Raw genomic sequence first — 121,123 nt, forward strand, 5'->3', positions numbered from 1 at the left:
CACCATCCATACCCTGAAGGACTTGATCCATGATCTTTTGAAAAATTGCAGGTGTGCTGGCGATACCATATGGCAACCTATTGTAATAATACAACCCTCTGTGCATATTAATAGATGGCGTTTGGAGCTTTCCTCTAACTGCACTTGCTGATATGCCTGTGACAAGTCTAGTTTAGTAAACTTCTGACCCCTTGACAACTTGGCAAACAAATCTTGAGTTCTGGGTAATGGATATTGTTCCACATTCAACCACGGATTTATAGTGACTTTGTCGTCGCCACATATTCGTAAACTGTCATCTTTTTTTGGTACGCATACTATGGGAGCAGCCCATTCACTGTAGTTACTAGGTGAAATCACTCTCTACGTTTCCAATTTCGCCGGTTCTTCCTCAACAGCTTCTCTAAGTGCATAAGGCGCGTTTCTTGGCTTGCAGAACTTGGGCACAGCGTCTGCAGCTACATGTAGTTTAGCTTCAATGCCCTTAAGCCTCTGATCTGAAAACTGATGCATGTCTAGCACACACACCATCCACTGTTTCTAGGGCCACTCTATTGACTCTTGACCAATTTAGGTTTAACTGGCTGATCCATACCCATCAATGCAGGACCCCTTCCTTTCACTACCAGCAGATCTAGCTTTTTAGTGACTTCCTTGCATTTCACGCTTGCTGTGAATTTGCCTTTTAACTGCAATGCCTCTTGGCTGTCCGTTTTCAGCACACAATTGGCCTGGCTAAGTTTCACTGACTCAACCCTGCGTTTGTACAGACTTTCAGATATGACAGAGACAGCTGCGCCAGTGTCTAACTCCATTTTTACCCTGGTACCATCTACCCTGACATAGACATAGTACGGTTTCACAACATCACCTTGTACCCGCATCCATTGCAAAAACTTCAGCCCCGCCACGGTCCACAGTCTGACCAGCGTCAATGTCCTGCACAGCATCAGCCATGCGCCTCGACGGCACCCAACCGTCTCCTCTCTCGAGCTGGGGATCGATGCCAACTCCAGCAGGCCGAAGCTGGCGAGCGTTGCAATACTCGTTGTGCTGGGGAGCATTGAAATCATGGCTTGCCTCACGCTCGAGAGCGTTGCAACATCTACTCTGTGCAGCTTCCAAATGCATCGCCCCTTTGGTTGGCTTGTCACCGACTCCTTCCTTGCGTGAACAGCATGCTTTTGCGATGTGTCCCTTTTTTTCTTACACGTGTGGCAATCCACGTCCTTGAATCTGCACTCATCTGGTCTGTGGCCCTTTGCATTGCAACGATAGCACGGCTTTCCGTTAGCTCCAGGCTTCCCTACAACCCCTCTATGCTTTGCATTGGATTTTTTTGTTGACCACGTTAGCCTTCTACGTTTTCTGTGAAAACTGTTTCGCACTGCCCTCTGTTACTTCAAATGCCAGCCCCATTTCGACTGCAAGTGGCAATGCTAAGCCTTTAGTGTGAGACTGCGTCGAGCAACCCGATCCCTCAACTCAAAGCTCTTAACTCCACAGACAAACCTACCACGCTGTGCCTCATCTAAAAACGTCCCAAACTTGCAATGTACTCACTTATCGACTCACTTTCCAGTCGATTCCTTTCGTGAAACTTGCATCTTTCGGCTATAAAGTTGGTTTTCGGAGCACGGTGCTTTTGCAGAAGTTGCACCAAGTGCTCGTAGGTTTTTTCAGGGGGCTTAGTGGCGCCCACACATGTCCATTGGCAAGCTACGTGACCTCTTGCCTACCACTGTAGGAAACACCGACTTAGTTTTCTCATCTTCTGTGTCCAGGCCATTAGCTGCAAAGTACTGATCTAGTCTCTCACGATAACGATCAAAACTTGCTTCACTTTCTTCGAAGTGGAAGTCTTCCGGCTCTAGCACTTCGAGGGTTTGCAGACTTCCTACGAGGCTGCACTGAGGTGATCCCACACATCAAAGGACTAACCATTATGAACGATTTTGAAGAAACCCACAAGTTGCTTGAAACATTATCTGAATGGATTGTGCGCAAGTGGAGTCGAATGGTTGTAGATGAACTTGACACAGCTGGAAGCTATCCAAATCCTGCATGCTTCACAGAGCTCTCGAACAAAGAAGCATGGATAGCCTGTAATCTTATTGCCTCTCTACTCTTGATGAACTTCAAATCTATGGGTGAGAGGTTACCAAAGAGAGCTAAAGCTTTCAACACAAGTACACAAACAAATAATTCCACCCTGGAGAATCAAGAAATGTCCAGCAGTAAAGTAAAATCACCCTGCTCTGTCTGTAGAAATGAAGCACATGGCATTGCTAAGTGCCCCACCTTTGCAGCCAAGACTGTTGAGGATAAGAAAGCATTCATCCATGAAAATCGGCTGTGCTTTGGATGCCTAAGAAAGGGGCACATGCATGAAGAGAGGAAACAAAGACCTGTGGAAGCAACAAGGTATAGCTTATAAAGGGGACATTATAAAGGGGACATTAATGGGACTTTCCAAGGACGTTTATTTACTTTTGTGCACACACACAAATTGTATATATTAATATATTATTTATTAAAATATAATGATATACAATAATGTGTGTGTGTGTGTGTGTGTGTGTGTGTGTGTGTATATACACTACCGTTCAAAAGTTTGGGATCACCCAAACAATTTTGTGTTTTCCATGAAAAGTCACACTTATTCACCACCATATGTTGTGAAATGAATAGAAAATAGAGTCAAGACATTGACAAGGTTAGAAATAATGATTTGTATTTGAAATAAGATTTTTTTTACATCAAACTTTGCTTTCGTCAGAGAATCCTCCATTTGCAGCAATTACAGCATTGCAGACCTTTGGCATTCTAGCTGTTAATTTGTTGAGGTAATCTGGAGAAATTGCACCCCACGCTTCCAGAAGCAGCTCCCACAAGTTGGATTGGTTGGATGGGCACTTCTTTGAGCAGATTGAGTTTCTGGAGCATCACATTTGTGGGGTCAATTAAACGCTCAAAATGGCCAGAAAAAGAGAACTTTCATCTGAAACTCGACAGTCTATTCTTGTTCTTAGAAATGAAGGCTACTCCATGCGAGAAATTGCTAAGAAATTGAAGATTTCCTACACCGGTGTGTACTACTCCCTTCAGAGGACAGCACAAACAGGCTCTAACCAGAGTAGAAAAAGAAGTGGGAGGCCGCGTTGCACAACTGAGCAAGAAGATAAGTACATTAGAGTCTCTAGTTTGAGAAACAGACGCCTCACAGGTCCCCAACTGGCATCTTCATTAAATAGTACCTGTTAGAGCCTGTTTGTGCTGTCCTCTGAAGGGAGTAGTACACACCGGTGTAGGAAATCTTCAATTTCTTAGCAATTTCTCGCATGGAATAGCCTTCATTTCTAAGAACAAGAATAGACTGTCGAGTTTCAGATGAAAGTTCTCTTTTTCTGGCCATTTTGAGCGTTTAATTGACCCCACAAATGTGATGCTCCAGAAACTCAATCTGCTCAAAGAAGTGCCCATCCAACCAATCCAACTTGTGGGAGCTGCTTCTGGAAGCGTGGGGTGCAATTTCTCCAGATTACCTCAACAAATTAACAGCTAGAATGCCAAAGGTCTGCAATGCTGTAATTGCTGCAAATGGAGGATTCTTTGACGAAAGCAAAGTTTGATGTAAAAAAAATCTTATTTCAAATACAAATCATTATTTCTAACCTTGTCAATGTCTTGACTCTATTTTCTATTCATTTCACAACATATGGTGGTGAATAAGTGTGACTTTTCATGGAAAACACGAAATTGTTTGGGTGATCCCAAACTTTTGAACGGTAGTGTATATATATATATATATATATATATATATATATATATAGCCCTGTGATGGCCTGTCCAGGGTATCTCCCTGCCTGCCGCCCAATGACTGCTGGGATAGGCTCCAGCATCCCCGCGACCCTGACAGCAGGATAAGCGGTTTGGGTAATGGATGGATGGATGGATATATATATAAACTTAGCACAAAAAGTAAGGACATTTGTGTTTGGTAGATTATGTCTTTGTTGTAACAATGCTTCTTGGCAATAAATCTTATATCAGGCACCTGATTGTCAGCACCTGGGGTACCAGAAGCTCGAAACAAGAGTCAATAGCAACAGCAAAATAAGCTGTTTGGAATTGGCAGAGAAGATTTGGCAAAATTTTCATGGGCACAACCCACATACTCAGCTCTGCTGCTAATCCCACAAATGCATGTTCCTTACAAATGTGGCACAATTTAAAAGGGAAATAAACAGGCTTTCCAATGGTATAAGATTTATCGCCAAGAAGCATTGTTACAACAAAGAAATAATCTACCAAACACAAATGTCCTTACTTTTTGTGCTAAGTATATATATATATATATATATATATATATATATATGTGTGTGTGTGTGTGTGTGTGTGTGCTCCTCTACATCTCATGACATGACAGTTCCTAACAAGGCTATTCCTATTTATTTTATTATTTACTTTTTAAATAGGCCTAGGTATATCCCACAACTGACTGCATGATTGGGTTGGAACAGTTCCCAATCCAATCACTGAGTCTAGGCCATGTGGGGGGAAAAACAAAATGCGTTGTATTTCATTAACACTATTATCATTATTATCTTATCACTACTATTATAATTAACACTACACATCTACAAGAAAACTGTAGATGCAACTATCAACATTTACGTTTTGTTTCGTTTGTGTGGACATAGGCAACTGCATGTTCTAATATACAGTCTTCAGTGGAGAGTTAATTACACTCAGCAGTGGGAATAAGGCAATCCTATTCACACAAATACACAAACAATTAATAGGTATTTGCAGAGCTAGACTAGCCTTGGACACCAGATGAGTCGTGTGGAGTTTGTGAGAGATTTGTCTTGCTGGGACAGGCTCAGACTAATTCAGTTTGCTTAAGAACACTTGGTTTACCCCATTGTTATGGCAATTGATCAAATGCAGTGTATGCCCATTGCTAAATAAATCACACCCTCGTTTAACTTCCGGTTAAGGTCATGTTAAAGCGTTTTGGGTGGCTGTTGCAGCTAGAAAAGCGCTATACAAAATGCAACTTGGGTGAGTGAGTGAGAGTCCTGTCCCCTCACTGCCGTGACAAAACATTCAGAAACCACACTGCATATTAGAGGCCCCCCCCCCCCCCAAGTCAATATAGTCTGGTGCGCCATCCGTTCCAGCTGGTGGCGGTAAAGCGCCAAATCGCTGTTTGCCAAGTGCAGATAACCCTAAGAGAGAGGACGAAGAAGAAGACGTGCGCGCGTGCGCGTGTGTTTGTGTGTGTACTTGCTCGTGATAGTCAGGGGCGCAAGTCTCATGCCCTGACTGGCAGCCCAAGTTATCTGCTGCATTTAACACCACATTATTCCCCCCTATCGGACGTGCGAACTGACAGAGCACCGTCAGTCGGCATTAAAGCAGCGAGCCCGTCGCCAGGGGCACCCATACGGTAAGTTGAACGACGACAACGTCCTCGACGTCCAAAAACTAGCTAACGTCTATTAAACTAACCACCACACAACTTCCTCGTTCTCGGGGCTGTGGCGGGGCAGATTGTCTCAGCTTTCTCGGCTCGACTTTCACGTAGTCCCGAGTGGAAACACTTTGGGTTTGCAGTCTGTCTCATCCGGCGCCTTTTGCTGTATTTGTGCCTGGTAGTTAAACCGAAATCAAAACTGCTGTAACTGTGTAGTGGCAGGGGACCGAGCGCTACGCCGCAACCTCGGCCGGTGTTCTGTCGATATGCGCTACCTGTCAAGGGTGTGTCCTACTGGCCGCTGTCGACTCGCGTTACGGTAGCGTTTTTCGACAAGGCGGCACAGATGCCGAGAACACCGGTCAGCTAACCCCGACCGAGGGCCAGCCGCTTGACTGGAGATGTAAACACTTTCCGCTCATGGGCGTTGAGGAACTGTACGGTGCGTGTGTGTGTGTGTGTGTGTGTGTGTGTGTGTTTGATTTAGACTTACCTTTTTTTGCTAGCGAAATTTAATCATCTGGTGTTAGTCAGTCAATCAATATTTAATAGTGCCGTCAGACAGCTGAAAAAGCCCCTTGCAACTCTCAGTAGCACTAAAGTTAACCGTACCCGTACTCTTTTCTGCCCAGCCGTCATAAATTATCCTGTTTAATATCTGAACACCTAAAATGTTGGGGATATGGGGGTCATGTTGGGGATATGGGGGTCATGTTGGGGATATGGGGGTCATGTTGGGGATACAGGGGTCATGAAACCGACCAAGCCCACCATCACCTTTTCTTACAAAGAGAACTAATTTTTTTGTTTTGTTGCTATGTTTGAGGTTTTGATGACTATTCCAGTGAGTCTTGTTTAACGGAGTCTATATATGCTTTTATTTCCTTTAAGTTAAGCGTGCCCTACACATGAAAAGTTAGTTCTCTTCCTGTTCAGCATAGTTCATGCACCTTTTGACTTTGTGGCTTTCTTTCAGTGTCAGACATTTCAGTGTCAGACATTTGAACCGTTGGGGTGCTTTGTATAAAAGCCAGGTCATTTGCTTTGAATATGTTTTAAGCAGTTGTTTTCTTGCCATCTACAGGTAAGAGTTCTGCTAGTGAGTCTCTGTGATGAAAGCAAATTGACTCATACAAAGGTACTGTCTGCAATTTTTTATAGTGTAGTCAACAGTACTGTTTTGCTGAATAGATCCCACCTATGTCTGGACAGAATTCTTATCCACCATGTGAAGTTTTACGGAACATTTGTCAAATGCAGCTGAATCACTCTCATTGGAGCTTGTTGACAATGATAAGTGGTGCAGTCTCTTATCTACTGCTGTTAATGTTTAACCAGAACAATCTCAGGCCTGCTGAATCCAATCTCTCTGCCAAACAACTAGCAGACTGTTTAAGGAGTCAACAGAGTAGTTATAACTTGCCTTTAAAAAACAAGCAACATTGACAGAAGTGCTGGAAAGAAGATTGAAACCTCTAAAATGTTGTTAAATGCAGATTAAATTCTGGCACCTATTGACTATTGTCACCATGGGTTCATTCTAAATGACCAGGGGTCTCACCTCAACAGATTTCTTTTCCCAGTGACTTGTGATTAGCGTTGAATATCCTTTGAGAAAATTCACACTGACTTTGACCAAATATGTTGCTGGGGTTTGGCTCTGGGAAGAATTTCTCAGACTTGAAGCCTGGTTGGGGTTGTGTCTTTTCTGTGTTTTTGAGGGTTTTTTTTCCTACTTCAACAAGGATTTCTATGTTAGTTGAGTATGTAGTTTGTTATTGCACTCTTGTCACTTTTTGAAAACGATGTGCAGTCTCAAACTAATCATTTAGTTTTCTTTTGCTGGAGCAAATCCGTTGTTGACTACTCATTTTAACACTTTTTTTTTTTTAGCATGGCTATGACATATTCAGTCGATCACCTTGATTCAAACGCCACAAACCCAGTAATTTATGTAGACAGCCTTTTCCCCCGCTTTGTGTAATTCACAGTATTATATAAGCTGTAATTTTACTCAGAGTGTGTGAAGTAGAAGACGTTGCACATGGGGTCTGCTCATGTTTGCTTCCGTACATCTCAACAAATGAGCCATCCGTTTTCTGAACACGTGTGTCAATTAGAGGGGCTGCCAGCTAAGCTCAAAGCTCAGGAAACCTGCTGAGTTGAGGTTCACGGCCTATCTGGAAGGAAGTCAAGTGCGATAAACCTTGCCTCTCAGGCTTTGGAGATGAATGGTGTTGCCTGTGTGTTCTCACAGAAAGAAAGACGAGCAGTGACTTGAGGTTAAAGGATACTCAGATCAGAGTGTTTCAGGTGTTCACATCATGAAAAGTGTGATACCAACCCCATATCCTGGTTGTACATCTGACTTAATGATTTTCACCTTGATTTTTAGAAATTGTTGGCGAATCTTAAATGAATCTCCATATTTGGGCTAACTGACCTTAGTTTAATTATTCTCATAGTACAGTTACACAGCATCTCGGGAAGATTTGCAGTTGCCTCAGTTAAGTAGACAGTAACATTTTGTGATTGACTACCTCTACCTGTTATTCCAGTCTTTAAAAAGCAGAGATTGAAATGGGAATTCTTTGCATAATGGAAACTGTATGAAGAAGCATTACCATTTTGGGAAATGCAAATTTACTGCACCTTTTCTGCTGGGTTTAAATCTGAAGAATGACGTGGGAAATGTGAATGAGCTGGCAGGTGTCTAAGTCAACGTGACACACACTCATGCTAATCTGTACCCTGCAAGAAATTGATGAATACTCTCGGTCTTAGTTTAATTCGATAAGATTTAGGCCCAGTCTTCCTGTCCAATCTTCTCTAAAGAACTGTAGTTTCTGAATACCAGTGGTGCGTGTAAGCCTACAACCACTTTGCATGCAGATGATAACAAAGCCTTAAGGTAGAAGATTAAGGACTAACTTTAGTATGACACATTAAACATCACTTTCAAGGACTCACGGAAACCTCCTCCTTTCCCAGCACATGGAGAGTTTCATAACCTTACGTGGTCCTCGGGAGATTACTTAAAAGATTGTCTCATAAGCAGTGTCTCCAGTTGACTATTTTTGTAGATATCAGAGTTGATCGGGATTATTTTGGTTCCTTGACCCAGCGTCACTCTTTGGCCAGATTCCATAATCAGTCTTAATTGGTGTTCTAGTTACAAGAATGATGATTTCTATTTCTGTTTGGGAACATCGTGATTTGTTCTGTGGTAGAGGCACATTTTCTGTCTGCAGGGATGCTACTGCAGCTTGGCGGATGTTAAGAAGGCGCTGCACAAATGAAACAAATCTCTTTAGCATCTCCACAGCTACAGTGCATTCAGTCAGTGCGTCAGTGGCTTTCATTAGAGTGGCGAGCCCCAGCACTGCCGGTGGACTGTGAATAGTCGCCGGTGTCTTTTTTCCTACCCCTTTATAGCGCCGAACGGAACAGGGACGTTTCCCTGACCCACCACCCATCTGCTTCCTGCTTCCCCACCGGGCCGGGTGAAAAGCCTCGGCGTCGGCAGAAAAAGGCGGACAGTGAGGGGACTGTGGTGAGATCCCGGGTGGTTGTGGATAGTCGCCCAATCGTTCTCAGAGCCGCCGATAACTGTCGTCTCCCACTCTGTCCTCATATCACGTCGTCCTGCATTTGGGGATGTTTTTCTTTTTGTTAAAATCTAAATATTTACTTTTTTGGCAGTTTTGTCTTTATTAGATGGGGAACAGAAAGAGACAGACAGGATGTGTTGGACGGGTGGGGGATGGGGGGGTAATGCATGGCAAAGGTGCTGTGCTGGATTTGCAGTGTTGCAGTTAAGCCTGAGCCAAAATGGGGATGGTTAATTGACTGAGCCCCTGGGATGGATGCCTTTCAAGGATGTTTGAGGGGTGGACATATATTTCATTCTTGCAAGACATTTTAGCCCATGTGGAGGGGGGTGAATGGGCTATTCAGGGCTTGACAAGCCGTCACGTCAACCGAAGCCATTTATATCGCTGAAGTGTTTTCTCACTCGCAGTTTGTCACAGCAGACATTCAAAAGGAACAAACATTGCAACCCGGTGTGCTATACAGAGATCCTGTGGAAAAGTACCCTACCCTGTTGGCCGGTAGATCATAATGTTTAGTAAATAGCAATGAAATACTGTGACCCCATCAGAGGTGTTGACTCTGATGCCCATTGTCTCTGCTCCCTGTGTGACATTCCTAAACCTCCCTTGTCTGGCTGATGACAGTCTAAATAGATTCAGAGCAACCACAGTCGAGCAGGTTTTTTTATTATCAGGCTTGCATTTGTTGTTTTGTTTTTGAGGACTTTATAATGTTGTAGACGGCACTGACGGTTACCAAGGACCTTATATACTTACTGTAAAGCAGTTAAAAGGTATAGAAAATGTCCAGAAAACACGTTTGCTTATCTAGAGAACCTTGCGGCCAGTCTTTGGGCTCTCCCAGTGTCCTTCACACTTGTAATTTAGTGCATTGTCAGGAAAAGGAAGTCTGTTCTCTGCCTGGAATTTCTCAACGGAAATTTCTTTGCAAAGAAATGCCTGTGCTACAAGGTGTTCCTTATGTTGGCATTAGACAAATGGTATTTGAATTAGATTATTTCCCGAGGTTTAAGCTCAGGGTTTAGCCATAAATGACAGAGAGCCTGTCAGAAATACACATTACTTGAGAACCGGCCTCTAGAATAACTGCATAGCCCACTGTTAGAAAGAAGGAAAAGTTGTTCTTGCCCAACGTAGGGCCTCCATCATATAAGATGTGCCCGCACCTAGCGCGCAGTGGTTCACAGAATACACGTGTCTCAGGTTTGGGGTCAAGTTTTACCACGTTTTCATTAAAAGTGAAAAATACTCTGAAAGGCCTGTATTCTCTCTAATCAATGTAAACAGTAAATACAACTACTTTCAAATGGGATCTGTTTGTAGTAAAACTTTGTTCATTCAAAGTGTTTAGGAAAAGGGTTGCTTGGAAGAAATGGGATGCCTGTTAGTACTCCAAACAAACTTATATAGTCATCATTTAGCAGAGTTGGGCCTGGACCACGCCAAGGATACTGTGGCACAGAGAGTGACCTACTGGAACTTAACTGTGCAGCACCTGGTTGGCCTCCTTTTAAATTGCAGTGGAAATCCCAAATACAGTTAACACTGACCATCACCAGAGCCAACATGTTAATTGACTGTTTGCAAAATTTCCCTAAGCCCCCCCACCCTTCCTTGGTTACTGTTGCTATGTCCAATAGACTCTCTAGAAGCACTATTATAGCATCAGTGTCACATCAACATGGCAAATGGAATAAACTTGTAAAGTTGACTTACCGTTGCACTGATGTAACTGTGCTTGTTAATGGTTTCTATATGAAAGAAAGCCACTTTATTGTGTCATTGTAGGTTACAATTAAATTGTAGGTTACAATGACATTTGTTTTCTACATTTAACCCATCCTATTGTATAGGAGCAGTGGGCAGCTACAGGGCCCAGGGACCAACTCCAGTTCTTTCCATTGCCTTGGTCAGGGGCGCAGGCGGGAGTATTAACCCTAACATGTCTTTTTGATGGTGGGCGGAAACCAGAGTACCTGGAGGAAACCCTTGCAGACACAGGGAGAATGTGCAAACTCCACACAGAAAGGACCTGGGACAGCCTGAGGTTCCAACTCAGGACCTTCTTGCTGTAAGGCAACAGTGCTAACCACTGGGCCACCGTGCTGCCTATATATTTAATAGTATGGTCATTCTCATAGTTTAATCTTTAAAAGGCAGCTGTCAAGGATGAGTGTTATCAGAAGCAAATTTCAGGCGAGTCTTTGAAACTTTGATTTATTGCTTCTCCCTAGCAAACAATGCTGTGGTATTCCGTCATTATTGAAGCCATGAAAGAATACCCCCTGTTTCTGATGAAGGAACGTCCATTTTAAAACGGCTGAAGTTTTTGTCCATGTACTTTTCCCTTCAGTTGAACTCTTGACATCCTAGTAAAAACCCACTGGTTTTTGAGTGTGTAGTGAAGTTCTTGATAAACTGTGGGTGCAGTTCAGATGACACATACAAGCTACAATTCAAAGCATCACAGCCTAAAATTACTGCAGATTTTTAAACGTTTCAGTGCAAGCAGGAAATCATTCAGTCAGGTGTGTTTTCAGTGTCTGAGGGGAATGAGATCACTTTGAATGAGAACGTGTGCACATATGGCTTGCTTCTAAAATCGGTTAACAACAAACTGCCTTGGGTAATTATTTCTTTCAGCAATAGGTTATGCACCATAAAAAGATGTACATGGAGTCAGCCAGACTTTATAGATGGTTAGCTCAAAGCAGAGGCAGGTTATTTCATGGGAGAGAGATGGATTTGTAGGCATTTTGTCTATAGCACACTTGATTCCATTGTGCTCATTGTGCCATTCTGATCACCCAGTGTTCTTGGATTGATTAGGCTTTTATTCATCCGAATAGTGGGAGGGTGAAAAGCATTTTTAATGGCAATCAACGCCCAGTGTAAACAAGGGCTGATGCAAGATGAGTGATTTCTTTCAAGGGATAATTCTATTTTAAAGGAAAAATTATATTTTGAGAACGTCCAAGCAGTCCTTTATTCTGCCGCATTGGGCTTCCTGCCCAGCTGTCCTCTCGGGAACTAGGACGCCATCCCAACGTGTGAGCTGCGGTTGCGTGTGAATGATCCTGGACCGCAAGATCTGTGCGCACACACACACACATATACACACACTCACTCTCTCTCACACACAGACCGCAGTCACACGGAAAGTCCCACTCACTCTCACTACTGTGCCAGGCTACAATGTAGAGGCAGACTCTTCTTGTTCAGTTACAGCCCAGGATTGTTATTTCACATTGCCTCGTGGTTGCTGGAAAATTGCTCCTTGGTCCTGTTAAAAGTTTCCTTTAATCACATGACTCGGTCATCTGAGCCTCATATATCACCGAGCCTTGCTATGGTCACCAAGCTGGGACTGTGGGACTCCTGAGGACTTTCCCTGTGCGAAAATTGTCAGGTAAGAAGTGACAGCTCGCTGGTCGGAGAATCTTACCGTTGAACTGTGATTTTCTTCAATGGTGGCTATAGCCCAACCAATTAGAGCTGCATCCCCTGTTTGTAATGGGACAGGCCAGGGATCAATCATAATAAACCTGAGATGTGTGACAGAAATTGGGCTACGTCTCGCCACCTGAAAGAGCACATCGGAGCAACTGTTGGTTGAAGTTAAGAGTCACTGCTGTTAATGCTAAGGTCATTCTTCTTGGTCTAGCTTGCTTTAAAGGTGCAGCCTGTAAGATATAAATATAGATGGATTACAGGTAATACAACATGCTTTGTTGATTGTGTTTGAGGTTTTCTGCTCTTGTGCAGTGCTGAGAACAACCAATTGCATTAAAAAAACAAACTTGTGACTTGGTCGTCCATAAGGTATTGAATAGGCATCGTTATTCTTTGCCGTTGTTTTGTGGCTTGTACTGAATTGATGCATGTTAACAATGATATTAGCTCCTTTGGTGTGTAAGCTCTCTGATCGCTTAGCTTAATTGAGCTGACCTCTTAAACTGTAACTTGCCGTGCTTTGAAGTAGGGGCATGGGCAAAGTTTCACAATCCTGTTTTTAGTTTTTAGTTTTTTAAGAAAGCTTACATTGAAACAAGTGAAGTACACTGTTTTTCTTTTGGTATGTTGGATACACGTTAGAGGGTAACTTTACTTGCCTCCGAAAATCCCACACTGACAAATCTCAGGCAATATCTGATCAGATAAAGACACTGTGTCAAAATTATCTGGTCGTGTGTAGCGAATCGGTGTGAATCGATGGACTCGGCTTTGGTTGAGGCTGGGCTGATATTTACAGTCAGAGATCTGCATGGCCCTGGAGCAAGTCTTTTTAGTTTGAGGGGATCGGCAATTCATTTCAAGACCGGAGACAGTGTGTAGCCAAGCCAGAGCCAAGTTTACAGTATGTCAAGGCAAAAGTGAAAATGGAATTGTGTGACGTGACACAAAGCACAAAAAGTCAACATTTAGTCAAAAAAGTTGTATTTATTCATACTTTTTTCTGTTTTGATCTTCAGCTCAGCAAGCCGAGTTTACCTTCCTGCCTCCAGCGTTGTTTTGATTGGTGACGTATTGGAGCGTATGTGTTTCTTTGGAACAGAGGTCCCAATCTAAGTTATGTGTCAGGAGCAAACAGGATAGAGAGTATGTTATTGCTTTAACTGTGTGATACACTGCTTTTGCCGAATTTTCCAGCTTGTGTTGGGCTGAAGCATCGGGCAACTTGTGAGAACACATACCTGAGCTGATAAAGAATTCAAACTATGAATCACTATAAGGTTATAAGCTGTAGTTATCCAGTGTATCTCATCTGATCTCAGCTCTCACAGCAATCCGTAATGAGCCGAGACAATGTGCAGTATTCTCAAGCATGTTTTTACAAGTGTCAGAGAAAAAAATATGGTTGACTGTAGGGCAGGAATGGTGTGGCTCATGTGATCATGTATGTGCAAGTTATTGATAAGGGCCAAGCACGCAGTTTCTGTCTGCTCCTTGTTAGGGCTAAAGACAACTGAGAGGATGTTCGCCCCTTTTTTCAACCTCATTGTAACACAAAGCATTTGCATATGGCCATAAATAATGCCCACCAGATGAATGAACACCTCTGTTAAAAAAAAAAGGGCTGCTGCCCTAGAACACTGCTTTATCAAGTTTTACCAATGCTTCAATCACAGTTGGACAACTGCTGCTAGCCATCATAACTACGTTCAAACTTTCCTGAGCACAGTTCGGCCTACCTGCACTTGTTAATAAGGGCACGGTAGATCCAAGATGGTTTAAAAAAAAGAAAGTGCCCCTTGGAAACGTAAAAAGGTGATTAATGGGGTCCTGATCAGTGGAAGAGTTAGTTTGTTAGAAAAAAAAAAGTGAATAACTTCATGTTTAATTTTTGGCAAGAAATAGTCTAAATAGCCTACTCTCTGTGTCTCTTGCTGAGACTAATAGCCCTTAGTGCTGTTGCATTCTTATCCTAGATTTTGTTCCAGCACAGGCTGCAACAGGGTTAGACTAGTCCCAGAACCAGATGTGGAGACTTTTGCTGCTCTAAAACAGAAATCGGCAGATTGAGCAATGTCAGCTGGTGATGCCATCATTTTTAGCTTCAACTGACAACTGATGGGACTTTACCCCCTTTTACATTCGCAGTAGAATCACTCGACCTAAAATTTTCTCTTGGTTTTTCCATTCTTAGTGATACTTTCATATATTTTTACATCTTGTTAGTTATCCTTCAGTGGTATTCTGAAGGCCTTGCTGTCGGCTTCTTGAAGAACGGGTTCTTGACCTCCATAAACTATCAGTTATAACTCACAGTCGCTGGTTAAGTGGTATGGGCATTGCCACATTGGAGGATAGTAAAATGACCCAGACAGCAACAGTAGCTGTGGATGGGTGGAGCGGTTAATTGTCCCATGATGACAATGCAAAGCCCAAATTTAGCTCGCAAACAGTAGCTTTAACCAACTCAATTGCATCATTGAGCTGCTATTGCCCCCAGTTGATTCAGTGGTGACATGCTATTCTGAGTCATAGTACAGGGCTTGGTTCTGGATTTGTTATGGAAAAGTAAAGCTTAGTGCCACACGCCCTAGCCACAATGGTGTTTGAGGTTAAGAGAGGACAGCTGTGCCATAGCTCAGCCCATAAAGTGTCAACCTTCAGGTGAAGGTCTTCAGATTGTGAAAGTTGGTACAGGGCGGCATTATGAATTTAGGGTTAAACAGTCATTATTTTTGAAAGAATGCTCAGGTTATGGATTTTACTTGGGGCCAAGTTATTGTGGTCCTTCTATGATAAGACCAATCATTGTCTGTTCTTTGTGTCACTCTACTCTTTTTGGCCTCATCACTTTGCATCCCCTTGTGATTCCCCTCCCACAAATTGTTTAATTCATTGTGTAGATTACAATGATTTCATTTTAAAGATTATTTTTTTGCCATTTTCTGCCTTTATTTGATAACGATAGTCAAGAGCAGCGGTGGCTAACCATGTGCTATGGAGAGCCATGTGTATGCAGGTTTTCATTCCAACCTGACTCCACAACAGGTGATTTCACTGATACATTCTTCCTCTTTGGTTGAAGGGTTGCTAATCAGTGAGATCACCTGGTGTGGAGCCGGCTGGAATGAAAACCTGCATACACATGGCTCTCCATGGCATATGGTTAACCACCCCTGGTCAAGAGAGAGACAGGAAAGGCAGGGGAGAGAGAGGGGATGACATGCAGCAAAGGGCCCGGGCCAGATTCGAACCCCAGGCCACTGTGGTAAGGTCTTATTTGGTACGTGCTCTACCAGGTGAGTCACTGGGGTGCCCCATAAGATGTCATTTTAGAAAATGAAAATCCTGTTGAGACTAAAACAGAATAAGGCACATGATATTCCAATGAGCTTGTAGAGTTCAAGTAAAATTGGTGCAAGATTATAGGTGCTATGTGAAACTGTATGAATCCTGATCTCTACAGTTTAGTGACATGGTTTACAACGACAAATCAGTCCTGGCGAGAAAAACAAATTAACTTGGATGGTAGATGATAAACGGCACGTCTGCTTACATCTGCCATTTTCCCACATCCTCAGTAGATGTCTTTGGCTAACACCACTGCATACTTTGCGGGGAGTGCAAGCCAAATCTTTTTGGAGGGTGGGGCATCAAACGACAACATAAACAAAACACTCCTGGGGTAATCAAATGCAGAAATCTAGGGTTGGGGGAGGGGGTGGGTGGGTTAATTTGCTTTGTTTCAACCATTCCCACTCAGTAGTTTCTGGCGGTATTTACTTTCCTATATTATCATGTCGTATTGTGCTTCAAGAAAATTGAACCATTACACATGGAACCTTTTTAACAAATCGCAGCATAATCACCCAAGGCCTACTCACTCTGCCAGCACAGTCAGCCTCCCATTCACTGTGAACTGAGCAGTTCCAGATAATGTTGCTTGATGACATCATTTCGACAGTCAGAGCTTTCTTCTTATTTAGGTCACAGAGAAACTTGCTCACATGTGCAAATCAAGACTATTCAAGGTCATAAAAAAGGTATGTGGTACTTCAGGGGGATTTTCCATTTTAAAGACACACCCATTTGGGTTTTGTGCCACTTAGCTGTCAGATGTTTTATGCAGGGCTTGGTTTTCAAATTTGACTCTCAAACCGTCAAGCCAACAATTAAAGCATATTACGTTATACAGCTTGGCTGCCATGCTAATCGCTTGATAACATGCAATTACACATCTTTCCCTCACTTAATGAGTGCCGTTTATATTTTAAACACACAATCAACCTTGAAACTTCTGGTTTAAGTACTTTGGTGAGAAATGCTATCTGTGAGACGGTCCAATTTTGACGCCGGTATAGCATCATGTCCTCTATGGTAATGGCGGATTGGTCATGACATGGACTCGACCATTAGTTTGTCCAAATGGGCTTCTGTGTGAATGCACACTCTGCAGTGTGGCATAAGGATTGTTGCGTTATCTCAGCAGTCCTACTTTGCTGATCCTTTGTTTAAATGAAAGTACGTCAATCTCTGTTTCAAGTGTTGTTCCCTCGTATCAATCATGTCAGGTTCAGTCTGATTCCCGAGCAGAGCTGTGAGTATTTGCTTGCCTTGTATTCATTTCTGTTCTCATCAGTGTGACACACAATGAGAACCACCTGGTTCTTGTCGGGAATCAATAAAGAGGTGGAAATAAAAGTATGACGAAACAAAGACCCTCTGTCCTGACAACCTAGTTACCGGGAATAGCCCACTCAGGGTTATCTCTCTGTGTAAAATGCTTCGACCCAGGTGCTCTTTCTGCCCAGTTCCATTCCACACCTTCAGTGCAGTGTAGGCTGTTGAGTTAACTTCTTATGTGCAACACCACCTTCCGTGAGCATATCCCTCCCATTTAACTACCCACCCATGCTGCTTTTCTTTTTTTCTATTGCATCTTTCTGGTGTGTGACTCAAGTATGGATATATGAATTGGCAGTGCTCATTTTGTTCAAAAATTACAAACTGCTCCGAATACTATGATAAACTGTCTCTCGCCTTGTCATACTGTTATTGCATGGTAGTGATTAGAGTCAATGTCCGTTCTCTGAATGTCTTGAGAGGGAGTTTTAGCCAAGGTGTTAAAATGACCCGTATTTTCTTGGAGAGTTTCCCTTGAAATATATTTTTTCTTGATCCAAGAGTTTGTCATTCACCCGAATGGATGTGTGTTGATTTTCCAAGCCAAGCAAAAAAAACAAAAAAAAATCAGAGCTCCAATGTGGTAGTGTTGCCTTGGATTGAATTGGCTGATGTGTTGAGGCCAACCGGGTCATCGTCTGAATGTGGAGGCCATACTGAATGTGGCCTCTGGCTTTGTAGCAAAAGCAAAAGTCAACCCTCCATTTTTCTTTATTTTCTTCTTTTTAAACTTTCCACTCAAACTAAACTAACCCCAGTAAAATTTAACTGCTGCCTGCATCTGGTCCTGGAAAACTGTAACTCGTCAGACTCAGGTTTCCAGGCTGTGCGTGTGTGTGTGTGTGTGTGTGTGTGTGTGTGTGTGTGTGTGTGTGTGTGTGTGTGTGTGTGTGTGTGTGTGTGTGTGTGTGTGTGTGTGTGTGTGTGTGTGTGTGTGTGTGTGTGTGTGTGTGTGTGTGTGTGTGTGTGTGTGCGTGCGTGCGTGCGTGCGTGCGTGTGTGTGTGTCACAGCTTCCATGTGCCAGTAGTAATGTGCATCGACCCTGTTAATTGGCTTCCTTTTGGCTCCCAAGTGAGTTTTCCTGAGTTTGGTCCCTATAGAAACAGTAGAGTCAAAACAGTTACTTGGTCAATTACAAAGTAGTGAAATGTTTAAGATGGGAAAGCCTCTCCTCTGTTTGACTCTGTTTCATCCTCTACTTTTAAGTTTGGGAACAGTGATAGAAGAGATGAATGGTAAATGGACTGCATTTATATCCCGCCTCTCTAGTCTACCAACCACTCAAAGCTCTTTACAGTGAATGCCTCACATTCACCCATTCACACACACATTCATACACTAATGGTGGAGGCTGCCATGCAAGGTGCCAACCTGCTCGTCAGGAGCAGTTAAAGGGTCAGTGTCTTGCTCAAGGACACTTCGACGCGCTCTCTGCAGGAGCTGGGGATCGAACCAGTGACCTTCCGATTACTAGACGACCCGCTCTACCTCCTGAGACATGCCGCCCCTGATCTCCCGCCCCCATTGAGATATTAGTGACTGTTGGTCATCAGAGCAGTGAAGATGAGGCCTATTACCTGCGTCCTCTGAGCATAATGTTTGAATTCCAGTGGTGTCTGCTGTAGCAAAAATGGACTTCAGAACAGTGCCAACTGTCAACCAGAGCAAACAGACAAACCTTGTTGGCATTATGGAAATAGTATACCAAAATAGAAAAGGTGGCCTAAGGTTTACTTTACGTGCTGGTTTTTAGATTCTGCCCAGCATCTGCTAAAAAGCTTTCAGTTTGGGTGTTGTCATAGACCAGGGGTCCTTCAGCTTATTACTCAAAAGTTCTGCATCTAATTTTTATTCAAGGTCGGAGGTCCGGAACGATTGGCGATAACAACATTTAATCAACTCACTTATAACTTTTAAGCAACATACATTCAAGTTCAAGACAGTCAAGATAGTCAAAATATATTAAAGTCAGACATCTGGGTAGCGTTGCGGTCTAGTCCGTTGCCTACCAACATGGGGATCGCCAGTTCAAATCTCCGTGTTACCTTCGGCTTGGTCGGGCGTCCCAACAGACACAATTGGCCGTGTATGCGGGTGGGAAGCCGGATGTGGGTATGTGTCCTGGTTGCTGCACTAGCGCCTCCTCCGGTCAGTCGGGGCACCTGTTCGAGAGGGGAGGGGGAACTGGGGGGAATAGCGTGATCCTCCCACGTGCTACGTCCCCCCTGGTGAAACTCCTCACTGTCGGGTGAAAAGAAGCGACTGGCGATTCCACATGTATCGGAGGAGGCATGTGGTAGTCTGCAGCCCTCCCCGGAGACCAGCAGAAGGGGTGGAGCAACAACCGGGACGGCTCGGAAGAGTGGGGTAATTGGCTGGGTATAGCTGGGGAGAAAAGGGGGGGGGGAATTACATTCGAGCCTAGTGGGAGAAATGGCATCATTTGCCTGCAATCGGTTGCGTGAACCTAGGCACAAAAGGTGTTATTGCAAGCTGCAGACAATGATCCAAATGTTAATTGGTCAAGCTAACGAAACAAAAACTCGCGTATCGGTAGGCTACTGATTACTGTCATTTATGGTTGTGCTAGTTTCTCTCCTCTCCTCTGCTCTCTGTGTTTCAGCGAGGGCAGGCTCAGCCCCTCCAGGTGAATTGAGGATAGCGTTACTTGAGTTGACGACATCAACCCTTATTATGTTACTGTAAATGCAATAAAAACTTCACACCGCCCCCAAAGCAAATTCTCCAGTGTAACGTTAATGCGTGAACTCATCAGCAACAACACACAAAATAGAAAACATTTGCACTTCATAACATAACACGAGGTATGGGCTGGGTCCGGATTGACTTGCTGTTCGGTCCGGATGTGGACCGAGGTCCGGACTTTGCGAAGCCTTGTCGTAAACTATCATTTGTCATACTCATCCACTTCAGTACTTTTTAAGTTGATTTCACGTTATTTCTGCCGGTGATGGATGTTCTTTTAGTGGGCTTCATGCTGCTCTTATTTCATTTTGTAAAATTAGCCTGTTAGTGCAGTTGAGCCTATGCATGGCTGCTGTGGAAGTTGTGGGTGCAGTTGCATGTGCTCAAAGTCAGAGTATATTGCTATGTCCTCCTTCACTTGATTAATGCACACATCGGGGAAAGTGTGCAGTCATTTATCACATCGGGGAGACTATTAATGTCTGCTGGGATAGGCTCCGGCATCCCGCGACTCGGCTTCGGATAAGCGGCTTGGATAATAGATGGATGGATTGATGGAGACTATTGAACATAGCTCAGTAAAAAGGGCTGAAGTAAACCCTTAACTATCAAAGGAAAACACCTTGCTGTAATATGAAGACCCTCACTGATCCCCCGTTGACAACTTTCTTGATCACGTGTTAGAAAATTGAATTTGACATGGCGTTAGGGAAATATTGAAGACTGATGGAAGCACAAATGCTAAAGCTTAGACACAGACGATGGATATCGCTCAAGGTGATATTCAAACCAATCTGAGCACAGCCTCCCTTCTTTTATCTTAGATTTGTGTTGTACATCGCATGGCTGCTTAAACACACAAACTTTGCATAACTGGCTTTGCTCATGCAGTTTAACAGGAGATTCGTACCTTGATCTTAACCTGGGTTCACTTCCTGACGTCTCTCTTTCTCTTCCTCTCTCTCTTAGGTGGATGTAACTTCAAGGCAAACTTACCAACAGAACCCAGTTCTATCTGTGATTTGGACCAAGACCTGACGCACACGACACACCCCCGGGCCTCCTTCACTAGACCCCAGCCACCATGTCCTAGCCAACAGACGATCTTCCCCCTGCCCCCCATCCCTCCATTCAACCTGTCCCCTCAACCCCGGCCCCCCTCCCTGTCCTCTGCCTACCCCACTGATGCTGTAAGTGCTGTTTTCACCGGTCCCGGCAGCAGCAGTGGCGGTGGTGCCCCCTCTGGCATGATGAGCAGCCTATGGCATCACCACTCCCACCAGCAGCAGCATCACAGCGGCGGTGGTTCAGGCTCGGAGCGAGACCTCCACTCAGCCGCCTCCTCTGTCAGCCTACCCTCAGTAAGGAAGACCCCCAAGAAACGCCGTCTCTCCCTCCACTCACTCTTTGGGCGGCGCTGGCGGCCCGACCGCGAATCCAAACGCAGGTCACGGGCCCTCCAGGCCACGGCCGGAGTGGACGGCATTGCCAGCGCCGAGAGCGTTCAGCTAGAGGCATGCCAGGATAAAAGCTCTGCCTCCACTGCTCCCGGTGTGGCGGCAGCCATGGCCTCGACGTCCTCCTTATCCGCATCGGGGTCTACGTTGTCAGACCTGCTGGAGTGCCCGCTTTGCCTGCTACGCCACACACGTGACTGCTTCCCTGAAATCATGACGTGCCACCACCGCTCGTGCGCCGACTGCTTGCGCCAGTACCTGCGCATCGAGATCTCAGAGTCACGTGTGAACATCAGCTGCCCCGAGTGCTCGGAGCGCTTCAACCCCCACGACATCCGGGTCATCCTAGGCGACCGGGCCCTCATGGAAAAGTACGAGGAGTTCATGTTGAGGAGGTGGCTGGTGGCTGACCCCGACTGTCGCTGGTGCCCTGCCCCCGACTGCGGGTAAGAAACCGATCAGGGTAAGACCTGACTGACATTTGGCTGTGATGCTTGGTGTGTGTGCAAAGAAAGTCATTTGTCCCGACATCCTCCTATTGTAATGTAAGACTCCATTAAGATTCGATCTGTTTTTGGTTATTTCAAGTGAACCTGAATTTAGCACACCTCTGATCAAATTAATACACCAGTCCCTGAAATAACACTGTAAGCACTTAAATCCAACGCACTTTAAAGGCAGTAATCCAGCATTTGAAGTTCTCTTCACCTCAGGCAGGGCTTTCACATGAAGGTACATAGAGCACAGCAGTTTTTATGTATTCTTCATGATGCCTGGGTTATAAATGTAATGCGTTCACAGTGACAAATGTGTTGATTCTGTTAGTGTGATTAGCCTGCCATTTATAGGAAAGGCATGAGGAAAGAGTGTGTGCTAACACACTGTGGCTTATTGCGAAAACAATACAATCAAATTATATTTATATATATGTGTATATGTATGTATATATATACTTTTCCCACCTAGCGTTTAGAAAACATTAATAATGGTAACAGTCTGTGATTCTGTAGTACAAAATTTGTCGAAAGGAAAAGGAAACTAGTGTCTGGGGCGAATAAAGCTACATTTCCTGAGGCCACGTTTGTAAATTGTACAATAACTCTGTGGTTATCTTGCAGCCCAGGAGGAACTTGTGATGCAAAGTGCTACGTTATCTAACTTATCTCACAGCCCAAAAGGAACTTGTGCGGCAAAGTACTGTGACAAGTATACTTACGGCATTTGTGTAGCGCTTTTCTACTCAACAGTGCACTTGAAGTACTTTATCGTTGATGCCTCACACTCCCACAACACATTCACATATACCGACAGCAGAGGCTTCCATGCAAGGCGCCAACCTGCTCGTCAGGGGTAGTTATGGGTTTGCTGTCTTGCTCAAGGACACCTCTGCAAAAGGTGACGATCGAACCAGCAACCTGCTGATTGGACAATCTCTCTACCTTCTGAGCCACTCCCGTCCCATTGGTCGGGGGCCGTCCTGCAAGAGAAACAGCACAAGTTTGAACAGCAGCTGGATCTATCACCATCTGTTCTACCTGTTTGCTTGTCTAAGCAGCACACAATTGGCATTTCCTTAACAATCAGGACACTTGTCTTACTTAAGTAATTAATTCCCATTTAAGTAATTAATTTAATGTAATTTAATTACTTTAAGTAATTAATTCCCATTTTCACTGGATTATGGATTCAGATGGCCTACATTAGAATCTCATTCAGTCAATGAATTGTTGAGTCTCCCTGAAATATCATAAACTGGGCGTGATTTGTGTGTGTGTGTGTGTGTGTGTGTGTGTGTGTGTGTGTGTGTGTGTGTGTGTGTGTGTGTGTGTGTGTGTGTGTGTGTGTGTGTGTGTGTGTGTGTGTGTGTGTGTGTGTGTGTGTGTGTGTGTATTTTTTTGAGGTCTTTTTGAGATATTTGTTGCAGAAAATCGAACCATTTAGCAGGGGGATTAATTCGTCATAGATCTTGTTAGGCTTCTTCAAATCCTGAACACTTTGCTCAACTTGATCTTTGTTTCAGTGATAAACTGTTGAGACATCTCCTTTGCCTGCTGTTGAGTTCACTATTGGGTCATAACAGCAGTAAGATTTCATCACACATTTACTCAGTTGAAATGAAATTAACTCTTGTGGACTGAAATGATCCTTGTCAATTCTGACAACACAAGTAAAACTAGCATTTAAAATTTCTGTCAAACTGGTTGTTGTTGTATAGTGGTAAGTCCAGTCTACATTTAGACATATATGACCAACTGATTGGGTTTTCATGAAAGCTGAAATGGACTCTTCCCAATTGGTCTATCCTTCATGGTCTCCATCTTGTTGCCGGACAGTGCATCAACACTGTACTGGAATCCTTGTTCGACAGAAAGAAAGGCTCTTTCATTGTTTATTTTATTTCTATTGGTTCTCAATCCTCAATGATTTAAGCAGTGGCTAGATGCCACACGCTCCCATGGTTAATGTTCTGTGGCTTTGGTGTTGCGTAATTGCCCTCCTCACCTCCTAAGCTATTGGATTTGTTGCACAGCTCCTGTGACTATCTTGTCCCACTTTCGCATTGTCAAAAAGCCAAGAACAGCAGAGCACGATATCTTTTTTTTTTTTTAAATCGATTGTTACTATTGCTGAATTTCAGATTCTGGTGGAAAATTCTGAAGCTGGAAACCAGCTCTCAATTTAGGTCATTTGTAGCAAACACCTTCAAGTATGCTAATACACTAGTTTTAACCAGTACAGATTAAGCCACAGTTACATACTGCAAGTACTTTCACGGTATTAGGATAATATTAGCTGTTTCCTCAGTTTCTCCAGTTGTAGTAGTTTAGCAGTTTATATATTTTATATAAGGCCATTGCCCCCCCCCTTTTTCTCCCAAATTGTATTCAGCCAATTACCCCACTCTTCTGAGCCGTCCCAATCTCTGCTCCACCCCCTCCGCCGAACCGGGGAGGGCTGCAGACTACCACATGCCTCCTCCGATACATGTGGAGTCGCCAGCTGCTTCGTTTCACCTGACACTGCTGAGTTTTGCCAGGAGGACATAGCGCGTGGGAGGATCACGTTATTCCCCCCAGTTCCCCCTCCCCCCTGAACAGGCGCCCCGACCGACCAGAGGAGGCACTAATGCAGCAACCAGGACACATACCCACATCTGCCCCCCCGCACAGATACGGCCAATTGTGTCTGTAGGGATGCCCAACCAAGCTGGAGGTCATGTGGGGATTCGAACCGGAGATCCCCGTGTTGGTAGGCAATGGAATAGACCGCCACGCCACCCAGACACTGCAGGCCTTTGCTTTTTGTTGTATGAAGCACAGTGGTTAGCAGGAAAATGAACCCACAATGACAGAGTTTTGACCAAGCTGACTGCCAGAAAATAACCTCCTCTTCAGCCAAAAGCATCTGATCACTTTATTTCCTCATAGCTCCCACTGTAGCAGGATGATGCTGCATTGGCAAGCACACTAAATTTCAATCAGCCGATGTTAATTTTTATGTTCCCAGAATGGGAGAAGATACGCTACGGATGCGGACACGGTGCATTAGTCACCACATCTCTGGATGCCGTGCTACAGATTAACGTAGGAATAACAGGCTGCAGACTGTTAATAATTAATTCGAGGCTGATGTGGGTTTGTGTACGTTCACGTCTCATTAATCAGCATTTGCCTATTGTCTCGGACATACGTCGGCCAAAGGATGTGTTTTTCTCCATGGCCACTTGGAAAGTTTCCCTGACAAACGGGGTAAACGAAAGCACGAGCCGGAGTTCAAGTCAGGTTAGATTAGTTTACCCAGAATCTCCTCTTTGTATCTTTAGCTAAATGTTATCTTTCTATGAATATTTGTGTATCCTCCACGCAAGAGAAGCACAAGCAGAAACACAACCATGAAGCCAGTTTTCCATGTTCTGATAAGACTGTTGTGCTGATGATCTTGTTAGAGGCAGTAATCTTGTTAAGATGTAAATGAGCTGTGTGTGTGTGTTTTTAATATTGTCTTGGTTTTGTGATTTCACTAATGGCCCTGGTATATTAGATTTGCATGTTATCTGGAGACAGACAGTGGATGAGAGCAATGCCCATCTGTATAATTTTCATAATGAGTCATACTGATTTGTGGGTAATGACTGATGTGGGAAACTGTGGAGACATTTAGTCAGGCGGCGTTGACGGTCCCACGAGTGAACTGATGTTTTTATTGAGAGTTGATCTGTCGCAACTCATTGCTTTAACCGTCAGGACGAACATAGTTATCTCTGGCTTTGACGTAACAGGATGTCTGGATTTCCTGGAATGTTGGTGAAGATGTTGACTGGCATTCTGTTTGTTCAACAAGATATCTACATCTGTGTATGTGCATTCATGTCAAAATACATGGATTGGGGCATCCAGGTGTCATGGCGGTCTATTCCGTTGCCTACCAATACGGGGATCGCTGTTTTCGAATGCCCGTGTTACCTCCGGCTTGGCTGGGCATCCCTACAGACACAGTTGGCCGTGTCTGCGGGTGGGGAGCTGGATGTGGGTATGTGTCCTGGTCGCGGCACTAGCGCCTCCTCTGGCCTGTAGGGGCGCTTGTTCTGGGGAACTGGGGGGAATAGCGTGATCCTCCCTTGTGCTATGTCCCCCTGGTGAAACTCTTCACTGTCAGGTGAAAAGAAGCGGCTGGCGACTCCACATGTATCGGAGGAGGCATGTGGTAGTCTGCAGCCCTCCCCAGATCAGCAGAGGGGGTGGAGCAGTGACTGGGGTAGCTCGGAAACTAGGATAATTGGCCAAGTACAACTGGGGAGAAAAGGGGGGGGGGGGTTACTAAAAAAAAAGAAGAGAGAGATGGATTGATTTTTTCCCCTCTCATGATAAAGCAACATAACAAGGATGACTTTGGTCTCATCCTCTGGTCCAATGTCCTTGCTGTCCTACCAGTAAAATGTGACTACTGACCACCATACTGACTTCATGTCCTCCGTTCCTCCTCCCAGATATGCGGTCATCGCCTTCGGCTGTGCCAGCTGTCCAAAGATCACGTGCGGGCGCGAGGGATGCGGGACGGAGTTCTGTTATCACTGCAAGCAGCTTTGGCACCCCAACCAGACGTGTGACACTGCCCGGCAGCAGCGGGCCCAGTCGCTCCGGCTGAGGAGTTTTAGGTCGTCGTCCCTCAGCTACAGTCAGGAGAGCGGAGCCGCAGGTAGCTTAACACAAACACTCTCGTTTGACATTTTGTAGTCCTGCATATGCAGGACTACAAACACACACACTGATCTGCACATGGCAGAAACTTGAAAAACGTGTATGCTTCATGTGCACACGAGGAGGACAGATGCACTGAAACCTGCATGTTTTTCTGCATTTCCGACAAGCTGTTTTTTTTTTTTTGATTGACTTTTGAACTTTGCTCATAAACCAGACTAAGTGGCACCACCAAAATATTGATATATTAATACGCCTAAAATGTAGAAAAAACGGTTTTACGTTTGCTAGAGGTGGAAAAGTTGACATAAAAACATGTCTCTCTCTTTTTGACTTTTTACATATTTGCCACTGTTGAGATTGAAACACAGCATTGGCGCAAGGCATGGGCGTAAGTCCTTGAAAACTGGGATGGCATCCAGCGCTTCACCTATGCCCCTGTTGATAGGGTTAGTGGTTGTCAGGAAGGGCATCCAACGTAAAATTTTGCCAAATCAGTATGCGGATTGACAAGACCACACCGGCTTGGTCGAGGGCCGGGTTAACAACGGCCGCCATTGGTGCTGTGCCCTCACAGGTTACCAATCAAAACTACAAAACCGCTGTGGCAACCCCTGAAAAACAGGCAACAAGCCAAAGGAAGAAGAAGATGGAAACATGGCTATTGATGTATTGATTGGTATGTACATGTATCATCAATGTGTGCTTCATTTTAAGCCTTTCTCACCTTCCTGTTCCCTCTCCGCTAGCTGATGACATCAAGCCTTGCCCGCGCTGCGCCGCATACATCATCAAGATGAATGATGGCAGCTGTAACCACATGACCTGTGCCGTGTGCGGCTGTGAGTTCTGCTGGCTGTGCATGAAGGAGATCTCCGACCTGCACTATCTGAGGTGAGTCCAACAAAACACAGAAACGTAATTGTGCTTTTTGTGGTTTTATCTGTTTTTATTTTAACATTTATTGTTATATAATGGGTTATTATATTGTTTTGATGCTTTTCCAGCCCAAAATGTCATTATTGTCAAGGTTTTAGTTTAGTTTTAGTTTGTTTTTCACAGTGTTCTGAAATTAATTTTTTGGTTTGTTTCTCGTCTTCAGTTAGAAATGCAGTATTTCAGTGAGGAGTGTTTTGGTAAAATCCTTATCACACGGAGAGCTAGTTTTTAAAATGAACGTCACTGATTTGTGATCCATACACCGATCAGCCAAAACATTAAAACCACTGAAAGGTGAAGTGAATAACATGGATTAACTCCTTAACGGCACCTGTCAAGTGATGGGATATATTGGGCAGCAAGTGAACAGTCAGTTCTTGAAGTTGATGTGTTGGAAGCAGGAAATGGGGCAGGCATAAGGATCTGAACTGTGATGGCTAGGAACCGTGATGGCTAGACAACTGGGTCAGAGCATCTCTAAAACGATAGGTCTTGTGGGGTGTTCCCAGTATGCAGTGGTCAGTACCTACCAAAAGTGGTCCAAGGAAGGACAACCGGTGAACCGGCTACAGGGTCATGGGCGCCCAAGGCTCATTGATGAGCGTGGGGAGCGAAGGTTAGCCTGTCTGTCCGATCCCACATAAGAGCTACTGTAGCTCAGATTGCTGAAAAAGTAATGCTGGCTATGATAGACAGGTGTCAGAACACACAGTACATCTCACAGCTTGCCGCGTATGGGGCTGTGTAGCTGCAGACCGGTCAGAGCGCCCATGATGACCCCTGTCTACCGTCAAAGGCACCTACAATGGGCACGTGAGTGTCAGAACTGGACCATGGAGCAATGGAAGAAGTGGCCTGGTCTGATGAATCATGTTTTCCTTTACATCATGTGGATGGCCGGGTGCGTGTGCATCGTTTACCTGGAGAAGAGATGGCACCAGGATGCACTATGGGAAGAAGGCAAGCCAGCAGAGGCAGTCTGATGCTCTGGGCAATGTTCTGCTGGGACACTTTGGGTCCTAGCATTCATGTGGATGTTACTTTGACACATACCACCTACCTAAACACCATTGCAGACCAGGTACACCCCTTCATGGCAACGGTATTCCCTAATGGCAGTGGGCTCAGGTGGTTTTATTGTTTTGGCTGATGGGCATATGTAACTGGGAAGGAATTTGATGTATATTTTAAATTTTCCTGTCAGGTAGCTTTGGAGTCACTTGTTGTCGATTTGGTTCAGTTTTAATTTTTTGACACAGTGCTAATATTTTGATGTGACGTTTTTTGTTCTTTGTTTTTTTTTTTGTCACCAAACTACCTATATTTATTTTCCGTTTTTGATGGCTTGAATAACTGACACACACAAATACACACCATTGACCCATTTCTGCCCCCCCCCCCATCCTCTGCATTTCAGTCCATCGGGCTGCACGTTCTGGGGGAAGAAGCCATGGAGCAGAAAAAAGAAGATCCTTTGGCAGCTGGGCACGCTGGTGGGCGCCCCTGTGGGCATCGCCCTCATTGCTGGCATTGCTATACCCGCCATGATCATTGGCATCCCCGTCTATGTGGGCAGGAAGGTGAGAGCTACAACTGAAGGATGATGTAGAGGCAACATCAAACCCACACCTCTTTTGATTTATTTCAAGTAATCGTGTTGAATGTTCAAGTTGGCGATCTGCTGTGCCCGTCATCTGTCACGTCAGAGTCACAGTCAGAATCTGTTTTGTTTGCTGTTTTATAGAGGAAGTTTTCACCTTACCTGGGGACTGTATGTATGGGGGGGAAAGGGTGAACTTGAGGTTTCTTCTTTTTTTTTTTTTAAAGCTAGGTCCTCCCCAATTTTAATATTTTCAGTGGACCCTCCCCTTGAATTCAGTAAAAGAAAATGCAATACCGTCCATCCATCCATTATCCGAACCGCTTATCCTGCTCTCAGGATCACGGGATGCTGAAGCCTATCCCAGCAGTCATTGGGTGGCAGGTGGGGAGATACCTTGGACAGGCCGCCAGGCCATCACAGGGCCGACACACACACACGCATACTTGTATGCACCAGTACACATGCACATACATACACATACATGTCCCTGTCTACTTCTTTTCTGCTCTGAAGACGGTTTCAAAATATGAATTAGCTTCAGTTCTCCACCAGCCTGCATGTTATGTGGGTGAAGGACCCGAGTGGGATTTTGCAAGTCCAATTCCGACAGTATGACTGAGGAATATGAAACGGCAGCAGCTTGTGTCCTGAAGGAGTCCACATTAACACAAAGAGCTCACTGGATTATGTTCTTTCTGGTTGCGGAGGGGCAATTGAGGGGAGAGAGAGGGAATAAGGAAGCACCAAAAACTTGTAGGGAAGGTTCACATAAACTATACAGGAAAGCTTGCACAATGGCGAAGCTGAGCAGAATTTAAAATAGGAAAGAAGAAAAAAAAAGCCCTCCCACTGTCCTGCCCCTCTCCCCTTCTTCCGCTACTTAAATCTTTGTACAGTCCTTTGATGGGCATATATGTATAACATTAAAATATAGTGGTTACATCGGTGTATATACGGACATAAATACGGTGTTTTCTCTATAAAGAGTTATCATTTATACATGGTGTCTTTTTTTTTTTTTTTGTCAGTTGTGATTTTAATTTCCTTTTTTCCCCCGGCGGCCAATTTGTTTACGTACGTGCAGATGTTTACTGAGGAGTCGTACATTAAGAGAGTCTCATTCCGTGAGCTGCTGGCACAACCCTCCATATCATGCAGATAAACAACCACACAGACTTGTTTTTAATGTGGTCCAACCGCCAGCGAGACAACCTTCTTATCTCCCGAGGCTGTTGCGTAGGTCACATGCCCTGCTGCCGTCAGCCGGCCTATCTGACAGACAGACAGACAGACAGACAAACTGACTGACCAGTTGAAAATACTTTAGTACATTTTTTTTTCTTTCAGATGAAACTGACGAAGCTGAGATCAGGTATCAAGATGAAAACCTGTCGTTGTCACCCGACGTTGCGTCATCCAGACTGCAGTGTCGTCCTGGCATTTTAAAAATCGATTTATTTTCATTTAAAGCATGTCTTGCTTGACGGCTTGTGTAGGATAAGCCGAAGTTTATAGTTGAAATACCTTATTATAATCTTGTGTTTTTAAAAACAAAACCATTGGATGCAGTTCGGTTCTGTGAATAGCTCATTCAGCCATTCCCAAGCTGGACCAGAATCAGAACACATTTTATTTTTCTTCTTACAGTTTTTTTATTTTATTCTTTTATTGGTTTATGTCTCCCGGTTGTCTAAGTTGGTCTAAATAAAGCATGACTCTGTAGATTCTTGAAATTGAAATGTACTGTTGTGGCGAACCCAAATTGCTCAGCTTTGTTTGTGTCTCGTGTGAATAAGCGAAACCCTCGCCAAAACCTTCAGTTTTTTATATCCATATTTATCCAAACTGTCATCGATATCGAGAGTTGAAAGGACAGTTGATGATTATTCTCTGTGTGAGAAAAGTACAGACTCGTTTTTCATCCTTGCGTGAAAGAGTTCAGTTTGGGGGAAGAAAAAAAGCAAATGAGTTTCTCTGACATGTAGCTTGGTTTTTCTGTGCAGCGCTGGTGTCCGTCTCAAACATCTTCAAATACATCTTCCAAAATTTGTGGGTTTTCAGTCTGTACTGAAGCCCCAGTAACATCGTCTCAGTTCATTTTTATTTTTTTCTCCCCCAGATACATAATCGCTACGAAGGCAAGGACATTTCCAGACACAAGAGGAACCTGGTGATAGCTGGCGGCGTGACGCTGTCTGTGATCGTGTCGCCAGTGGTGGCTGCCGTCACTGTTGGTAAGAAACCAGACCTGTCCTCTCTTCTCTACTCCTGACAAGCCTGCACTGTTTCTCCTAGTGCTCATTGGACACCCTTGGTTTCCATTCCCCTCAACTTATGAAAAAAATCAGGGGTGCCCGGGTGGCGTGGCGGTCTATTCTGTTGCCTACCAACACAGGGATCGCCAGTTTGATTCCCCGTGTTACCTCCGGCTTGGTCGGACATCCCTACAGACACAATTGGCCGTGTCTGCGGGTGGGAAGCTGGATGTGGATGTGTCCTGGTCGCTGTACAAGCACCTCCTCTGGTCGGTCGGGACGCCTGTTCAGGGGGGAGGGGGAACTGGCGAAACTCCTCACTGTCAGGTGAAAATAAGCGGCTGGCGACTATGCATGTATCGGAGGAGGCATGTGCTAGTCTGCAGCCCTCCCTGGATAGGCAGAGGACAGCTGGAAGGGTGGAGAGAAAAAAAAAGGGGGGGGGGTTAAAAAAAAACTTGGGGAAAAAAATCATTTATCTTCATTTTTTTGCTTGGATACACCTTATATATATATATATATATATGTGTGTGCGCGTGTGTGTGTGCGTGTTTTCACTGTCACTGCTGTGTTCATAGGTATTGGTGTGCCCATCATGTTGGCATATGTCTATGGGGTTGTCCCAATCTCACTGTGCCGGAGTGGTGGCTGTGGTGTGTCTGCCGGTAATGGCAAAGGGGTCCGAATTGAGTTTGATGATGAAAACGAGAACGTGGGCAGTGGGACAGCTGGCACTGGTGAGCTGCTTCGATCGACTGATTAATTGATTGATTGATTGATTGATTGATAAGAATAAACAACCTTACATGTCCATGGACTATACAGTAATTCAGAAGTACTCATTTCCACCCTTATCCACAATGAAGCACAATTTGTACCTGTAGGATAGCACCACTCAGCTAGATGTAGGCTATAATGACAGGCAGCTGCTGTGCATGTGTGCACATGTACATTCATGTTCATGCTTGCACGTCCATGTACATTTTCATCCGTCTGTGCCAGTGTGTGTACGTAAACTTGCGACGTTTTGCATGCAGAATGCCAAGGTCTTTTATCTCGAACCAAGACAAGTGTGGGACATAGGAAGCGGTGTGAAATGACTGCTGCAGTCTCAGAAGTCTTTCCTGTCAACTTAAGTTTGGGTGCTTTGCTACTTGAGCACCCAGATCTTCCACCCCCTCATGGAAGGTTTTGAGCTTTATCACAGCTCCTGTCAACACCAGCAGATAATGATGTATCCAAAGGCATACAGAGGACTTGAGCCTTTCCCAGAATGCAAAGGCGTGAGACATGATGACAGATAGTTGCACGTCTGTACTCACTGGTTTCGTCACTCTGATGTGAATGCAAACGCCTGTATCTCTCTATCGCTTTCTTGTTAAAAAGGGGCCAAGAGTAATATCTACCTTAAAGATGACTGCTGCCATTAAGTGAGCTGAATAACGACTCCAAACCAAAACAGAGGAGAAACGAATGAGGTCCTTTGTTACCATCAGAACCCCCCAGCAACCCCTGCTGATATTTACTTTTCACATTCTGCTTCAGGAGAGCAGAAGTATTACATAAAGCCCCTTTAAAGCCATTAGTGTTGAAAATCTTGCAGACCTTAGATGAACCAGAAAGCTGAATTAGGGGACAGTTTTGCAATTTCTTATTTGTTTTTCATTGTTATAATTTTTCATCTCTACCTGTTTTTATTTGCAGTTCTCTAGGTCATACCCTATAGCTGTTTCTGTTCTTATCCTTTTACCTATCCTTTACAAGATTATTTATCCTTTACAAATGTTTTCAGTCATGTTGTACAAGTTTATTAAGAAATAAACCTGAATGCATAGTTTGGCATCTTCTTTATTTGGTCAGGACAGAAGAAAGTGACAGGAAAGTGGGTTAAGGTATGTGTGTGTGTGTGTGTGCGTGCGTGTGTGTGTTGATCCAACACCTTGTTGGTGTTCGTGCTGTCTGGCTAAACCACCAGGATGCCCCGCTTATTCAAGTTCTCTTGTAAATCCAGATACTACCTCAGTGGCAGACACGCGCCTCAACAACCCCAGCCTGGGGGACGGGGCCAGTGTGGGCGGCCTGACGGGCCTGAGCCTCAGTGCCAGTGGTTGCCACATGGAACGTTGTGGCATGGGCTCCATGCAGCGGGACAACCTGAGCGATGACGCCAGCACCACAGCGCTGGCCGGGGCCAGCATTACCGGCAGCCTGTCTGGCAGTTGCTACAACAGGTAACAGACCACGCTTTAGGTGGTGTTCTTCTTAACTTAAGCCCATGCCTGTTTGTCCATATTAAATGCTTGTTGTGTCAAAGGTTCTGGTGTATCTAACAGCAGTTTGGGAATTGGCTGACGTTACCCATAGCCTCAACCAAAGATTTCTTCTTTCAAGAGTGAGCCAAAAAAACATGTCCGTAATTGGGGCTGGTCGAGGCAGCTACACTTTGCAATTAATGAACCAGAAATAACTTTTCTCTAAAATTTTGCTCAAGGTACACATCACACATTTGTGTGCAAAACAAAATAAATCGGAATGTGATATCTGTCACAAATACCAGACAGACTTAGGCTGAAGAAAAGTTGCAGCGATCCATTGGCATCAGAATGGAAGACAGGGAAAGTGCTTATCAGCGATTTTAATTCATAACACTTTTTGTAATATATTTGGTGAAACTCTTTCTACATTCCGACAGCTATTGAGTAAGTACAATGCACTGACCACAAAAAAAACCAACAAAAAAAACCCCTGGTCTCTGTGGCCGTCTTAGGCGCTGTTAATGGAGACAGAACATTTTCTCTGTGCCCACTCCTTATCAGCCAATCAGGAGAGTTCTTTGCAAGCCGGCGTCTCCTTTGGTCAATCAGTTTGTGCATTCATGGGGCTCTTAGGCAGAAGTAAAGGGGCGGATTCTTTTGCAGTATGCGTTCAAAATATAGCTAGCTCTTGCTAACATCCGCCCAAGAACGCTTGCCCTCACTTTAAGTGAGTCGCTGGTTGATTATCACCTGATGTAGATTTATAAGAAAGTCAATTGATACATGGCTTAATGACATGATACACGACATGATATGAGGTGATACGTGATAGGTCTTCTGTAATTTCGATCTCACCTCGTAGCCTTGGGAGATACTGAAACGATGACTGATTCAGTGGTTTCTGATTAACTTAACTTCCCTGGGTTCATGTGTCTAGGTTGGAGGTGCAGGCTGATGTCCAGAAGGAGCAGTGTAGTTTGAGTGGCGAGTCGGCCACCGTCAGCCTGGGGACAATCAGCGACAATGCTAGCACCAAAGCCATGGCTGGATCCATTCTTAATGCCTACATGCCTCTGGACAGGTGAACTATCAGTCGTCCGCACCCTAGAAAAAGGATGACATTAAGTTTTTGACCCATTTTTAGAAGCAGAGATGAGATAGCGTAAACACATCAGAATTATCAAGGTGGAAAATCTCTTTTTTAACAGTGGCTTTTGATGTAATACCCCAACCCTCAGAAGCTGAGCAGTGGTGGTGCTTTCCAAGCCTTTTTAGATGGTAGTTTTTGAATATGAGTACAAGTATGACTATGAGTGTAGAGTATGTCTATCCTTGATAAGCTGTATAGTGTAGTTAAGGCATAACTGTTGGGCTGGAACAATACAAGAACACGTAACAAAATTGCCTATTATGTTGGCAAGCAAGTAGTTGAGTCTTAAGAATGATCCTATAATCATGGCTAGCATTAGCAAATGTGTGTGTGCATATGTGTGTGCGCAAAATCACAAACGGTCAAACAGTTTGTTCCAGGATAAGACTAAGTTACGCTCGAGTACATTTGCAAATTATGGTTACATTTTAGACAGGATCAGTCAAAGGATACCATGCAAGATTAGCCTTTTGAAACAGGACCTACTGAAACCAGCCACATAAAAATTGAGTACCATAGATAGGTGTGAAAAATAACAAAAGTGTAAATTATTTATCACCTAAAGGGTGTAGTGTAAATGAGAAGATAAAAAGCAGCATAACAAGAGGAAACTGATTGACATTCTAACAGGTAAAGGGGGCAGTCAGTGTTGGGTATATGCTTTTCAAAAACAAGAGAAATTTGAGTGAAATATTACCACTCTGAATTCATTTATTTGTTTTGTCCTTCAGGGACAGCAGTCTGGAGGTGCAGGCAGATGTGGAGTCCAAACAGGAGAAAGTAAGGCACTGCAGTGCCAGCAGCAGCCTGGATGAACCCAGCTGTAGCGGTAGGGTTGCTGGCCTCCAGGGCCATGGCGATGGCCCGTGTCCATCCATCTGTTGCTGCCCACATCACACCGATGGCCACTGCTGCTCCTCATCTCGCTGGTCCAAGGAGTCCTCTACTTCTTCCTCTTCCTCAGGAGCTAAGAAAGGCAAAGGAAAGCTCTGGAAAAGGGCCGGCAGCAGCAGCAGCCAAGGTGAGACGAAGATCAACCAGGCCCGGGAGGACATGGACGCTCAGCTCCTGGAGCAGCACAGCACCAACTCCTCAGAGTTCGATTCCCCTTCGCTGAGCGGAAGCCTGCCTTCTGTGGCTGACTCGCACTGCAGCCACTTCTCATCCGAATTCAGCTGTTCCGACCCTGAAACTTCAAGACCACCTCCTCCCCCCTGCAGCGGCCCAGTGGACCCTATTGTTCACCCCTCTACCACCCACACTAGGATCACTGTTGCCCCAATGCCTGAGGTGGAGCACGACCGGCTGGAGCATCACCCGTCTCAGATTGGCCATGCTGCCCTTACCCGCCAAATGTCAACGTCATCATCCCCCCCCACCTCGCCAGAGGGGAGCAGCAGTGGGACATTCCTCTACATCACTGAAGAGAGCAGAGGGGAGGTCAGAGACATACAGCAAGACTCAGTTTCTGCTGAGCCGGAGCAGAATAACCAGAAAGAGACCCACACCACTGCCACACAATCTGTAAGCCCAAGTAAGAGGAGCTGTATACAGACTGATATCTAAGAACAACCTCTACTTTGGCCCTGCTAGTGCTAGCACTTTTCATGATGCTAGCTCAGTTTGGCCTTAGCTTATGTTGCTAACCTCACTCACATTGAAGGTTAAAGGACAATTCCATTTTTTGTCTTAATTGTGTATACCAATTATATCATTTTACTCTCCAGCTTCATTGTGGAGATCTTGGACCATGGGACCATCATTGGACTCAGCTTAACATCAACGTCTTCTGAGGGGGGGGGGACCAATCCTTAAACCTGTCCTCTTGAGTGTAAAAAAAAAAAACAAACCGGTTAGACTGTGTACATAATTCCCCAATTCTCTTCTTCTTCTTTCGGCTTGTTCCCTGTTTCCCAGGGGTCGCCACCGCGGATTCGATAGTTTCCATCGGTACCTTGAGAGGGCACAGCACTGTGGCGGTCTTGTCAATCCACATAATGATTTGCCAAAATGTTACATCGGATGCCCTCCCTCACACAACCACTATGAATGGGGGGCACAGGTAAAGCGCTGGATGCCATCTCAGTATTCATGGACTTGCGCCCATGCCTGTCGCCATAGTAATATGCTTAAATTCAACGGGTTGTCTCGTCTGATCTGAGGTCATAGTCGAATGGTGGTTTCAATTCTATTACTTCTCAATTGTGCCGGCAGGGTGGTTTACCAATGGTTACTACTACCGACAATAAGTATAAGCTGTTCATTCCTCCAAATTGTACTAGGAAGTAGTACAGCAATGTGAATTAAAATTGGTAATGCCGGACATTTTGTGGAATAACTTTTAACTTAAACTTTTGCCTTCGCTTCTGAATGCATAGTTCAGATAATTGGGTTACAACGGATTTGGTGAAACATGTCAGCCATTTGTAGTCCATGTCCCTGTGAAACGCCTTTGTAAAGCTGTGTCCAGCGGTGGTCCTGAATCCAAGATGTCCACAATGAAGCCGGTGAATAAAATGATGTAACTGATATGCATGATGCCAAAACCTACATAAAGAAGACTTGGGTTATAAAAAAAAGAAACGAAAAGCCACCCGGGGCATCCGGATGGCTTAGCAGTCTATTCCGTTGCCTACCAACACGGGGATCGCCGGTTCAAATCCCCGTGTTACCTCTGGCTTGGTCGGGCGTCCCTACAGACACGATTGGCTGTGTCTGTGGATGGGAAGCCAGATGTGGGTATGTGTCCTGGTCGCTGCACTAGCGCATCCTCTGGTTGGTCGGGGCACCTGTTCTGCGGATCCACAGAAGGGATGGAGCAGTGAACTAGACGGCTCGGAAGTGTGGGGTAATTGGCCAAGTGCAATTGGGGAGAAAGGGGGGGGGTGGAATTATCCTTTAAGGCTTAAAGTTTTAGTCCAATCCTTAGTCTGCTATGGAGGCAAGAATGTTAAGTGAATGTCAGAGTCTGCATAGTGACAGAGAGGGCCAAGGAAAAAGAGGAATGTAGATTGGTGAATAAGATAAACAGCACCCAGTAAGGTCAAAGCTGTTTGGCTGATTCTGCTTTTTAATGATGAGGTCAGTTGTGTTCTGCGGACCCGAGGCCGCAGCCTATTGGCTGAAGCGCCAGCTGGAGCAGTAAGGCCAGTAGTAGGTAGAGCTGAATGTATTTGGACAGGTGTAATGGCAGGATTATTAGTATGATGTCATATTGAAAAAGGAAAAGTTAGCCTATCAAGTTTTCACAAAAAGACCGTCTCCAAAGAAAACCCAAGAAAGCATGTTTTTAAACCCGTACACCTCATCTGAATCTCACGTCAACCCAAAGGCAGTTCCCAAGTGTTTCCTGATTCTCAAGGGAAGCAGAACCAGTAAGACTGATGGAAATAAAAACAGCAGTTTCTGTCGTGTCGTAAACATTTAACTGCTATCCTACTGGTTATCCCTGTTCTAATTTTCAGACATATGGTAATGTAGTTTTATTGGGGGGTTTTATATGAGATGGTCATCACTGTGGTCCACCGCTGTGCCACCTGGTTCGCTCTCTGGCTTTGTAATAACACTGTATACAGAACGGCAGCAGCATTGAAAAGCCTTCTGACAGAAGTCTACACCCAAAAGAGGGACCAGTTTAAACGAAGTTTTATTTTTACATGAATATCTTTTCAAAATAATCATTGTTACTTTGTGATGATGTGATCCCCCCCCCCTTTTGTTTCTTTATGGTGGTTTTATTTTCCATTTTGGGAAAGTCGGTTTTATTGTTGAGGCCCCGTGTTGGGTCAAGGCTCATATTTTTAGTCCAACCTGTGGGTTGTGAGATCAACAGCAATCTCAGCGGGCTGATCCCAGGTCAGCGTCTGGTATTGAATTGTAAATTTAGTATGATATAGTAGTGTAATATACAATACAGAATCCCAATGATTAGGGCTATACATTAAAGAAAAGAGGGTTTGTTGTTTTCATTTAGCACCCACTTTGGACAAACAAAACATGTCTCGGAAACGTGTGTATGTACATATGCGTGTATGTTCCTCTTCCTGTTGCAGTTCATCAATCTCCCTCACAGCAACTACTCTAGAAAAACACCGAATACTGTTTGACTTTCATTAATACAGTTTTTCTGCCTAAATATTGTCAAAGGAGGATTTATCAGTCTGGGGTTGTATTTGACATGTAAATGGACTGCGTATATATAGCGCTTTTCTAGCTACAACAACCACTCAAAGCGCTTTACACTTCATGAATGCCTCACATTTACCCACGCACGCACACACTTGCACACCGGCGGCGGTGTCAGCCATGCAAGCTAACAACCAGCTCATCGGGAGCAGTTAGGTGTCTTGCTCAAGGACACCTCGACATTTTTGCAAGGAGGAGCCGAGGGTCAAACCGGCAAACCCTCTGGTTAACAAGACGACCTGCTCTACCTCCTGAGCCACCGTCGCCCCCTATGTATTCAGGTTTTCTAAATAATCTTGTAAGTGATGGATGCAATAAACTTTATATCCATTTGTTGGACTCGCAGTGCCTTTGGGGGAGGGGTGAGCTTGCTTTGTTGATTTTTTTTTTTTTTGGTTGATTTTCTCATCCAGATATTGGGAAATGATAAACACAGTTTATTTTCTGATGGCTTTTATGTTTATGAAAGGCATTGGCTTCAAGCCCAATGCTAAATACAACCCCATCCCTGAGAACTGTGCGACCAAGCTAACCGATCAACCACATAGTCTGGTCTACCAAGGACAGTAATGTGTATTGTTTCTCTTCGTATTTTGAAATGATACCTTTCAGTAAAACATATATTTTGATCATCCCCCTTTTGAGACCACAAGGTCTTTCCATTTGGCCCCAAAAACACATCTGTTCCCCTTAAAAAAGCATGTTGATGCAAAACACTGGGCAACACTTGTCTGGACCTCATACACCAAATTGTATTTACTTGGGTTTAAAGTTTTTTGTTTTGTTTCTTTACAAATCACCTTGTTGAAAATATACCTTTACTGTTACCAAAGTCTGGAGAACTAGGAAAACTGAGCAAATTTTTCTTACGTTCGCTCCATTTTTCTTTCATCTTAGCTGTAATGCTTTCACAAGCATTTATTTAAAGGCACAGTATGTAAGTACCTTCTTAAACAAAAATAATGCATCCGTAGGAATAGTGTAAATATGCTAATCAAAGTCTCGCGCCCCCCCCCCAAATCACATTACCGATTTATTCTTATCTTTAAAAAAAATTTGATGGCCCCCCCAAAAAAAATCTGAATTCAAACACAATAGCAGGTCCCAGGTGGCCTCAGCAGCCAATCAGATTTCTTAGTTTGGTTGGCTCCATATTTAATTGGCTGCTAAGGCGTGCATTACCGCATGGGACCTGCGGTTGTGTTTTAATTCAGATCAAAACACAAAAGATTTTGTAGGGCCATCAGATTTTTTTAAAACACAAAATTAGATGGATAACTTTTGTCAAGAAAACCAGTTCTGTGATTAGCATATTTATGCAATTCTGATTTTTTTTATGTAAACTTTTAAGTAGGCAAACCTAAAATATTGCACCTTTAATCCAAATGTCATGGGCCAACATTTGACGCGTTATACCAAAGCACCGAAGAGATACTGGGTATTTGAGGTATTTGAAGCATTTGAGTGCATACAGCCGATGCATACATAATTAACCAGTGTATGCAACAGCTAAAAATCCCAGACCAATGTTGGGGGGGGGGGCTGCTGATGTAACAGCACAGTGTAACATCATACACTGCAAATCACAGCCATTAGGGCACTGTGACATGTTAAATGTTTTAACCATGTTCTCTCCTAAGAGGCTCTCAGTGGGGATGTGTACGTGCGTGTATGATATACTTCCTGTTGGCATGAGCAGTTCCAGTCGTTGGCTCGATGGAGAGAGGAGGGTCATTACCGGGAAAGCTGTGAGAGTTTACTCATTATATAGTGAGCATTTGCTCCTTAGAGGCAACTTGGAGCCCTGGGACATGTAGCTGTCAATATACTTCACCAGCAAATCCAACTCTGAAACGACGCAGGTTACCCCCACCCAGTTCTTGTTCACTCTGTTCTATTTCTGTGATATATGAAATTATTTTTTGAAGACTAATGCCAGGAGTATTCTCTAACGCTTTGAACACTTGGCGGCATTTAACATTTTGTCTCTTTATATTTTGGGTTGATAATATGCCTGTAATGTAAATATGAAGCAATTGTAATTGCTTTGTATCGTGCATGCAAATGCATATCTTACAATAAAAGTCTGAGTCAAGCTGGTCTATATGGATGAATAATGTGTGGAGCTGTAGCAAATTGACCCGTTGCGGTTTTAGTGACTCTCTCCCGTCACATTTACACTTTGGCATGCTCCCCAGTTTGACTACCACTTATTCCTCCGGAGCAGTGAGGGATTAAGCACCGTATTTAAAGAGTAACTAAATCATGTTAGTGAGTTTGCTGACATCTACAGGTTAGAAACCACGAACAACTACAAGAACACACATATCCAAACTAATAGCTATATCCAAACTAAACAAAAAATCACTGTCCAAGGGAACGAACACCAGCCAGGATGGCGCGATCTTCTCGGGGTAAATATTTTCCCGGCTAAGGCCCCCTTGTCGCATTTTTAGGTAGCTAATGTTCTGCCTAGTGTGAACATAGTGATTTGTGGCTCCCCACAGCAACAAGAGATTGATTGGTTGGTTATTAAGTTATTGCTTCCTCTGATTGGCCGTGAACACTACGTACAGAATTTTGCGTATTATATATCTAGCCAGGACATAGACTGACTAACAAACCGACTAACCAGCTTGACTGCATCAAGCTTGAATAATATTTTCATTATCTATAAAAAAAATACAATATTAACGTTATTTTGCCACAAAGGCTATGTTTCCCGATCTTTTTAAACGGGCGGAACGTTAGCTACCTAAAAACGCGCCAAAAATGCGACAAGGGGCTAGCGGTTAGCTTAGCCTGCCCCGCTTCCACATCCTGTCAGACCGCCCTCGGCGCTTCCTCTTTGGGCTCAGCTCCGGGCAGGGCCGTGGTCCTTGGGCCCACCGGAACCAGCAGACCAGGATTCCCCACCAGCACCAGCTCCCCCAGCCAGACAGCCTCGACACACCTCCCCGCACCTCCGCACGGTGACACCCAAAACAGTCAATGCCGGGCGACTTGACGAGGGAGGAAATGGCGGAACTCTTGTCACCTGTCTGAGAATTCATCCGCAGGTATTCAGATCGCCCACGTCACAAACACATTCCTCAATTTAACCAAGTGTTGCTTTAATTTTTACCAACAATCCATTTGGCTGCACATGCTGTTTTATACCCACAAAGTGCTGTGGGTTGCAGAGAAAACAAAACTCGCCTTAAGCATTCACAATGCTAATTTATCATTCCCCTTTGAGTTCACATTTACACGGACGACATGCTAATTCTCGCTTTCAGCGAAGCGATGCCTTTGATAAAACATGCCTCAAATGAAAAGAGGCTTTATTTTATTTTATGTTATTTTTTTTTATTTTTTTGAGATTTTATGAGCCGGTCTAAGCCACATATCACACAGCTCCTTACCTGGCTAAATTCTATACACCTGTATTACACACACAGTCGTCTTGGTTGGTCACCTTCCAAAATCACACACAATGTAACGAACCTCCGACCTATTTTGCAGGATAATTTGTATTAAAATGATCAAGGTGTCATCCTTGAAGGTTAAAGATCAGATTAAGAGGAAGATTGCTGAAAAAAGAAAAAGATTTGTGCAGTGACCTTGAATATCTAACTTCTGTCACGTCTAGATCTAAGCTTGGGGTCAATCTTTGTAGTTGATTTTTTTTTTTGGATATACTTTATTAATCCCCATGGGGAAATTCTTTCTCTGCATTTAAGCCGTCCTAGCTGTGTAGCTAGGAGCAGTGGGCAGCCGCCGTGCAGCACCCGGGGACCAACTCCAGTTCGTCTCCCCATTGCCTCGGTCAGGGGTATTAACCCTAACATGCATGTCTTTTTGATGGTGGGGGGGGAAATGAAGCACCCGGAGGAAACCCACCGCAGACACGGGGAGAACATGCACACTCCACACAGAGGATGACCTCAGATGACCCCCCAAGGTTGGATTATCCTGGGGTTCAAACCCAGGACCTTCTTGCTCTGAGGCGACAACGCTAACCACTGGACCATGGTGCCACCCCAATTTTTTTTTCCCCCACAGAGATTTTATTGTATTTCCCACACAAATCTAAACAACGGGCCAAGCAACTCGGTTCAGATTCTTGAAATTGTCCTCACATCCTTTTCAGAGCCAATTTTAAACAGTTCCTAACCATATTATATGAAGTCTGCAGAATTTTTTTTTTTTTTTTTTTTGCTCCTATGTTAAATTACAAACAGTATGCCAGATGGTTTTTATCCAGTGGCTGCTTTCTAATGTGTTGACGGCAGCTCGGCGTGCTGACAGAAGATGTAAACCGTGGACGTGCGTGTTGCACTGAAATAGTCGCTGTCACAGATTCATGACCTCCATCGATCTCACAAACTTAAACCACATGACCTCTGTCAATGTCAGAGGTACCCACCTTAACGCGAAAAACAGCTATATTTTGCATGAATGCATGTATAAACAGTCATTATAAAGAAACCATCAGCATTTCCAGCATGCATTTAAAAACTCACGGTGGCTCTACTGCCTTTCCTCGTATCGTGGGATCAAGCAGTCAATTAGGAAGTGAACAAAAAGTCTCCGAAATGATGAAATCAACATGAGCATGGCCAGCGATGGGACGGTCATGGCTTTTTTTTTTCTGTGTCATACATGTTGTTGAAATCTCATTAAGGCACGCATAGCTTTCTTTCTCTTCCTCTGCCCTTCACAAGTCTTTCCACCCACAGTACGTTCAATACCAACTCCAGAGTCCATTATGTCAAAATATCAAGAGCATTTGTTTTATTGTTTTGATTTTGTATTTTTTCTGCTAGTAAGTCATGAGCACTTTCTCATCAGTCTGTTTGTTTTTTTTTTGTCAAATAACGCTGCCCCGTATCCAGGGCTGTGTACTCAGGAGTGGATGTATGGGGGGGGGGGGCTGCACGCATTGTAATTGGCGTGCAATTAAAAAGCTGGTCCCCTTGCCCGAGGGAGTCCAAGGAGTGATTCCAGTCACTCCATTCTCGCCCAGGTGGCTCTTAAGAGGGGCTGGACACAATAACAGACACCGGCCTTTTTCCTCTGGCGGCTGTCGTGTTGCTGTTCTCTGCTTCTCCTTTCTTTTTCCTGGTTTCACCGGTGCTCCATGGCCACCAACGGACTATCACACCTGGAAAGGGCATGCAGAGAGAAGGTAAATTGGTGTGTGTGTGTGTGTGTTTGTGTGTGTGTGTGTGTGTGTGTGTGTGTGTGTGTGTGTGTGTGTGTGTGTGTGTGTGTGTGTGTGTGTGTGTGTGTGTCAGGACCGAGTGATGCTATCCTTGTAGGGATGCATTAAAGAGAGACATTAGAAATCAGCTCGGGGTTAAGGCTATGCTGCAGTTGGGGTTAGTGTTGTTGTTTTTATGGTTAGGTTCATGGTTAAGGTTATGGTCACATTAGTTATGGATTCCACGGCTTGAGTAGTGCATGGATGGATAGAGCTGCTGTTAGGAAAAAGGTTAAATTGAGGTTCATTTTTGGGTTCGAGGTTAGGGAAAAAGAATTTTGGCTAACAATTTTTTTTCTATAATCCCCCACCCCCTCTTTTTTTGTCCCCAATTGTACTTGGGCAATTATCCCACTCTTCCGAGCCGTCCCGGTCGCTGCTCCACCCCCTCTGCTGAGGGCTGCAGACTACCACATGCCTCCTCCGATACATGTGGAGCCACCAGCCGCTTCATTTCACCTGACAGTGAGGCGTTTCGCCAGGGGGACGTAGCGCATGGGAGGATCACACTATTCCCCCCAGTTCCCCCCCCCCTCAACAGGCACCCCAACCAACCAGAGGAGGTGCTAGTGCAGCGACCAGGACACATACCCACATCCGGCTTTCCACCTGCAGACACGGTCAACTGTGTCTGTAGGGACGTCTGACCAAGCCGGGGATAACGCGGGGATTCGAACCGGCGATCCCCGTGTTGGTTGGCAACGGAATAGACCGCTACGCTAACCGGACACCCTCAAACAGATATTTTAAAGTATGTTTGTTTGGTTATATGAGCAGCATTTTTCTTTAAGTGTGCTGGCCTCTCCGTTTTTCTTACAGTCTACTTTTAGACATTCCACGTATACTCTCATCCAAAGCAACCTACAATAACAGCAACTGACTTAGCATGAAACCCAACAGTTCAAGCTGCCAAAGCAAGGAGGGCAAAGGTCAGATCCACAGTGGCCCGTTAACATTTCTGTCGACCAGAAATGGAATAATGTAACTTATAAGTGGTAGGAAAATACTTACTACCAGAAATAACAGCTAAAGAGAGGCAGTACAATGATTTTGTTCCCTCTTTTGAAAACTGGGAGTGTACAACTGACAAGAGAGACATTGCTCTCCACGTGAAACCTCAGCACAGGACTGAATCTGAAGTCTCGCAAGTCCCAACTTCACACAGTTGTGTGTCTCCGCAGATTGATTTGCATCCCGGGCTGGCTCCACTTTGTGCGTGATCCCTTACCCTTGGCGTGTGCTCCATGCTCTCCATCAGACTCTGTCTCAGCAGGCCGGTCACCACCTCCAGCTCTTGCTCGGCCTCCTGGACGTTGGGATCCAGCTGGAGCACTTCCTGGAGGTCGCTGCTGGCCGAAAGGTAGTCCTGATGGTTTACACACACACACACACCACATTAATCCTGAAGTGTGTGATGAAGCAATCGGACGGTAAGTGTCTTAATACTAACATGGTGTCCAGGTTTGGGAATATTTAATATTTTACAATTTTTTTTTCCACCTAAAAATCCAACAATCAGTTGTAGATTTATAGACAGACACCTGCAATCCTTTATAGGCCAGGGCCCGTCTGTAGAAGGCCTTTTTATTGGTTGGCTCAAGCTGCAGGGCAGAGTCGCAGTCCTGTTTGGCCTCTTCATTGCGGTTTAGCTTCAGGAAGCAAATGGCTCTGGAGGAAAGGACAGCACTTACAACAAAGGACATGACTCGAAGAGCAGCATGCCCTGCCCATGGCTGCCAGTGCACATGGACTATTATAACACCTTTATGTTCATACTGATCCCCAGTTATAAACTATTAAGTATTGGCTGATACCAAAAACATCTCTATCTCAAATTGTGTCTCTATTGCTGCAATTTTATTTATTTATTTACTACTTTATTCATCCCCCGTGGGGAAATTCTGCTCTGTATTTAACCCATCCTAGCTGTGTAGCTAGGAGCAGTGGGCAGCCGCCGTGCAGCACCCGGGGACCAACTCCAGTTCATCTTGCCATGCCTCGGTCAGGGGCACAGCCAGGAGTATTAACCCTAACGTGCATGTTTTTTGATGGTGGGGGAAACCGGAGCACCCGGAGAAAACCCATCACAGACACGGGGGGGGGGGGGCATATAAACTCCACACAGAGGACGGCCTGGGATGACCCCCAAGGTTGGACAACCCCGGGGTTCGAACCCAGGACCTTCTTACTGTGAGGCGACAGCGCTAACCATTGGGCCACCGTGCCACCCCATTTAAACCACAGGAGTGTATATCTTAGATAAAGCAAATTAAATTTTAACATCGTTTAGTTGTTATTTTCTCTGTAAGAGTCAGCTATTCGTGATAACTGTGCTTAAAATTGCTCCCGACTAATGCCATTTTGACAAGCAATCTCATATTCTAACTCACTGACAGTAGTCATATCTTTAATAGACTAATTTCATTTATCTAGCCAATTACTTAGTGCCCTCTACTGTTATAGCCAGTAAATTGCCCTTGCAAAGGGGAATATCAGCTCAATTTAGGAGTTCACATGAATATTTGCAGACATTAGAAAACTATCTCTCATAGCCTAAAATGTTCCCTGTCAAACCCCCAAACCAGAGAACAAACACTTGGCTGAGGATATGGGGTATTTTGGCTCTCATGGAGTATTTTGGCACTTTTTATATCATGAAAAGGCTTATAAAACAGATGACATATGATTTTCCTTGGGCTGGATCAATTTTGTGTCTGGCATACCTGTTGGTGTAGACAGCACATTCGCTGGGTTTTATTGCGAGACATTCACTATATTTCTCCAGAGCCTCCTGAAACCGGCCTCTCTGCACCAGACCGTTGCCCTCCTGTTTTAGTGCCGTGAAGCGGGCCTCCTGTCTCCTGGCTGTCAGGGGAGAAACAATGAGCAATGGGAAACATGATAAGGCAGGAGATCTCTAGTTGTTCAATAATGAAATTAACCTAAATTATTCTTGCTTAACAGAGGTGTTTGGCAAATATAACGTCAGCAAGGTATCACTTTTCTTCCCTGACGAGTGACTTTGGTGTCAGTAAGAAATGCCGCTCAGGTCCACTGAACCCGTTTCCCTCAAAAAGAAACTGCCTCATCGACTCTGTAAGAAAATGCTGTCAGGTGTGATTGATACACCCATCAGGATGACACGCCAGGTTAAAACAGAGCCAAATAATCGACTAAACTTCTGTATACGGATCTCTCCAGTTGGAAAAGTGCTGTAAGAGAAAAACAACTTGAAGAAAAACACAAACACACCCATACTGTGTGTCCTTGCAGAGCTGTCACAGGGGCTGGGATGGGAGTTGCGAGGCCTTGTGCGAACTTGATGTGCGAGGCCCTGCTCATTGCATGCCTGTGCATGAATCACAGTCACACAAATAGCTATTCTAGTTCTACTGCACACATAATCTTGGTGCAATACTTTTTCTTTTTTTTCTGCCTTTCCCCTCTTTTTCTCCCAATTGTACCGGGCCAATTGCCCCACTCTTCCAAGCTGTCCTGGTCGCTGCTCCACCCCCTCTGCCGATCCGGGGAGGGCTGCAGACTACCACATGCCTCCTCCCATACATGTGGAGTCGCCAGCTGCTTCTTTTCACCTGACAGTGAGGAGTTTCGCCAGGGGGACGTAACGCGTGGGAGGATCACGTTATTCCCACCAGTTCCCCCTCCCCCCCGGACAGGCGCTCCGACTGACCAGAGGGGGCGCTAGTGCAGCGACCAGGACACATCAGCGTCCCGCAGACACGGAGATCACACTAAAGCTTAAATGGAGTCCGCCTGTGTTAAATTCCAGCGATTCTAATTATTTCAGAATAAAATCAGCCGTTCCTCAGTATAAAAGGATGCAACATACATAAGAAACCCATTAGTCAGTCATCATCAATTTTAAAAAATAGACCACCTGCCATATTTCAGTCTAGGCATGGGGTCTATTTCATTCATGCCAATGAGATGAAACTGATGTTGAAATAGACCCCGTGCCTAGACTGAAATATGGCAGATGGTCTATTTTTTTATTTTGCGTTTACAGGTCCATCCATTTTTTTTTTTAAATTGATGACGACTGACTTAATTTTTTTTTTTGGAATTAGTTTTGCGTCTACAGGTCCTGGAGGACCTTTTAAGATAGATGGCATCATGAGCACCAGTACTTACCAAGACATTAAAAAACAAAAAAAAGAATACTCCCCTCCCAAGGAGGTCAGGCTGGGATGACAATAGTGGTCCTGGAACCCACTGAAATGACTCTGCTACAACCTTGATCCACATATAAAGACAAAGCACTGTTGGTTGTTCCAAAGTCTAGGCTGAAAATGGAAGGTGATCATGTTTTCTTGATCACAGCTCCTCGGCTCTGTAACAACCTTCCTTTGGAGATTAGATCAGCTGTGTCACCGTCTTCTTTTAAAACCCAATTTAACACACGTTTTTATAGAATAGCCAATAATAAACGTTAATCTCATTTGTTCTTTCTTTTCTTAACAGTCCTAATTTATTTTGTTTTGCTTGATATTTTATTAATTTATTTTTATTTTATGATCTGTTATCTTACAGTCCGTAAAGTAATAAAGTATTATCTTGATATTGTAGTGAATTCGGGGGACAACGCAACCACAGGAAGTGCCGCGGCCGGGAAGCGAACCCGTATCGCCCGCACCGCAGGAGGCATCGCCAACCACTCGACTAAAGGGTCAGATTGGCCAGCCAGCGGCCAGCGTGTCTTCTTATCCATGCACGTTACAATATACTGGTCAGCATCCCCGCGACCACGAGAGCAGGGTAAGCCTTTAAGATAATGAATGGGTGGATGTTCTGGTGTTTTTGTGGAGAGCATGACATGCAATGCCATCCCTACCATCTGAAGGAAGGAGCCGAACCAGATACTTATACGTCTGACTCTCTGGCTGAACCATGCAAGGTATGGCAGTTATGTGCAATAACGGACGGTAATCAGTGTAGGCCTGTTTTACTTCGAAAGACCACATTACTACAGTGTCGCAGACACTAGCTAACGTTGGCTACCGTTCTCTATAGACTTAGCTGGCTTGCTAGCATTGGGAAGCAGCATCTACGCACAAGCAACAGTGGTATTTCATTTAAAATACACAATTGCCCGTTTTTATTAAGTTAAATTGTAGTTATTTTAAGTAATCCTAATTCATCCGATTCATCATTCATCTAGTTTTAAAAACCAACGTCCAAACTCGCGGTAGCTCAGGAGGTTAGCTAGGCTAGCTATCGCCATAGCAACGTAATACGCCCGGCGAGATTGTGCGTCACTTCCGTCCGTGGCTGTATCCCATCTAGCCACAACCTCAGAGGCGTGATGGAGCTGACATGTCTTCCCGAAAGGGGGGGGGTAGTGTAACGACCACGGATGACGAGACTCTCTAGCCCTGGCCAACGGGTCGGACCCTTTAGTCGCCTGGTTAGCGCAGTGCGGGCAACCCGGGTTCGCGTCTCGGCTGCGGTGGATTCCCGGCTGCCCCCTGAATTCGTTACAGCGTGTTAGAATTCAGTATTGCAGGTCCATGGTCTACATTTCATTCAGATTTTAGATCATTTTTCAGACCGGTCGTTTCGCGCCGCCTACGGTCACATGCACCCGCTTAGCTTTGGACACCTGCTCAGCCACCGCCACGTCTCCGGATTCGTGTTGACCAAGTTATCCAGCGATTCTCGCGGCGAGTCATGAAATTCTCCCTTCTTTTTATTTCTTTGTTATTTTTTGCTTTTCGTAACATCTGACTCGTGTTTACGAAATCGGTCGCGATCTCGTGCAGCCGACGTCGTTTCCTCTACCTCCTCGCAGTGAGCAGCAAGATGGCGTACGCACTACGTCATGACGCAATATCGAAAGTGAAAACCCAGGAATTTCATTTTAGAAGCATGTTGGATCAACGACAATAATGAAAAAATTATATATTTACAGATATGGACAATCATGAAAAAAATTAGATAGATAGATAGATAGATAGATAGATAGATAGATAGATAGATAGATAGATAGATAGATAGATAGATAAATGTAGGGGGAAAATACGTAATACATAGCAGTACAAGCTTGTATTTTCCCCTACATCTATATTGATTTTCCGCTCCTTATTTGTTCAGCACTTTTATCAACACCATTGACGGTTTACAAAAAAAAAAACGCTGTGTGTGTGTGTGTGGGGGGGGGGGGCTGCGCTGGCCTGGCGGCCTGTCCAGGGTGTCTCCCCGCCTCCCGCCTAATGACTGCTGGAATAGGCTCCAACATCCCCACGACCCTGACAGCAGGATAAGCGGTTCAGATAATGGATGGATGGATGGATGGTAATATATATATATATATATATATATTAAAACCTGCAGGATTGTAGGCCAGGCTCACTTCGCACAGCCCATGCAATAGTTCTATAGCCTTGAAAATAGACATTCGCACACGTGTGCACAAGCATCTGTGTATGTTGGGGCACACACAGTTAACGTCTAGACATGCAGTCTTAAAAAGACAGACTTCAGTGCAAGCATGTTAAAATTCTGGCTACAGATTTGCTTTATGTTCACTGTTTTTTTATTTTTATTTAATGTGTTTGGGTGGAACGATACATACAATGCACTTTCAGGAAAATCCTTGCATACTCATTTTAACACATTCATCAAAAAGGAATTAGGTTACATTGCCAAATTCTAGTAATCCTAATGATTACTGTTACACATTTTAGCAAGTAACCTGTAATGGATTACGTTTTAAAAGTAACCTACCCAACCCTGCACACACATACATGACCATGCTTGCCTTTATCCAAAAGCTTCATTATTGATGCATAGTCTTGATTTTTTTTTTTTTTTCATCCAGGGAGACAAGTTGTAGATTTTTTTAAAAAATCGACTTGTGTCTCGGTCTGTTTTGATGACTACCACCCAGGCAGCCTTCCCCTGGAACAGCTGACTTATAGTAATTTGCAGGTGGTGAGCTGACTTGCTCTTCCAAACTGGTTTATGTAATGTGAATTGAAAAAGTAAATCGAACTTGAAATTAGCATATACCACCTGCCAAATGTAAGTTAAAAGGAAAAAATTTCTGCAAGTATTTTAGTTCTACGAACCTTTTTGACAGAAGTTGTCTTTTTTCAGGCTTTTCTATCTTCCTGTCTGAATGCTAACCCAGAATGAAACCTAACCCAGATCCATCAGCACAGTAGCTGGCTTACAAAAAAAAAACCTTTCATGTGCTTTTGATCGAACGCTCAAAAACACCACTCTTATGATGTATCCTTATAAAGCAGCGCCATGCAAACAGTGTTACAAAGCAATTGACTGGATTCAAACCCATTCATTTTTCATGGGGGTTGAGGTCCTGAGTGGAACAGTCCATTACACGACAACAGTGGGCTATTCTGCAATAAGCCTGATTCTCTTCCTCTTACGGTGCCTCCCTGCTGTAAGCACTATTCATAATATTTGTATACACATGTGTGCACGTGTGTGTGTTTGAGACCTCGGTCTATGAATATGTGCTAGTATCGTACAATGCCATCGTGTATCTCTCTGCAGCCGCTTGCAAGAAACCTGACCTGGATTATTCCATTACATCAACACTCAAGTCTGTGTAGATCTCTTTCCCTTCTGCATTATTGATAGTCCACCCAGACCCACACACACACACACACACACACACACACACACACAGACCACCACTGCTCAGCGCTCACACATTTCCCTTACTTATCCATTTCTGTATCTGCTGAAGCTTTCTAGAAACACGTGAACCCAAAAATTACCATCATGATAGCATTGAGGTACGGGCAGATTTTTGATACATGTGTTTGAAACATGTATTTGAAATACATGTTTGTACTTTTTGATTAGTGTTAAAGGGTCTTGCAAAAATCTGAATGTAATTTGAACTGCATGTGCACATCAACATACAATTTTGTTGTGTTGGTGCCCATCCCTGATCTAATTCCACTTTTACTATACAGTTATATAGTGGGTGCTTTGCTGTGTTCACTTATAATTTTTACTACTATTTACCATGTTCTTTATTATATAATGTTTATACAGTATATATAATATATTGTATATGTAACGTTAGTACACATTAAAACCAGTTATCCACTCACTCTGTAAAGAGGAAGTGATGTCACTCACCTTCCTCCTGTGCGGCCCTGGCGGCACGGGCCTGGCTGAGCTCGGCGCTGACGGGCCGCTCTTTGTGGTGCTGCTGGGCCGACAGTGGGACGAGAGGGATCTCCGGAAGCTTCTGTCTCCACTCGGCTCCGTCCTGCTCAATCAGCAATTTGGTGATCCTTGCAGAGGTCATAAACAGCAGAGTCCATTAGTGAAAAGTGCGTAGAAATTCAGCTTAACAGTGGTGGTAATAGTCTGCTTTTGTCCAGTTAAAGAGTGCGTTCTTGGAATAGACGAATTCGAGGGGAGGATCTTTCGTCACCCACTGAAATGAATTTACTGCATATTGGAGCAGAATTAAACCCTGCTTACATGAAGGATACCTATAACCCGTGCAGTAACCTGTAACCTATAACCCATGCAATCAAATGCATTGAATGAAGTGATGGGGAAATTATGACTCTTTCAACACAACACAAGAAATCCAGATCCGAGTCTGCCCAGCAAATTTATTGCTGGGAAAGAAATGGAGAGAACATTGTCAAGTGCCTGCCCCATCATGTTTAACTCAAACCAATTGTTCCCAATCCCACTTCTCGGGGAGCGGCACAACCGCTGGTTTCCTACTCGGTCAGATATCACAGCAATCTAAATCTGGTTGTTTTGGGCCTGGAACAAAAAGTGAATTAACTACCTGTCTGAATAGAAAACCAGCAACACTGACTGACATGAATCACTGCACATCCGCCGTCGACTATATTGGTGATTATGCAATCATCCGCCATGGAGGGCCACGTGTATGCCAGACCAGTTTTCTTTTATGGCCTAACACTGCACCAGCCTATCTCTCTGAATAACACACACTCAGTCAGACAGGCGAGGATTAATCAGTTAAATTGGGGAATGATTGTTGGGTTGTAACGTAAACCTGAATGTAAATGGCCCCGCATGTCAAGTGATGGGGTATCACTGAACCACGTATGTTCCCGAGTGGTTTTATATTGGGAGCTGTCCTTGGTACTAAACATGTTGCGGTACTGTACTGTGCAGACCTGACCGCGTCTCTACGACAGATTCAGACTGTAAAACTCCGGTATTATTGTAGGGTATGATGCTGAACGATATCAGGGAAAAAGAAACCAACATTGCAATATTTTTTTTGGGGGGGGGGGGGGTTTGTGTAATGAATTGCAATATTAAAGAATTAAAAGTAGTCTATAACTTCACGAGATTATATGCAACTTTTAACTTTCAACTCCATTTGCAAATAATTTATCATAACAACGACTTGGGTGATTTTGGAAGGGAGATGAGGCAGTTATCCAACAAGGCATTAAATCAGACCAGATTTCTGCTTCCATTGCAGCAAGATGGTGGTGCGAACTCACGTTTGCAGCGGCCTCACCCAGTACCGGTGTGGGAAGATGGCGGCGCGATCTCACGTTTGCAGCGGCCTCACCCAGTACCATCCATGCAGTGTCTCTGTCCACGTCTGCATCTAAGCTTGTGTCTTCGTTTGATGGCTGGGAGAGCTGGCGCTGGATCGGCTGGGAGAGCTTGATCTGCTACGTCCTGTGGGCCCAGGGACCACGGCCCTGCCCAGAGCTGTGCTCAAAGAGGAAGCACCGAGGACGGTCTGACAGGACGCAGAAGCGGGGCAGGCTAAGCTAGCTGCTAGCCCATGCAGACCGGCAGTTCCGATAACACCGAGGGCGGCCTGGCAGCGGCCTGGTCTGGCGTTAACTGTGTTTTTGGTGTTGTCGTGTGGAGTGCGGTGAGGTGTGTCGAGGGTGTCTGGCTGGGGGAGCTAGCATTGGATCGGCTGGGGGAGCCTGGTCTGCTGCAGCCGGTGGGCCCAGGGACCACGGAGCTGCCCGGAGCGGTGCCCGAAGAGGAAACACTGAGGGCGGTCTGACAGGACCCAGAAGCGGGGAAGGCTAAGCTAACTGCTAGCCCATGCAGACCGGCAGTTCCGACAGTCATCCTGGCTGGCATTCACTCTTGGACAGTGAAAAAATTTTTTGGATATATTTTTTAGCAGGTTTTGTTTTTTTTTGTAGTTTGGCTCTATTGCGCTACACTGCTGTGGGCTGGGAGAAACGATATTTCATGTACGCAAGTGCATGAAATGAAATGACAAAAAAATTTACTAATTCCTGATTCCTGATTTTGTTCCTAAAATATTTTTCTTCAAGGTAGTTGTCATAAAAAAGCAGACCTTGCTGGATTTCGTTTTCTCTCGAGCAGTATGAGTTTTCGCCCAACAATGCATTCTTTGCTGTGTGACTTTTGCACATGTGCATATTGTGAAGTCAATTCTGAAATGTTGTTCAATGTCATCTACTATTTTTAATTTGAATAGACTATTTTTTCTAATATTGGCACTTTTCCACTATTTACATGTTTCTTCTCCATGATCAAGTTCTGCTTTTGATCCCCACATTAGTGATGGCTCTTTTTTTCACCGCTGAAAGCCCCCAAAGTTTACTGTTAAGGCCACTTTGCCCAGAGACCACCTCTTGCCATTGAGAATGCTTGTGTTAGTGTTGCGAATGAACATTGACAAAGCACACTCACAGTTAACTTAGCCCGGTAAAGGTGTCGCAGTTTTGATGCAAGCCCTTACTAGTCAACTGCAATTTGAACTGCTGTCTCTGTCAGGCAACTCAAACCCACCTGTGGACGCTGTCCTGGGCGGCCTGCACCCCGGTGTCTATCTGCAGCACGGTCTTGTAATCCACATAGGCTTTCCTGTAGCGCTCCAGTGACTCATAGGCCATGGCCCTGCGCAACAGGGGCTTCAGGGCGTACGGCTGTAGCTCCAGAGCCCTAAGACGATCAGAGAGGCAGAGAGACAGACGGAGGATTGAACCCACCACCCTGCGCACATTGTGGCACAGGTGCAGCAAGAGTAATCAACTTGATGGGGCCTTTTATATAGAGGCATTAACTCCTTTCACCTCCACCCTTATGGTTGCTCATGCTGACTTCACCTGGGACTTCACCTGTTCATGTAACCTTGCATATAATACCTCGTGTACAGACAGAAAAATCTTTCTCCATATTTGTGAGCCCACATCTCACTGAAAGACAAGTATATATAGTTATAGTATATAGTTGTACCTGTATACGTGTATACACTTGTGTATGTGTGACTGTATGGATGTAAATACATTATGTACATGTATGGAGGTAAACTTGCATTTTAAGTTACAGGCTGTGGCAACATATTTCCTAAAGAAGGATAATCAAGCACCTATCCATCCATCCATCCATCCATCCATCCATCCATCCATCCATCTATCCATCCATCCATTAAAATGGTAAATGGACTGCATTTATACAGCGCTTTTCTAGTCTACCAACCACTCAAAGTGCTTTGCAATATATGCCTCACATTCACCCACTTATGGCAGAGGCTGCCATGCAAGGGGCCAACCTGTTCATCAGCAGCAGTTAGGGGTTCAGCATCTTGCTCAAGGACACTTCAGCACGCTCTCTGCAGGAGCCGGGGATCGAACCAGTGACCTTCTGATTACTAGACGACCCACTCCACCTCCTGAGCCATGCCGCCCCCTTAGATAGATGCATCCATCTATCTATCTATCTATCTATCTATCTATCTATCTATCTATCTATCTATCTATCTATCTATCTATCTATCTATCTATCTATCTATCTATCTATCTATCTATCTATCTATCTATCTATCTATCTATCTATCTATCTATCTATCTATCTATCTATCTATCTATCTATCTATCTATCCATACAGCCATCCATCTATCTATCTATTTTGCATCTGTATCAGGATACAGATGCAAAACGAACATGTTTAAAATGGTTCATCACCTCAAACCAAAAATAGTTTTCAAATAATACACCCTCAGATATTTTGGACCTCATTTTGTGACACATTTTATGTAATAGGGTTTCATTATCAGTTATTTAGACAACAAAATGATGTATCGGGATATGACAATATCTGAAATGTAGTCCTGATACGATACCACTGCAAGGCGATAAGTGATAACAACGAATCATCGCCCGGCCTTGCTATCCATCCAGTGTTTCCCAACCCAGTCCTCAAGGACCCCCTATTCTGCAGATTTTCTTTGCAACCCTGAATAGGTACCTGTCTGTAGTTATTCAACCAATCAGCAGTGAATTATGTTACACATTGCACACCTTGCATAATTAAGTGCTGTGAGATGATTGGCTGAGTAAGTACAAGCAGGGCTACCTATGCAGGGTTATAATGAAAATCTGCAGGATAGGGGGTCCTTGAGGACTGGGTTGGGAAACGCTGATCTACGCTTCAGCGTGAAACGGGGGGTGTATCTTGTCCTCAGGATGTGACGTGTTTCTCATTCGTCATGCCGTGTGTTGCGTCCCTGCCTTGAATTTGCTGAAGGGCCGGATTATGAGCAGCAGCACTTGCACAAACAAAGTTTAAGCCCGCTGCCATGTGTTAAGCTGTGCTCTACGACAGTCACACTCAGGGTATTATGGACCTATTACAGAGAGGAAATCCCCTCTACCCAGTAAGACTCTCCGGTCTGCCATGAGCATGGCCACTGCAAAAAGACAAGCTTATTGAGGTATTTTATCTCATTTTAAGTCTCATTACGTGTAATTCGAGATACTGCGTGTAGAATTTTGCTACCCAGCTGGCAGACATCGTTGCTTGTTTCAAGAAAAGTGTACTTGTTTCATGATAGTAGGACCTGTTTCAAGACATTTACTCCAACAAAGAAAGATTATCTCAAATCAAGCTTCTTGTTTTGAGATATATTTTGCTTTCTGGTGGAAATTCCTTATAACAAGTCTTATAATCATGAAACAAGGACATTTTCGGATGATATCTGCCGATGTGGTAAGAAAATTTTACGAGCAATAGCTCGAAACGAAATAAGCATTGTTGATATATAAGTTTGTGTTTTTTTGCAGTGTTTCACAGCTGTATTTTCATTCAACAACTGTGACAATGTTGTGGCCATTCAGAGAAACATGCAAACACACACATCACCACCCGTGCGAAAAACCATAAAAACTTACGACCATATTTCCTCCTTTTCTGTCACACTACTATGCAAATGCTGTAGTATTTGCATGGTGTAGCAAGTGTTCCTATGGTTTCACTATAGAAATGTCTTTTATTGTGTCATTTATGGTTGTATATTGTTGCATGTTGTACTCATTGTGCAGCTCTTAGGGACTACCTTGTGATTTTGGGCTATACAAATGAGACGACCTGACTTTAAATGCTGCTGTACTTGGCTATAGCGTTTGTGTGGTAATGTCCATCCATCCATCCATTATCCAAGCCCAGTTGGGGTCACGGGAAGCAAGAGCCTATCCCAGCAGTCATTGGGCGGCAGGTGGGGAGACACCCTGGACAGGCCGCCAGTCCATCACTGGGCCGACACATTCACACCTAGGGACAATTTAGTATGGCCAATTTAGTACGGCCGATTCACCTGACCTGCATGTCTTTGGACTTTGGGGGGAAACCGGAGCACCCGGAGGAAACCCACGCAGACACGGGGAGATCATGCAAACTCCACACAGAGGATGACCTGGGACGACCCCTAAGGTTGGACAACCCTGGCGTTCAAACCCAGGACCTACTTGCTGTGAGGCGACCGCACTAACCACTGCGCCACCATGCCGCCTGTGTGGTAACGTGATGGGGGGAAAAAATGCAAATACTACAGTAGTTTTCTATTTTCATACGGACACCACCACCACCAAGGCAACTTCACCGTATAAAATAGATCTCTCTGTCCATGATGGGCAATAGACAGACATACAGACTGACACATTAAAAACCATCTGACACGAGCCGGACTCTCACCGAGTACAGTCCTGTATGCAGTCCATACTGTTTCCATCTTTAAGGTAACAGGCAGCTCTGTTGGAGTAGAGAATACACAGGTCCTCGGGGCTATTGATACCTGCAGGAGGGACAAACAAATCGACCTTTGACCTCAACAAAATTAGAACGTCTGGAGTAAAGGAGACACAATAAACTAGCCAGACCTCTTCATTCACCCTGGCGCAAGCAAGAGGATGTGCTTAGTAGTTGTCGTCGGATGGCATTAGCATGGGACCAACCAGGAGCGATGAAAGGTCAGCAGTCAAAATAACAGATTAGACTGCCAAGTCTTGCTGAGCGGGTCAAACAACAGACAGACAGCAGGTTGGATTGACAGCACTGCAGCACTCTCTGATGTTGTTAGTCTATCTGTTGCTGTGGTTTTCTGTGTCTGTCTTTTGCCTCGCAGGCCTCCACTGCAGCCTCTCCACTGCTGTGTATGCCAAACTGTTATTAACTACTACCGCAAACCAACTACTACAAACTTCTATGTCAAATATGCTCATTACATCTATATAATAGGTTCTTTAAACGAACCTTACTGTATGATTTCATATGGAGTAAGCTTACTCCCGTAAACTAATTAACTTAGCAAAAGACATTATTTTGATGATGCTTTTTTCTACAGCGATCAGTGCAGTCAGTACAAGGCTGTGTTTGCTGGAAAAGTCTGTCCACGGCCTCCTCTAATATTTTCGCATTTGTCCCCGTAGCCCTTCAAAAAGAAGCTATTACTCTTCCCATGCCGTATTAAAAGTTGGTTGAGTGCTCTCTGAGGCGAGATGCAATCATATCTAAGGGCCCTATGCACCAGTTTGACTTTCCATCTAAGGTCGAAGACTTTCCTCCGTGCCAAGACACGGAAGAACACTCTTGCGTTGCCAAATCTCCATCCCATCAAAGAAGTTCCCCCAATTTCTGCAGCGATGAAAAGTTTTTCTGACAGAGTGGCACATTATTACCTCGGTCAGTCTCAATCCAAATCAAAACGAAGCTCAGAAACGGGATATCAGCATGCCCTTAAAACTAACCTGATTGTGGTACTTCTGTGCAAAATGGTGAGCGAGGGCGTGTTGCTGTGGCAATGGGTAGAAATCGGGCAGCGCGGCATGTCTTCTTAGCACAGCATCCCTCTCATAGTTGAAATATAATACTCAAGAGCCACTTGAGATGATAAGCGAACGTGCATCTGATACCGTATTAAGGTCTGACACACAGGTGACCGAAGAAGCTATCTGTCTGTGTCTGCTCCCCATCTGTTTCGCATCTTACTCTTAACAACCGAATTTGCATTGTAAACCACCTTCATCGGGGGAACAGTGCTGCGAGGCCGTGGGTCCACCTCTCATACCTGAAGCGTTTTCAGTGTGGTTGTAAAGGACGGGGTAATGTCAGGTGTGTAGTGGCAAACTTTGTGATAAAAAGAAAATATAGTCAGTCACAGTAACGGTTCTCCTTTAGGATGTAACGTTGTAGTCGTGCGTGCACCATACAACCCTTATCACCACTGCCCTCATACTGTACTGACATTACATCACATCATATCACAGCCTCTCCCAGTAATTGTGTTAATGGACCTATGATAAAATATATTTTATACCAATGATCCAAGTTTTCGACAGAAGTCTAAGGGTTGAACAAAAATTTCAGTAAACTGCTGAATTTCTGCAGTGGATAAAATGAATTGAAGAGTCTACTGATGAGATGTTCGCGAGTGCTTACTATGGGAGAGTCGTTGGCAGAAGATAAACTTTCTAAGAAATAAGACAAAAGTGCCCTCGGCGTTACTTTACCTGCGTCAGCACAGCCACCGATGGCTTGGGTGTATTTCTCCAAGGCGTCCCCAAACTGCCCGTGTTTGAAGAGGTGATTGCCCTCATTCTTAAGCCGGGCTAGGTGAGGTGGAAGGGCACCGGCGGGGGCATCCAGGTAGCTGGTGTCCACCGCGGGGCTGCCCTGGCCCTCCGCTGCCCCAGCATGGCTGTTGTTCCCCTGGGTACCATTGGCTACTACTGACCCCTTGTCTGAATGTCTGTGGGCCCGGGGTTTCTCTGTGGTGCTTCCTCCCCGGCTTCGCCTCCTGCTCCCTGGCGTGGCCTGATCCGATTTAGCACCCCCCCCTCCACTACCCGGGGGTTTCTCCTGTGCATTCCCCATAGCTGCACTCTCTCTGCAGAGTGTGTGTGCAACCTCTCCCTCCCTCCGTCTCCAGCCCTCCCTGCCTCTCCTCCTCTCGCTAAGCTGAAGATAAACCCGTCTCTGGTTGGGGGGATTTCCGTTGGCCACGCCCCCTGAATGAAATGTCACTGGCTGACGTCACACAGTGGGTCGGGGCTGTAGCATTGCAGTACTGCAGTAGGACAAGCCTGATGGGAGATCCTCGGTTTAGGCTCGGAGCAAAGGGCTCACAGTTTAGCTGAAATCGCACTCGCAAGACTTCAGACACTGTATTTGCCATTGATGCTTTTATGTTGTGTACATGCACATTTTGTTGCATGTAGAATATGTAGTAGTAGTCCAAGTAGTAGTAGTAGTAGTAGAATGCTACAAGATTTTAAAAAAAACATTTCATGTTTGAGCTTACTTCAGAGCTTTTAAATGTGTTTGATGCATATTTTTCTAACTTCTATTTAACAAAGGAGGTCAATTCCACCCTTTTTTGCATTTAAATATCTGAGCAAAGAGTTTTTACTCTACAGATACAGTGGCAGCAATTCTATGTCATTAAAATGCAAGAAAGACTAGTATGGAAATTAGACCTTACAAACTCAGCACTGCTTCCCATCTATATTCCACTTTGCTCTGAACTCTAAATATTAATGTAATGCTGTTTCCCACTGAATACATGATTACTGTGCTCAGTCATTTTAAAAGGTATTTAATTCCTCTAGTGTTTTACAGATTCTAAAACATATTGGTGTGTTTAAATTAACCATGGTTAAGTATCCCAATGTACAGAGCTATTTCATAACATTTATACAATCAAGTTTTTTTATTCAGTTTAACCATTTGTTGAAGTAGTCAAATGATCAATTTATTCTAGTAATTTGCCTCAAGGTTTGCACCAACTTGAGATAAGTATGCGACACCTGCTCTTCAAAATGATAGCAGGTCTTTTCTCAATAATACAAATCTTGGGCCAAAAATCGACCCCACGTCCACAGGCCACCATCGTGGAGCACCAACTCCAATGGTAATGGTGTGGATGACTTCCTAATTAGATATTCTTTTACAAGTTTAGGGACAGATGTCGCTCCCCAGGAGGTCAGAAGAAATGCCTGTGTGACTTCCAGTAGCCAAAAAAGGGACCCGACACAAAGCACCGGAAATGGAAACGAGTTAATCTCGCTGAAAATTTATCATAAAATTATGCACAAATCCAGAACAGCTTGGGCTTGTCGGATACTTCCAGACACATGGCCTGTCAGACCCACACCCCAACCGGAACCAGTGACCACCTGGAGAAAATCCTACCTGACTGCATGGGGTCCCAGATGAAGAAGAGGAGAGATCTTGGCTCATTTGTTGACCAAACGATAATATTTTTATAGGTTTTCCTCATGTAACGGAGAAGTAAAATGATAAACCGTCAAATGATAAACTCCATTGTGTTCCCTTCCAAACGATTTTTAGCTTTTTGGAAAATAGACTCTTCTACCCGTCTACTTATGTTGATAGTACCCCGATTGTTTGGGGAAAGTCGAGTGGTGAATGTGGACCGTTGTGTCGGGTAATACTCAAAAGAGAAAGATACAGGGAAACATTGAGTTCAGTGAAGATCTCATTTTATCATAAACCTTTCATCCATCACAATCAGGTAAAAATGATAAAAGGATAAAAACAGGATAAAAAATGATCAGCACTGACTAATGTAATGGTGCTTTATTAAAAAAAAAAAGAGTCCCGTGTAACCAGAATTAAAAAATGTGTGGCCAAGCCTGGTGTAGGTCAAAGGTTGTGGGGTTACTGCCCTGTTTATTTACAAAGTCATGCACTGCAAAAATAGCACATAACAAAAACACAAACATGATCTGAATGGCGGCCCTCCTGTTCACCGGGCATCGAAAACCACCACTGGAGTGAAAGAGTCAAGGAATTCAACCACATAACCATACCTGTAAATGTAAAAGCAGACCTGTGAAATGCAGCACTATAATACAAAATATACATTTTGGGAAGAGAAAAAAAACAAACATTGATGTGTTTGCCAGTGGATAAATAAAACATCTCCTATCAATGAAAAGTTTCTGTGCCCAAAAACAATTATTAAAGGAAAAAAGGCTGTTGTTCAGTCTCACTTTAGCGACTGTGAGCAGATGGGTGATATCTACCTTAATTCACTGCCACTCTTATTCAGTTTGAAACCAGCTACAAAAGCTGAAAATCGTAAAGTATATATATCATGGCCTTTAAAACTCCTGTGGAAACGTTTCATGTTCATATTATGGTTTATACCATAACATCTTGGTAAAAATCTAAGCTTATGCCCCTTCATAAGCTCCTTACAGAGCTTCCCCATTACACACAAACAGAACAAACCAAGGAGAAGGATACATCTTTTTGTTCTCTTCTTGTACATGATTCTGTAGCCACACTCCCTGCATCGGATGGGATCACGGGCCTTAATTTCATTTTCAGTGTGGCATTCTGAAAGGAAAGAAGGGAAGATAAATATGTCTGTGAAAACTGCTATAAAAAATAAACCAACTAAAGAAGAAATTATTCAGTTATCAAGTGTGAGTTTAACATCTTCTGGGAGCTGTCTGTATTGTGCTATCCTAAATACTGTACAATTTACATTCACTCGTGTACCTTATCACTTATTAAGCACACAATCCCCCCCCCCCCCCCAAAAAAATCGTTCTGAAATACAGGAGAGAGAGAGGTGTAATTTGCTTGATGTACACTACGGGACGTAGTTGCTGTTCATACAAAACACAAAAGTTTCTGTCTTTTCTTATTGTCTCTTTCCTTTACCTATATCCTGTCTCTCATAGATGGGCATTGTAAGGACAGAATGGCACATGTTACACGTACTGGCAGTGCTGTGGCTTTGAATTTTATATTCATCACCGGTATTTTCCTTAATTGTTGGAACTTAATCTTATTCACCTGGTGCACTTGCTAAATCACTCTGGATAGGGGCATCAGCTAAATACCATATTAGGTGTAGATATGTAAATGCGAATGAGGAACTGGGGGAGTTTTATGGACGTTGACGGACCATTTCCATGATCTCACTACAGCTGACTCCTGTACTAAGGCTTGAGAATTCAGAGAATGATTTGTAAAACAAAACCCTCTGATGGATGGTAATCCATCAGGTAAAAACAACCTGTTGACAAGAGATGTTGAAGGAGAATGTAAAGATTAATGAGCAAACAGACCAGTCACTGTTATCCAAATAATAGGAGTAGATCTGGAGCAACTTTTTATGAACGTTTGAATGTTTTTAAAAATTTCAAGAGTCCATACCCTAAATGATTCATGTTGTGGGGACAAAAAGGGCACTGACCCGGTGCTGATGTTTGTCCCTGATATACGCTGGATCTCAGTTTCTTGTGTTTAATAATACAGTTTTGCTTTGTATTTTGATATCGTGCTCCTATCTTTACAGTGCCAGCACCAACCACAATTTTAGATTCTACGTTGGCTCTAGTAAATGTTCCATGGTTTAAATGTGTGTTCTCAAATAAATCATTCTGGGAAGGAAAATCCATTTCCAAAGAAGTTTCTGAGTTTGCATCCAACCATCTCATCGAAGGGTACATTTGGGAGCTTCCCGGACACCTGCATAACATCTACCTTACCTCCGCATATGTAGATCATAGGCTGCTGCTTGGGCGGTTGCAGATCTTTCTGCGTATCCATTATTGATTCTGGCAGAAAAACGAGAAATCAGAAAGTTCTGAGAAATGCCAAACGGTATTAACTGGTATCGAGACCACCGTCGGTTGTGTGGTCAGACAGCTTTAGATCACTGGCTAACGCGACAACGAAGGCAAAGAAAATAGCATGGTGATGCTGATCCGACCAGCTACAACCACTACTACCGACTTCTGCTACCTAGGCAGCTGAAAGACAATGACCATGGGGAATACTCAAAAAATTTCAAATGACACAAAACAGAATAACATATTAAACACCAGAGAGAGACCAAAACTATGGAACATGACCCACCGGTTAAGGAAAGCTAATTGCTAGCTGTTTACGTTCCTTCCCATCGCATGCTGGCGTCATCGCGCATGCGTAAAACCTCTATTGACTTCACAACAAACCGGTTCGCGATAGGTCGAAACCATCCCGTATTTCAATTGGCAATTGGTAAAAACTCGGAACGCGTTTAGTTATCAAAACACACGCTTGATATTATGTAAAAAATAAAAAAAGAATATTGTTTTCTTGCATGCGCATTTGCTGGTTTGTATGATTTAAGTTTTTCGTAAGAACACCTTTTTAGATTTTTTTCTGACATTTTTTTTCTGAAGAAATTAACTAATTTGAATATTGAACACGAAGACAGCACAGATCTATCATGTCAAAAGCTGAAGTACGACTGAAACTCAATTTTCAGCTACCTGCAGAGAAAATGACAGTATTTATAATTGTAGCGATTGTAGGGGCCTGTTGTGTTCTCAGTGCACTCCGACCCATAGAGGGCGCTCGGGTGTAACACGACACGTGTCCGCTCAGAAGAAGACTCGGCTGGCCGACTAGTTTTTGACAACAACGACTTGGTTAAGAATGCTAATATAGTAAATAATCGCCTTAACTATATTATTTCAACGTTATTGAACTGTTTGTTTATTTTCTACATTTATAAATCATGGAACCCTCCGCGCCGAAAAGGTATGCGCAAGTTGGATGTTTTCAAACCTTTTTCGGGCTAATAACTAAGTTAGCTTAGCGGCTATGGAAAAACAGAAGCTTGAGTTCTGCCTTGGCTCGGCTACTTTTTAATGCTTCCATGTTAATTCGCCAAGCTTCAGTTGTTTTTTTTTCTTCAATCAATCAATGTTAAGCTGTGGGGTAATGTTAACAGTTTGCTGTGCTTTTGCGCAAGGCTTAACTTCTGGCTAACCTAGTAGTTGCAGGGACGTTATTTTCTACTGCGATTTTATTTCTCCATTTTTGTGTCCTTTACACTGCACTGAAAGTAAACTAAAAATAAACACTTCGCAGCAAGTTTATTTGTTATCATGTCAGTCAACGGTCATCTAATTGAATAACTGACACTTCTGAGCTCTCTAGTATGTTCATGTTTATCTGAATTGAGTTGTAGAATTCATTTCTTCGACACATGTTGCCTTTTATATCAGTCTCATTTTTCTCAAACTGCACCATCGTACAATTTCGTTATGTTTTTATATTTGTGTCACTCTGTTTTTTCCCACTTTGACAGCAAACTTAAAAAGCTGAGTGAAGACAGTCTGACAAAACAACCGGAAGAAGTGTTTGATGTCCTGGAGAAATTGGGTGAAGGGTGAGAAACTTGTTTTATCTTTTTGCGCCATATAGCCATGCCATCATCATCACCACCACCAAGAAAATGTTGTCCAGTGGATTGCTATTGGTAATTTACCGACCCGGATTTTAACAGTTGAATCAGTTAATTGCCATTGAGAAAGTCAACAAAACATTTAGCTCATTCCACAATGTTTTGCTGTTTGAAGAAGAGGCGTTTCTTTCAAAGTATTTTTAAAATGGTTTGCCAACTCATTGTGTCCAAATGTGTTTATGTAATCTGTGTTTTTGTGTGTGTAGTTCCTATGGAAGCGTGTTCAAGGCCATCCACAAGGAGTCAGGTCAGGTGGTGGCCATCAAGCAGGTTCCTGTTGAGTCGGACCTGCAGGAGATTATCAAGGAGATCTCCATCATGCAACAGTGTGACAGGTAGGGAAAGAATTCATTGTTCCTCCAACATTTTCTTACAAGAAGTGGGCCTCCAGCGCTGGCGAGAGGTCATTACCGCAAAGGAATGTTAAACTGTTTTGAAAATACGTAGAATTATTGTCACAAACACAATTGACTTTTATGGTATTCATTTTTTAGAATGTATGTTTGTAATGCATTACAATCTGTTTTTAGCTCTAAAACTGTATATGAAATCTTTCCCCAACACCCACCCCAGCAAAACAAAAATAGGAAAGTACTTATTGCTTGTGACAATATTGTGCTGTTTTGATTTTTTTTTTAAATTTTTAAAATATGCTGAAAAATGTGTTACTACCACGACTCAAGTGCATACTGTTCTGGGATGATTTGATCTTTACAGCAAATTGTTTCACTTCTTCTGTCTTGCTCATAAACGGAACTTGAGTTTGTGTTTCATTTCTGCTTAGTCCTTATGTGGTGAAGTACTATGGCAGTTACTTCAAAAACACAGACCTTTGGATTGTCATGGAATACTGTGGAGCTGGCTCTGTCTCTGACATCATCAGACTGCGCAACAAAACAGTGGGTGCTTCATTCATGACAGCAGTATGACAAGATACTAGCATTACTTCCTCCCTAACCAGACATTGTTTGTTTTTGTTCTTTCTTTCTTGCTTGTTGTGTGTCATTGACAGTAGACATGTTTCCAAATTGGTATCATTAGGATTTTATTCACACTACTTTAGGTATTGCTTTTGGATACTGATATTCTTACTGATGCTGTACTCCTGAATTTTGTGGGGGAGCATGAAAAGAATAGCCAGTACTTTTATTATTGTGGGGAAACTCAAAAACAATCTCGTGGCTCATGAAGACATTTGGTTAGAATATTATCATAGCTTGTCTCATGGAAGGAAACTTAATTAGCTTTTGCCGCCACCTACACATGTGATGTAAATTATTTGTCTTAGGCTTATGCCACCATGCTTTGTGAGATGTCCATAGTAAATCCTATAATTCATATTCTGTAGTGCTGCAATTTCCAGTGTCTTCGGGGATTTCAAATAGTTTTTGTCTCCACCGTCACCTCAGCTTACAGAGGATGAGATCGCCACTATCCTGAAATCTACGCTGAAGGGTTTGGAGTACCTCCACTTCATGAGAAAGATCCACAGGGACATCAAGGCAGGAAACATCCTGCTCAATACAGAGGGACACGCCAAACTGGCTGACTTTGGAGTGGCCGGACAACTGACTGTAATGTCCTAGCTCCTATTGTTGACTTTAAAGTAGTAATGGGGAGCTATAATGAGGAAGCCAATGTCTTTTATCCTTTACAATATTGTCCTATTTTTAAGAGAGGGCATAGAATGTCATTTTATCTTGAGATGGGCTGTAAAAGCCAGTAGATTGAATCTGTGTAACTGGCTGCGTGATGGAATCACCTTTTTATCTATCACTTTAGGACACCATGGCAAAACGAAACACTGTGATCGGTACTCCTTTCTGGATGGCGCCTGAGGTGATTCAGGAGATTGGCTACAACTGTGTGGCTGACATCTGGTCCCTGGGCATCACATCTATAGAAATGGCAGAGGGGAAGCCCCCTTACGCTGACATCCACCCCATGAGAGTGAGTCATAAGGCCTGGCTGGTGAAAAAGATGGGTTATGAAATTTTAACTCCCCTTATGGTGAGAGATGGATGGGATGTTTAGATTTGAGCTGATTTGAAGATGTGTTTTAGGTTTGAAGAGTTAAAATATCTGCTATAAAATCTCTCTTGCCCCCCACTTTTGCTCTCCATGTTGTTGTTTGCAGCTCCACTAAGCTCTTTTTTTGTTTAATTCAACACTGCAAATGAGAAGATAAATGGAAACGTCAGAACAGCTGAAATATTGGGAAAAAGGCTTATATGCTTGGTTAAAGTGGAAAAAGTTCAGTACCCAATAAAGAGAGATGGAAATGGTATCTTTAAATTTCTCTAATTGCAAGTTGTCTTATCCTTCCTGCACTCAGGAAGATTCTTTTATTACTCAAAACCAGCCAATGGTAATGTGGCTGATTCAAGTTTTAATTTTTTTGACTTCTCTAAACTTTGCTTAAAATTTTGATGAACACATGACTATTTGCTCAATTTTCTTCATTCTTTCTGTTCCATTAGGCCATCTTCATGATCCCCACTAACCCTCCTCCGACATTCAGAAAGCCAGAGCTTTGGACAGACGATTTCACAGACTTTGTTAAAAAGTGTCTGGTGAAGAACCCAGAGCAGAGAGCAACCGCCACACAACTCTTACAGGTTAGAGGAAACGCATGTACACATGCACTGCCTGTTTCAGTCTCTCTCTCCCTCTCTCTTTTCTCTCTCTCACCATCAGCGGTCACTCGGGGTCGAATATGACTGTCCTCCGTCTAGGTCCTTGTAGGTCTTCAGGTGGGCATAGAGGCCTGGAGCCGCATATTTGGGGGTAATGTGGGCAAGGGTGAAGTGGTTGAGGATGTGGTTTGGGCCTTTCTGGTAACTCGTTCCTTTCTGAGTCTGCGCTTGTTTTCAGCAGCACAGTAGAGGTAATGGTTGTAGCACCCGGCACCCTCATGGACAGCCAGTCTCCAGGTCTCCCTGCTGCTTGTTCCCACATGTTAAGGTTGATGCCAGACCTTCTTTTTTTTTGTCTGGATTTTTCCTCCTTTTTCTCCCCAATTGTTTCTGGCCAATAACCCCATTCTTCCGAGCGATCCAAATCGCTGCTCCACCCCCTCTGCCGAGCCGGGGAGGGCTGCAGACTACCACATGCCTCCGATACATGTGGCGTCGCCAGCCGCTTCTTTTCAGCTGACAGTGAGGAGTTTCACCAGGAGGCTGTAGCGTGTGAGAGGATCATCCCATTCCGCCCAGTTAGACATGTGGAGGACATGGCCAGTCCATCTCAGCTGATTTGGTGCAATGGTGGCAGGTACTGTAGGCATGTTGGCCTCCTCGAGGATGCTGAAATTGGTGCATTTATCCTCCCAGCTGATCTTAAGGATCTTCATGAGGCATCGCTGTTGGTATGCCTTGAGTGCCTGCTGTATGTAGTCCAAGTTTCTGACCCATACAGTAGGGTGGGCAGCGCTAGCACTTTGTACACCAAAATATTCATTCTGGCCTGAAGATCGCGGTTTTCAAAAACCCTTTTACTCAATCTTGAGGAGGAAGAGGAGGAGAGAAGGCTGCCAAGATAAGGGAACTGTTCCACGTTTTCGAGTCTGGTGTTGTCCACAGAGATGGATGGGGGCAGAGCAGGCATATTTCTGTTGTGTCGGGGTTGGTAGAGGGCATGGGTCTTTTTTATGTTAATGGCCAGGCCAAGCTGCTTGTATGCCTTTTCAAAGGCATCCAGTATGCTCTGTAGTTCCTCTTCTACGAGTGACACTAAGGTGTTGTCATCAGCATACTGCAGCTGTATGATGGATTTACCTTTAGCCCTGAATCTGTTAATATTCAGAAGATTCCCATCAGTCCTGTACATGAATTTGACTCCGTGAGGTAGATTGGGACCCACGAGGTGGAGAATGGTGGCAATGAAGACAGAGAGCAGAGTTGGGGCAATGCCACAGCCTTGTTAAACTCCTGTGTGGACCTTGAAGGACTCTGTCTCATCTCCATAACTGCCGAGTACTCTAGCTGATATATTGTCACGCAGTAGTCATAGTACTGTGATATATTTGTCAGGGCAGCCTATTTTTGACAGAACTAGCCAGAGGGCTTGGCGGTCTACGGAATCGAAAGCGTTGGTTAAGTCTAAGAAGGCCATGCACAATGGTTGATTCTGTTCCTGGGCTTTTTTTGGACTTGGCGAGCAGTAAAAATCCTGTTCGTGGTGCCTCTGTAAGGACAAAAACCGCTCTGGGATTCTGGCAGAAGTTCTTCTGATATTGGGAAGAGTTTGTTGGCCAAGAACCTAGCCAGGGCTTTCCCTGTAGTGGAAAGCAAGGAAATGCTACAGTAGTTTCCGCACTCAAGCTTTGCCCCTTTCTTTAAGTTGCACTGGGATTTCCTCTTTTTCCCATATTTTAACTAGCAGGGCATGTTTATGTTTGAGGAGAGACTGATGCAAGGTACTAAACACCAGAGTGATGATCACTGCAGATGAATGCTGGACTGACCACCGCCTTATCCGCTCCACTCTGTCCATCCAACTTCACTGGAAAAGAAGGGTGCAGTAAAAGCAGAGCCGCCCAAAGGTCAAACTCAAAAGACTTGCTGATACCTCCTCTCATCAACAGTTTCAGGCCATGCTCTGTACATTTTTTAATGCATATGTTTCTTTATAAAAACAAACAGCAATGAAATCTTTGACAAAGTTTTTAAATAAAGCTAATTGCAACAGTTTTCCTTTCAAGAGTCTAAATTCAGTATCGCTGACCGAAGGAATTCAGTCCATTTCTTCACAGCTGGTGTTACAAACTAAATTCTTCACCTTTTTTTTTTAACAGACATTGTAACACTTTCTTTAATATTGTGTTATTAAAAAAACACTCCAGGGCAAAATCAAAATTAAAACTCAAACTTGATAGCACTGAAACAGGGCTATGCCGTAACAGACCCCCCCACCAAATCAAAGAAACCAAGCAAAAAATACTCAGACACCACCCCCACTACATCCCACTCCACACTCCACACCATTCAACCAAAATCCAACTTCACCCTCCCTCCCTCCCCAATCACAATAAAAGTGCTCCCTTCCAAAAATCCACTAATAAACTCTTCTTCACTAACATAACTATACAATATATTAACACCTCTTTCCATTATACTTTAAGAAATATTCCACATCTCAGCTTTCCCGCTTTTCATAGTGGGCTACATTCCTCCTTAGCTTGACAGCAAACCTTGCATGGCTTAAAACATAATTTCATAAATTAACATTACATCCTTTCATTTTACCAGTCACCCCAAACAACTACAGTTCTCTCCATTCCATTCTCTCACTAAACCCACCTCTCCCAATATCTACTTATTAAATCCTTCATTTTCAACATGCATCCCTCCAGCTCACAGCATTCAACAAACTCATGCATAAATGTTTCAACTCCCACACCACACACATCACATTCTTTCTTCACATTCACATCAAACTTACTAATTGTTGAATTATTGAACACCCTATTGTGCCATAATAAAAAGTCAAAATTCTCACATTCAGCATTGTTCCATTTCACTCTCAGATTCCTCTATATCAAGTGGAATGGTAGTGCAGTGGTTAACGCGGTCACCTCACAGCAAGAAGGTCCTGGGTTCGAGCCCCGGGGTTGTCCAACCTTCGGGGTTGTCCCGGGTCGTCCTTTGTGTAGAGTTTGCATGTTCTCCCCGTGTCTGCGTAGGTTCCCTCCAAGTGCTCCGGTTTTCTCCCACAGTCCAAAGACATGTAGGTCAGGTGAATCGGCCGTACTAAATTGTTCCTTGGGGGTGTGTGTGGGGGTGTGTGTGTGTGGGGGGGCGGGCCCTGCCCTGTGATGGCCTGGCGGCCTGTCCAGGGTGTCTCCCCGCCTGCCGCCCAACGACTGCTGGGATAGGCTCCAGCATCCCTGAGAGCAGGATAAGCGGTTTGGATAATGAATGGATGGATTCCTCCATAACCTTCCTACATCCATCTCATTCATAACCCTTTCCCACACTTTCTCTGCACTTTCTCTCTTCTTTCCCTCTTAATTATCTATAATCACTCTCGTTTTCACACTCATCAGACTCACTCTCCTCTCTCCTTCTCCCACATACATTTCAATCTCTCCTTCCTCATCCAACACAGCCTCTCTCTCAATCATACTGACCCATTCTCAGTACATTAATGCTCAAGAAGTATCCAGATGATATTGAAAGCCACTAGGATATGCTCAGGACTGCAATCACTGGCATCTGTAAAACCACTCTTGCTTGTATAAAAAAACAAAACACTCTTGGACATAAGATGAAGCACCACTAACATTGGCTTGCTGAGAATGACCTGGAAATCCAATGGTTGATCAACATCAAGAGGCAAGCCTTTACCATCTGGCAGAATGATGTCAACTGCGAAAATAAACAAGCTGCCCATGCAAGAGCAAAGTCAGCCATCCAAAGCCGGGCCAGGGAATTGAAGAACCAGTGGTGGATGAAGAAGGCCCTTGAGATCCAGCACCTTGCAAATGCTGGGGTCAACAGAGGCTTCTTCAGTGCTACTAAAGCAATATTCGGCCCCAGCCACCACCGTCTAACCCCCTTTTGCTCCAAAGATGGGCACACACTGCTAACAGACAACGAGTCAGTCAAAGAGAGGCGGAAAGAGCACTACCAGGACCTTTTAAACTGGGACTCTAGCCCTGAGATGGATGCCCTCCAACAACTCCTCAACAATCCAAAGAGGAGGACATGGCAGCACCACCTAGTCTAAGAGAAGTCCAGGATGCCATCAGGAAGATGAAAATCAACAAGGCTGCTGGTCCTGATGGAATACCAGCAGAAGTACTGAGGGCGGGTGGACCTACATTCCTCAGACGCACACACACACACACACACACACACACAGACACACCCTCTCTCATGCCCCTTTTACACTAAGCTCTCAACCAGCATTAGACACGTGTTGAGCGTTGGTGTAAAAAGCTTTTCCCATGATTTTCAGTAACTGTGATTAATAACTGCGAATTTCATTTATCTCACATAAAACAGCAGCTATGGTTGCAGATGGCAAAGTTGTTTTTTTTTTAGATGCAAATGTTTGAGGAAATAATTTTACTTAAAACAATTGAGATTTGTCCGCGGTGGTGTAGCGAGCTAAGCATCGGCTTTGTGTCGATGCAGTTGCCCACTGGGGACCGGGGTTCGCGCCCCGGTCTCGTCAGATCCGACTATGGCCAGACTAGAGGAAGCAGCAATAATTGGCAACGCTGTCTTCGAGAGGGGGGTGGCGGAGTCGGCTTGTGTTCGTCAAATGAATGCATCTCTGTGTGTGTCGGAAAAAGCAGTGGTTCGGCCTGGAGGCGCCTTGTCACGAAAGTGGCGAGATGTCTCCTTCGAGACTGCCAGCCGGAGAGATGCAGTTGGCGAATGCATGCAGTACAAGGGTGGGTGTTTGAACTAAAATAGGGATCGATTGGCCACTAAATTGGGAGAAAAAGGGGGGGGGGATAAATAAATAAACAACTAAACTAATTGAGATTTATGGCTTTGGCCTTAGAATGTGGTTGGATTTTAGTATACCCTAATACTGACCTTACTAAATGATCAAAGCTTGAACGCACAACAATCTTCCTTGCTGTTTGTGTCAATCCAGCACCCATTCATCAGCCAGGCCAAGCCTGTGACCATCCTGAGGGACCTGATCACTGAAGCCATGGAAATGAAAGCCAAGAGACAACAGGAACAGCAGAGAGAGCTGGAGGAAGAGGATGATAACTCTGTATGTATTACAGGATGTTGCCAACAAGGTTCTTATAGTCATGGAAAACTGTAGCCACGTGTTATTTTTCCATAAACCTTGGTTTTATGGAATTTGAAACTTTCTGATTTTACCAGGCATGAGGAAAAAGATTCCCTGGCTTTATATCTGAATCCCTGTTCGAAGGAAGGGCAACCTTTATGTTACATATCCTGTTTTTTCCAGTGCTATGGCATGGTTTTGACTAGCCAAATTAAGATTTAGATTGTTCATTAAGTATTAAAACAAATATAAATATTTGAATATAAATTCAGGCAAATATTGATCATGGAAGTTGAACAGCACGTTATGAAGTAGTCAAAGTTTTAGCAGAAATGATTGGGAACTGCCTTCAAGATAGTGTTTCCATATTCATACAATGCAGTTGTGTTAACCAAGCAGATTGTAATATTAGAAATAGTATATAACTTTGGTCAGGTTATAGTGCTCAAGGCATAACAAATTATTAATTGCTTGTTGAAAGTGTCACACTTATTGTAGTGCTGAAATACAAATCTCACCCAAATTGCTTTGCATTTACCCAGAAGACAAAGAAATAACATTCATCATATTGATTATCTTAGGAGTGTATTTTAATAGATTTATTACATATCTTAACATCGGTTACAATCTCAAAACAAACCTTTTTTTTCAACTTCAGACACATGGTCAAAACTTCTGTTGGAAGACATTTTGAATACTTTTTGAATGCCTGAAGTAAAATAAGGGCACCCTATTTTGCAAACTATTTCTACTTAAAAGTATTTTAAAAGGGTCTAGTATAGTAAATTGAGTCTACTTCAAATAGTTCGAATTTTCATTGGCTGCTTGTCTGCTGTGCTTTTTGAATGCTGTTAATTTTGCAAAACATTCAAAAAGCACAGGAGCCAATGATGATCTAGCCATTGTTATGAAAGTAAAACAAGAATTTACAAGAAATATGATTTCTTGCATCTCATAAAGACTTCTTCACTTTGGCTCCACTCCCAATAATATTGTAAGACCTGTAATGCCTTTCAAGAAAGCATCCACTAGATGGCGTACATCTTGTGTTCTCAAGGAGGAGGAGACTGAGGTAGATTCTCACACCATGGTGAAGTCGGGCTCTGAGGGAGCAGGTACCATGCGGGCCACCAGCACCATGAGTGACGGGGCCCAGACCATGATTGAACACGGCAGCACCATGCTGGAGTCGGACCTAGGCACCATGGTCATCAATAGTGATGATGAAGAGGAGGAGGAAGACCAGGGATCTATGAGGAGTGAGAACTGACTTTACGTTATTGTATAATGTCTTTATGGGTCGGTATAGAGGGTAAATTTTGAGAGTGGAAAACCTTGGATCGATATTCATGGACTGCACATGATCAAAATTCAGCCGTAACAAGTGGCACCAGTTGTAACAAATCAATCAAGTTGCATTTTTTTTATCCCTACAAGTCTTCAAAATAACCTCCATAATTTACCTCTCAATTATATTCAAAATGTAATCAAGTCATCTGGGACCATTTCATGCCATTTTCTTCAGCTGTTCTGTAAAGTTGTTGACAAATACGGTAAAATCACCAAAACCAATACCCCTCTGAGTGAAGTAATAAGCTTATCTCCAGTCATTCTACGATATTCTCTGTTTATCCATCTGCCTCAAAAAAATATTTTAATTGAAAAAAGATAATCCTCTCACAAAGAACTGTGCTTAATGGATTATGTAAAAAAAAAAACCCCACAAATGACAGAATAATGTCAGAATAGTATTTTTTTCACATCTCTGCATTTTTTATTACATGCCTTTCTCCTCTGCAGGGCATGCCACGCCCCAGCAGCCTATACGCCCATCCTTCATGGACTATTTTGACAAGCAGGACTCTAACAAGGCAGCCCAGCAGCAGGAGAACTACAACCACAACCAGCCCCAGGAGCAGCCTGGGTACCACATCCAGGCAAAGAACGTCTTCCCCGACAACTGGAAGGTGCCCCAGGATGGAGACTTTGAGTTTGTGAGTATCATCTCCCTGCAGTTTGTAGTCATTGATTTGAATTAAAGTAAATGCAAATATAACTTGAAAGAAAAAGTTCTGAGATGGAAATTTTGAGTTTCGTTTACATTTTTATTTGGCATACCGCTTTCCTTTTCAACTGTGTGTGTGCTTGTGTGTTTATTTACACATATGTCCACCAACCAGTTGAAGAGTCTGGACTTTGAGGAACTGCAGATGCGACTGAGTGCCCTGGACCCCATGATGGAGCGGGAGATTGAGGAGCTAAGGCAGCGCTACACAGCCAAAAGGCAGCCCATCCTGGATGCAATGGATGCCAAAAAACGACGGCAACAGAACTTCTGAAAGTGCTCCCCTCTGTTCTTCTCAACCCTAGCTGGGGTTTCCCCAAAACCATCTACTTGGCACTGAAGTCATCTCTGTCTCACAGAGTCAGGAGAACTAGGATGACCTCGGTGCTGTTTTATGGAACTCCAGTGCTGTTCTGACTTGCTGCTGACTGACTTCTAAGTTATTTTTAACAAAGAAAGAGAGGACAGCTAGCCTTCATGGTGGTCTCTGGAAGTCATTAGGAGTCCTTTTCCAAAGGGACATCCATTTTGTCTCTTCCTCTGTCTTTTTGGTCCACGTCATTGAAATCCACAGCCACAGGCCTTGTTTCTTGGTCTGGAACTACGTATCTGAGCTCAAAGAAATCCAGTCTCAGCCTTCTGCTCCATCACTGGACAGGTGGTGAAGACAAGCCTGTCTTGTCCATCTACCGTACCAGTCTCAGCAGTTGGGGTAGAGTCCCTTCTCCATGTACTATAAATGCCCCCCACTCCCGCAGAACTAAACCTTGAACAAAACCTTGGCTGTCATATTTACTTAGTCATGAACTGCACCACCGCTGTCCTTTGCCATATTGCTCTTCATTAAATGGCAGTTCTGTTTCCTGGAGTACTTTATGGGAACCACCTAAGGAAGAATATCCACTGTGACAGCCAGGCCCACATTTCACCAAGCCATTAGCAACAGCAGCAGGGGTACACGGAAAGGTGGTCGATGACCAGTGATCTTTTTCTCTCTCTTAAACATTTTTTCTTTTGTTGTAAATACGGTCTATATAACCAAGTTGGAAATGCCCGCAACAAATGCTATGCAGGTTTGCCCATGACCAAAGACAATCATTGATGATGATGATGAGGATGATGATGATGATGGTGGTGGTGATGAAGTTGTTGACAATGCCTTAAAGTCTTGGAAACCTGGTTTTCAAAAAAAAGCAATGTAATTAAAATAACCCTATTAGTTGGATGGTTACACCCATTTCCAAACCAGGGAAACAATAAAGTGGATTGTAAAAGCGGTAATGTATGTCAAAATGGTTTGGATGGCGAAAAGGAGAGCATCATGCATGTCTTCATTTGTTCGTGGACCATAAAATTTAACTTGATTTTCTTGTTTTTCCATTTATTCAAATGGTTTTCTTTTTTTCTGCATCTTGACTTGGGCCCCATCGTTCAGTGTTCTCTTTTCTTCGTGCCTCATAACGCCTATCTCCCAGTTCCCTTTGCACCTCCGGGTTAGACTTCCCCTGCTGTTCTTCATGGATTAACAATCAGACTCAGCAAATATTTATTCTCCAATCAGGAAGAAAATCCATCCAATGTTTTACAAAAAAAAACAACACATATTTTGGATTTAGAATTATAGGATTGGGCAGTTATTTGTTATACTAAAACAATCTGAAGAGACAGTAATATGATTCAGCATCCGGTTTTGAGTCATTCTCAGGCTGTTATTAGGCTCTAATACTTTCAACTCAATTAATTTTTTGAGGTTGTTTTGAACTACAGTAGATTCAGATTTTTTCCCTCGTGTTCCTGAAAGCTTTTGACCTTATGAAGTCAGATTAGCACCAAAATTGACATTTTTATGTTAAAAATTGATTGAATATTTGTTTAAATTGCACAGGAGATAATTTGGAATGGGTTGTTCCATGCTTCACATTATTACAGTACCAAACTGTTCTTCCACTAACTGATATGCTAATTTTCCCCTTGTATTGGTGCTATCAATAAATGATTATTAATTAAAGAAATAACTAAGGCAACAAATACAACGCCCTATGTCCCCTGTATCATGTTTGGTACGCACAAACTTATCTGCTCCGATAAGTGTTTCTTTTTGTTGTTGTTATTGTTTGTTTTTGGTTTATTTTTAATGATTATCGGTGATGTCTTTTAGGCCTTAAGGTTCATAAGTCTTAATTGTCAATTAGAGCCTTATTGGTCACCCCTTTAATGAAGCCATACAAATTGTAATGTGTCATAAAGGCCATTGTTCCATCAGCTGTAACACATTATTTCTCTTATGAAGGAAACTAGAAGTTGCTCCATCGGGACTCATAAAGTGTGGTTTTTGATGTTGGACATTTTGAGCTACCTTTTCAACGGCTGTATTTAAAGTGAATAATCACTACCTTTATTACACTATAATCAATGTTTGCCTACAGGAAAGTGCTTTGCCCTTTTGCCTGTAGGTTTCTGTATTGCGATTACACTTACAAAAGTTAAAGAAAAGGTTCGCCTCTCTTGACCTCAGACCTCATTAAAATGCTGTCAGGGATCATTTAGAGTTGTTGACAAAAAATGTAATGATTATTTCAGTATTGAGAGACTAGCCCTCTGCTGAATCTTGGTATATCAGAATCAGAATCATGTTTTTCGGCCATGTAGGTTTGCACATACATGGAATTTGACTCCATAGATATATCATGGTTTTTGAGGCCCCATTGAACTGTGTTGGACTGCTTGGGGGGGAGATGAGGCAAAGTCGTAACTTCCTCAATACCAAAGAGATCCGTGAAGTTTTGTCTGTTTGATTCTGAATGAATATGACAAAGTATTAATGAGGCCTGGGTAAAAAAGGAAATCGAACCCATCCTTTAATATTGTCTTGATAGGATGGTTTAGCCCACAAATATGAAATAATACAATGACACTGTATACTTTAATTAGACCTATTAAACTAACAAACTGTCTCTTATCTAATGTTAAAGGTTCTTGACACTTCAACCTGAATGTGTTACATTATCTTGTTCTGTTCTTTGAGTTTTTACCCCTCTTTGGATTTATGCTTTCCTGCATTCAACATCATGGGACCAGGCTGACCAATGCTCTCACAGAAATCCTTAACATTCTCATCATGAATTTATTTTGTTACAAACTCTCAAATGTCATTCACTCTGTGCTGAAGCCTGCAGTGCATTGGCAACTTACAAGCATTTTGCTTATTTATTGAATGTTTCCAAGCTTTTTCTTTTTCTTTTTTTTTCTTTTTTTGGCACTGGTTTAAATATAGGAGCTGGTTTGGCTGTTTATATTTTGGCCCTTTGTCAAATATGTGGCTTGATTTATGCTTGTTTCTAGGCTATGCATGTTTATAATTATGTTTGCTGTGTAGTAGAATAATGTATCATATTGAACTGCACAGATAGTGCTGTCAACTTGGAGGCTGTCTTTTTCCCTTTTCTTTTTTTGAACAGAAATTATATTTGCTCTGTACAACGAAATACCCATTTGAAAGACATGGAAACCCCACTAGCAACAATTTGTCATCTATGAAAAAGCCTGTTCATGTACGAGATGATATCAGTTATTCTACATTTTTCCCCCCACTAGATGTTAGGATTGTGGTGAAGAGTGGAATGTAACCATATGTTTAAAACTAATTTATTCTCTTTTGTTCGTTATATTGAGTTTTTAAAAGGTGTAAGTAATAAAGGATCCATAAAGGCAAAAGAACCGCATGAAACGCCTTGTGTGTTTTAGACTCCCCCCCCCCCCCCCGGGACGCTGAACCGCTACCGGAAGTGTGGTGATGCAGAAGCAGCTGGGCTTTTAAATTCTGATATTTTTCCAACGCGTGAAATATAAAGGATCTCCCCGCTGAGTATTAACTGCTGATGGCGCATTTATGCGTATTTTAAGAAAAATACCTTTTCTCCACCGTTTTTCAGCCGTCTCTAGAAATTAAGGCTTGTCAATGACATTACGGTAGCAGCCTGCCCATTTCAGAACTCGGCTTTTCGTGTCGTATGCTGTTAAGCATATCAACTCCTTCACGCCTCAGGGCGCATGCGCTTCCGATGGCCTTACGGTCGCTCCATCCCGCTTCTGACACCAATGTAGCGACTTCGGGGGACAACGCAACCACAGAAAGTGCCGCGGCCGGGACGCGAACCCGTGTCGCCCGCACCGCAGGAGGCATCGCTAACCGCTAGACTAAAGGGTCAGACCCGCCAGCCAGCGGCCAGCGTGTCTACTAATCCATGCACGTTACAATATCAATGACAAATGCGTCTTCAGCGGGTAGTCGCTGGTCCGAGTCTGAAAGCTGGCGCAGGAACGCCCACTGATACTGTTCTGCCAGTCCATGGACGGATTAATGCACGGCCCGACGGGGCCCGGGGCCCCGCCCTTCTGGGGGCCCCCAAGATTAGCGAAATTACGTCCTCTGAAATCCGCCCAATGATTACCCCTTCTATAAATAATCATTACAAGAGGTAATGTCGGTTACCAGGGTTTATATAAGACATGATTTCACTAGAATTCTCAATCATGGTGGCGTTTGCGCGCCTTAGCAGTTAGTGCTGGTGACGGGTGAAATAATAATAATGATGTAAACTACTAATAAGACCCGTTAGCTAGGACCCTTTAGCCGAGCGGTTAGTGGTGTCGCCTTGTGGTGCAGTACACGCCATATCGCATCGGGCAAGAAAATAACCGGTTACAACAATAATGTAAAGTTTTGTAGGTCCTTTAATAATATCACATGCGTTGCGTTGTTTCCGGTGATTACTGTAAGTCACATGACTAATCAAAACTGCTTGGTGAAACTGCATTCAGACTCGCTGGTGTTGTTATAGGGGGGCCTCGTGAACTATTGTGCCCCGGGCCCCAGATTGGTTTAATCCGTCCCTGTCTGCCACCCGCGTTCTATACATTTCAGTGTATCGTTGAATGAGGGCATTGCTGGTGGCATCACTTCAGGTAATCTGCTTTAGTACTACGACATATAGTTAACTTAAGGTGTGAGTTTAGAAATGGTTAAGTTTCGGTTTGACATAAAAGTTCTCCCGACTCCCAGGCGGGTTTGGCGGCAGGGCGCCCCCAGCCTGACCCGGAAGTACATATCCTTTGCTCCCGACAGTATTGTGAACGCGAACCCAGCCAAATTTGATTCCGTGCTAACGTTACTGGAGTAACAAAAAAAAAGTGCTCCGTTTATTTGATGAAGATTAATAAAACAGAGTTTCTATACTACAGTAGTACCGGTGACGACACGCATTTGGGATAACGCCAGTACAGTCGGTAACGGAACAGTGAATGAGATAACGACCCACCTGGGCAGCGGCTAGCTAGCATTGTTTTGCTAACGTCAGCTAACGGTTAACCATGAGTCTCGCTGTCGGTCGGGAGCCCCGCAAAACTGCGGGTAATCGCATGTCCAAGCTGCTGGACGCTGAGGAGGAGGACGAATTCTACAAGACCACTTATGGCGGTTTCAACGATGTGAGTTGAACGAGAGAAAAAAGCCAAACCGTGTCCAACTAGCTAGCTTGCCTGTCAGATTTCTAGACGAAAACTCAACGCCTGTCGTCACCTGCCTCAGGAAACAATTGCGCTCGGTTTTATTCGGCGTTTAACACATTAGATCTGGCAAGAGGTGGTTGTCCGGGTGCTCCGGTTTCCCCCCACAGTCCAAAGACATGTAGGTCAGGTGAATCGGCCACACTACATTGTCCCTAGGTGTGTGTGTGTGTGTGTGTGTGTGTGTGTGTCGGCCCTGTGATGGACTGGCGGCCCGTCCAGGGTGTCTCTCCGCCTGCCACGCAATGACTGCTGGGATAGGTTCCAGCATCCCCGCGACCCTGAGAGCAGGATAAGCGGTTTGGAGAATGAATGAATGAATGAATGAATGAGTGAATGAATGAATGAAGTTTTCCTCTGACCAAGTAATGCATGAGTTTAGACACCAATCACAGCCGTGAGTCATCCGGCAAATTCGGCATACTTGTGATTAACCCCAAATGTGACCTCAGGTCTTAGCAACTTTCTGATCACATAAAGGGCTAAATAGTGTGATATACCACTGACCAAATTATACAATGAAACGTCAGATCTCATACTGATAAGCTCATTCAGCCAATGATGTATTTTGATTACAAATATACAGATTCATGAGTGGTTCCCGATCCATTAATTAGAATTTTGGGTTAAATCAAATTCCTGTAAATTCTTTTTTATTATTATTTATTTCTTTAGGAATCAGGAGATGATGAGTATCATGGAGAACACTCAGACACAGAGGATGAGGTGGACAGTGACTTTGACATCGATGAGGGTGACGAGCCTGATAGTGACCAGGAGGAAGATGCACCTCGGAGGAAAAGTCGCGTTGTCACTAAAGCTTATAAGGTAACAGCTTTAGCAGAATTTAAATATAGTCTACACCTCGAGGTGTTGTGTTAAACTTCATACAACAGGAAATATGCTTTTCAGGTAGGTATCCAGAGTATGTTTAGTCCTGAGTTTTGTACTACACTGTTTGTGTGTAGAAAACCTTTGCCTTTTGACAAAGGCAAAGGTTTTCTACTCGGACCACATTTTTATGTCCCTGACTTAATGGTATCTCAGGACCTTTTGTATTACATCACAGATTGTGATCGAGCTAGAAGCTTAACATGATTTTCTTTTTGTCCTGCCCACTGTTTAACCATTGTTGGAAAATTAGTTTTCCACCTCAAAAACAAACATATGGTACTGTCTCAGAAGCATTGAATACATTTCATTTCCTCCACAAAAATCTGTAATTCTTTGTATTGCCTAATTTAAGGAACCAATAAAAGTAGCCAAACCCAAACCCAAGAAACCATCTGAAGAACTGAAGAAAACGGAGAAAGCCAAAGTAGAGCTGAAAAGGAGGATTCCACCAGAATTCCAGGACTTTGCTGAAAGTAAGACTGTTATAATACTTTATTAATTATCTAGTGAGTCATGATTTCCCACCAAACATCTCTTTGGCTTGTGCAGTCCTCACACTGAAATTACCCAGAGATAGACATTGACTTGTTTGTATACAGACCTGAAGACAAAACCTAGAGTACACCAGTGTCAAATTAGTGTTATATTTGATAGTCCCTGTGTGTGTCTTTGCATATTTTGTTACTTCCCCTTCTACTTTTGAATTACTTGGCTAATTTACAGATCATGATCTTTTCTTGCTTTCATTTGTGTGTGCCTGAACTGTGCATTGTAAAATCAAGTTCAAGTTCAAACTTAATTGTCATATGTATTTAGAATACAATTAAATTCTTGTGCTCTGGCTCTCTCTGCCTTAACATGAAGGACACAAGGACACACCGTCCCAAGAAAACATAGACTATGTTCACAGGGAATTCATACATTATACACACAATATACAGTACACGATAACACAACAATGTAAGGTGCATATAGGTACATCAGCTGTTAAGCAACCTGACTGCCTGTGGAAAGAAACTTACTGAGACGGGTGGTGTGTGATTTAGATGGAAAGAACGAGAACAGAACATGGTGTACTTCAATGTTTTGGGCTTTCCTTTTGCAGCAAGTGATGTAAATAATAGTAATAATAATCATTGAATATATATATACACTACCGTTCAAAAGTTTGGGATCACCCAAACAATTTCGTGTTTTCCATGAAAAGTCACACTTATTCACCACCATATGTTGTGAAATGAATAGAAAATAGAGTCAAGACATTGACAAGGTTAGAAATAATGATTTGTATTTGAAATAAGATTTTTTTTACATCAAACTTTGCTTTCGTCAAAGAATCCTCCATTTGCAGCAATTACAGCATTGCAGACCTTTGGCATTCTAGCTGTTAATTTGTTGAGGTAATCTGGAGAAATTGCACCCCACACTTCCAGAAGCAGCTCCCACAAGTTGGATTGGTTGGATGGGCACTTCTTTGAGCAGATTGAGTTTCTGGAGCATCACATTTGTGGGGTCAATTAAACGCTCAAAATGGCCAGAAAAAGAGAACTTTCATCTGAAACTCGACAGTCTATTCTTGTTCTTAGAAATGAAGGCTATTCCATGCGAGAAATTGCTAAGAAATTGAAGATTTCCTACACCGGTGTGTACTACTCCCTTCAGAGGACAGCACAAACAGGCTCTAACAGGTACTATTTAATGAAGATGCCAGTTGGGGACCTGTGAGGCGTCTGTTTCTCAAACTAGAGACTCTAATGTACTTATCTTCTTGCTCAGTTGTGCAACGCGGCCTCCCACTTCTTTTTCTACTCTGGTTAGAGCCTGTTTGTGCTGTCCTCTGAAGGGAGTAGTACACACCGGTGTAGGAAATCTTCAATTTCTTAGCAATTTCTCGCATGGAATAGCCTTCATTTCTAAGAACAAGAATAGACTGTCGAGTTTCAGATGAAAGTTCTCTTTTTCTGGCCATTTTGAGCGTTTAATTGACCCCACAAATGTGATGCTCCAGAAACTCAATCTGCTCAAAGGAAGGTCAGTTTTGTAGCTTCTGTAACGAGCTAAACTGTTTTCAGATGTGTGAACATGATTGCACAAGGGTTTTCTAATCATCAATTAGCCTTCTGAGCCAATGAGCAAACACATTGTACCATTAGAACACTGGAGTGATAGTTGCTTGAAATGGGCCTCTATACACCTATGTAGATATTGCACCAAAAACCAGACATTTGCAGCTAGAATAGTCATTTACCACATTAGCAATGTATAGAGTGTATTTCTTTAAAGTTAAGACTAGTTTAAAGTTATCTTCATTGAACAGTACAGTGCTTTTCCTTCAAAAATATGGACATTTCAATGTGATCCCAAACTTTTGAACGGTAGTGTATATATATATATATATATATATATATATATATATATATATAAAGAGAGGGAGAGAGAGCGAGAGAGAGCATCATATACGTAGCATTATTACATTATATGACACACATCTACTACTGCTACTACTTTCAGCTGCTCCCATTAGGGGTTGCCACAACTGATCATCCATTTCCATTTCTTCCTGTCCTCTGCATCTTCCTCTGTCACACTAGCCACCTGCATATCCTCTCTCATCACATCCATAAACCTCCTCTGTAGCCTTCTTCTTTTCCTCTTTCCTGGCAGCTCCATATTCAGCATCCTTCTCCCAGTATACTCAGCATCTCTCCTCTACACATATCCAAATCATCTCAATTTTGCCTTTCTTGCTTTGTCTCCAAACTGTCCAACCTGAGCTGTCCCTCTAATATAATCATTCCTAATCCTGTCCTTCTTTGTCACTCCCAATGAAAATCTTGGCATCTTCAACTCTGCCACCTCCAGCTCCGCCTCCTGTCTTTTCATCAGTGCCGCTGTCTCCAAACCATATAACATAGCTGGTCTCACAACCATCTTGTAAACCTTCCCTTTAACTCTTGCTGGTATCCTTTTGTCGCAAATCACTCCTGACACTCTTCTCTACCCACTCCACCCTGCCTGCACTCTCCTGCACGCCCCGTTACTTTGGACAGTTGACCCCAAGTATTTAAACTCAAATGCCTTCATCACATCTACTCCTTGCATCCTCACCATTCCACTGTCCTCCCTCTCATTCACGCATAGGTATTCCGTCTTGCTCCTACTGACTTTCATTCCTCTTCTCTCCAGTGCATACCTCCACCTGTCCACTTCATCCCCTTGTACTCCTGTCTACTTCATCTCTGACTATCTGACTTCTTCTTTGTCAACCTCTTCCTCTGTATACTTTGCTGTACTTCCTCATTCCACCACCAAATCTCCTCATCTTCCCTCCTCTGTCCTGAAGACACACCAAGTACCTTCCTAGTTGTCTCCCTCACTATTTCTGCAGTGCTTGCCAGCCATCCGGAAACTCTTCAGTACCACCCAGTGCCTGTCTTAACTCCTCCCTGAACTCCACACAACAGTCTTCCTTCTTCAACTTCCACCATTTGATCTTTGACTCTGCCCTCACTCGCTTTCTCTTCTTGGTCTCCAAAGTCATCCTACAGACCACCATCTGACGCTGCCTAGCTACACACACACACACACACACACACACACACACACACACACACACACATTTGTAAATATGAAGTTGTGGTAGTTCCATGCAAATGACTTTTGCTTTACAGTCCTTGGAAGCAGTTCACAGTCCTGAGCTGTCAGGTTGCTAAACCACACTGTGATACAGCCTGTCAAGACCCTCTTGATGTTACTGCGATAAAAGTTCATAAAAAAAGTTCATAAAAGTTTGAGTTTTAGTACTCATACCAAGACTCTTGAGATGCCTAAGAAATACAGTCTCTGCTTTACCTTCTTGAGGATGCAATTGGTGCTGAGAGACCATGTGAGGGTATCTGATTTGTAAACTGAGAAATCTAAAGCTGTCCACAATTTCAACAAATGAAACATTGATGGAAAGAGGAATGTGATTGTGCAGGTGACATGTTGGTAAAATTTTGATGGCACAGATTTCAGATTATGGTGGTTAAAGTTCCCCCTCACAATTGAAATGGCCTCAGGCTCAGGATGCAAGTTCTCCTGCCTGCTAATGGCTCCATACAGTTTGTCCAGCACTGCTGCAGCAGGAGTTTGCGGTGGTGTGTAGACAGAAGTTAACAACATGCAGGGAAATTCCCTTGGGAGATAGAATGGTCTGCACCTTATTGTTAGTTGTTCCAACACTGGCGAACAGGACTGAGAGACTATTTTCATGTCAGTGCACCATGAATTGTTAATGAAGAAGTATACACCACCTCCCTTTACCTTGCCAGTTGTTGTCACACTGTTCATGCGGTGCACAGAAAAACCCTGCAGTTGTATAGTCCTATCAGGTGTGTTAGAGCCTAGCCAAGTCTCGTGAAGCAGAACCACCATTTTCCCTTTGAGAGCTTACCAGGATCAGAATCATGTTTATTCACCATACATAGTACATGGAATTTTACTTCGGTTTTGTGGCTCTCCCTACGTACTTAACATAGAATAACAACACAACAATCTTCAGCTATATACACAAGGATTGACTTATACAGGCGAAATAAGAGGTGATAAAGTACAGTGTTGCAGAGAATATATCAGAGATGCTGAAATAGATTTTAGCAGGTTACTTACATACATGCCTGCAGTAGATGGACATGACAGAGCATACCAGTATACATACAATGTACAGTACAGTGTATACAAAATGATTTATTTGAGAGTTAAGCATTCATTTGAGTGACAGCCTGTGGAAAGAAATTGTTTATATCTGGTTGTTTTGAGTTACAGTGCTCTGTAGTGCATGCCAGAGGGGAGGAGTTGGAACAGGTTGTAACCAGGGTGTGATGGGTCTGCAGTGATGTTGCCTGCCTGTTTCCTGAGTCTGAAGGTGTCTTAAGTCCTGAATGGAGGGCAGGTTGGCACCAGTGATTTTTCTCTGCAGACCTAACTGTCCATTGTAGTCTATCCCTGTCCTGTTTGGTGGCTGAACCAAAGCAGACAGTGATGGATGTGCAGAGGACAGACTGGATTATTGCAGTGTAGAACTGAATCAACAGTTTCTGAGGCAGGTTGAACTTCTTGAGCTGACAGAGAAAGTACATCCTCTGCTTGGCCTTTTTGATGATTGTGTCTATGTTGGATGCCAACCTTGGGTCCTGGGAGATTGTGGATTTCAGAAATCTTCAGGTATTCACCTGTAGACACCATGCTGTTGAGTATGGTGAGGGGCGGGGGGCAGTGTTTGGGGATCAGGATGATAGTGAAGCTCTTGAAGCAGGAGGGGACTTCACACAGCTCCAGTGATCTGTTGAAGATCAGTGTAAAAATGGGGGCCAGCTGGTCAGCACAGACTTTCAGACAGGAGGGTGACACACAATCCGGGCCCAGTGCCTTCCTGGTCTTCTGTCTCTGGAAGAGTTGGCGCACGTCCTCAACACAGATCCTGAGTGTGAGTGGGGGTTCGGTGGGGAGGGGAGAGTGGTTGTGTACTGTGGCTGGAGAGGGTGAGGGGTGTGAAAGTTTGCTTTTCAAACCTGCAATAAAACCCATTTAGGTTGTCGGCCAGTTTATAGGATGGTCTCCTGTAGTTTGTAATGTCTTTCTCATAATGGGTCGTTGGCAGAAAACCTGTTTTTCAACTTTTCAGAGTAGCACCTTTCCGCCACTCTCATCTCCTTTGTGAGTGTATTTCTGGCTTTGTTATACCGGATCCTATCTCCACTCCTGTAGGCTTCCTCTTTGGCCTGATGAAGCTGCCTGAGTTTTGCTGTGAACCAAGCCTTAAAGGTACAGAAGGTTTTGGTGGGCACACATGTGTACTCACAAAAGCTAATGTAAGACGTCACAGTGTCAGTAAGTTCATCCAGGTCTGTAGATGCAGCCTCAAAAAGACTCCAGTCAGAGCAGTCGAGGCAGACCTGGAGCTCCAGTTTTGACGCAGTGGTCCATATCCTCAGTTTTAACCACAGGCTTTGCAGATTTCAGTTTCTGCCTGTAGGTTGGGATAAGAGGAATCAGACCGTGATCAGAGAGGCCCAGGACTGCACGGGGGACAGAGCAATAGGCGTCCTTTAATACTGTGTAGCAATGATCCAATGTTTTTGTCTCTGCAGGGACTGGCAGTTCGTGGCTGAGGTTTGCTCTGTTAAAATGCCCAAGGATAATGAGTAGAGTAGGGAGTCTGGATATTTGTGCTCCATGTTTGTAATTTGATCAGCCAGGTGTTTTAACGCCTCTTTAACACAGGCCTGAGGTGGGATATAGACACCGACCAGAATAAATGAGGAAAATGCTCGCGGTGAATAGAATGGTGTACAGTCAGGGAAAAAGGTCTCTAAGTGAGGACTGCATGATTTCTTCAACACTGTGACATCCGTACACCAACCTTCGTTTATGTAGAAGCATATGCTGCCACCCCATTTTTTCCCTCGATAGATCCGTTTCGAGGTTCGCCCGGAGGAGTTGGAACTGCGGCAGAAGAAGTATACTGTCCGTGATATGCTCACTAAGCCAGGTTTCAGTGAGACAGGGCAGCAGATTTGGAAAAGTCCCAAGTTTTTTGGGGTTTTTTTCATTGAGGAGTAGCTGTTCGTCCATCTTGTTGGCCAGAGAACGGACATTCACCAGGTGGATTGATGGGGGTGCGATTCTAAATCCCCGCTGTCACAGGTTAACGAGTGCTCCGGCTCGTTTACCCCTTCGGTGTTTTCGGCGTAGTCTGCACAGGGCTGTACCGATCAAGACCTTGGCAAGCCTTTCATTAACATTTTCAATTAAAGTCGGTAAAAAAGTCTGTTCAGTTTGTCCAGTGGACAGTTGGAGATTTAATGTTCTTCCCTGCTGTATGTGATCAGTGATTGTGCGCTGGAAACGAAACAAATAAACAAAAACAGAAAAGTACAAGAGAGCGCAGAACCCAGGCTACCGTCCATGGCGGCAGCTTTTTTTGGGGGGGGGGAGTTTCCCCACTTTCCCCCCCATTTGTATCTGGCCAATTACCCTAACTCTTCCAAGCCATCCCAGTCACTGCTCCACCTCCTCTGCCAATTCCACAGACTACCACATGCTTCCTCCAATACATGTGGAGTCGCCAGCCGCTTCTTTTCACCTGACAGTGAGGAGTTTCGCCAGGGGGACGTAGCGTGTGGGAGGATCACACTGTTCCCCCCAGTACTCCCTCCCCCGTGAACAGGTGCCCCGACCGACCAGAGGAGGCGCTAGTGCAGCGACCAGAACACATACCCACATCCGGCTTCCCACCCACAGACACGGCCAATTGTGTCTGTAGGGACGCCGGACCAAGCTGGAGGTAACACAAGGATTCGAACCAGCGATCCCCGTGTTGGTAGGCAACGGAATAGACCGCTACACTATCCGGACGCCCCACAGTGCCATCTAGATTACGAGTTCTTATTTGGCATTGACATTTGTCTAGCTTGTTGTCGAGGGACTGGACGTTAGACAGCAGTATGCTGGGAATCGGGGGCCAGGTAGGGCGCCGTTGTAGCCTCACCAGGGTACCGCCTCATTTACCTCACCTCCAGCAGCGCTGTCTGCATCCATTGACAGTACCTGTTGTAGAAAATCTCTCTCAGCAAGTCCCCACGGCTTCCAGCTGTTGAGCACGTCTAATCAATCTTATGTCCGGTAAATTCTGCCGATCATTGGTAATTGTGCAAGACGTGTTTAGTGCAACAAAAGCGACATATAACACGAACACGAGCAACAAAAGTAAGATAGCGAGTCACCATAGTACGGCGCAATCTTCGATCTCATCATGTGATTAAATCCAGTTAAAAAATGTAAATTAGAAATTGCCGTACTTCAGACCTTTTCAAAAAATGTTTCTTAAATGGGTCTTCCATCAGTAGCCAAAATGTATCTCCCTGTAAGAAGATGGCATGAATTGTTTTTAATAAAGGTATTAACTACAGTATAGCGGTGTGTGTACATCCAGCCTTTCTCAAACAAGGTGCAGGATGAAGTCCAAGTGAAAATGAGATTAAAATAAGTATCTGCACACTAGATTATAGATTGCGAATATTCTGTATTGATTACATGCAAATTTCAGCCAGACAAGGGCTAACTCAGGCAAATAAGACCCTGGAGAAGACCCTGTCAGATTGAAACGTTGCATGTTGTCAGTATAGAATATTTGGGAGCTGCAGCCCACTGTGTGAGTACTTTTCCCCCCTCATCAACCAAGTTGTTCTCTACATGACAAGTCAGCTAAGGAAAACGAATTGTTAAGTAATGCAGCCCTCAGTAAATGACTGTTTAAAGAGAAAATAAAGTAAACCTTTCATCAGTTTATTCGTTATATGGAGACAAATGCCAATGTATTAATTTCCATAGAGTATTCGTTTGTCATTTGTCTTTTAATTATTTTTGTTCCTATTGAATCTTTACCTAGCCCGGAAGTCAGTACGGCAGTCCACCAGCGAGCACACGCGGAAAACCAATCTGCGTTTGCAGGAGCGGCAGGATGCCCCTCGACGACGAAGAGGCGCTCACCGCGACAGACCCCTTACCCAGGAAGAGCTGCTGGCTGAGGCCAAGATAACAGCAGAGATCAACATTCGATCTTTAGGTGAGAAAACTAGCTAAATTGTTGGCGGTGTGAGAGCTGTCCATTTTCCAGTAGATACTACAGCGACCTCTTGTGGCTTTTTGGTTCTGTCGCTACTTTCTATTGCCCTTTCTATTACTTTCTAGGCATGATGGTTCTGTCACTACTTTCTATTGCCTTCCAGGCTTTGTACTTTCTCACTGTATGGAACGTTTACTTTAGAAAATTGACCTTCAAAAAGGAGAATGAAAGTAACATTTTATTTGAAAAAATAAACTAAATCGAGCAATAAGCTTTGCACATAGATTAGGACAAAGGGTGAGTAAACTGTGTTGAGCATCATTGATGCGCTGTACATTGATGAGCCAAAACATTATGACCACTCACATGTGACCCGAATAATGTTGATCATCTCCTAACTAGGGTACCTGTCAAGGTCTGGGTAGATTAGATGGTAAGTGAACAATCAGTCTCATAGTAAACATGTTCGATGCAGGAGAAATGGGTAAAGTAAAGACCTGAGGGACTTTGACAAGAGCCAAATTGTTATGGCCAGATGACTGGGTCAGAGCATCTCTGAAACAACAAGGCTTGTGGGGTGCTCCGGGTCAGCAGTGGTGAGTCGCTACCGACAGTGGTCCAGGGAGGGATAAACCACAACTCAACGGCAAAATGTTGGGCGTCCAAGGCTCGTTGTTGCACAAGGGCAACAAAGCTATCCCATCCCAACCAACAGAAGGTCTGCTGTGGCACGAGTCACAGAAAATGTTAATGATAGTTACGGGAGGAATGTGTCACAACACACATCGCACCCTGCTGTGTATGGGGCTGTGTAGCCACAGACCAGTCAGAGTGCCCATGATGACCTCTGTCCACTGTCAAAAGTGCCTACGCTGGCCACACGAGCATCATAACTGGATCTTGGAGCAGTGGAGGAAGGCCTCCTGGTCCAATGAGTCCACTCTTCTTTAGGATTACATGGATGGCTATGTACGTGTGCGCCGTTTACCTGGGGAAGTGATAGCACCGGGATGCACTATGGGAAGATGACAAGCTGGAGGTAGTGTGATGCTCTGGGCAATGTTCTGCTGGGAAACCCTGGGTCTGGCCATTCATGTGGACATCAATTTGACACATGCCACCTACCTTAAACATAGTTACAGACCAGGTACACCCCTTCATGGCAATGGTATTCCTTGATGGCAGTGGCCTCTTTCAGCAGGATAATGCGCTCAGCCACACTGCACACATTGTTCGGGAATGGTTTGAGGAACATGATGAAATGTTAAAGGTGTTGCCCTGGCCTCTAAATTCCCCAGATCTCAAGCCAATTGAGCATATGTGGGATGTGCTGGACCGACAAGTCTGATCCATGGCGGCTCCACCTCACAATAGGACTTAAAGGATCTGCTGCTAAGGTTTCGGTGCCAGATACCACAGGGCACCTTCAGGGGTCTTGTAGAGTGAGTCCATGCCTTGATGGGTCAGCACTGTATTTGCAGCACACGGAGGACCAACAGCATATTAGGCAGGTGGACATAATGTTTTGGCTCATCAGTGTATGAACAGATCACTTCTGTAAACTTCACTTCTCTTGGCTTAAAATACCTATGGGTCAAATATCTCACTGGCAGCTGGCCCTGTGAATCATGTACACCATTAGTTGAGATACTTTTCTCTAATAAAATGATAATACTACCTGAACTGCTTGAACAAAGTTCATTTTAAACCCAAATTCCCTTCTGCATTTTCCCCCCCAAAGAAAACTATGAACGGCTAGAGGCTGACAAGAAGAAACAGGTTCATAAGAAACGACGTTTTGAGGGACCGACTATTCGCTACCATTCAGTGCTCATGCCCGTTGTCTCTCACTCTATTTTGAAAGAAGAAAATGTGGACGTTGAAGGGTAAGGATGTTCTTCCATCAGTTGCTCAATGTGTGATAGCCTTGTATTCATCTGGTAAATTAAGGGCGCACATTTTTTTTTTTTTACAAATGTGAAGTAGTCTGCTTGTTTAAATTAGGAAAAAATGTACCTCCACAACTAACTGCATTTACGTAACTTGAATCCTCAGAAGTATCTAATCATGTTTAGACGGAGTGGTTTGGCCATTAAGATCAGTGGGGGAAATTAGAAAGATGGACTTCTACGCAAAAATGAATGGAAATTATTTTCACCTTTAGCGGTTGGAGCCTAATATTTCTCTTTAAAATTTATGGAACTGTATTTATTGAATTCTACAGACCGAAGTGAATGACACATTCTATTTTATACTCCATCCTACACCAAGTACAATCCCATTAAGAGTTATTGAAGAAAAGTTATATCATCCTTGTTGATGCAACTATGTCTGGCACAACTATGACTGTTAAACATTGTTTACAATTAGAGAGTCGTGCCTGTGCTCTTGAACTCGTTTCCAAGTCCCTTTTATGGGGCAGATAGTGACTCGATCCTCTGAAAGTCTGCATGGAATCGAAACATTGTCTGCACTCTTATGACACAGTGTGTGCACTTGACATTTCTTTGTACAGCCTAACGTAATCTAGCACTTACCCCAATGTTCATATAGCCAGCCTCTCTGCAAAGAGTGTACAGCCCATGACAACTTACATTCCACCTGAGTGACAATACGAGATGTTGAACAGATATTTGTTAGTGATGCTCTTTAGCTCGGTTTGAATCAGGTCACTTTTTCCTTGCAAGTTTTTGCTTTTGTTTACATTTTAGACAAGGTCTTCAGTGTTCTAGATTTTCTTTTCTGTGCTCTGAAAGAATGTAGTCCCTTTGTGTGCTAAAGTATTTGTTGTTGCGTGTCTTAATAATGGCTTTATCCTTCTTCATCTTTCAAAAGGTTGGATCAGGATGTTCCTCAGACTGCACTACAAAACCCCACCACACCATCCCAGCAACCAGCAGGAGGCCTGTGCTCCCGTACCTACATAACGTTCAGTGATGACGAGTCTCTGGAGGTGGCATTTCCATGCAGCGCACGGATGACTCCACAACTGCCCGTTCAGGAGGTCTGCCCTGTCACTCACAAGGCTGCGCTGTACCGAGATCCGGTTACAGACATCCCTTACGCTAACACTCGCGCCTTCCGCATCATCCGAGAGGCCTACCGCAAATACGTGGCAGCACATGGGTTCCCCAACTCCTCAGCAGGGACATCAGGACTCGATGCATCCACAACAAAGAGTTCCCGTCATAAAATGGTTGTTAAGCAGGGAGTAGTTGCCACATAGAATTCAGTCACAAGTAATGAGAAATGAGCTGATCTTTTTTTATATTTTTCATTGTGTTAATGAGCCTTTGGGAAGGAAATGGAGGCCTTCAACTTTCTAATCTGAGTAGAGAAAAGTTCTTACTCGAGGTCAGCAAACATTTAGATATGATTTTATCATCTCTTCAAAATATTTCTGGCACCATTGCCACATTTGAAGCTTGTACAAATCATCATTTACAGTGACTTGAAAATGTGTGCCAATTTTGAGTGTAAATTCAAGCTGTGTCAGTGCAAGTGTTAGTATCCAGCTGTACAAGTCATGGGTAAGTAGAATATTAACATTTCAAACACACCACACAACACACAACATATCTTAGTTTAAGTTTTGCTTCTAAGTTTTGCTTTATCGGGAAAGAGCTACCAGGACCTTACTCGGCGAGAAGTTCATAATAGAAATGAATATAACCTGTGTGAATAGGGAGAGTGACTCAGCAGCTGCATCCCATTCAGTGTCGAGAGAAAGTTGTTTGTGCACTGTGATCTCGTGTATGAACAACCTGGAGGAGAAAACTCAATTTTTATTGAATACCAGAGACTGTTTTGTAATCAGAGTAAATTTACATCTGACAGTTTTTTTTAATTAAATTTGTTCTTTTTTACTGTAGCGTTATAAGGTTTCTATCAATGTTTGTTTCTGCTGAACAAAATAAAATGGAGGAAACTCTGAACATATTGTACCGACCACGGATAAGTAGACTCGCTAGCCCTTGGCTAACGGGTCGGAGCCTTTAGTCGACTGGTTGACGTAGTCGCCCGTGGTGCGGGGGAACCGGGTTCGCGGTCCCAGCTGCGGCGGTTCCAGGGCTGCCTCCCAAATTCACTACATTGGTATCAGAAGTGGGATGGTGAGGCCGACGGAAGCGCATGCGCCCAGAGGCGTGAGGGAGCTGATTTGCTGAAGCACGGGGACGCGCTTCCCGAAGAGGGGGAGGAGGAAGACGGGTTAGTAGTGTAACGACAACGGATGACTAGACTCGCTAGCCCTTGGCTAACGAATTGGATCCTTTAGTTGACTGGTTAAAGTAGTCGCCCGTGGTGCAGGAGACGCAGGTTCGCGTCCTGGCTGCGGCGGTTCCCGACTGCCCCCTTCAATTCGCTACAATATAATGTGCTGTTTTAAAAAATACTTGTGGGACCACCCAAGTAAGTGTAGCTATCACTTTGAACCTCTCAAGGTAAGTCTTTAGGACGCTTTCATTATGAATGACCAGCGGCCTCATGTATCAATCGTTATTATGGGCAAACTTGTGCGTACACACCCATGGAATTTTTTAGCCCTCAAGTTTGTCTGACAGGTGCAGAGCATGATGGTTATTTGTAATTCCTTCCTCCTAACATCTATTGTCTACCTCTTGCAACGAGCAGTCACCCAGGCCTGCGACGACATCAGCAACTTCATAGTGACTACATTTCTCATGTCGTATGGGACAAATGTGCGAGACAATAAAACATTCCTACAGCCATAATTTATATTTTTGCATAAAAATGCACTAATTCAAGTGCTGTTTGATATATGCAACACGCAAAATGCCCACACGGGCTTGGCGATCCTCCAGAGGATCTGGAATGAATGTATTGAATAAATGTATTCATGGATGTATTCGTACTTATGCTCTCAGTGTACTATGGAAAAATCTAAACAGTCATCCACTAGTAGAGATTTGTCAGAGTTAAATGCAGAATATCTCAACCCCCAGCAAGTGTCATTGCCCAGAACAACACACTGCACGTCTGTGTTCCTCCTGTCAGCCAGATGCTCTTGCCCTAACACCCTTATGGAGATCACAATATGAGAGTCAAAAGTCAAGGCACTTTAAAATGGCTGAGAAGTCCAAGATACTGCCCTCAAGATGTAAATCACACCAAGCAAAACTGCATTGAATTTTCTTTTTAATGTGATGAGTTTTGTTTTTAATCTGGCATACATTTCATAACATCTCAGTCTTGATGAGCACACCTGAATGATGCTGCAAACAAGACTTTTGATTTCAGCAGCTGTGATGATGACAAAAACCCTTCTCCCAAATTCTTAACCTTGGCATGCTTCCTGCCTAAAGTACAATATCTCATTGAACCCATGACACTTCACCCATCTTTGTTTCTCACTCCTAATAGGTTTAACAGCCAGGTTGAAGTGTTAGTTGCCTTACAAGTTCAAATGTTAACTCAATTTTTGTCTTCAGAAATTTAGTTTCATGAGCTACACAAGAAATCTCATTTCTACAGCAATCAAGTTCTCGCGGGTTGGGGCTCATCCGGGATTCGAACCCGGGACCTCTCGCACCCGAAGCGAGAATCATTCCACTAGACCAATGAGCCCTGATGATAAAGCACCCATCTGTCATGTAGATCTCATGTCCTTTTCAGTCAACAAAATGGATGAAGCAACAAAACAAAAAAAACAAACCCAAAAAACTGACGTCAAGTTGGCTTAAGGTCCAAGGCTCAAGAGCTTTGAGTTCAGGGTCCAGAGTCAGAGGGCTCAGGTCACGCTGTCGTCTAAATCTCCCTCCCAGCACAGAACAGCTGCAGACCATTGCTATCAATCAATATCAGGCCTTTCAAGTGAGTCAGGGCCTGACAGGAAAACGTTAAGTGGACGAGAACAATGGTTCTCAGTGCAGTTCGAGGGACCCGCAGCACTGCAGGTTTTTTGTTACACTGACAAGCTTTTCAGTTTTCTAGACAGGGTGTATTTGCTGCTGGTATAACACACTGAAGTAATTAACAACCTGGCAACCTGGACACAAACCCCCCCCCCCCAAAAAAAAACAGCAGCCCTGAGGGTGCTGAAGACTGATTGAGAACCAGCGGACTAGAGAGCCAAATTTCTCTTGAATCACCGAGACAGGTGTCAATGTTGAAATCTCCAGAAATGATTTGAGGAAATCTCCTCAAACTCCTGCTTTACCCAGTGCCATATGTCACTGGGTTGGTAAAGCCAATGGAGCAGACTCTTACTCAACAGCCAGCTGGTGTTTATCTGAACAATATAGTGAGGGGCACGCATTCTGGTGAAAACTTGACAATCGCCCTAAAGCTTTTTTTTTTCTTTTGGACCCCCCCCCCGCCCTCCATTTTTCTCCCTAGCTGTATCCGGCCCTTCTTCCGAGCCGTCCCGGTCGCTGCTCCGCCCCCCTCTGCTGGTCCGGGGAGGGCTGCAGACTACCACATGCCTCCTCCGATACATGTGGAGTCGCCAGCTGCTTCTTTTCACCTGACAGTGAGGAGTTTCACCAGGGGGACGAAGCGCATAGGGGGATCATACTATTCCCCCCAGTCCCCCCCCCTCCCTCCGAACAGGCGCCCCGACCGACCAGAGGAGGCGCTAGTGCAGTTGTAGTTGTGGGGAGCCCTCTTGCACAGGAATAGTGGCTATTATGAAAGAGTTGGTGTCTGCATAGGTGCTACGGTGAAGTAACCGAGAGTTTGAGCCCAAAAGGGTTGCATGTTTTCCCCGTGTTTGTGTGGGTTTTGGCCGGGCACAGACCAAATGAATGCACGGTTGACCAGTCAGAGGTTATGCAAGTATGGTATGTCCATGGGACCTCCATGGTGTCTCCCAGTGCTCCGCCTAAGGCACTCTGGGATTAGCTTCAGCATCCTATATGTATATGTGTAGGAAATATGAGCTGGGAATTAGGAATAATGATGAATACATAAACAGGTGTCTTTGAATGAGACATTTCATAAGAAAACCCAGTTACTCTCCCAGAGTACCCGAGTGCAGCGAACTGGCATATGTCAATAGCTTTCTCAGGTAAGTTCAGTCAAATCATGACATTGCTTTTTCTAATATTTCAAAACCTAGACATAATGTGCCATGAAAAATGTTTACACTGGCCCTAACCTTGTTGATTTTTCCCATAACCTTTTCAGATTTCTGGATTAAGGGATATGGCATCTCCAGCTCTGGAGCTTTCTGCACAGCTGCTTGGTTAAGACACATAACACTCGCTCAAAACAAGGGGTCCCTCTGAGGGTCTTTGTGATTAAAACAGCGCTTTATTAAACTTTGGTTAATGTCATGATCAGTATCAGCACTTCGACTGCAAGGATATACACACCACTGTTATAATGGCAGGTTTTTGCCGATGTAAAAAAAGAAGAAGAAAAGAAACCGAGCCAAGTCATGCCAGAAATATTTTCATTCTTGACGTGAAATTTCAAATAAAGTTAAAAACAATCAAACATTTTAGGGGAAAAATAAAAATACAAAACATACAATAACCTGGTTGCATAAGGGTGCACACTCTTATAATTGGGGACGTGGCTGTGTTCATAATTAACCAGTCACATTCAAATTCACGTTAAATAGTAGTTAGTTAGCACTGTCGTCTCACAGCACGAAAGTCCTGGGTTCGAACCTCTGACGTCTTCTTGGTTGCATCCAGCTGCAAAAGCCGTGGTCCACAAAGAGCTTACAAAGCATGAGCAGGATCTCATTGTCGAAAGGTACCGGTCAGGAGAGGGGTACAAAAGGATTTCCAAGGCGTTAGATATCCGATGGGACACAGTGAAGACAGCCATCAACAAGTGGAGCACATATGGCACAACGGTGACAGGACGTCCCTCCAAAATTGACGAGGAGGAAACTGGTCAGGGAGGCCGCCAAGAGGCCTATGGCAGCATTAAAGGAGCTGCAGGAACTTCTGGCAAGTCAAGTCGAGTCCATTTTATTTGTATAGCCCGTTATCGCAAGTCCTGGTTGCTCCCTACATGTGACAACAATCTACTGTATTCTTCATATGTCTGGGCTGTGGGGTACGGTGGCAACACAAAACATCCAAGCCCGGCTAAATTTTGCAAAAACATACACTCACTCTCCCAAAACCGTGTGGGGAAATGTGTTATGGTCTGACGAGACCAAGGTGGAAGTTTTTGTCCATGACTCCAAAAGGTGTGATTGGTGCAAAAACCACAGAGCACATCACCAAGAGAACAGCGTCCCCAGGGTGAAGCATGGTGGTGGCGGCATCAGGCTTTGGGGCTGCTCTTCTTCCGCCATTACTGGGGCTTTAGTCAAGGTGGAGGGAATCATGAATAGATTAGAATACCAGTCGATTCTGGCGCAAAGCCAGGAAGGAATTTCACCTTTCAGCATGGCAACGACCCAAGGCATCCGTCCCAGTCAACACAGGAATGGCTGCGCCAAAAGATCAACGGGTTGGAATTGAACCAGCCGGAGCCCAGAGCACAGGAAGATGCTCTCGCTATCTGAAGGATCTGTAGTGTTTTTGCAAGGAAGAGTGGGGAACTATTGGTAAGTCAAGATGTGCCAGGCTACGGAGCCCCTAAGGGGACATGGGCGAATTTGTTTGTTTGTTAACTATCTCGTGCACACGAGCTACTTACTCGTGAGCACGAGATACTAACTCGTGCGCACCAGTTAGTATCTCGTGAGCACGAGATAGTTAACAAACAAACAAATTCGCCCATGTCCCCTTAGGGGCTCCGTACCAAGCCGGTGGACTCTTACCCCGTAATAAGATCAAAAGATGCTCCAACAAAGTATTAGTCCAGGGGCGTTAGTTTAGTATTGGAGTTTACCCTCACCTACCCAACTCTTCATGTGACCAACCAACGTCCAACCAACAAAGGCAACGATTACTACTAGCCAGTCAGAGGCAGAGTAGGGCGTGTCATGCCGTCACCCTCCTAGGAAAAGCTCTCGATCCTGGGAGATGCAGTTAGTTCCGGCTCAACCCAAGCTGTTGTTTTAAGGTAGAAGAGTTACACGATGTCGCTTTAAGGACGGAAAAAAAGTTCTGAAATGTTTTTACATCACAGAAACTCGCCATTTTAACGCGGGTGCGGAGACTTTTTATATCCGCCGTATTTCAGATTCGACAAATCAGCTCCCACGACCTTCGTTTCGCCCCATCCTCCGTGCTGCTCGCAGTTATCACGTGTAGCAGAACTACGCGTTACACACACGGGGCCGTGGCTGCCGTTTGTAGCCTACTACACACATCCAGTGAGAGAAAGGATGAAAATAGACTGCTTTTTCCTACATGCATTTTTAATCAGCTCAATTCACATGTAAGCTATTTTAAATATTGTGTTTGTATCGTAAAAATTGCTTCAGGAAGGGACCCCCCCCTCCATTAAAAAAATTTTTTTTGGGGGGGGGGCTGTGGTTCGTTTAGCAAATGCGAAGAAAACACAATTATAACAGTGAAAAGTATCCATCAGAATTGTCGTGCCAAAATAAATAAATGGAGTTTTAAAAAAAACCCCGCTGGCATCTCCCACGTGCTGCATACGGCACCTAACGGAGCAATAGTGGGAATAGGAGGAGAGGAGACTGCATCACCACTTGTTCCACTGTGGTAGTTGCCATGGAGACGAGTGTAGGTGGTGTATGTACTCTCTGCTTTACCCTGTGCCGCTACTCCCTCTCCTCATCCTCTCCTCATCCTCTCCTCATCCTCTCCCCTCGCCCGATGCCCACCCTCTCTGTCTTCCATTCGTCCTGTATGCAGCACGCCAGCGCCTTTCATCCCTCGGCCTATTCTCGAGGGCCCAGACCAAATGAGAGGTCTAACTGACCGATCAATCGACTGATCGATCGGCTGATCGATATAATCGTCTCAAAAAAAAGTTAATTTGGAGACGTTGCTGCTGGTTGGGGCGCTACTGGCAGCGTGCAAATGGTTTCAGAGGGTTTGCACGGGTGTCTCATAAAGGTTTGTGTTAGTATTTGATCATAAAGCTCTTTTATTTCACCCCCATCTGGCTGGTGGTTCGTTCGGCTCCGAAGCTCCGCTGATCCGAATCTCTCTCTCGTTCCGTCGTGCCATCCATCCACGTTAGCGCAAGTCTCTCCGCAATCAAAATGTCCTGTCATATTATTTGTTCAACTCTTCCTTTTTGCGGTCGCTTTATTCTTTTATCAGTTTCCATGGAGATGGGCACGTTGTGTGTGTGTGTGTGTGTGTGTGTGTGTGTGTGTGTGTGTGTGTGTGTGTGTGAGAGAGAGAGAGAGAGAGAGAGAGAGAGAGAGAGAGAGAGAGAGAGAGAGAGAGAGAGAGAGAGAGAGAGTGACTGAAGGTGATAGTTGGAGCGCGTGGCCGTTTCATTTCCGGGGATAATATTTTGGTTTCCTGTTTCTATGTGGGGGGGGCTGTATATTCTCTTCAGTGTAAAAGTAAAACGCATCGTGTGGCGCCTAAAGCCAAGCTTTCACATTAGGAGAGTAAAACCGGTGTTTGCTCAAAGGTTGGGTCACAGTATACACAGCGTTATTAAAGCATCAAGGCCCTCTGCTCCCCCTCCTCCTCTATAGGCGACCGCCTCCTCGTATTGCTCGCGCACGCAGTGTGGTTGGACAGCGTCTCCGCTCCCGTGGTCACGAAGGACGCCTGGGAATCTCGGTCCTGGCCGAGAAGATAAGGTGGAGAACTCCACAAGCGCCACATGCGTCACGCCTGCGGGCGGCTGGTGTGAAAAGCGTCGCTGTTCATAAAACTAACGAGCGCAGGCTTATCGTGTCAACTACTCATTATAATACTGTAACGTGCGTGGATAAGAAGACACGCTGGCCGCTGGCTGGCGTATCTGACCCTTTAGTCTAGCGGTTAGAGAAGTGTCCTGCGGTGCGGGCGATACGGGTTCGCGTCCCGGCCGCAGCAGTTCCTGTGGCTGCGTTGTCCCCCGAAATCGCTGCAATAGTGTAACGTGTATGGATAAGTAGACACGTTGGTCTTCGACTAACGGGTCGGACCCTTTAGTCGACTGGTTAACGTTGTCGCTTGCGGAGCGGGAGACACGGGTTCGCGCCCCGGCTGTGGCGACGGTCTTCCGGACTGCCCCCCTGAATTCACTACATTGGTGTCAGAAGTGGGAGCGACCATAAGGCCATCGGAAGCGTAGGCGCCCTGAAGCGTGAAGGAGCTGATATGCTTAAGCGCTTCCGGAAGGAAGGGGGTAGTGTAACGTGCATGAATAAGTAGACACGCCGGCTGGCGGGTGCGGTTAGCGATGCCTCCTGCGGTGCGGGCGATACGGGTTCGCTTCCCGGCCGCGGCAGTTCCTGTGGTTGCGTTGTCCCCCGAATTCGCTACAATACTAACAAAAAGAGAAGAAGAAGTTTCTCCGCTATCTGGATTTCTGCAGCGCTGTTACCTTAGTCGGTACTCTTATTTATTTATTCATTCTTCACCCAGGAGGGAGACTTTATAAATTCAAAGTAAGAAGATTATCACCAGTGAAGGACAGGATATTACTCATAATTCAATGCTCTGTTGTGTCCTTTTAGATTCACAAGGCACAATACCGGCGTCACAGGTTACTACCCTTCCTCCACCGGGGGTTTTTAAATAGCGCATTTCTTCGTCAGCTTATGAAATGTATGTTCTATGACGCATTCACCAATAAACAATTAGAAGTGCGCGTTTACGTAACGGCGGCGTATTTTCAGAATAAAAGCCATCTACGTTTCACTTGCGCAGCTCTGCTCGTAATGGCAGGCACGAGTTCAGTGGCCTGTAACGGGCGGAAGGGTGATGCAATATGAATGAGTGCGTTTCCTCCCATTTATGAGCCGATTCTCTTTTCATCATCAGGATGAACCTGAACGTTAAATCAGAGAAATATCACGTCTGCAGAGCCCGACCCAATGCAGACCACACGGGCCTGCTTTTCAAGCCTCGTTCATCAATCGTTCATACATACAAATTTGTTCTTACACTCATGAATTTTTTTTAGCCACCACCGTTGTCTGACAGGTCGAGGCAAACCCTGGCAGCTGTTTGTGATTCCTTCCCCCACGCCTACTCTCTACCTCTTGCAACGAGCAATCACCCAGGGCTTGCAAAGACATCAGTGTTAGCCAACTGGTGTCTACATTCCGGGGTCACCCAGGTTCTACACTGGCCTGTGAGACAAAGATCAGGGCTAAAAAAAGTCTCATGGGTGTGTAAGAACAAGTTTGTACAGACGAACGATTGTTGAATGAGGGCCATTGCGGGACTGTAATGTTGATGACCACCTCACATGGAATAGCAGACCTGTGTAATGTCTCTCCGCCCGCCCACCTCGGAAAATACACCCCTCACGCACTTCCGGTGGTCTCATCATCCCGCTTCTGACACCAGTGTAGCGAATTCAGGGGACCGCCACAGCCGGGACGCGAACCCGCGTCTTCGGCACTACGGGCGACTACGTTAACCAGTCGACTAAAGGGTCTTGTTATCGCAGCGACGACGGTCATCTAGTCACCCCGTGATGGATGACTGATGACTTGCGCAATGATTAAAGTGAGGAAGAGTTGCACCACTCTCTCGTCCGAGACCGCCTATTACCAATGGCAAGACTAGCAAGACGACTGGCAATGGAGATGGATGCAGTTTTCCTCAGGGTTTCTTCCTGAAGCCTTTCCCGTTGACGAGCATACCCGCACCGCAGAAGACAGGAGGTACCACGAGAAGGTGCTGCTGCGGCCATATGCTGAGGTCCTGGTGGACCCGCGGCGATCACTGCACCAGGAAGCGAGAGGCCACCGACCAAAGGGTCTAACCCGTTAGGTCAGGGCTAGCGAGTCCACTCATTCATGGTCGTTACAACATATTCAAAGTGTAATTTAAAAAAATCCTGTTAAAACGAGTAAACAGCTTCTATCCATGTGTTCCACGCGAGGTATTACGTCATCATCCTCTGGGAATTTTTGGATGGCAGAGTGCAGGGGCTGGAGCCTATCCCGAGCGCAGGGTAAGCGGTTGGATAATGGATGGATGGATGCCTGCATGCATGGATGAATGCAGGGGCGGCTTCAGGCATAAGAGAGCGAGACATTCGCCACCAGCCCCCCCCCCCATTTGAATTTACATTACTGCATGGTTATCTTACGCAATTGATATGTTTAGTTGTAATCGATTTGTTGTTGTTGAATGTTGTTCAGCATATCTGCACGCTCTGAAGTTAATCTTAAAACTTAGCCAATTGTTTTGGATTTAAAAGAAACGAATGAGAACAAAAAAACAATTAAAGGGTTTGCGAAATCAAATGCCTTTTATACCAATGTGTTGAGTCAGTTTTCAACAGGCTACACCACATTCAGTATACAACCCAGTGTTACCCTTCAGTATCGCTTGGGAACAGTGGTTCCCAAACCATTCAGGCAACGCACCCGCTTCTACATCCCGACTGGGTTGATGCACTCCCAATCCCCACACCCCCAAAAAAAGAAAAAAGGAAAGAAAGCAAGACTATTTGTAGCGGCTTTAAAGGCATCAAGTTTAATCACGCGCAAATAATCAGAACACATTCAAGAGATTGCAACAATGCACTCCAACATTAGAATGAAACTGAAACTACACTGCAGCCACGTTTCAATAAACCGTAACAAAGTTACGAACAAGACATCATTTTGAAAGAGCGGAGGATGGGTGAGGAAGAGGACAGAGGCCGACAGCCCCATCATGAGAGAAGATGGGGAAATGCTGATATTTTCAGCCACATTGAAGAAAATTTGCATAAGGTTTAAATTACAATTTACCATACATAACATGGCGGTTACGGAAATTAGGACTCCAGTAATTGAATCAAATTGTAACACACGGTCCACCACGATCCACAGTTGTTACACACGATCCACCACACGGTCTGTGGATTTCCCACTGGCCAAAAAACCCGCTATTGTCCGCCTTCGGTCAATGTAAAAAGGCGGATGTTAGCGTTTTATTGCCAGTGGGAAATGTGAAACAGATAACATGGAAAAAATAGGATCCATTTTATTACACCATTACACCACCATTACATTTTTTTCCTCTCGTGCATCCCATAGCGGTAGCTCGGAGCCGCCATGACTCCACCAACTGAGCGCCAGGTGTTTCTGGCTTCAGCCCTCGTGAGATCGGTAACTGCTGTTTATTCTCTTACTCCCTCTTCTCTATATTCTGCCCTAACCTCTTCATTTGTCCTACCAGTTTCGTTATTTTTTTGTGTTATTTCGCTTATCGCTAGATTGTCTAGTTTGGTTTTTCAAACAACTTGTGTGGGCAGCCTTTCTTCCTAGTTTGTTTGCTAGCTTCGAGCTTAGCCTAGCTTAGCAGTTAGCGCTATCGCATTTGCAGCCAAACTAGCCTCGATTAAAAATGATGGTGTGTGGTTACTGTTCTGCAGTTACAGATAGGTTGTCTCTGTTAGACAGACTTTACTTTGACATTACATTACATTACATTACATTACATTACTTTGACATTCTCTGATGTTAAATATGGTGTACCTCAGGGCTCGGTTCTTGGCCCGCTACTTTTCTCTCTTTATATTTTACCTCTTGGCCAAATTATACATGGTCATGAAATAAATTTCCATTGCTACACGGATGATACTCAGCTGTTTGTGCCTATAAGGGCTGATGATCATACTCAAATCACTAATTTAGAGACCTGCTTGGCCGCTGTGAAAAATTGGAATGTCACTAAATTTCCTGCTTTCAATTTTGGATAAAACTTAGATGCTGGTTGTTGGCCCTGCTAGACACAGACACCAATTTAACCAAGTAACAATTGACAACTCTGTGATTTCACAAAGTATGGCAACCAAAATCTTGGTGTTACATTTGATCCCAGCCTTTCTTTTAATAAGCACATTAAAGAAATCACCAAGTCGGCCTTTTTTCACTTATGTAACAGCCTTTCCTGTCTGTCTGATGTAGAGACCCTAATGCATGCATTTGTTTCATCTAGACATGATTACTGTCATGTTCTGTTTTCAGGCCTGCCACATGCTAGTGCTAAAAGTCTTCAGATGGTTCAAAGTGCTGCAGCTAGAATCCTAACTAAAACTAGAAACGTTGACCCTATTACACAAATTCTTGCCTCCCTTCATTTGCTTCCTATCCATGTTAGCTCAGACTTCAAGGTGCTTCTGCTGACTTACAAAATCCTAAATGGGCTTTCCTCATCATACCTGTCTGATCTCCTTAAACCATATATTCCATTGTGAGCTCTTCACTCTCAAAATACAGGGCTCCTGTGTGCACCCAAAGTTAAAAAGAAGTCAACTGGTGGCAGGGTCTTTTCCTATCGGGACCCATTCTTGTGGAATAATCTACCTGTAGCCATCAGACCATCAGAGTCTGTTGAGTCCTTTAAATCCAAACTTAAAACTCATCTTTTCACCTTAACCTACAATTAGTTGCCTTTAAATTGAACGCTTCACGACCTGTACTACATGGCGGGTCTTTTTCTGTCTCAATGAAATTGCCAAGCACTGTTCTGCTGACAAGATAATAGAGTATAGATTATTGACTATTGCAAACTGTTCTCTTCTCTCACATGTCTTTTCTCTCTCTTAATGATGCCTTCTCTTCTTCTGTGTGATGTGAGTCTCCCCTGTGTGCGTGCACGTGTAGTCTGTCCTCCTCCCAGGTCTCCATGGTGATGGTGGCCGCCACCTGGACACTACTTGGCATCCTCCTCGTCACATTTTTTATATATATCTTATAAATCCATATAATTTTGTTATCCTGTTTCAGTGTTATATCCTTCTTTCACGCCGATGTGTAACTAATGTTTTTTCTTGTCTCCTCTGCCATGTATGTGAATGGTGTGATGTGAGTCTCTCTTGTGTGCACGTGTAGTCTGTCCTCCTGTCAGGTCTACATGGTGATGAGGGGCGTGTGTCTCAGATCCTAGGCTGTTCCGGTAGCATCTGGACACTGCTTGGCATTCTCATCATCGTATTCTTCATATATCTTTTAATTCCATTATAATGCAGTTATCCTCTTTCAATGTTGTATTCTGTGAATTGTGTACACATGTGCATTGCACATTTGTCCATCTTGTGAGAGAGATCCCTCCTCTGTTGCTCTCCCTGAGGTTCCTTATTTTTTCTCTCTTTTAAAGGTTTGCTTTTGTTTTTTTAGGGAGTTGATCCTTATCCGATGCGAGGGTCTGTTGTAGTGCCGTAAAGCCCAATGAGGCAAACGTATAATATGTGATAATGGGCTGTACAAATAAGAAACTGATTTGACTTGAGTGCACCACATTTTGGGAATCCCTGATTTATTACAACATCAACCAACATTATGGGTAAATAATTTACCATTCCTAGTTAAGGTTGTGTTGTGCTTAGATGACTAAGACATTTTTTGTAACCATATAACACGGTTTATATAACACATATATTCTGTCAATAAGTAACAAAGCGGGGTGGGGGTGAAGGGTAAATCAAATTCTGCTCAGGACCCCCAGAAAGGGTTGGGCCGGCCCTGGTCAAGCGGGTGAAATCTGATTGTCATGTCGAAGGATGGAAGCTGACAACATACTATCAGGTGATGTCTTATACTTGCAAAATGACTTGAGAGTGAATGAATGAACGATGACTTATTTCGAACACGTAAATAAGCAGGACATAACATACAGATAGGCCATTGCCAATAATCTGAAGTGATCAACAAATCCACACATCAGACTCAGCGATCCAATCTAAGATTATTTGTTACATGTTGGAAAAGGAGTAGGAGGAAGTATACTCTTATTTTGTTTCCTACCCCTTCCCACCTACTCTTATGTTAATTCAGCATACTATACGTTTCAAACTCAATTCCCCACTGTACTGTATAGTTCAAATTCAATGCAGGTCAGAGCGGCCGTAGACCCATTTAAGATCTTTCCGATAGATACGCCGCGTATCGTGGCCGTCAAAATGACTCATAGCAAAAGTTTTGGGCAAATAAACTGGCGTTTTGTTCACCAAGTTCACGAAAGAGACACCGAATTATCTCCCATCGGCTCTCACTCCTCCGACCTCATTTGCATGGCAATTACACGGCGCGGGGGGCGGCGCCGCCGTCGTGTTGTTTTAGTCCGGGGTGTCACAGGCTGCTGGTGGATGCAACAACAGCAAAACCAAGACAAGGATGCTCACGTAGACCCGCCTGGTTTTGGAGGCGTTGGTCTGCGTGTGTGTCCATCTTATACGCTATCTCCGCCCCGGAGGGGGAGAGAGAGAGGAGAGAGAGAGAGAGGAGAGAGAGAGAGGACAGAGAGCGAGAGAGAGAGAGAGAGAGGAGAGAGAGAGAGAGCGAGAGAGAGGAGAGAGAGCGAGAGAGCGCGAGAGAGAGAGAGAGGAGAGAGAGAGCGAGAGAGAGAGCGAGAGAGAGAGAGAGAGAGAGAGAGAGAGGAGAGAGAGCGAGAGAGAGAGGAGAGAGAGCGAGAGAGAGAGAGAGCGAGAGAGCGAGAGAGAGAGAGAGGAGAGAGAGGAGAGAGCGAGAGAGAGAGGAGAGAGAGAGAGAGGAGAGAGAGCGAGAGGAGAGAGAGCGAGAGAGAGGAGAGAGAGCGAGAGAGAGAGAGAGAGAGAGAGAGAGAGAGAGGAGAGAGAGAGCGAGAGAGAGCGAGAGAGAGAGAGCGAGAGAGAGAGGAGAGAGAGAGCGAGAGAGAGCGAGAGAGAGAGGAGAGAGAGAGCGAGAGAGAGGAGAGAGAGAGAGCGCGAGAGAGGCGAGAGAGAGGGCGAGAGAGCGCGAGAGAGAGCGAGCGAGCGAGCGAGCGAGAGAGAGAGAGAGACCCAACAACACCTTGGCTGGAATACCATTAATATCACCGCACATTGGTTCTCATTACCAAATGTAGGCACTTCGGACCGAAACAACGCGTAGGACTAAAAAAAAACAACAATATTTTGCATCTTTTCTCAACTTGTTCTGTAAATTATTATTTTTTTTGGACCGTTCACGATGAAGTACGGGACGCATCCCCGGATTCTGGACCCCGTCTAGGAACGCGAGGAGCAACGCAGGATGCGCGTCGGCGGCAACGCGCTGCTATTCCCACGTCTGTGAGCATGTGGGGGGTCTGAGGGAAACCGGGTGTCAGGGCCAAGAGGCAAAGCTGCTGCGTTAGCGGAAGGTTTGTTTTGATGGCTGCTGTGATGCGGTGTCAAGGGGCCGGTGTGCGCCGAGTCTGCCGTAGACCTGCCTACTGGATAGAGTCGCTATAGCCCGCAGGATTCTACAAACCGCCCGATTAACAGCGCCAATAAGCGGCCCGCGCTTTGGCGGCGACCGTAGACGACGTTCGATTTGTTTTTAATTGCGAAGTCACGCGCGCGCGCGCTCGCCCGGAGATAACATCAACTAAGATGACAAAAGTCGTCACGGGATCTGGTTCGCAATGTTGCCGAGGAAACCGCGCCGGGATGACGCCTCAGTTCCTGGACTGCGATAGAACAGCGGAGGGGAGTGGAGGAAGCGAACCGGAGTTGCGTGCGGAACTGCTGCTGCAGTTAGTAATTGGGCAAGTTTCGGCGCTGGAGGCGGACTGAGCCGACGATTTAAGGGATCCCGGTGACGGCCCCCCGGCCGCGGTCTCCTTTTAACCCACTGAAGGGAGAGGGGTGCTGGACATTTTGCAGCGTGCGTTTGAAACAAGGCGTCCATTCGGGAATCTGAACCCTACACAAGTTGCCCTACAGAACAGGATTATTAGCGAGCTTCTATAGAGGACCGTACCACACCACATCCCTCTTTTCTTTTCTTTTTTTGCTTCAAACTAAAGTCTCAGGTTTGAAACTGATCAGATCTTCGACCCAGAAAGCAGCTTCAACCCTTTCCCACCCCAAGTGCCCTGGACATATCCTGAACTGGCTCTCCAACCACACATGTAACTTATCAGTCACGTTTGTGGGGAATTGCTTCAGCAATCCTGTGTCTTTTGGTGAGTTTTGTATTCCAGTGTTCATATATACTGTAAAGCCCTGTGATGGCCTGGCGGCCTGTCCGGGGTGTCTCCCCGCCTGCCGCCCAGTGACTGCTGGGATAGGCTCCAGCATCCCCGCGACCCTGAGAGCAGGATGAGCGGTTTGGATAATGGGTGGATGGATGTATTCAAGTTTATGGAGTCTGGAGTAAGAGGAGCATACCCAGTAGATCAGGTGTTTGAAGGTGGCAGAGTCCTTCATTCTTTGCAGGGTGTCACACTGAGTAAGTCTAGGCTCGTATTCGTGGTTTGATATGGTTCTGTGGGTCACAGGGTCATAGACTGGGTTACTATCTGACTACCTGAATGGCGTTAGTGCAAAGCTTTAAGTCGCAGGATGCACTATCCCAGATTTGGTGATGGCAGATAGTGGAGCTGTGTACACCAATGCTGTTAAATGGCTTAGTTTACATGGCATATACAACATCTTTTTGTTGTTGTTGCAGGTTTGGGAAAACACAAAGGTTCTCTGTGGGTGTTGCACTGACAGCTATTCTGTCTTTTCTGCAAAGTGTGCATATTTGGAAGAGTCTCTCACTGTGTGTGTACGTGTGCATGATTGTGTGTGTTTGTATGTGTGTGTGTGGTGTGTGTGTTTTCGTGTGTGCGTGTGTGTGGTTGCATGCATGTATATGTGTTTGTATGTATGTGTATGTTTGTGTGTTTGCATGTGTGTGTATGTTTGTGTGTTTGCATGTGTGTGTGTGTGTTTGTGTGTTTGCATGTGTGTGTGTGTGTTTGTGTGTCTGCATGTGTGTGTATTTGCATGTGTGTGTGCGCGTGTCTTTTTCTGCTCTGTCAGGTCAGGTATGAAAAGGAGATGGCTGCCTTTGTGCACCTGGTGACCTGGTGGCATTTAAAACCATTTAAATACCACAGCTATTAAAATGCCTAAACTTTGGTTTGATAGACAGTAATCTGTACTCATTGGCTGTCATTTAAGTACCAGCTGTTTCAACAAACCCTCAGGCCAAAGTCATGAATAAAACTTAGATGGTTTTATGTTTATATACGTGCTGTGATTGAAGCAGCTGTTTATATATGTTAATAGTTTCTCATAGGAAATTGCAGCAACCCTTTCGCTCAATTAGAATTTATAAAGCAGTTTGGATTGAAGAGCTGCAGTTAATGAAATGTTTTACAGTCTCACCCAGCAGGACAATCTGAGTCACTATCTGATGTATTACCTTCAATTATTTTCCACTTCCCCCAGTGAAAGCTCAATATAACGCATTGTCCGTACCTGTCTTTTGGGTATTAGTTATTTTGTTAGAGCTAAAAAAAAAGCATGAATGTATGAGTCACAGAATTGACATAGGTTAAATTTGCCACTTATTTCAGTCATACTTTCTGTTTGGAAGAGGGAATTTTCGTGACTCATCTCCTCAGAAAGCAGCCTGATGCCCAGTGAACCTGATGGTAAAGGCCTTTACACACCAGGGGCGGGTTTTTTTTCATTCGTGCGAATAATTCACACGTCAACGTATTGTAGCAAATTGGGGGGCAACCACAGGAACTGCCGCAGCCGGGACGCGAACCCGTCACTCCCGCACCGCGGGAGACATCGCTAACCGCTCCCCTAAAGGGTCCGACTCCTGACACCGATGTAGCGAATTCGGGGTGGCAACCGCAGGAACCGCTGCAGCCGGGACGCGAACCCGTAACTCCCGCACCGCGGGCGACATCGCTAACCACTCGACCCGTTAGTCAACGGCTACCGAGCTTATTCTTCCGTGATCGTTACAGTATTTTTTTTTTACAACTGTTGTATTTGCCATGAGTGCCTTCAAACAGAACGTGAATACTACGCAGCAAGAAGGTGACGTCAGTTTTTCGGAACGGGTCGATTTTTCGGAGCTTTCGCGCCGCGAATAAAGGCGTCAACCAATCACGTTGCGCGGAACCCGCGTCACGTGTCACAACTCCCTAATGACGATGGCGGACCTGTTGGTAGTGTTTTTCATCACCCTGTATTGTACGATTAAGGACAATATGTATATATATCTATATATATATATAGATATATATCTATAAAGACAATGAACTCAAGGACAACCCGTGGAGGAGCATCGCCGAACAGCTAAGCTATCGGAATAGTGAGTAGCTCATTTCCTTTACTCTCGGGTGTAGTAGAGTTGTTAGCAAGGCAACCCTAGCTTCCTCGCCGACCCAGAGGCGCCCGGCGGGGGCCGGAGCAGCGTCGGGCGGGGGTCCCCCGAGACCACGAGGGGAAGAGGAGGAGATCCCTGTCGATGTGTGCAGCGCCAGGTAATGCCAGGAAGGGGGCAGGTGGTGGGAGAGAGATATCAGCCATCCTCGTCGCCGATATTGTATTTAGACATCACGTCGGGACACAGCGCGGTCGCTCGACACAACCGCTACGTTGCAGTCTTTATTTAGCCTGACACAGCATCACAGGCAGACCCGACCAAACAACCCAGATCCCGCAGGCATCACCAATCGATCCCAGCACAATAGAGCAGCACTGTCGATGTGTGCAGACACAACGATCCCCACACAGCGCACCGTCCTACCTGAACCTGCTGGGTTGAGCCCCCCCCCCCCCCCCGGGTTTCTGCCCTAAATTCGTGTCGCTGCCGGTATGAATAGTTCTGATGCGAAATATTCGCAGGCAAGTGTTTGGCGTTTTCGTGGCGTTTATTCATCACGTCCCCGGTGTGTGAAGGCCTTAACCCAGAGGCTTTTTCATGAGTCCTCTCACCGCCACCCAGTCGTAGCAGCACATAGTTTTGCTTGCAGATTGCTCTGTTATCCCCCCCCCCTTTTCTCCCCAATTGTACTTGGCCAATTACCCCACTCTTCCGAGCCGTCCCGGTCGCTGCTCCACCCCCTCTGCCGATCCGGGGGGCTGCAGACTACCACATGCCTCCTCCGGGACAGTGAGGAGTTTCGCCAGGGGGACGTAGCGCGTGCCCCCCCCCCGAACAGGCGCCCGGACCGACCAGAGGAGGCGCTAGTGCAGCGACCAGGACACATGCCCACATCAGGCTTCCCATCCGCAGAATGCCAATTGTGTCTGTAGGGACGCCCGGCCAAGCCGGAGGTAACGTGGGGCTTCGAACCGGCGATCCCCGTGTTGGTAGGCAAAGGAATAGACCACTACGCTTCTCCGACGCCCCAGATTGCCCTCTGTTCTCATGCTGTGGCGGAGAAGTGTATATCCATCTCTTCCAACAATTTTATTTTAGTCTCCATAACATTAGGGACCAATGTCAGCCAACTCCCATCCTACAACCTCTACCAAGAGTCTGCTATACAGCCCCCTACCAGGACTTCTCTTTCTATCTGCAGTCCGTCTGAAAACACTTCTTACACCCCTGCTGAAAATGTTCTGTCTGTCATCAGTTTCCGTGTCCTTGTCAATATTCTCCAACAAACTGCCACGTCTTTGTTGTCTTTTCATTTCCGCCCTGCTTGTTGTTTCCTCTGGCAGTACTCTCCCAGAACTGCCTATGCCTCCTTGTCCTGACCTTTTTCTTCTGTGGCCACGTCTGCCAGCCACCTCAGTTCCCACAAAGTTGCCTGGCAGCGTTACTTGCCTGCACTTTCGCCTCATACAGCCTCTTTGTACAATGCCTGGCATCACAATCTTTGCCTCATATTTTTTTTGCCGTTTACACTCGGAATCTTACCCATCTTGCATAAGGATCTGATTTATCCGCATTGTGTTGGCGCTTTATTAAAATGTATCACCTCCAGCAGAGTAGATATCCGTATGCTCTCTTCCAGTACTTTTCCATGTGATATAATAACTCGTCCCCCCCAAATTAGAATTATTTTTACCAATATTTTTTTGCAGATGCTGTTGGGGATGTAATGTTTTGGGAGGAGTAGCGGTTTATAATGTATGCAGCGAGGACAAACAAGTTCAGGTTACACAGGTTTCCCCATGTTAAATCAACACTTGACCACTATCAGCACCACCTGTTATTTCATTAAAACATCCCTTTCCCTGGTTTAACTGACTCCCTCACTGGATCTTTTCGATTAAACTAGATGTAGGTTTACTGTCGAGACTCCCTTTAAGACAGTGGTAATCAATCATGTACCATGGGGAGCCAACTGCATGCCACCCTTGCTAGTCGTACTAACCATGGTGCAAAATCAATATGTTGTGCGTTTACACTGTGTGATATGCAAATGTTGTGCACGTGACAAGTTCCCAGATGCATACTACGTTGGCCAGAATTTCTGAGTATGTAGGCGACATTACTAGGTTGGTACAGATACCCCATAAGGCGCGGTGGTTGTGTGACATCTGTCATATGTAGTTCTGTGTGACAGACAGTCAGTACTGAAATACTCTGCATTGATAAGGCAGTGACACGGACAACAGACATGATTGAAAAATACATATTTGATCAGTGCAGTTTGTTTTTTTTACAACTGAGACATTTAAATGAATTTGATCTATGATGCATTATCATTTAGTCTATATTCATATCATAGTTATTTAGTCATTGTCACACAGTCATCTTTTATACATCTGTTTGAGAAATAATTAAACCATTGAATTCATAAATTCATTAAAGTCTCTAGGTGCAGTGAATGTGGTGTGCGCGCGTGTGCGTGCGTGCGTGTGTGTGTGTGTGTGTGTCTTCTGCCCAATGCATGCTGCGCCTGCCTTCCACCCAGTGCATGCTGGGATAGGCTCCAGCCTCCCACAATGCTGCATTGGGTTTAGATGGCTGGATGGATAGATGGATGGAGTCAGGAGAGATAAGGGTGAATTGAGCGTAGTTTTGGGTTTGATTGTAAACAGTCACTAGTCATACAAGTCTGTTGATCACTTGAGAGGCAGTAACGCCATATTGCTGGCTGGTTGTTAATGTTTACCTTTGAGGCAAATCTACACCAAACAGCAGATTGCCTTTGCTGCTCTCACACCATTTGCTGTTGATAAAGCGGATAATGGACACAGCTAAAATAAGGGGGGACTTTGCAAGCGGGATGAAATGGTAATTCACAGGGGTGATACCGTTTTAGTACGTACGCTGCAGTCTAGATGGTCTTTTTATGGTAGTATACGTGATTACTATTCGAGCGTACAGTATGCAATGTGTACTTCTTAGTCTCGGGTTTTCATTCCAGCCCAACTCTACACCAGCCGACCTCACTAATTAGTCCACCTTCAACCAGACAGGAGAGGACTCATTAATAAAATCAGCTGATTTGGCGGTGGGCTGTTTTGAAAACCCCAGAACACACAGCTCTCATCTCTACATGATTAACACATACGCTGACTTCAGTTGTGCCCTTTGACTCTCTGGCTTCTGCCTTTACCTTCCAGTCCTTTTGGGATCTGTGAGGCTCGACAGAGGGAAAAAGCTCAAATAGGTTTATTTGAGCTTTAGGAGCGGCCCATGGCCCGCGCATTGTTGTTTTCCCGGCTTTATTATGAATTTCTTCAGATTCTCTGCCGTATTGTGCTTTTTTATTCTGTCTTTGGCACACTCAGGGTTTGACTCCTGTCCGTGCTCTCTCCGCATTATTAGACGAAAGCATCTCCTGTGCGCTCTCCGAGGCCGGGAAAAGAGAGAATAAAAGAAAGAATATTTCACCATTTGTTTGTGTCTAGTGTGGCCAGTTCCACTTTTCTAAGCTATGTTGTGGTTTCTTGAACTGACTCAAAGAAACATAAAAGTAATCATTTCATGACATTCAGATGAAAATTGCTTCTTTTTTTTCATACAGCAGTGGCAAACATTTTAGGCACATGACGTCTTGCAGCTTGAATGAAGGTTCATCCTTAGTGCGCAGAGAGAGCTACAATCGCCTCATCATTTGCCAAAAATAACAAACATTTGGTCTATTGAATGTCAATACACATATGTGGATTAAGGCAGAATTAAAGAGAGCAGTGCACAATCTACCTCCATGTTTCCATGGCAACAAGACAACGCTGGGAGGGAAGGAGAGAGGGAGGGAGAACACGGCATACACGGAGAAAGTTAGAGAGTTGTAAATGTGGGCTGAGAATATCGATCAAATAGATAAATAAATAATATTTGCTGGAATGTGTATATTTTTATATTTCAATATAGTATCACTAAATTAGAATAATTTTTTTCTTGGATTTTTTCCCCCCTTTTTCTCCCCAACTGTATTTGGCCAATTACCCCACTCTTCCGAGCCATCCCGATTGCTGCTCCACCCACTCTGCCAGGCCAGGGAGGGCTGCAGACTACCACATGCCTCCTGCGATACATGTGGAGTCGCCAGCCGCTTCTTTTCACCTGACAGTGAGGTGTTTCACCAGGGGGACGTAGCACGTGGGAGGATCACGTTATCCCCCCCAGTTCCCCCTGCCCCCTGAACAGATGCCCTTACCGACCAGAGGAGGCGCTAGTGCAGTGACCAGGACACATACCCACATCCAGCTTCCCACCCACAGACATGGCCAGTTGTGTTTATAGGGACGCCCGACCAAGCCGAGGTAACACGAGGATTCCCGTGTTGGTGAGCAACGGAATAGACCGCTACGCCACCCAGATGCCCCCAAATTAGAAGGATTTTTTTTTACAATAAATTACTTAATATTAGCATATTAAGTAGTGTATTATCCTGATATTTTACTGTAAAAGTAGTATATTATAAGTATATTTGAATACCTCTGTAGTAAAAAATATAATCTAAGCATAATTATTATAATTATATAATTTATTAGTGGAATATTTGCAGAATTTATTAGCATATGTTTTATTTGCTTCGTGCTGGCTATACTGCATATGAAGTTCCCTTTGGAAAAACATAGTGATTCTATAGTATTGTATTATCTCTCTCACTCTCTCTCTGTCTCTACATAGACATTTCCATTGTTGTAGGCTTTATTGAAACACTATTCAAATGCTTCAAGTTAAAGTGTATTTTCTAATGATTTATTCTTATTGTGGGAGCAGTTCACCAATCTTAACTGTCTACCGAGACCTAAGTTCTTCTTACAGGCCAAAGTGAAGTTGAACTGTGAAACTTTCATTGGTAGTTTTTTTTTTTGCTTTTTGCATATATCTGCACCAACGCTGGAAAGCAACTGGCAATTAGTAGAGATGCCCGTGCTGGAAAATGGGCTTTTTTTGTGGTTTTTTTTTTTTACATAAAAGCCCTTAAACAGTCTATATTTGAAGAATATTCTCAAATCTTTTCATCAGAGACCTCCTACTGCACATGCATTTTGTGTCCCATTCCCTGTGCTGTCCGTTAAAGTTCCCGAGGTTTTCCTCTCGGTGTCAGCTGTCGGATGTAAGCTGCTGGCTACAGATGAATGTATTCCCTGGATGCGTTTTCAGCTTTCATAGGCATTTTTTTAGTAAATCATTGTGCAGGTGGGTGTGACAAGCGGTTCAACTATTTTTGTCCTGGCACATTTTGTGTACGTGCCATGTGTATCCCCTCACATGGCTGTTGACTGAATCTTGTGTCTTGGTGGTGAGTTTCGTGGTGGTGAGTTTCATTAACCAGTGATGTCTTGATCCTTAATCAGTTCTATCCTGAAAAAGTCTTAACCGGTCACCTCAACTGGACCCTGAACAATCTACTACTACTACTACTACTACTACTAATTTGGGCTGCTCCCCTTAGGAGTTGCCACAGCGGATCATCCGTTTCCATCTCTTCCTATCCTCTGCATCTTCCTTTGTCACACCAGCCACCTGCATGTCCTCCCTCACCACATCCATAATCCTCCTCTTTGGCCTTCCTCTTCTCCTCTTCCCTGGCAGCTCCATATCCAATTTGGACCCTGAACAATGAGAGGGTAAAAATGTACCTATAACTACTACTGTTCCTATGCTGATCCATAGAGTCAACTCTCATAGCTACCCTGTCCCATCTCCTTGGTGCAGGACTGTACCCGCTTCTGAAAGACTAGGTGCCCCATTTTCTTTTCGGTGTTTTTGTTTTTCCACCTATCATACAGCAATGACAGTTTCCAAGCAGCGTCTTTACTTTGCATCAGTAGGACTTAGCCCGAGGAGTTAAATTCACTATTATAACCGGTCGAGCCCCCGTTATAAATCCTGAGCTGCTTGGGACTCTTCTCTGCAAAAGGGGCTCAAAAAATTAGAATTGCTCTCTTTGAAAAAGTTATTTTTTGAATGTTTAGTTTGACAGGCATTCAGATAAAGTGAATGTGGACTAGGAATATTGTCTCCTCCGTAGCACCAGCAGTACTTTTTCTCTGTAAGCTCCTGCTGGCACATTATGAAAGGATGAATAATTGAAAATGCAAATGATGTCAATGCACTGCATGCTTGATTTAACTTAAACCCAAGTAATGAGTTGTGTCATTCAATTTCTATTCTACTCACAATGATGCAGTTTAGTTAGTTTCACCAAGGTGTTCTTGTGATATGCCTGCTGCGGATGTCAAATGCAAAATTCCAATAATTATCTTGCGGTCTATAATTAAGATTTGGAATTAATCAGTTTTTAGAGCAGTACACGATCCAATTGCAATTTTCAAAGTACTTTTAGTCTGTGTTGGCACTTGGGGAGAAGCTGAGGTGGAAGTGGAGAGGTAGACATGTGGAGATATTACTCAACGTTACCGTCCCACCAAGACAAAGCCTTGATTATTAAAACTGTATCGGCTAAAAAACCTGATGAGAATACTTTGTGTGTGTGTGTGTGTGTGTGTGTGTGTGTGTGTGTGTGTGTGTGTGTGTGTGTGTGTGTGTGTGTGTGTGTGTGTGTGTGTGTGTGTGTGTGTGTGTGGGTGTACACACCAGGTTTTTCTATCCTAATTTAGGATAGAAAAACTTGAAACCATCAACCTTGTGGAGACATTTCATGGGTCCTGATGAGGAAAAGGGTCTATTTTGGGGCTAGGAGTTGGGTTTAGGGTTAAGGTTAGGATTAGGTTAGGGTAAGGGTAAGGGTTAAGGATAGACATGTGGTTATGATGGTTAAGGTTAGGGTTAAGGGCTAGAGAATGAATGTCGTCAACGAGGGGTCCCCACAAGTATGAGGTGGTGTGTGTGTGTGTGTGTGTGCGTGTGTGCGCGCACGTGCGCAACCTTTGCATGTTTGTAGTATTTTCTAGTCGTTCAAAAGCAATATACTGATATGTGCTTGTATATGCTGTGGCTTTGGGGAAAAGGGTCTGAATTGTGCCTTGAATAACACTGGAGCATGAGTAGTTTATATGATGGCTGGGGGGGGGGGCTGACAGATTGGCTCATAAAACAGCCCTGCTGCCACTTTTCAGCAGCCATATTGCATCCTTACCATTGGAAAGACAATATGTTTAAGGATGCAGAATAGAGCAGGAGAAAGCAAACACGGTTTCGTGCGGCGACACTGCCTCACAAATGCTCGGTGCTCGCCGCTCTTTCAGACTGGACCGGTAGTGCATAGAAAAAGCTTGCTGAAGTGGGAGATCGCACGTTAAGCGTTTCATTATTAGTTGTGTCTTACTTGAGCAAGACCGTCAAATTGGATTTCTCTCTCCCTTCCAGTGTAATAGATTTCCCCCCACGGTATTTAATTTCCTTATTTATTTAAGAGTTAGTTGTTTGTTTTGATTTGAATTCCTTAAACCTTATGGACTCTATTACACAAACAGACGGGCTAACATGGAGCCTATGTTTTTCCCAGCAGCATATCGGGTACAATTTAAAGCTTGTAATTTTTCATCATTGAAAAGGGATTTATTTAACACTACGTGGTGGAATACATCACTCGGGATGCCAAACTCGGACTCATCCGCCGTCAGTAGTTTTCAAACGAAATACATTTTGCACGGGACCGTTTACGGTTTGGCTGTATATGTGAGATTATGCTCATAGTAAACCTGAGACGGTTCGACGAGGTGCCCCTTTAAGTCGGTTTTGCCAGCCAACAGACACATCTTGGACAACGTTTATCCTCTGGGATTGCATTAGGTTTTTGGCAGTGATTATCCCACGTTGCATCCTGGACTAATAGGATGGACCTATTCGTGATGATTCGGTCACGTCTCATCAAGCACGGGTTCTAACCCATTAGTTTTGTCTGTGGGGTTCAAACAGATATTTTAAAGTATGTTTGTTTGGTTCTCTGAGCAGCATTTTACTTTAGGTGTGTTGGCCTCTCCATTTTGTCAATTTCTTTACAACAATTTCCGTCCTTGAATTTTAAAGATTTTATACCCCCCCCCCCACAAAAAAGATCCTTTATTCAAATGTATATTAATAGAGATATATATGCTAACGGTTGACTGTATTTCTCTAACACCCACTCAAATTCTTCCTCCTTTCCCTTTCTGTCTTTCTCTCTCTCCCTCTGTACCACAGTTAGCTAGAGGCTGTTGCCACCCACACACTCCATCTTGACATCAATTTACATTCAGAATAGTCCATGTGCACAATATCCATGTGCTCTATTAAGTCACGTTCACTAGAAATACAGTCTTACAGGTGACTGCCTCGGTCGCCGCGACGCTCAAAACAGTCCCGCTTGAAATTGACACAGGCATGCTTCTTGCTGGGGAGTAGGTGGTGGTCGATCGATTCACGACGGCGATTTGCATGTAGAAACAAGGCCCCGTGCGAGGAAAAACGAGGAAACGGGAGTAGAGTTCCTCCCTCGCGGCCGTCCTGTAGATCTGGACAGATTGTTTTGTGCATGAGGACCCCCCATACATGTGTTTGCACATATGCATATGCGGGGTGTTTACCCGGCCGGGCCTGGTAAGTGGTTTTTATCGTCAAGCTTTAGTACTGCACAGTTGTGTGCCAGTATCTTATACACTTCAAGTAGAATCCCTTGGAGTTGTTTCCATGGCTACCAAACAATTAGCTGAGATTCAGAATAGGACCTGGAGAGTAGCCTATTTGCAGGCTTTGGGAGAGAGGAACTCATAGGATGACAGATTATCCCGATTTCTGTGTTGCAGGGAGAGGGGGGAAAAAACCCAGTTCTGACAAGTTATGGGTAATTTATAACAGTTAACCTGACCGATCAATAAAAAAGAGCCAACAAAAACAACCCGGAATGAAGCTGAAAAAGTAGGTTTGTCTGGTGAATCCAGGAAAATGGATGTCACGTTCGTGTATGTGATATGAATGTCACATATGTGATGCACTGAGTGCGGTCAGTGGTGCAGGCTCCCCCTTTAGCCCTGCATGTTGGGGGCGTTCGCCCTGAACAATGTGCGACAGTCGGTCGCTCGGTATTCCTTTGCACCGGTTTCACGGGAACAAACGGTGCATTTGTCGTACGGGATTTAAAGATCAACTCTGGTCCTGATTCTGGTAAGTTCTGGCTCTGCAGCCAGCCCTCGGGAGCCAGGTGGGCGGAAAGAACATTTGCCCCGCTCACTGCAGCTCTACAACTGAAAATGATTCATGGGATGGCAGATTACGGTCTGGTGCAGACGGCACAGATGTTGAAATTTAGGTGGAAAATTTAGAAACATCTAATAAAGGATTTTCTTTGGCTGCATAGAAAGATGTCCTTTGAATTCAAGAACGATGTCGGCGTTCTTGAATTC

The 121,123-nt window shown here is 44.3% G+C and overlaps 5 protein-coding genes and 1 non-coding gene across 7 annotated transcripts; 3 read left to right on the forward strand and 3 right to left on the reverse strand.

The window, feature by feature from the left end:
- Positions 1-5,328: 5,328 nt before the first annotated feature.
- Positions 5,329-41,075, forward strand: rnf19a (ring finger protein 19A, RBR E3 ubiquitin protein ligase). 2 transcript variants are annotated; one of them, XM_056298277.1, is made up of 10 exons: positions 5,329-5,455; positions 20,909-21,842; positions 26,384-26,592; positions 27,344-27,488; positions 28,951-29,113; positions 31,256-31,370; positions 31,970-32,128; positions 33,403-33,622; positions 34,584-34,727; positions 35,528-41,075. In XM_056298277.1, exons 2-10 carry the CDS (start codon positions 21,187-21,189, stop codon positions 36,360-36,362), a joined length of 2,646 nt encoding a protein of 881 aa, XP_056154252.1. In that variant the 5' UTR covers positions 5,329-5,455; positions 20,909-21,186; the 3' UTR covers positions 36,363-41,075. The 2 variants fall into 2 exon arrangements, with proteins under 2 accessions (XP_056154252.1, XP_056154253.1); XM_056298278.1 differs by lacking the exon at positions 5,329-5,455 and adding an exon at positions 12,394-12,505.
- A 3,320-nt stretch (positions 41,076-44,395) lies between these two features.
- On the reverse strand, positions 44,396-60,373 carry spag1a (sperm associated antigen 1a). The gene is made up of 8 exons (XM_056298033.1): positions 60,010-60,373; positions 58,196-58,295; positions 55,015-55,167; positions 52,360-52,517; positions 46,950-47,091; positions 45,768-45,894; positions 45,455-45,592; positions 44,396-44,443 (listed from the first exon to the last, which is right to left on the reverse strand). The coding sequence occupies exons 1-8, from the start codon at positions 60,371-60,373 to the stop codon at positions 44,396-44,398; spliced, it is 1,230 nt and encodes a 409-aa protein (XP_056154008.1).
- Positions 60,374-61,999: 1,626 nt separating this feature from the next.
- On the reverse strand, positions 62,000-64,460 carry polr2k (RNA polymerase II, I and III subunit K). Its single transcript, XM_056298723.1, has 4 exons — positions 64,397-64,460; positions 64,027-64,095; positions 62,771-62,863; positions 62,000-62,290 (listed from the first exon to the last, which is right to left on the reverse strand). The coding sequence occupies exons 2-4, from the start codon at positions 64,085-64,087 to the stop codon at positions 62,268-62,270; spliced, it is 177 nt and encodes a 58-aa protein (XP_056154698.1). The 5' UTR covers positions 64,088-64,095; positions 64,397-64,460; the 3' UTR covers positions 62,000-62,267.
- Positions 64,461-64,915: 455 nt separating this feature from the next.
- Positions 64,916-75,878, forward strand: stk3 (serine/threonine kinase 3 (STE20 homolog, yeast)). The gene is made up of 11 exons (XM_056298280.1): positions 64,916-65,065; positions 65,619-65,699; positions 65,981-66,109; positions 66,559-66,673; positions 67,184-67,348; positions 67,557-67,724; positions 68,255-68,392; positions 73,386-73,511; positions 74,590-74,791; positions 75,333-75,526; positions 75,713-75,878. Exons 1-11 carry the CDS (start codon positions 65,043-65,045, stop codon positions 75,869-75,871), a joined length of 1,500 nt encoding a protein of 499 aa, XP_056154255.1. The 5' UTR covers positions 64,916-65,042; the 3' UTR covers positions 75,872-75,878.
- Positions 75,879-80,734: 4,856 nt separating this feature from the next.
- vps72a (vacuolar protein sorting 72 homolog a) lies at positions 80,735-94,589 on the forward strand. Its single transcript, XM_056298632.1, has 6 exons — positions 80,735-81,084; positions 81,838-81,990; positions 82,409-82,529; positions 90,488-90,664; positions 92,406-92,550; positions 93,500-94,589. The coding sequence occupies exons 1-6, from the start codon at positions 80,968-80,970 to the stop codon at positions 93,888-93,890; spliced, it is 1,104 nt and encodes a 367-aa protein (XP_056154607.1). The 5' UTR covers positions 80,735-80,967; the 3' UTR covers positions 93,891-94,589.
- Positions 94,590-96,178: 1,589 nt separating this feature from the next.
- trnap-cgg (transfer RNA proline (anticodon CGG)) lies at positions 96,179-96,250 on the reverse strand. Its single transcript has one exon. It is a non-coding gene; the product is annotated as a tRNA-Pro (tRNA).
- Positions 96,251-121,123: the final 24,873 nt, after the last annotated feature.

The sequence above is a fragment of the Lampris incognitus genome, chromosome 18, assembly GCF_029633865.1.
Source record: "Lampris incognitus isolate fLamInc1 chromosome 18, fLamInc1.hap2, whole genome shotgun sequence".
Lineage (NCBI taxonomy): Eukaryota > Metazoa > Chordata > Actinopteri > Lampriformes > Lampridae > Lampris > Lampris incognitus.

Bases quoted from the DNA above. Each gene is read 5' to 3' on its own strand.
- rnf19a (XM_056298277.1), top strand. From the start codon at position 21,187: ATGATGAGCAGCCTATGGCATCACCACTCCCACCAGCAGCAGCATCAC. The intron at 29,114-31,255 runs GTGAGAGCTACA...TTTCTCCCCCAG, and splicing joins CCGTCTATGTGGGCAGGAAG to ATACATAATCGCTACGAAGG. The intron at 31,371-31,969 runs GTAAGAAACCAG...CTGTGTTCATAG, and splicing joins GGTGGCTGCCGTCACTGTTG to GTATTGGTGTGCCCATCATG.
- spag1a (XM_056298033.1), bottom strand. From the start codon at position 60,373: ATGGGGAATGCACAGGAGAAACCCCCGGGTAGTGGAGGGGGGGGTGCT. The intron at 58,296-60,009 runs GTAAAGTAACGC...TCCCTCCTGCAG, and splicing joins CGGTGGCTGTGCTGACGCAG to GTATCAATAGCCCCGAGGAC. The intron at 45,895-46,949 runs GTATGCCAGACA...CCTTTCCTCCAG, and splicing joins TGTGCTGTCTACACCAACAG to AGCCATTTGCTTCCTGAAGC.
- polr2k (XM_056298723.1), bottom strand. From the start codon at position 64,087: ATGGATACGCAGAAAGATCTGCAACCGCCCAAGCAGCAGCCTATGATC. The intron at 62,864-64,026 runs GTAAGGTAGATG...CTTTCCTTTCAG, and splicing joins TATGATCTACATATGCGGAG to AATGCCACACTGAAAATGAA. The intron at 62,291-62,770 runs GTATCCTTCTCC...CTTTCACTCCAG, and splicing joins CAAGAAGAGAACAAAAAGAT to TGGTGGTTTTCGATGCCCGG.
- stk3 (XM_056298280.1), top strand. From the start codon at position 65,043: ATGGAACCCTCCGCGCCGAAAAG. The intron at 65,066-65,618 runs GTATGCGCAAGT...CCACTTTGACAG, and splicing joins GAACCCTCCGCGCCGAAAAG to CAAACTTAAAAAGCTGAGTG. The intron at 65,700-65,980 runs GTGAGAAACTTG...TTGTGTGTGTAG, and splicing joins CTGGAGAAATTGGGTGAAGG to TTCCTATGGAAGCGTGTTCA.
- vps72a (XM_056298632.1), top strand. From the start codon at position 80,968: ATGAGTCTCGCTGTCGGTCGGGAGCCCCGCAAAACTGCGGGTAATCGC. The intron at 81,991-82,408 runs GTAACAGCTTTA...GCCTAATTTAAG, and splicing joins TTGTCACTAAAGCTTATAAG to GAACCAATAAAAGTAGCCAA. The intron at 92,551-93,499 runs GTAAGGATGTTC...ATCTTTCAAAAG, and splicing joins GAAAATGTGGACGTTGAAGG to GTTGGATCAGGATGTTCCTC.